Source organism: Patiria miniata, unplaced genomic scaffold (genome assembly GCF_015706575.1).
Source record: "Patiria miniata isolate m_02_andy unplaced genomic scaffold, ASM1570657v1 HiC_scaffold_27, whole genome shotgun sequence".
NCBI lineage: Eukaryota > Metazoa > Echinodermata > Asteroidea > Valvatida > Asterinidae > Patiria > Patiria miniata.
The window spans coordinates 5,425,428-5,540,940 of NW_024037066.1; the positions used below are offsets into that span (position 1 = coordinate 5,425,428).

A 115,513-nucleotide genomic window follows, 5' to 3' on the forward strand; every position below is an offset into this window, starting at 1 on the left:
TCGTATCTCATTCATTGCTTCATCAATTTGTAAAGGTCAATTGGCATTTTCTGCTGTGTGTCTTTTGTTTGATAGCTCTTTCCACATCACAACGACTATTATCTATATAGAGAGAATTTTTCTTCAAAATATAAATGCATCTAAAAGACATTCAATTCTGGCATAAAGAAAGGTTAAATTCATAGTGAGACGTTATCTATGAAAATAGCCTTGCGTTTCCTATTTTATTTTAACTTTTTTTATTGATGACGGCTTCAAAAAAATAACATCCTTTCAAAATTAAACATGCTGCCGTGAAAAAAGGGTCAGTTTAAATTTGTACAGATCCGTTGCACGGGCCATTGTATGGGGAGTTGTGGAACAATAAATCATTTACCTTGACATTTCAATAATTGACAATATCCATTTACAGCAAGTCACTCCGCCCGATAACGTCAAATTATTTAAAAGCCACTAAAGCCGCAAGAAATGGAGGGTCTCTGGTCGGCCTGGCTCGGCCATATGGCAGTCATTTCAAGATGGTAGGCCTACGGTGAGGGACATTTCTTGGTTTTTGCCCTGACCTGTAGGGCTGCTAACCCGACCTGATGGCCTAGATTCCGTGGAGGCTGCTTTTAACATTCGAATGATGCTAAGCATAATCCGTTTGTTTGAGAAAATATAGGCCACCAGCCAAAATACCACGGGGACTGGTTAACTGTATTTGGCTGGTTAAAGGCCAGTTTTAATTTTTGGGTAGATCTTTAATGGGCCAAGCAGTTTTACCACACACAGCAATATTTTCTGCAAATCTCATACAGATGTAGACCCTTTTCATTCAGCCATCTTGGAGATGTTGTTGATGTAAATTTATTAACAATGAATGCACATTGCAAGAGGTTTTCCCATCAAGCGTATCGTATCCCTGAAAAAAGGACGAATTAACCTCATATACAGTTTTTTTTAAATCAAGCCATGCGAAGGATTTAAAATCATACTCTTAAAAGTCCGGGGTCAGTGTTGACCCGCATCCGGGTCGTATTTGACGTGACAATTTTCAGGGTCAAATTAAATTACCCTTAAAAACTTTTCAAAAGTGTCATTTTGACCTTGTCGAATGTGTCATTTTGACATTGTCGAATGTGTCATTTTGACCTTGTCAAAAGTGTCATTTTGACCTTGTCAAAAGTGTCATTTTGACCTGGTCAAAAGTGTCATTTTGACCCCGAAAAGTTTCGGGTCAAATGACCCGGATTTCGGGTCAGATGTGAGTGACCCTGGACTTTTAAAAGTGCACAAGAGTTTGCTTTCATTTATTGGCTGACCCTCTGTAAAGCTCATTCACAACCGTGACCCAAATCTCTGGCAGTTATTTGTCACCCGTCCCCAACGGAAGTGTAGGGTGATGCGCGGACGGGGAACTTTCTCATTTTCCAGCGTGTTTGGTAGAGAGTGATTTTGTTCCAACAATATTATAGAGGGAAACCAGACGGCTGTTGTGAGATCTTTCAAAAAATCGTCTGAAGGTGCACCATATAATGATATGCAAAATTTCAAATGATCTTAAATAAACGTGTGAATATTATACCATTAGGCCTATACCATTTCCCGATTATTTCGCCTTCTGGTATAGCTAATAGCTGTGGCGACGATGGATTTATTTATCATTTTATGTCGGGAAAAAACATACGTTGAATTACGTTTTGTGTCCCATGTTTTATTTACCATGCATACATACTGTAGGGCCTATACTTGTGCCTTTTAGTTCGTAACCAAGAAATAAAAATATAAAAAGAAAGAAATAAAAAGTACCGGTAATCGCTTTTGTAAAGTATGATTAGTCGGAATTATTATTCTTATTATATTAATATTATTCGGTATATATTGTAATTACTTCTTCGAAAAAAGGCGGCTTTGGTATTATGAGTAAATGAATATTCCATCCACATGTTACAAGGAATGTTAGCAGTTTCCTCAAGGTGCCTAAATGGGCTGAAATGCAATGGTATACGTGCATTGGTTCCTCTCGCTAAGCTAAGATAAAACACGGACCAGGTTACAGTAATCTGTATGCGTATGCATCTAATAAGAAAGACCTGAGAAATTAGTTTGGTTCAGATACAAGTCTTGATTTTTTACTCGATTCCTGTCAGATTTCATTGCACTTGTGGCCATGGGCAAGACACTTTATCATACTTTCTTCACCCACTAATCTCTATTCGATTCTAGCTCCAAACCAAAGTATGAAACCGTTGAGGTCTTGAGTTTGATATCGTATGGGGCGGATCCAGGCTTGGACCAAGAGGGGTTAAGCTGCCGAAGACGGGTGTTTAGCAGGTTTTACTCTGTTTTTCTACATTATTTTCATACTTTTTGAGGCGCAAGACGGGTTTTCGATCCGGCCCTAGTTGGCATGGTCGCTGACACTCCTAATTTACCCAAATTGAGTTGCATCATGCAACATCGCTGACACTCCTAATTTACCCAAATTGAGTTGCATCATGCACAGGACTGAAAATATAACAGGTACATGAGATGGATCCAGATATGACTATACCAAACGCCAATCATTAATTTTGTTCGTACTTTTTTTTCTCTCGAATGATGCTCCGTGGTTAAGGAAGCAATCAGTCTGCGCAACTCATCATTGACAGTCACTGGATTCTCCCACAATGCGATCAATTCACGCGCCGACCTACATGGGCCGAATAAAGGAAAACAGCCGTCGTAGATGGACACCCCAAACCTACTAATGACTCGGATAGAATCTGGTTTGTCTCGTCCATACTATATACCCCTTCTCCTATCCTCTCCTCTTGGCCTAGAAAGCCGTACCGGAGCCTTCGACCGCCGTCTGACCCTCTACCCTGCCCCAGAACGAGCTTGTCAGACGGTCATAATTCCACACTTCCCGCCCGCATCAGAAAAAAAAGTGACCCCGGTGTCGCAAACTCTGGAGTGTTTCAACCAACTGCCCCCCCCCCCTCAAAAATCATCGCACCTGGTTTGCGGTTTTCTCCAAAATTTATTGTACCCCAGAGACACCTGTTCCCCTTATTCTTCCGCTCTACATTTCGAAGAACTTATATGTGCCACTGTCGGACCCGACACATTTGTAACTCGCTGATAAAATATTAACTTTCATTGGGTATACTTTTAAAGTCCATAGTCCTTATGCGTATAACAGCCATCTTAGAAGGCAATGCCTTTGTTTTTAGTGATATGTATGAGTGAAGCTTTGTGTATTCATTGTTACCTTTTTGTACAGTCATTGTTTCTATGCGCATAAGGTATAAAAGAACAGCTTCGTGAGGGAACTATATACTTCCGCTCTACTTTTCCCGGTCCCCAAGACAAAATGACGAAAACCCTGACGAAAAATTGTATAGAGACTGAAAGTTGATGTACATGTATACGTGTTTTATGTGTGTGGCACCTTGGAAAATAGTTTTTCAAATTGAATTGATAATTTTGTAGCATTACATTAGTTATGAGCACGAAAAAAAAATCAGCCCACGACAATAAATCGATTAATTAATTTCAATTTTTGAATTAAGAGCGGGACGCTCCTAATTCGTTCGGAATACTGCCCGCAATTTCTGAACTGGAGCGCGCCACACCACTTTTTAAAACTGTATAAAGGCCTGCAAAAACAAACAAGAAAATGCATCTGTTGCAGGACATTATACTCCTTTAAATTTCGATCGGAGAAGAAAATCGAAATTTTGAAAAAAGCACGTATATACCAACTTTAAAATCAAACCGTGCTAATAATTATGTCTCCCAGAAGTAGCCCCTTACGAGCAATATCAAAAACAGTCTACATGCTCATACTCTGAAGTACATGTATATGCACACAATTTTAATGGATTGGCTTTAAAATAGCAGAGCTATCTACATAACGACACCAAAAGAACCTGTTCTGAAACTGCTATTTCGCTTTCGATGCAGTATGCACAGAACGAATGACAATGTCTTAAACCGCTGCCAAATAAATGCAAGCAAATCAGTTACTAATAATAAGCATAAGAAATTATAAACTGGGGAACCACCGACATGGCTGAACAGCTCAGTTGGTAGACCGGTTACTAACTCCGCAGGTCGCAAGTTCCAACCCCCTCCATTCTATTTCTTTGTTGAATTTTTATAATTTACTCTGTTCCTAATTCAAACCTAATTCATAATACTTAGTTCTAAGGACTACAAGTTTCAGAAAGCATCGGCAGATGTGGCAGATTTTGGCATACGGATTGTGTTTATCATGGGGCAAACGGACAATATTTGAACTTTTAACCGTGTATATTAAGCGGCTTTCCAGACCGAACGAAAAATCAAGCTCATAATCAAGTATGTGAATCATACCAGTTGATCATTCTCCTTGGTATCGCTTTACATAATCACTTCAAGTTGAAACGGACCCGCTACTTTGCCGACGAGCTAATTAAAATCCGAACGAAGTTGGCAGCGATGTCTTTGTTTCGACGACAAAATTGATGCCATCACCAAATCTCTTCATAAAATTTTACCATCTATCAACCCGCGTATATTAATACCCTGCTCCAGACACTCATAAAATTTTACGTTTTCTAAGTTATTTTAACACTTTGACCAAAAACATGTTTTGGTGTATATTTGTCTTGTCTGGGCCGGGCATCTGGGCCGGGCATCTGGGCTGGGCATGTTTTTTTTCTTCTGAGCTGTGTGCCTTGGCAAGTTACCTCGCCAAGGCAACAATGGCCTGGGTATAGTGTAATTTGAGGAGCCTACTGACCCTGGCCTTGCCCGTTACAGTTTACCGGGACACACTCAAGGCAAACACTCTACACCGCGACCCACTTCGGTGAAGTTCAAGTCAGGACAGCCGCCCCGGTTGCATTTATTTACCCGCTGAACTCTGTCTGACCTGTGTTGACTTCCCACCACACAGCCTAGCCCCTCACTTGGCTCTGCCCTCTCAAACGATATCCTCGTTCACACAATTCTCGGAACATCAATTATTCAGAGAGGAGGGATTAAATTTGGCATGTTTTTCGGCATATTCACCCTTTTTTTAATGAATAAAGAGGGCATGTATTTAGAGCGACCGTGTGGATATGAACAGCGCCACGCCCGGCGGAAAGAGAAAAAAGCGATCGTCAACCGCTAGTGACTCGAGCTGAATCGGGCGAGCGAGGAGCGATGAACTCGGTGCCCTCTCTGCGCTGAGCTGGCTGCCTGGCCTGGTCTGACTCACGCGCTCACACAACACACACTCTGCTGGCAGGCAGACAAAAATAGAACAGCGGTAAACAGGCGGCGCAGGCTAGGCAAGGCAGGCAAGGCAGGCAGCGAGCGGCATTCAAAGTCACGGTCGTGCGAAGGTCGAGGGCAGGCAACTGTGCCGCGGTTGAATCAATTGACCCAGAATTGTGCGCCCGCGCAGAGCGGTCGGACTCTGGGTTCATCGCCTGCTGTATGCTGATGAGCCTGCCAGGTAAGAGTTCAGCCAGCCCTTTGGTTGAGGGATGATGATGCACACTGGCTGCGCTTAGCGAGGGAGTTGAACTGATCCGAACAAAAAAAAATGGGGATACGAGGGAAGAGAAAGAAAATGGCTTCTCCCTCCTGAAAATTCGATTAATCCCGTCCCTCTCGTGGAAAACCTGGCCAATGTTATTCCGGCCACGGAATCCCGAGATAGCAAAAAGGGTACGAGGCGGGCTCTCATCCGGAAACGATGTAGCGCTAAGACTTGAATTCGAACGCGGATGAAAAAAAAATCGATGAGGGGTTCGGCCGACTGGAGCATTTTGTGGCAGGCGACCATCAGGCAGGCAGGCAGGCAGGGTGAGGCAAGGCAGGGGTTGGCTAGGCTGGGGTCGGTTGCTCGGCTGGGTTCGCTGACCCCGATGTGGCTCGGCACAGCGCTAGTTGAATGCACTTCCTGCACTTTTGACTCTGCAGACTCCGGGCGGAGAGGCACAGACGTCATTGTTACTATGGCTCGCAGAGTATAGATCCTGGGGTTCTGTAACGTTGGCCATCACGGAAAAAAATGGTCAGAGAAAAAAAAAGCTTGTTCACCAAGTAAACAAAATATCCCCTGTTATTAAAACCAGAGACCTTTTTATATATATGTAAATTTTACATATGGGAAGAAACCGACAGTTTCTGCTTAATTTCCTCCAGCCTGTGTTTATTATTTACATGTTGCGCAAAACAATCAGCCTCCCATCTTTTGTAATTACCGCGAGCGGGACAGGCTTGTTAGAAGCCGGAATAAATGACCTGAGAAGCTGTGACAATCATCACCTTTGTCAGTGAGGGGTTGTGACTGGATCAGAGAGGGTAGAGGGGAGAAAGAGACTGGGGGATGGTCGGATAGTGGCACGGGGCAGCGAGAGAGAGAGAGAGAGAGAGAGAGGAGCGCGCGGTGCGGGGAAAGCGGGTTAGCAGTGCCCCCGGGGCGTGTCAGCTCCGGCGCATGAGCAAACTCCCCGGTTGCCCGGGAAAAGTGGAACGCGCGAACAACGACCCGGCCTGCCTGACTGGATTTTTTTTTTAATATCCTCGACGGGTGAGTTGGCTGCGGTATACGGGCTGGATACAGCTAAAGGCGAGCATTAGGCAGCCACGAAATGGAAAAGGGGAAAAGGCTGACCAGAGCCCACACCGGAAGATGAAGATGTCTGTCATGTAGCGAACAGCGGCTGGACTGTCGACTGGGCCTTATGGGGGAAACATGGCGATCCAAAATGGCCGCCGGTGATATGCAATTCATGGAATTCTTTATTTAGGTTTCAAGTTCCTGGTTCACTCTAAAGGTCATGGTGAACGGGAGCGCGTCTGGATTGAGTGACACTTTTCAGTGTAGAGTCGAGGTGGTGTGTTGGAAGGGGGAAATGAGGTCTAAATAACAGATATATTTGCTTTACCTTTTCAAGTTGCGGTCAAAACATGTTGCTGATCATAACAGAACAGATCTCCCTACACTACAAGCCACGCAGGAATATGTTACAAACTTGTGGATCGCTGACTGTGGGTCAAAATAACACGTGCATTGCTGAAAATGTGAACATAATTTACATCCTCACTTAAAAAAAAATTACATGAAATTCACTAAGAGAAAAGTAAAACATGCCTTCGTTGCATCGCTTTTTAGCCATAGATAGCTAATGACGAAAAATGACCACTATCGTCTGCAGAACCGGCCTAGTGCCGAGAAGTGTGTGGTCAGCGCGCGGCGATTACGTAATAGCGCCACCGTCTGTCCGAAGCACAGCCGAGTGACCAAAGAACTGGTCAGCTGGCCTTGACCAGAACCCGATACCGTAACCATACACAACTACATTACATGTATTACAATGAGTGGACTTGTTGTGTTTTTGGTGTTTTCTACCGCATACACCGGGGCTCATTATGATTCTTCGAAAGTTGAAAGCTTCGATTCCCCAGAAAATAGATTTTCTTGCGATACGTATGCTCTTGAGATTTGACCCTGCTTTTGTAAAGGAATCAGAATGATTTGTGGGTGGAAACTGCATGGTTCAATGAGGAAAAACAATGTTGTTTACAGTTTCCTTTTTTCCCCAAAATTCCACGAACCACTGAACTGCATGCATGAGATAACAGTTAGTATTATTTGAAGAATTTGATCGACTTTCCAATCCAGCAAGTCACCAACAGGAATGACATCAAGCTAAGCCTTTAAGCCCTCAACCTTTACGCGACAGCTTGAAATTTTATCAAGTTCCCAAAACGTGCCCTGAAAAAAGATTTGAGAGATGTTATTTCATAAATAACGGCCAGTATTTTCGGGGGTAACCCAATTGGTTTAAGATTACCTCCCAACTCCCACTGAAAAGGAACAATTAAACAAATTGATGATGTTCCCCACTCGATTTCACACCGGAATGAATTATGCAAAAAGTGCCGTGCGCGAGTGCGCGACCCGCCCGTGCAGTCACGGCTAACGTAACAGCAACACATCGAGACAAAATAATTATTATGGGCCGAGCACAAAAAAAGATAAATTATTAACTGGACCCACTCGCTCACTTTGCCCCTCGGAAAACGTGTTGATTGATAGATCCATTATAAATTCGTATTAATATGTGATGCTTTGTTGCTCGGGTTTTTGGGGGTGTTTTTGTTTTGGACTAGACTACGTACGGTGGTTGGTAAGTGACAAACGGATGATTTGCTAATGGTTGACCATCCTGGTTGGAACAATCACTTTAGCAGATGAGGTGTAAACACTAATAAGATTTATCCTTGCAATCCTCATTTAAGCTGAATTTTTTTTTACAACTTGCCAAATATTAAAACATGAGTAGTACTAATGATTGAATAATTTATTCAGAGCATTTTAATTGCTAATCCAAATAATGTATGAGAAATATGAAGAATACAAATTGAAAACAAGAAATTAAAAAAAATTCAAAAATGTCAAAGAGGTTTCAAATTAGATAAAAATATAACTGACTTTAACAATATGGACAACAAAATTAGACTAAATTATAAGTGCTAACAAAGAAAGAAAACACATTTAATGATACTTTTATAAAGAAAATACATTTAATGATACTTTTGGATTAAAAAGAAGAAATTATGTTATGGATATAATTTATATCCACAACAGCGCCAATTACAAATTTGAAACTTATTTTTTTCCAAGAAATATGTTTTAAAGAAAGGTCACCAGAAAATATAAATATAAACTTGCTTTCCTGAAATGTTCTGATTTACATGACAAATTGCAGTTGTTTAAGTCTAGGAGGAACTTAGCCCTTCAAATTCAAGCCTGTCCTACTTAGAATATACATTGATCAGGTTACAATGCCTATGAATTCTCTTACACTTTTGTCTGCCTCAGTCCCCAAATCGGGGGAAATTTACTGAAAATAATACACGTCACCAGTTGCCCGCCTTTTAAATAGATCGCCGAGTAATCTGGGTCTGAGAGTGTCTGAATAAAAGCGGCAGAGACGAGCCTTTGTGCTGCTCCTTCTACCGATCGTGACATTGAGGAGAAAATAAGAAAATGGTTGGGTCATTCAACCTAGCCCCATAGTCCAATGTCGATGTACCTGTGCGCTATCATGAATAAGTAACAAGGGCTGCACTTTGCGGCCGCCGTAGCATTACTAATCGCACTGTATTTATAGCCTAGTTTCAGTCCGGTTTGAACTCCGTCTTCTCCGTAGAGAACCCCCGAGTCATCACTACATCACAAACACACAGACGTCGTGTACGCAGTCAGCTCCACATGTGCGCACCTACGTATGCAGCTATCACATTGTGGTCGGTGACTCCGTACGATTTGTACACACACACACCGTCTATCTCTCCGTTCCCCGGACAATTTTTTCCACCTCCACCCGACTCGGCTCAAGAAAACTCGGATTTTGTGGATTTGACAATCGGATCGGGAGCCTGGCTTCGTATAAAGGTAGGATAATTCTTACTTCGCGACACTTGGGTTGTTTCGGTGAAGATTTCGATGTTTGAGTATTTTTGTTTTTGGGTGGATCGGAGAGTTTTGTTTTGTTTTTTTGGTTTGGTTGGACCTCTGTATCGGCGGTTAATATTATGAATGTAGGCCACGGCGCTTGTTGGCCGTGCCGGGGTCGATGATCGCGGAGTACTGCCCTCCACAGAGTGCGCTCAGCTCCGCCGGTCTCGGGCTTTGCTCGCGGTGAGTTCACTGGAAACACTGTTCCTGTCTGCTCGAAACACACATCATCCTGCATGCTAGTGTAATAAATCGGGGAAAATTGCTCAAAGTCTCGGCCACGATCAAGGTGATTTCGAGCCCTGCTTCGTCAAAGACGGCGAAGAAGAAAAATTCATGAATTCTGTCGGATCGACCTCTGGAGCATTTTGACGATTTGCGAAAGGCGGCCGCATCGTTGTTTTTTTCAACCGACAGATTGTGATGAGAGAAACAACGGAACCGGTGAGAAATTGACAATGTGAAACAAAACCGTTTTCCCTCTTACATCATTTGCAAGTGTAATTGTTCAATTGATGCAACAGCTTGATCAAAGTTTCATCAGATCAGATTTTTGTTGTGAGTGTAGACGAAAATGTTCCGTGTTATCTCATTCATGATCGCGGGATAGTGGCGGATTTGTCCACCGTGTTTGCATCGCCTGAAAAATCGAAGTATCGTTTTACATTGGTCATTGGATCAACTTTGATTTCTCCCTGTTCGTCCGGATTTGGCATGAGAACCTGCCTTGCCGATGTAACAGCCGATCGAAAATACCTAACTCAGATCTAACATTTTATATTTCACAAGGTAAGAAGTATAAATCGCATGTATTTTGCCTGGAACTTACCAGTGAAAATGTACAATGTATATGATCAAACGGTACAGAAATTATTTCATACATTTTATATCTTAAAATTCATTTAGTTGGTATGTTAAAAAAAAATTGTTTCATGATCTACGCAGGAATTTGCACATGTCTGAATTTAATGTGTGGAATAATGAAGTCATTCCAAAGCCTTGAAATATTCATTTCTAACCTGCAGTGACCCAGAAATGCTGTACTTTTTGTTATAAATTTGTTTGTTTATATATTTAGCTTCTGCAGTTGCAGTCAGTGTTTGCTTGTAATGTGATAAGTTCCATGCCAGTTGGAGTCCGTGCCCTTTGCATTTCCAAACATCTGTGAGATCTGAGAGAAAAGTGGGTGGGAAAAAAAAGGAAGAAAAATACACCAACTGCTGTCTTCCTCAAAACGGAATATTGATTCATGTTCTTGGCTGATGCATAAGGTCACATAGGTGACTCTGGAGGCTTATTTTAGAACCTGTCGAAATGTGCCGGGTCCTAGGTTAACCCATTTTTTAAGATCCCAAATTTTGCGCTGAATTTCCAGAAAACCTTTCTCGGGGGAGTGCTGGGTTTAGCAATAGGAGTTAACATGGGTTTACATGGGTGCCCTAATCTGCCTGGTCAAAATTGAAAAGTGGCAAGAAGTTTAGATTGTGAACTTTGATAAGGTGGGTTATTTTTATCCTTTGTGACAGAGTAAACACTTAAAATTGCAGATTCAACCGCGGGTTCATGTGTAGGTCAGCTTTCTGATTCGTTTCACTCTTGTAACAAAAGTCAGGCCCTTGATAAGTGTTTTTCCATATTGTTTGGTCGTAAAATTGTAGTATTAGTATTACTCATCCGTTCAAGTGAAACTAAATTTCCAGAGTTTTGGAGACATTTCACTTTTCTGTATGGAATACATCAGATATGAATTGTTACATTATCTTAACTTCTGAAATTGTATGTTTCCAAATATTTGACAAATGTCAAGTGGATTCTTGTTCTCATTTTGAATTAACAAAGTCTACTCTCAATGTCAGGCATGCAACATTTCCTCGGATCTGCTGATTTCCTCTTTTTTTTTAGTTCTCATGAATGCCATTACAAATTGAAAAAAACTGTACAAAGTCTTGTGTGATTTGGAATTTCCTCGTTTTTTTCTAAATTCCCAGTTGCTTGCCTGTAATGTGACAGGATGGATTTGATGTTTTGGTGCAATTTTCCTACCAATGTATGTAATAAATGTGTTCATGGAGCAAGCCTTGAAACAAAATTTACATCACTTCAAATTTGGGAAATCACTGATGATGTTACATGTAACTGTCATTTCAGAGAGCCATAGTTAAGAATCCGCTCGTGCCGTCGTTCGGTCAGTCCCAGATAAACATTCTAATATATCCCGGGGTCAAGGCATTGTGATGAATAATTGAAGAACTGCCACCCTTCCCCAGACATGTTTTATTATCGAGGGCCGATTTTGCCCAGACGTGATTGCTTTGAACTTCGGGATGAAAAGAATTATCAAAAGCGGGCAGATGGGTTCTGCTATGGCGTTGGCGTTTATGATTGATGATGGTTGTAATGGAAGAAACTGTTCGCCCCTGCTCTTAAAAATTTTCAAATGTGGCAGGTCAGCCTGTTGCGCGTTAGACCGATATCAATTTGATTGAATCAGATATCAACTTATGCTGCAAAAGCCATTTGTACACAAACTCCGCATTGCTGTTTTAGTAAGCCGTTCCGCGATCCGCAGCCCTCTTCCGTTTATCATCACATTGTAAATTATGAATTTATGGACCGCACGAGAGAACATCTGCATAGTCGGCTAAGAACACAAATGGGAATGGCTTCCCGCTGAAAAATTTGCAAATGGTTTATGAAACAAGCAGCGTGTGGCGTGTGGTGTCGCTTTGACACAAAAGAATATGTTATGCATTCATGTTTTACGAGCTACATTTCACGTGTTCATGTAACTGTGAATTTCTGTCTCCTTTTTGGTAATTTGAGTATCAGTTATACATACCATACAGTCTGTGCTTTTTTCCCTCCTTCAAGTCATTTTATATATTTAACGCCCACTGTGATGAAATATTATCTTCTCTCACATAATAATATTATTATTAAGAATTTGCAATTCAGTCATTTTGTTTGCAGTGTTTTCTATTTTTCTTTGTAGATTAAGCATGAAAAAGTCTTTTAAATGATAATTAAACCCTACTTTTAATGCTCTTGGAAGGCAATTTGATAACCTATTCGACAAGCAGTCTTTAATGGAGTTGACCGACCGATACAAAATAGTTTGTTACATTTTTATCATCCACAGAAAACAGGTTTGTCGTATAAGAAGATGATTCACTTTCTTAGTATTAGTGCCCAGCTGAAAGTTCTAAGAATTCAAATGTTAAACAAATTTGATGGTTTCGCACTTCTGGTAACTTCCACCCACTTTTGTGTCAGCACAGGTTTCAGTGGGTGACTGCTGTCTATTAGGTTTATCCACAAAATTTAACGCTACATTTAGCTGGCAGGTAATTTTACTTTCTTTGCTCTTCAGCAGGTTCAAAGAAGACACAGTATGAAGCGCTGTTCAGTCGATATTGAGTTCCCAAACGGGACCTGTCTGGATTCCAAATCACCAAAGATGGATATTATCTGCAATAACAATAACAACAACGAGCCTGTTTTCAAGAAGCTCCCTCCCACCAAACGCTGGAGCGGTTTGTATAAAGGGGGCGAGGAGCGCCTGGCTATGTCCCCGCTGTCCAAGAGTCCCGGAAGAGATGAGGTGTTCATCTGCGAGGATTCGGTCATGGATGGGATCACCATGCACTGCCGCCCACCCCTACCCCCGCCACCATTACTGATGGTGTCCAATTTGATCCCACCGTCCCCATGCCAGACCATCGCATGCACAACCTCAGACAGTGGGTTTCTCCTGAAGACCAAACGCCCCTCACTTGGGGGTATGGACTCACCCATGTGTGCCATCAGCCCCTTCTCCGTCCTCTCCTCGCCCAGCTGCCAGCCCTCCCCCTCCCCCAGTCTTCCCACGCCAGGTGCATTCCTCCCGCCGTCGTTGCCCAGTGGCAACTTCCTGTTCCCGCCGTTCACTGCCGGCATCCCGTTCTCCTCGGCCGCCTCCTCGCGTTTCCCGTTCCCGCCGCAACTGCCGTTCCACCAGGCCCCCCAGTTCCTGCGGGAGGGAGAACTCAAGCTGCGCTCGCAGTCAGAGAGCGCCGTCTCAGGTTTGGACAGTCAGGGGCACAGCGAGGAGAGCAACTCGGACGAGGATGACTCGCTGATGCTCTGCAGCATCTGCTGCGACAAGGCCACAGGCTTGCACTACGGCATCATTACCTGCGAGGGTTGCAAGGGGTTCTTCAAGAGGACAGTCCAGAACAAACGGGTGTACACTTGCGTCGGCAGCGGGAACTGTGAAGTCACAAAGGCGCAGCGGAATCGCTGCCAGTTCTGCAGGTTTCAGAAATGCTTACAGATGGGCATGATGCTTGAAGGTGAGTCAACATTGAAATGTTCAGAGCTGTTTTGTTTAATGACATTTATGTTATTGAATTTTATGATTGAATTCTAATTTTGTTTGTCTTTTATCAACTGAGGAGATCCCGCCAATTGAAATCAGTGTTCAGCGAAAAGATGAAAGTTTTGATAATTGGGATTTTATCGAAAATGGTTTAAACTCAATGTATGGTGCTTTCGTTCCTTGAGGTTAAGTTCATGATCTATGTGTACATGTAAATTAACCCAATGTTTAATGACTTACATTCATCAGTTTATTATGTAAAAGTCAATTTATGCATACATATACAGAACAACAAAGCCTCTAGTTTACATATTTGACAAGAGTATGTATGGGTGCGTACCCTCACAATAAATTGCACAAATGAACAACATGAATCATGTTCATTTGTAAATCTCCTTAACAATGGTTTTCCTTCCCCCTCCCGTCCCCTCTCCCCCCCCCCCCCCCAATTTGTATTATTGTGGCTAATGCCCGAGTGACTTTTTGAACCCCCGCGCTTTTTGTGGCTGTTTTTTTTTTCTTTTTGGGCAAACTATCTAGGCTTGTTTGTCTGTTTGGGAAACATCTGTCAGGGCACACGAGACCTCAAAAAACCGAGTCAATGATTCATGTCAGTCGAGGCGGGCTGATCCCTGCCAATAAATAGGTCTCGGTTATTGCCTCCGCCGGCTCTCGTTTCCAACTCCAAATGCGATTCAAAGGCAAAAAAAAAACACTTTAAAAGAGAAGTAAAATGAACAACGTTGAGACTGTTTGTGGCTAAAATGATATAGTGACCTAATTATTTTTGGCTGCGTTTTCTTACAGTAACATCTACCTACCTCTTTTCAATTTACAAATTTACTTGATGACTTTAGCAGAAGAAAATTCCCCGAAGAGTTTAAACGATGTTTTTTTTCCTTCAAATGATACATAGTTTTTGTGTACATATATTGTTGCTCTGTTTACAATTTAGGTCTTTGTTTTTTCTTTTTGCGTTTCCACTCAAATTTACAGGATAAAATGTATGAAAGAGGCATCTGATTCAATATGCTAACACTATCACGGAAAAATGCTGCTGCGTGTTGAATCATTTTGTTTGAAAAAGTCCCTCACACTCGCAGCTTCCTTTAAAAAAAGAAAAATGTTAGCTTCACTTTGTACAGTATGGACACACTATCCGTTATACATGGGTGCTGGTAGTTTGCGTGAAACGTGAAAACATGACATGTTGAAAAGTCCACATTGATTTATTGTCTTTGTGCGGTTGGATAACACTGGTAAGTTGAGTATAGCGTGGGCTGCATGTGTGTATTTGTCTGTCATTAATAACTGAACAACACTGTACAAATCTTCTGAAGTCTTGGAATTTCCTGATTTTTTGGTCAAGAGTTTCTTTAGTGTCATGGTTGAGTTGAGTTTTTTTTCAAAGAGTTGGCTGAGTCATCCCTTTAACATGGGAGGCAAACTTATGCTCGTAATCATCATTGTTAATCAATATTTTGTTCAGTGTATAATCTGGAAAAAAAATTGTTTCGTTTTGGAAAACCCCTCATAAACTCTGTTTATTGTTGTTTTTATGTACATACATTTAGGGCTACACTTCGAAAATCCTGTTTTTCCTGATGGTGTTATTGTTGTTGTGTTGTTGTTTTGGCAAGAAACTGGCTCTAAAACCTAAACCATCTGAATATTCTCCTGGAAGTTTTTTCCATCCAGTGGTCCCGCCTTGCGTTTTCTTATCTCCAGTACTGTTCCTGACAACCATAAACCTTGTGTTGGCAACAAGAGGCGGTTCCCGTTCTTGGCCGCCAAGGCGGTCCAAGCTTTTTTCGGCTTCGGCTTCAAACAAAGTCTAACCTTGAGACATGTGTTGGGGCGTTGTACCTGGTTACCAGACACTCGCCTCTTACACGACAATGGTCAAGAGTACACAAAAGATTCAGATTATAGTCTGGCGTCCTTGGGCCTTGGTCATTTGAAAAACCCAGGGGGTTCTTTTGTACATGTATGTTATAAGTTCCTTCTATTTGTCCACAAAAGAAAAGACCTTGAAATTTTGTTGGTATTTCTTTTCAAGTTTTATCGAAGAATTTATTGCATAACTGATACCAACAACTGATCTGGTTCGGGGCCATTAATATTGAAATGCGTCATTGGGGTGTTAATGAGTAATGCTGCCAGTGGCTGCAAGGTAGTTGCTTGGTCGGAATTGATCGATGGAATGGAATTATTTGAAGGACTAGCTGTTTGTTCAGCAAAGCAGGAAGCATGACTTTGCTGGTATGCTGGGCTTGGGCTCCTTCATTTTTTCTTCAGGTGTAGATCTGTGTGAAGGTCACAGTACTATCAGCTAAAAGTCTAGATGCAACCACCTCTGCTGTTTTGTGCACACTGCGTCACTGACGCACAGATTTTTGCACGCATCTTCCCCTAAAATGGAACAGGTTCTTGCCTGAAATGAGAGGTTTTTTGACATTTTCAAACCATTTGGTACTGTAATGATTTTCCAAACAAATGTTGTTAGTAACCGTTCAAAAAATGATTCTGCTATGTCTTTGTTGTCGTAGCTGTATGTGTGTCGTTAATCGGCCAGTGACAAGGCATTGTCGAGGGTGTGGTTTTCAACACAATTTTTTTCCCTCCCTTTTTTTTCCCCCTTCAATTTTAACGCAAGTAATGCAAAATTAATCAGCCTCCACAAAGAGCCTCCATCAATCATGCACATTGCAGGATTATGATTAAATCTATTGCCATGACAATAAAACTTCCTAACTTTCAAACCTCGATATTTAATCCAGTTAAGATTTTTTTAAATGTTGCCTAGCCACACCCTGATTTTGAAAACCAAGCAGGAATTAACCCCCCCCCCAAGCCGGTGACATTGAAAATGGTATGACCCTACTTAGTTGCGCTCTGCTTTGTCAGACATGTTACATAACAGGGCATTAGTGACGTCCCTGAGCCAGTCTGGCTAAAGGCAATAAGCTCAGGCTGGCCAAGTAATCTTAAAATCATGTTTCTCTGAAAAAAAAACAACCCCAAAACAATTAGACTGTTTTACACCCCTTACACAGTTTGTACAAAACTCATTAAAGTACTTGTACATGTAAGTCTATGTATTTACTCTATTGCAGCACATCATAGTGATATTGAAAATTTTCCCTTAAAAATGTAAAAACACCATTTTTATATGTACATATTTCATCAGTAGAATGGGGAATTATAAGGTTATTGATGAACCTTACAATTTAAAAATGATTAATAAACACCACTTTATTTATCAACAACTCACAACTGATAAAAAAACCTTCTTTTTAAATAAATGTTATGTCATTTTCAACACGACTTGCCTCGTTCGTGAATTATATAAGAGGAAAGTGCATACAACTGGTCAACATATGGAGTTTTTTTTTTCCCGTCGTTACGGCTTGTTCAGAAAGCAATCGGATTTCAGCGACTATTTTTGTTGTTAAATAATTGAGTTTCTGACACATACGGTTGTTTGTTTCACTACTCTGCAGGCTAATTTAGGAATGAAATCCTTACGAGCTCAGAGTCAGACTTTTATTTTGGTTGGTATGTACATGTTTGGAGGAATAAAACACATCTCCATGGTACATGCATGCCAAGCTAGTGAAGGAAGAAATCAAAGAACCTGTGAGTGTAAAACCACATTTAAATAAAAGGTACAACAACATCAAAATGTTTAATAGATAAATAATAATATTAATGTGGTGCTTATATCTAGCGCTTTGTAGTAAAGGTGTCAAAGCACTTCACAATTACATGATCACCTGATGGAAAAATTAAAAAAATTGGTAGGACAATCCAACATCTGATGGTCATCGCTCGGCAAACCGGACTTTTCCTGCTGGCTGTTGTCCAGATTAATTTCTACATTCAGTCATGTGTGATGTCCTTTCTTTCTGTCTCCCTCTGGACAACGAATGACCACTGTAAATGCCATGGCCTTGTTTTCTTAATGACTTCTCTAGCTGGAAGCCAGTCAAAAGAGCTTTTGACTTCTGCAAGAAATTGAGGTCCTTTCTTTTCTTTTTTTTTGGTTGATTTTTTTTCTGATGAGAGTTTTTTTTTAATTGCATGTAGGTCACAGAAATCTAGGTTTGTGGGAGTATGAGCTCCGTGCACCAACAAAGAGGGCACCCTTTTACCTAGCAACAACGTCCCATTGGCGGGACATAAACATTTCGCTGGTTGACGCGCGCGCACCGTTCCTTGTATGTGACGCACGTACACCAGGATTTGTGCTATGTACACGCAGTAGCCGCGCTTCGCGGCAAAATATTGCAGTCAGGCAAGATGGCGTCGTTCGGTCACCCCTAACTGTACTTTCTTTGCCAGTGAGGGGGTACTTGTGAATGGAGTGGATTGCACAAGTCTTTCAGATGGATTTAAGGCAACTGTTTTGCTTAAGTACAGATTGTCCCAAAAGGACACTGATGACTTAATTCTTGGAGTTCTTATTGGATAGATTCTATTTTAAAATTTATACAGGTGACCCAGGTACACATTGCGTACGGCACATGCGCAAAAGTGGAATTGGTTACCCATAATGCCATACATTTCCTTCACTGTAGTTTGTGAAGGTTTGACCTCACCTAGTGCCTTACTATAGGGCATGCCATTTCAGCAAAGTGCTGATGTCTGGCACCTAGTCTTTATCACTCTCTAAATTCATTGTGATCTTTAATTAACCTACATGTACTGTCAAGGACCCTGACCATGTCTTTCAGAATAGGCAGCCTGGTCATTTATTAGTTTGAAAACAATCTCATTCTCAGCATTTTTCCCCCAGAAAACGTGATTCCCATTTTTAAGCAAAATCGTGTTGTTTTTTTCCCCTGCTTCCCTGAATTTCTTTATGGTGCAGTGTGGCGCACAACTCAACAATCCAGCCCATTGTGGTACGTGTATTTCTCCCTCAGACTTTTTGGGACCGATTGCATATTATCCATGTATTCTACATTGTACTTTTGTACAAGGGATCATTCCTGGACATAGAATGAGTCAAGATGGATTGTATTATAAGCCTCCTTTTTTTTTGCTGCCTTATTATTAGTTTGACCCTGTGGATTGTATGATTAATGTTTTGCTGGTAAAATGACCAAAAAAAATGGACATTTAGGAGATATCGATGCAGTGAGTTACGGTATGTGGAATATAAGCACAAACAGTCAAATTGTATAAAATCACTAGTGCACATGCAATACATTTTGTAAATTCCCGGAATATTCCTGCCGCCAAATCGATCGTTTTTAAAGATGAGCTATTTTTTGAAGATATTAGTTAACCCAGATATTTAAATTTGTTATATTTGTTGCCCTTGGTAAACCCAAGATATCCTTGTTGATTTTTTTTTTTACTTGAGGAAAGATATTTATAACTTGCAAAGTTTGATCTAGCGATAAGTGAATAGATAAAAAAAAATCTTTTTCCAAGATTTCATTCACCTAGAATGCTTGAACTGTCAAAAAGTCAAAAGGCCACCACTGTCGGGAGATAAATCGTTGTGATCTTGAAATATTGTTTCGGATCTTGTTTGTCACACCATTCATTCATGAAACACTTTATTTTATTTTTCTTCTTGAACTTTGATTGATGCAGTTTATATTGTAATCATACTAAGGACTTTTGTAAACAACATCAGTTTTTCCTTTAGTGAATATGCCTCTGTGTGATTTCATCTTTCCAAAGTTACAGTGTGTGGAATTATGTGTGTACATGTGTCTTCTGAACATATAAGTGTCACATACTGATTTCACAATGTGTATGTATGAACATTTGTACACATAGACATTGAATTTTTATGGTACAGATATTTAGCTCAGACAGATTTAGATTTTGGTTTGAGATTTAGTTTTAGGCACAGATACTAGTTTAGAGAACATTTTCTTTTGTCGTTTGTCGGAGAGATGTGTGTCACCGTTTTGAGATTTTAACATTAATTATGATTTTCTTGGCCTCGAAAACGAAACACGCCAAGTCTTTTTTATCTCATACATAGATGACAGGGTGTGCGGCTAGTCGCAGTTCAAAAGTGTAGTAGAACTCCATGGCGCTTCTCTGAACTCCTGCGTCGAACTTTGGCATTTCTTGTACATTTGAAAAATCAACAGTTACTGCATAAATAACGGCAAAAATACGAGCATTTTTTTCTTTGTTTACACTTGCATGTGGGTGAAGGTTACAGTAAAGGGCAGGGAGATAACGGTCGTACTTTGAAATGTACATACAAGTGCCAAATTGGTGGAAAAAAAATTGAACTTCCGAGCTGTGGCCTATGGTTGAACCGGTTGGAATAATGGCCACTGTTTGTTTAACAATCGAGCAGATGTGTAATCTTTAAAAAAAAAATTATGGAACAATTTCAATGCAGGATTTTGAGACAAATTTAGAATTAGAATAATAGGAGTTTACATTGCAAGATCCAGTGGCCAAAGAATGACCTCGGTGTGAAAAGATTTGCTAAATTTGGATCTTGGATCCAGACACAATTTGTCTTCTTTGCTGTTTTTCTGATTTTCCCTGATTTCAGCAATTTCGAAGAACCCCTTTTAAAATCTGGAATTCCCAAGGTTTTATCATAAAGGTGTGCTTACCTAAAAAAAAGAGTAGAACTAAAGAAATGGGTTTTGTAGGTAAATCCTCAGCGACCCTCAAAGTCAAACCCTCTGCTGATTATTTTGTGGATTTGTCATTTGCCCCAATCCCACCCCTGTTTGACTCATATTTGTTGTTAAATATTATTTTTGGCATCACCATCGGCATTCTTTTCGCAAGTATCATTACAGCTTTATGCAACTCAGCTACATTTGTAAATTTTATAGGTTCTTCAGATTGACATATATTCAGGTATGGGTAAGACAATTCAAAGTTAGTGTTTTCGAGACTGTCGATATACACTACTAGAACTTGCATTTTTACCTCGGTAAACGGGAATGAGACTTTTACGGACTTGTCTACTTGTCAGTTTGGAATGGTCAAGTTACGTGCAGCATGGAGTCCCCAAATTCATATTACGCACTTTGATTTTTCCAAGTAAATGGTTGTTGTATGTCGTGGCCCCCATCTGTGAAATAGCTCTTCATTTGTAGGCACAGCAGATTCCCCCAATCAAAATGCATTTTGTCCCATGCCGACCAATTAATAACAAAACACATCAGAGCCAGTCCACAGCCTAAAAGTCATGGGTTGAAAGAATTTGCGTCCAAAAAAGGGGGACAGTAACGCGACTAGAAGAGGGGGGTTGTACCTTGTTGGGCCGGTTGGGGGCATGGGGGAGGGGGAACTGCCTCCCCCAGGGTCTGTTTCACCTTGCTCAAAATTAAAAGAAGACAAAACTCTTTCTTAAAACCCATAAAGTGCCCTTGCAGCAAATGAGACATTAAAGTGCCTCCCTTCCCCCTCCCTACTAATTTGACAACAGGTACTACTAGTACTGAGAGGGGGTACTCTTCTGACAAGGTGATGCACGCTGTAAATGTCTTTCAAAGGAAGGGATCAAACCTTTCAGCTTTGTCTTAGGTTGTACGTGTATCCTTGGATCTAAATGTAACTTGTTTTGCCAAAATCACCTCGACGAATATTCCTCTTGACATTCAGGTGTTCCTTGGCAGTTAATTGCTCTTTTCCCACCAGACCCTGGAAAATTGAGTGAGCCAAAAGCAAGTGACTGACCACTGCCCATTGGTCAGTTTCCTCCGCTGACCAAGCCTGCCAGCCGCAGGTAGGCTGGGCCCTCACAAGGCCGGCTTGTGTAGCCGAGAAGTCTGCAGCAAGTGATTAATAATGTACCGAGTCCTGCACCTGCCTCTAAGAGATTGTCTTCGGCCTTGCTTTCGTTTCTTTAACTCAAAGGATCTTCCTCTGTAAGATGTGAAGATTTGAGAGAGCGAGAGAAAGGGGGGGGGGGGTGGGAGGACAGGGATGATGTTGGGGAAGGCGGGAGTCAGATGATGGAGTGAGATGAGAGGTAATGTGAGGATTCACTGAATTCGGGTTTAGGGGCATATATGCGCACCTCTTTTCAGCATTTGAAGAAAAAAAAACTTGGTTTCCGGAATTTCCCTGCAGAGTATTTTGTTCGTCCAAACTGCTTGCACTGTTTTATTTGTTTACATGGTACGTTCGCAAAACAAAAAAGGGTGGTCAAATAGTCGAAAGGATGTCTAAAAGATGTTTGGACACCCAACAGGCTACAACCTTGATTTCTTGCATGGAGAAAATTTGAAAGTCCTTAATCTTTGTCCAAACGTGGTCGCAGAGTTAAACTTGTCTGCACGTCTCCCCAGCCCCAGTGTACGTGTCTTGACGTAGCTGAAGATCCACCGTGCACATTGGCAGTGTCCTTAATACAGACACAACAACCGATTTGGGCATTTCATTTCTACTTTTAGACTGGACAATTCACCTTTTGTTAATTGCTGAAAGCCTGTCGCATCGAGTGGGTCCAATTATTGAGACCTTCGTGTGGAAATGCCGATTTATTTTTTAACCATTAGTGCTTGTAGTTTAATCAAGACGATCAAAATGACTTCCAAAAAAAGAAACAAAAGCATTGAAAGACTTCTAATGTGATTCCTTTCAGGTTCTGCTATAGCAATAGGTTCTGTTTTCCCTCTTAATTGGAGAAAACAAGAAGGAAACAAAATGTCCCACTGGCATACCCCTACTCCCCCCCCCCCCCCTTCCCAAGGATCCCAGGTACAAGTAGTTTCCAGGGTGTTACATAACATTTGTCAGCCGACTCTTTTGCTGACGCAGAGAGTGACATTGAAAATAAAAATACAATCCTGGCCTGACAGAGCCAGGTGTTGTATTGATAGCCGATGCTGGTTTTTAATTGGCCAACGTGATGTATTGATAGCTGATGATGCTGGTTTTTGATTGGCCAACGGGCAGGGAGTGGTCAGACAGACTTGCTTTTGTGGTACAGGTGAACAGGCAGAAATTCTTCTGAACCACAGCATTCTTCTTGGAAGTGAGCCAACTTTATTTTTGAGGGCAATAGATGTTTTCCAGGAATATCAAACTCTGAATATAGTGTGAAGTATGTTTACAACCTTGTCATCCCTTTTGTTTAATTCAACGTGGCACATTGTCGTACATGTATCTCTTTGTGAAACTAAAAAGTGCACTTTATTGTCTATTATGAGGCAGCAATTTTTTTATGGCATGAACAGTGATCTTTATCCCCCCCCCCCCATTTGTTTTGTTTTGTTTAGTAACAGGCTTGCTCGCTTGGGATTCATGTTCTTTCTTTGTGGCCAACCAACAGATTCACAAAATCTTTGTGGATGACCCTTTCTTTGGGAGTGGGGGGAGTCTTTGGGGGGGGGGGGGAAGAGAGGACATATTTTAGGGGTGGGAGAGTGCACTTCATGTGGGCAATCTCTCCATTGTTGAGGTACACAAAGCTATTTCTGGAGAGAGTTGTATTAAAATTCCCCACGGTGAATCAGACGGAAAAAAAACCCAGCCAATCAAGACAAAAGCACAATAAACACTTTCCAAAATTAAACTAAAAACATTTTTTAGAATGTTGCCGTTGTGGTGTTCTGACAACTAAATCCCCCCCTCGTAAATCCATCATTCCATTGATGTCAACAGACCTTGTAACACTATGCAAGCACAGTGTAACCCTGTTACATGATCTTGGCTATAACCATGAGATACCATGTTTGCCATATTTTCCTTGGTTTCAAGGGCTCTGGTGTTTTTTGCCCAAACTATCCTTGACCAATAAGAGGCGGACTCCTGCTGTTGATCGATGGTCATTGGTCAATTCAAGGACCATTGTATGCAGGGGACATAACATATGGTATTATTTACATCTGTCCTGGGGGTGCAATGAGACTTTCATGGTCCCAGTTTTGCTTTGTTCTGGGGTTTGGGTTTTGTGTTTGCTTTTTTGTTTTGGTGCCTTGAACCTTGTTCCAAAAACTCTGGGGAACTTACACCTGTACAAACCATATCCTCTAGATATACCCCCCCCCAAAAAAATAGATCAAACACAAAATGGAACGAAAACAAAGACACAAACATTGCAGTTTTCTGAACAAATAGGAATGAAAACACGCCAAAAGAAAGTGAAAAACTGCAACAGAATTTAGGAGAACACTTTATCTCCCTTCCCTCAGGATTAAAAGTACATTGCGTGCCTTGCTTGAATTGGATCCATCTTCAAACTGAAAATGACGTGAACAGTTTCAAAAACGCATGAAATATTTGACTCATCTTTGATTAGCAGAGCTGTTTCCGCAACTATATGAAGGAAAGGGAAGGGGTTGTTTTTGTCAGAATAATTTGTGAGTTTTATTATCAAATTATGTTCTTGAAAGAAAACTTGAAATGAAAAATAACAAAAGCCTAAATCCCATTTATACATGTACATTTTACGTAGGTTAAACATTTACCCACCCCCTCTCCTTTGCCCACGCTTAGTTTTTCCAGAGGTTAATATTTTGCTGTTTAATACAAATCATTAACTCTGCCTTTCAAGGTTGAAAAATTATCTCTGGGAACCTTGTAACTACAGGGCCGGAAATTCTAGTAGACCTTGAGATCTCTCTTCTTTTTCTCACTCTTTCGTGATCTGTTTTAATAATATTCCGGCAATCGACCCTTCCTGCCAGGAACAATCTTTTATCTCAGGGGGAAAAAATCCTTGTGCTCTAATTATCTTGCAATTATTACCCAGATGGCCATGTTGGTTGGTTGGTATCCTGCATCAGGTCAGTGATCTGTGTGCGGTTGGGATGAAGGTCGCCAGTTTGGCCAACTGGCCTGGATCCGTCCTTGGGCATCTGTCCACTGTCCAACCGCTATTCACTCATTTTTGCATAATTTGTGTAGGCCTAGGCATGTTAATATGGAAAGTTTTTTAAATTTTACCAACTTTGATACCAGTAATTGTCATGCTTTTTCTGTGTGGTAGTAAAATTGCTGGCATTCACTGAAGTCATTAATGATATATTTGGCCTCAAATGTTTCATACAAATGGAATTCAGCATCATTAAAGAACGATTTCCTTTGTGTGTTCTTGATTGATTCACTTGATTAGAGGTCCTGCTTCATTTGTGCGTTTGTTGTGAGTGGGTGGTACGAATAATGTGCTGTGGGCGGGTTTTAATGGATTGCATTCATGGGGTTGTCCCCTGCTATCTGAATTTTGAAAAACAAACAAAGGTGTTTTGTCCCGTTTCAGATAGGGAAGGAAATAAAAAACCTTCATCAAATGGTTATGAAACGTTTACCTTGTGCATTTGTCAACAAGGTGATAAAATGCAGTCAGGTGTGAACAAAGGTAGTCTGCATTATTGAGGTAGTCAGCAGATCAGCTAAAAACCCTGATTTGGGTCCATGAAATAAACTACAGAAAAGGCCTAATTCTAAAGTTCACTTACTCTGACAGTACTTTCCCTCTTTTGATCTAAAGACTTTTAACCTAAAAAATATATATAATGGGACAGGTTCGTGACTGCAAAAAAAAGAAGAAAATGTTAAGAACACGTACACATGTACACACCCACTGGTATGCTTCAAGTGTTGTTACGGTATATCGTTTCAACTGACCGTCATCCAAATCATTGGTTAGACCATGAATCAGAACATAGATAAGACCATGATTCAAACTTTACTTGATACCTTTAGCCACATCATAGAAAGAATTTCAAACCACGGATCAATCCAAACCAAAGAACATTTACCATGATTCAAACCATAGATAAGACCATAAATTATACCACAAGACCATGGTTCTGCATGCAGTGATGAGGTATCAGTAGTGTTTACACCATGGGGGTGGCTGCAAGGATGGAGACCATAAATTCACTTTAATGACTTTGTCCTCATCAGGTGACCACACAACAAACCATAGATAAGACCATTATCTTGCTTGTGGTAAAAATACCATCCTCAGGAACTTCACATGTTGCACCTGTTTGGGAGGATAATTCACTTTGATGAGTTTGTCCTCATGAGGTGACCACAGATACATAGCAAACCATAGGTGAAACCATAGCCCAAACCATGCTCTGTGATGATACCATGGCATGGCACTACTACACTGCTTTTTGCTGTACTTTTTTTATATTACACTGACACCATACATATACTGTACACATCAAATGCTCCAACTATGCTGACAGACCATTTTTGTTTCTTCCAAAAACTTCTTCCTTTTCAATCAGAAATATGCATTTTGGCCATTATTTTGATAAAAAAAGGAGTTGCACATGGATATTGGTAGTTCCATCATGGCAGAAGGAGTAGGCGCACTCCATGCCTAAATTTGCATTTGAAGCCATTCAGAATTTGTACTCTCTCCCCAATTAAAAGGGGGAGGTATTTTCCCTGTTGGAACTTTGTTTAGTAGAATGCTGCTGTAAGCAAGAAAAACAACAGAATTGAGACATTCACAGTTAGAGTACACGTATGTTTTTCTGTGAACATGCAAGTTACGCTTTTCCTCTTCAGGGGAAACGTTCGACAGGAAATATCAGGAATAAACAAACCTACTGAAAAAGGATGTTGTTGCTTTGCTCTTTATCCCCAGCGTACTCTTACAGTTACAATTATTCAGCTTTGTTTCGCAGGATTGTTTTTTTTCTTCTGTTTCCCGGGAAAATGAGGTGGGCGACCCACTGACTGACCCAAACAGGATGGGTAGTGATTAAGGCAAAACGAACTACACAGACTCACAGAACTATAAACAACTCTTTTCTGAATTCCCATCCAGGGTTCGATTTTACATTAAAAAGTCAGCAGAAGCAACAATCTAAGTGGTTTTTTTGTGTGTCTCTGCTGTCAATTCCTCTCAGCTATGACAATTCTTCTTTGAAATGTTTCGAACCAACAACAAAACTGTCTGGTAGTCTGATAATACACTGTAGTTAGAACTGGTACAATGGACATTTGATTGAAGTGGGGAATTTATGTTTAGAAGAAGCATTCTTCAATTGCATAACATCTAAAAGAAACTTTGTCCTTACGAGGTGAGCTTTCTGCAGCCCCCTCCCAAGCATCTTCTAGTACTAGGAATTATTCTCCCCAGCCCCCCCCCCCCTTTCTTCCTTTCTTGAGTTAATTAGCTAGGGGTCCTTGGGCACAATAAAGCCTTGGGCTTGTCTGTATAATCTATGCATTATGCAAGTAGTTTTTTTTTTTTCATTTGGCCCTGGATAGTCCATTTGCCTGCAACACAAAGTAGCCCATGGTCCTGCGACCAGATGGCCTTGCTGTCCAGACTATTGTGTCCATAATGATTACTGGCTGTCTGGACTAAGCTGTTTGGCCGGCTCAAGGCCGAGTGACCATGAGTAACAGACTGGACATTAGAACAGCTTCTGGGGTTGTACCATTCTGGCCCAGGAGGAGGGGCGTTATCAGTTGTCAAGCCTGAGGGACTGGTTGAGGTTGGTAGCTATGAGCAGGCAGTTTTGGGAGGATAGATCTGTGGTTGCTATGGCAATGGGATCAACTGTTGGACCTGGCAATATTTTCTAGCTTACCCGACAGATCAACTAACCTTTGGAATTAGACCAGAGAGGGTCACCTTGGAAACATGTCGATCATTAGACTTGTGTTTTCAAGATTTTTTTGGTTCATTTGTGAACCATGTTTTTTTTTGGTAGATGTCTCATCTCTTGCTTTAACCTCATTAAAGTTATGTAGGCAGGTACATGTACCTCTTCCTTATCCTGCAGAATAAATATGAAGGGAGTCTGGGATTAAGACGCAAATAATGAGACTGATGTCACCCTGTGTCCAAAATCTGATGTGCATGTAAAAGTAGCCCAGCCCATTACAACTTCATAAGAATGGACTAAGCACGAGTCTAATCTTACCCTAGAAAATATGTGTTCTCTGTTTGCATTCCCCCCCCCCCCCACAAAAAAGAAATCAATAATCCAATATACTGGTATGTATTAAAAAAGTCTTTCATTTTTTAAATGTTTAACCTCTAGAGATCTCAAGTGAATGTCTGACTAAATTCTAACAAAAAACAAAATACACAAGAGTGGGGACAGTTTTCAAATATTAATTCATCGAAAAACTAGTTTTTCGTAAAACACACCAACACGAAATTCACCCCCTTCTCTTCAAATGAACCAATCCACAGAACCAAGGACTTTCAGAAACCTCTGTGGTGAGATCATTTGAAGAAAAAAAAAGGGGAAAAAAATTAACAGAGACCTTCATGTGTCTGATGATTATTAAAAAAAGCCCTGATATCTAGGTGCCCAGCGACATTGATTGGTGGAAGTCAGCCCTCGTAGGGAGTCAATGACTGCATTTGCTGGTCAATAATAAATTGCCGACTATTCTCAAGGCTCAAGTAATTTAAATATTAAAAAAAATAAAGGCCCTGTAATGGATACCGCAGGGGCCGAGGCCAGTTTCATAACAGGAAAAATATTTACATGTCATAATAACCTAAAAGAAATGAGACAAGTTGTTAGGTATTATTATGCTATTGTCCGTTATTTTCCCAAAAAGTCTGTATTTCAAAACGGAAATGGGAAAACAAAGTTCTTTTTTTTTCTGAGTTAATAATCTACATGTACCAGTATGTTTGAAGTCTTAATTACAAAAATTTATATGTGACAGGCATTCAGTATTTCCAGTTCCATTTTGAAAAAAAAAAATTGATGTACAAAATGTATCTCAACATTTTTCTCAACTTGCTGGACTTGTTGAGTATACGTATAAACACATTCTGTTGTTCCAAAGCCATTTTTGTAATGATTTTGACTTTCAAACGAAGTTTTCTTAAAACAGAAAATATTTCCCGACATAGCCTTTAAATGAACAAGCAATCAATTCCACAATATATAACAACGAACATGTTTCAAAACATGAAACATTTTTATGTGTTCCGGACACATGTCCAAGAAAACACGTTTGCATGGACAGGATCACGACGCATGCACATGTAGTATGTCAGTAATTAATATTGCATCTACGTCTAAATGTCAAATCGCTCAACCACTATGAAATGAACCTCCACCATACAGACAATGAATGAGTAGCTCATTATTTTCGCTAATCATACTGATAATATTTGGTTAAAAATAAAAAATAAGTGTTGCTATGCAACATATTAATGCCGTGAGGCTGTGTTGTTGGAAAGACTTACGTGTACATTTTGCAATACTGGTACATTGTCCATTATAAATAATTAGAATATTAAATAAGATTTAAGGGTTTGCATGGTGGACATGATCATTGAATGATAGGTTTGCGGTAACACCATGTGAATGAAATATATATAGATCTCTCAGTGAGTTGTCTGGTTCTGAGAACGGAAGAAGTGTCTCCTGATGATGAGCAGAGCAAACTGTTCGAAATGACGAGTTAAACCAACTGGTTCTTCTCAGAACCACACAACTCACTAAGAGATATATATCTTTCATTCACATGGTGTTTATACCACGCAAACCTCCCATTCATTGATTAGAATATTGCTCAACATCGGGAAGATTTTTAAAAGGTTTTTTTCATTATAATTTGATTTTGATGAGTGTGTCTATTTGTATGGATAAAATCATGCTCTGCAACAGTTGCTTTAGATATCTGTTTTATAGTATGTTAAACAGAATGTCTTTTCTTTTTTAACAAATTGATTGATTTTGATATTATTTTATTTGCACAAATTAAATTTTTTTTTTTTCAAAAGTGCAGGTGGGGGCTGTCCCTCCTCTTTATTGGCCACTTGGCGTTGTTTGTATACCGGTACCCGTCTTTTTTCTGTCGGCGCTTGGTCAAGTAGTTAACACTCCCAAACATGAAATGTGAACAACATTTCAAAACTGAAATCCTACTGGCTGTGGGGTATTAAACTGCATCATGCTTTTTACCCATAAGAATGGAATGGTTTCTATGTTTGATATGTTATTATGAAAATAGTTTACAAAAATGTAATTTGTGTTTCTTTGTTGTATCGTTTCTCTGCAGCTGTTCGAGAGGACCGAATGCCCGGGGGTCGAAACACAGGACTTTCATACAAGGTAAAAAAAAAAGAAAAAAAAGAGGAAACAACAAAATTACAATAAAATTATAATTTATCATTATTCCACTTTTCCAGAGAAATGAAGTGAAGATTGTTCATCCCACGTTCATTTTATCATTTGCGGGATAAATTTTATGAAAGCGATTTGCATTTTGTTTCCTTGTTTTGCTGATGGTGCCTTTCTGATGGATCAGCTGATACCAGAATTTGCCAAATTGTCGGAAAACTTGGCCAAAATAGAGCACTAAAAATAATAGTACAATAGTTAATATATGGAGGAGAGATGATACTACATTATTTGAAACAGGAAACCTGAACGGACCAACTGAAGGGTAGAACAAAATACAAAAGAACTAAGAGAGTAACAATAACCTGAACAAGAACTAAGGCTGTTGAAGCTGAAATGACCATATGTTTGTGCTTACATGTAAATACACACAGGTATTGCTGCACACACATAACAAAGTGCCCATTACAAAGTCCATTCTTCGTCTGAGCAGTAAATCTCATTTTCCCAAATGCAATTGTAAATCATTACAACATTACAGTGCAGAATAACGTTAATCTGAACTAATCCATGTCGTTAAACAAATTCCAATCAAAGAAGAAAGGGACAAATTTTTTTGTTTCATTGTAATATTTGTCCGTAAACAGACAGTAAAAATGGAGAAAGGAAAATTGGATTTATGAGCAAATATCCAGGGGAGCACATTTCTAAATTTCTGCAATTCACAGAAGGAATAAATTGTATTGTTTCTCCTTAACACAATACAAGTACTAAAATGAAAGCTCCAGATCATCAAGGGGAAATTACCAGAAATCGCTCGTTCTGGAAATGATTTTAGCCCGGGAAAATCCCATTGTGTGCTCTCAACGTCATGAACGTTAATGGCTTCCTTATCGGGTAAAAAAAAAACAAGAGTCATCGGGGGACGATCTGTAGCCAGAATGGATTACTTTGTGGACAATACCGGCAGGGGAAAGTCCCATTAATTCTACGCCGTACGTCACGGGCCGACCATATTGTCCACTGGAACGGACTAGCAAAGCTTTTCAAACTTCCATATTCCCCAGTGTGTGCGTTTCTGTATATTTGCAGTATTAACAGCTACAGCAGCCCAGCCATCCGGTTTTTTTTATTTTTTATTTTTTTTTATACTGGATGCAGTTCACCTCAGTACATTGATCTCGATTCTCGATTTACCTATTTTGAGGTGGTAATTATCAGGTGGGACGATGACTCGCTACTCATTGACGTCAAAAAAGGAATGTTCCATTCATGGTGCGAGATAGGGTTAGGTAACACCTGCACGCAAATCCCCTCGAATATAAAAAACAAAAAACAGTTACAAAAAAAATCCTGGCACTGGCTTCATACCGGTAAATAGAACAGGATATATCAAGCATGAAGTTTGAGTAATGCTACATGATTTATTTGCAGAGGATTAACATGAATGAATTTCATAGGAAACAACACAAAATTGCCCTTTTTACGAAGACAGGTTTATGTACATGTACATTCGCCAATTTTTTGGAATTGACAGCGAGAGAGGCACAAAGTCACTGAATAATGTTGCTATATCAATGATTAATTTTCTGGACAGTATGTAGGTTACACTGGTCTGTTTGATACATTTTATGGTATCAGAGGAGTTTTAGGTTTAATTATTAATTTAATTTGGGGTGGGAGGGGTTGGGAGAAGGGGAGGGGGGGGGGAGTTTTTACAGTGTACATGTATACATACCCTTGACCAGAGGATTTTTAGTTTCAATGATTGATTTTATTTGGGGCAGGGTGGGGTGGGGGGGGGGGGGGGGGGGGGGGGTGGGGAGGGAGTTGGTGTTCATGACCATATTTTTTGGATCATAAAATCTGTTAATTTGCTTGCACATGAAAATTAATCAATCTGGGTGAAAGTCAAGCTTACCGAATATACTAAATTCCAGTTCATAATGCTCAGCCAAATACAGATTGAATTTGATGTTGAGAAACCACCAGAGTCAAAATGTGCTTAAACTTTGTGAATTATAATCATGAGAGTTTATCATCATTGCAGATTCACATTTGTGTTCACATTCACGCCAAGTGTGAACCAGCCTTTTAGAAGCCTTCATATGTGGAAGTTCTCACAAATCTCACTTTTATTCTCGAACAAGACTTCGAAAGCGATCAAAATTTGATTTAAACGGAACGTAAACAATATAAATCCACATACACTGTGGGCTTGTTTCCCGACAAAGCATGGACACTGATGCTGGTACATTTTTTGTCTTAAAAAAAGAAAAAGAAGAACAGCCGTCATTAAGATTCAAAACCCAAAGGACAAGGTGGCACACTCCAATTTACCAGCAACCCTGCTAAACTAATCGTTAAGAGCATGCACTTATCAAGCTGGCAGTTCCACTACCCTGACAAATACACAGTGTTTATTCCCTACCAGTACATGCATGATTATTTACTCTTCCAATTTCATCAGTTTTTTAATTTTATATTTGACCCAATTATTGTAATACATGTATATGTTATGGGGGGTGGGTGGGGGGGGTGGGATGGAGGAGTCAGGGGAGAACCCCCACATTCAATTTGAGTTGTATTTCAAACAGAAACTAATGAGAATATTAATCCTGCCAATTATTCATTATTTACTGGAAAACCAATTTGGCAGTCAAATTTTAACAAATATTTTTTTTATACAGGTATATAGTTTCCATGGCGGTCAACATACTTGAAAACTAAATACCCCATAAATAATGATGTTTGCATTAAATTGAAATTGGTTTCATCAGCAATTTCCCATTACCGGTATATTCCTTTTTGGTCTTTGAGTTTTAGGGAAAAAATATGTCTGCGTTGGAAAATTTATTTTTCTCAACCATCCAAAAGTCTGTGTCGTACTGAAATCATTTTCCCATTGACAATTTTTTGTGTGCGTCTATTCGTCTTGCCGAACCATGTTTGACGGACGGCTGTAAGAGGCACCCCTGCTGAGTGTGCTTAATAGCTATAAACTGCTCGCACTGGACTTGGCAACAACAATAGACACATCGCTGCCTGACATGGCAAACCTAATGACTTTTTACACGGATGGAGGGCAAGCGGTGAAAAAAAAGTACTGACAAGGGAGATCATGGTTGGAGGAGGCGGGCCCATGAAAGAATCTAAACAAGTGGCAATTTTTTTAGAAAAACATTTTTTATGATCCGTCTGTGGGTGGATGGGTGGGTGGGTAAAGCCGGAACATAACGACATCTGTTCCGTTTGGTCAGGTTCCCAAGGGGTGTGATGCATAGATCAATATGAAACCATTAGCTTCATACTAGTTACCAGTCTACTTGACAGCTGCACTTTGATTTTCCATTAACTGTATACTTCGAAAGCCGAACATGGTTGCGGCATTATACAATGGTAGCCAACAGAAATCTGTAAGACTTCTATTTTATTATATTTTTTTTTCTTTTCAAAAGTTTGCTTATTCAAATTGATCATTGGTTTGTTCTTGTTATTTTTGTCGAACAGTGCAAACCCAAGAACTACGACAAACTCCGGAAAAAGTTCCAGCAGATTGCCCAGCAGAAGGCCCAGCTGAGCCGCAAAAACCGGGCTGACAAGCAAGCCCTGAAGGCTGCCAGGGAAACCCTCAAATCCGAGAAGGACCAGAAGTCTAAGACTCTGACACAAAGCCCCTCCGAGAACAGCAACAGTAGTAGTAGTAGTAACAGCGGCGGAGGCAGGGACAAGCATCAATCGCAACTCGACGTCCGGCAACTCCGGCCGCAGACGGCGCAGCTGATTGAGGTCCTCCAACAAACGGAATCAGCGGTCCTCAAAATGTCCACCAAAGAGAACACCGGCAAAAACGGCCATCCCCCTACCGCGCCCCAAACCCAGGACTGCCTGGACTGGACGAGTTCACTCACCAGCAGTGCTCCTTAGGTGACTCCCTAGTCTTCAACCTGGTCCAGTGGGTCAAACACCTGCCTTTCTTCACCCAGCTGTCCCCCGTGGAGCACACCTACATGCTCAAGACCAAATGGGTGGAACTCTTGATTCTGTGCACGGTGGCCCGGGCCATGTACTTCAAACAGAACAGCGGGGAGAAAGTGCTGGGTTTTGAGCACTGCGTACACCAGAACTTGCTGACGTTGCAGGAGTGCATGAACAAGACCATGGACCTCAAGCTGGACATGGGCGTGTTCCGTGAGGAGATGGGGGAGGCGGTAGAGGAACTGACACGGCTGGCCGCGTCCTTCCGCACACTCAACATCTCCCGCAACGAGTACCTCTTGCTGAAAGTCATCGTCCTGCTCAATCTCAGTAAGTCTGTCAACACGTGTCTTCTTTCACAGTGTGTTTACAATTCCAGTCTAATCTCCACAGTAGTTAAATAGACTGAGCCGTTCAGCCCTGGCCAGTGGATTGTGACCAATCACAACTGCGATTGAAGTCTGACATGCTTGCGTAATAGTCTGACATGCTTGCATGGTGTATGTAAAAAAAGCAACATTGCTTTGGAGAGGCGCGTGGTTTTGTTTCTCATCATAAAATTGTCCACGTCCCAACTAAATTCAGGCATGCAACTTTTCCTCGGATCCGCTGATTTCCTCAAATTGTCCACGTCCCAACTAAATTCAGGCATGCAACTTTTCTTCGGATCCACTGATGTCCTCATTTTTTACTTCTCATCAATGCCATTACAAATTGAAAAAAATACTGTACAAAGTCTTGTGTGGTTTGGAGTTTCCTCGTTTTTTTTTCTAACTTTGCACTTGTTTGTAAATTCTACTTCAACCAGTTATTCTATGAAATGACAGTAACTAATGTTGAGAGTTGGATGTACATGTATTGAAACTTACCTTCACAAGCGCACAAGAGCACTGCTTGCTAATTTTTCCACAATTCAAAATCGTTTGGTTTGGGGCTACAGGTACTTTTATTTTACAGTTTACTCATTTTCAACTTTACTGAAATTCTACTTTGTAGCCAAATCAAATATTTTTGCCAGCATCCTCCAATTTGATTGTTGAGATCAATGAGAAAGTTTGTACCTGGCTTCTGTTCTTCATTTATAATTTGTACCAACTACATCTTGATTGCACATGTACCGGTAATCCATAATGACACGTGACTGGACGAAAACTCATTTTTAGTTCTCAAATTAAGACTTATCTGAAATAGTATCATCAAACAGAAATGGATTCTAAATGTAGTTTCTGTGAAACCTAAACAGGGCCAGGACTCGGTCCAAAATTAACCTTCAGTTACTAATTCCAGTGGTTTCCTTGTACCAATAGCTATCCCAAAAAAGAATTGCTATTATATCGGCTAAAAATAAACACTCTCTTCAAATGACCCAAGACATACGTCATGACACCTCGTGAAATGCTGTCTACTCCAGAGAGAGAGAGAGAGAGAGAATATGAGGTGTGGATTGCTCTGGGTTTGGAAATCTATCCGTCCACGGTCGTTTCCCTTTCCCCTTGAGGCGAAAATCCCCGCAATAGCCACATTGTGCCTAGCCAGTGGCTGTAGGCCCGAGGTTTTTTTTTTCTCCCCGTCTGTGCACTATTGTCCAGTCTCCCGGAATATAAGGTCCATTCACGTTTCAGAGACAGAGAGGCAGTGAAAGAATAGAGAAAGGATTTTTTTTTTTGGAGAAAGAAGAGGCTAGAAGAGAAGAATAAAAAAAATGGGGCATTTTTTTTTTGTGTTGGTGGAATGACGTACGATGTGCTAAATAGGCAGACTGTGTGGTAATGTGTGTGTGCGCAGCCAGTACATGTCTTGCCTTAAGGAAGTTCATTGTTAGTCTCGGTGACAGTATTTGACGGGGCTCGGCGCAAAGTGCAGGCGAAGTGTCTTGCACTTTTCTTGAGGAATACAATTGGCCGGTGGGAGAAGACTCTCTCAGACAGGGTGATTGCCCTGCCTCGCAGGTTTCTTCTTGTGATTTTGTTAGTTTAATTTTTTTTTATTTCCTTGATTCTCAGCACTCTCTGTCTTTTCCACTTGTTTTTGCTTCTTTTGGAGTTATGAACAAAAGAATATGAACCCTTATGTGGATATACATGTACATACTAGACACTGCTTTAGTTGAAGAAACTTGCACTTTTGGAGTACCAATTTAATTTCTTTTATTTAAGACTTTTTCCTCTTACGGCGATTGGGAGAAAAATCCTTTATTGGAAGTGTAAAATTATTATTGTTTTTCGTTTTAAATGAAATCAGTGAGTTCGACTAACCAAATTTGAGCTTACGTTTGATCACAACCAATGTATTTGAGTGTGGGTGTACATTTCCTTTTCCTTTGGGCCATGTCTAAAAAAAAGGAAAAGGAAAAATGATATTAGTTATAAATAAATAATCTGAAGTAAAAGCGCATCTGTTAACGTAAACACAACTAAACTTTGAGAAGATAGGAACAGGTTTTGTTCCTAACTGTATATAATCCCTTTCAATTACAGAAAGTAAAAAATAAAAAAAAAACAAATAAAAAAAACCAGAACCCATGCAATAAATCACTCAGACATCAACACGTAAAGTTTTAGTTTCAAATAATTTTATCACAAGTTGTGCAGCGGAAATCGCTTTCACTTTGATGAAATGCATTTGCTCAGTCCTAGAAATACACGTATATCATTTTCCTCAATATCCCTGAAGGTGGACTTGATTCAAACAATTGTCAGATTCTGGTCGCCCCCCCCCCCCCTTTCAATTTTCCAGTATTGTTGTTCCGACCCTTTATCTAATGAAAGAGGCAGCACTGTGCAAACGAGTATGAAAAGACGGGGGAAAAATGTATTGATGCGACGACGATAGGATATTAATGTTATGCAGAGGTGACACGTCCCACTGCACTTTTTTTACCCTGCCAGTTGCACTTTGAGTGCGTGAGTGCAGTTCACCCACAGACTTTAAACCAAAAAAAAGAAATATAAATACATACTTGTCTTTCCTTGTAAAACGTGTACATCTAACAAAAACGCTGACCACAATTTTGTCTTTTCTCTCACGAGTTGAGGAAGGTACAAATTGCGATGAGTCGATTCAAAAGTTTCGGTTTTTCTTGCGTTTGTGAGGGTGATTAAACATGTTTTCTTCACCAGATAAACATTTGGGGTTTTTGTTTAGATTATGGGAGAGTATACCAGTACCATTTCCGTTAAAAAAAAAATACTAAAAATACTTTGGAGGTGGATATTTGTACATATTCTGCCATCAGCTTTTTTTTTTGGAATGATTAATTATTGAATGAATCGAAGCCTGATTCAGGCAAAGATGAATAAAACATGGGCAGGGATTTCCAGGAACATGTAGCTCAACAAAATTAAAGTGCACTTGATGTCAGAAAATGAACAAGCTTTTTGTAAAATCAACCATAACTCCTTAAACCTAAGGAAATTTTGTGTGGCGTTTTCTTGAGTTCTCCAAAATCCTCCACTCTACAGAAAGCCAGTGGCACATACTTGATACTTTGCCAAGACATCAAGCCTCATGTAAAACAGTGCCTGGGTGCTGCATTCCTCAATCTTACAAAATCCTCCACTGTGCGGGAACCCAATGGCACACTCTTTGTCCCTACACAAAGTTTCAAGGGACATCAAGCCTTATGTAAAAGTAACAGTGCCTGGCCTCTACCTTCCTCAGTCCTACAAAATCCTACTAAAACCTCTTGTTGGATTTTGAAAGATCTTGGTGGGTTAGGGTCAAACTGTACCCTGCAATAGTTCAGTACGAACACAATTGTGCTTAAAGTGTACAACATTTGCTTTTGCTGGAATTTTCAGAAATGAAGGGATTTGGGGGTTAGTATTATATAGCAAATGTTGTTACACAGACCTGTGTAAGGTTGGTGTTTATAGATGCTGGGGAAAAAAATCAGATTTTAATATTGTGGATTAAATTGGAAAATTTACAAATTGGAGCCTAAGAGAGCACAACCTCATGAAACAACCTTTCAGTCAGAGAGTAGATAACGGCAAGTATTAAACATGATTACACTGACACATGTTCCTGTCATTCAAACTTTTTTAAAGGGGGGGGGGGGGGGGTTTGACCAAAATTTAGGCTGATTTACAAGTCAGTATGGCCAGCCCAATTGAGTGCATTGGACAATTCTTGTCCCAGCCCCCCCCCCCCCAAATCATCATCCTCCCCCAAATCCCCCGCCTCCTGCATCAGCCCCTTCGGCTCGTCTCTTATGTCCAGTTACCATGGCAACCGGAAGTCGTTCCATGGATGAGACATTGGCCAATCAACAGCTTATGACCATTTGTTAGCCTGTCGCTCCGGTCCATTCCTGCCTATTGTTAGACTGAAAGAGACAGAGGGGGATTTCTTTTTTGGTGATAAATCTTGACTTGCGTGTGGTTAAGCCGGGAGACGTCATGACTCACTCATAAACCACGATTGCCAACTTACGACAATGAACGTGGGAGCAAATGTTTGGATTTGCCTTTGTCTTTTTTCCCCTAACCCCGCAAATTTGACGGAAAGCTATAGTGGCTTAATCCATGAGGTGTCATTTTACAGGACGATCATTTTTGTAACATTTTGACGCAAGTAAAACTTCTTAAGTATTGAGTGTTTGCGAGAGAAATGTACCGGTATCACGTGAACAAAATTGCCAATAAAACGATTCATATGCTCCGATTTTTTTTCTCCTCCTTTGCGTGTCTGTAGTTTATTCACTTCTGTCAACCGTGCAGAAAACGGTACCAGTAACGATTTCATAGATGTCATTTTGGCAAATTTCGACACAAGAAAATTCCTGAAATACTTCACTTATTTCAGGAAGGCATTTGTGTATCTTTCCAAAATGGCACCTCTTTATCCAAAACAATGGTCATTTAAACTTCAGAAAATTTCTCGAATACTGAGTTTAAAGATCCATTCCCCGTGCTATTTTGCATTTCACCTCGAAGAATAGATTTCAATTGCTATTTTTCCTAGCAATATATAAAAGTTACTCACTTTTGAGTGAGACATCAAAACGAAAAAAATCCACTGAAAATTAGTTTGTGTACAAAATGAGTGCCCTTTTTCAGAGTGAAGCAGATGCCCCAAATCAGAAGGAAGTACAAAGAACATACAACTTGAAAACTTTAAAATGTAAATGTGAGTTCCCAGGCTCAATTTTGTGTTTTTCTCCCTTTGTTTTTTTCCAACCTTGCAGAAAATGGTGCCAGTAACGATTTGGTCCGACAGGTCCAGCATCCTTACGTCTTGGCCCTTCGCGACTTTGTTGAAGTCAACCACCATAAGAGTCGCTTCGAGGAACTGATGAGCCAACTGCCCGAACTGCGCAAGTGCTCCGAACTCCTCTGCAAGTGCAAACTCCTGTACATGCCCTACCTGCTCAACGCAGTGGCTATGGCTAAGTCCTGAGGCATGCTGGGATATTACCCCCACCCCCGTGCTCGGATTTCCCCTTCCGTGCTGAGATTACCCTCCGATGCAATGCACATGCTCAGTTATGAGTACATGTATATTTTTTGTGTGTAAAAATAGTAGATCCCAAAATTTTTAATCTCATTTTGCTTGAGTGTAACTTGAGCAGATTTTTCCTAACAGGTTTTGGAAGATCCGTCGTGATATTCTCGTGAATTTGTTCTGGGTGTGTTACAGGGCGCCCTTCTGGTCTGGTACCAAGGCCGTGATACTACAAATTTCTGAAGCTAAGCGTCAGTCAAATTTGGAGATGTTGCGATTTCAATTTTTGGTATCTTTTGTCAAGAACAAGTGCGCACTGTGTCAAAGACCACAGTACAAACAATGTACAAGTACACCTTTCTCCGTGTTCCACATTTAACGTATTCCTAAAACCTAATAAAATTAAAAAAAATAAGTAAGAAAAATGAATTAAACAAAAATTACCAAAAGTTCATTTTAATAAATATACCAAAAACTCAATTTTTAAATTAAAGAGTAGTTTTTCTCTCTTGTTTTTGTGTGAAAAACCTTGTGCATTATTATTGTACATAGTGTATTACATGTATAAATATCAGTGTCAAAACACTGGGTTGGAATAAAGAGAAAATGTTCTGTAAATAATATAGAGTTTAAGCAAAAACCTGACCTCCGACTTTATAAAAGAAAATGCCCCTCTCATGGTTATTTTTTTTTAGCAGAAAGAAAGAAATGTTTTAAAAAGACAGCTGAATTGATCAACATGTGCTAGATAATGTAAACAGGGCTGCTGTGATCATAGTACAAGCAGTCATGCCCCCCAATAAACCAGTTTGTTCTAAAGTAATAGTTACATTTCCAGTTGCCCTGACAAATCCTACTTACATACACTCTCATTATATTAAACAGAACAAGGGACATGTGAACGTGGGTAAAGTTTTTTTTGTTAGGCAAATTAGGACCGAGTTATGGGGACTTTCTGCTGTGCCCACAGCATTTTCGATCCCCACAAATACCTTGCACAGACAAGTGTATGTCCCCACAACTACGGAACAAGATTGTACGTTTTTGTGGTTATCACACAAAGTTCATTTTGTAACATTATTATATCATTTGACAATCCCTCAAATTTTGCAAGTTTTTTTTGTGAAAATAAAAAAAATTGAAAAAAAAATGCTGGTACCTATAAATCATTGGTCCCATTCTTCCTGTGACCATGTATTTTGTGTTGCGTAATGTGGCTAGAAGTAGAGCACTTTTGATGTGTTTCGCTGAGCGCTAGTCAAGGTTATTGTACCAGGTTGTTACTAGCACATGTTGATTATTGCCTTGTCGTCATCCACGATTCCACCGAAAAACATTCTGTAAATATTTCACTTTAATTGTGTGTTTTTTTAAAAGTATTTCACACAAGCACACACGCTAGCCAAAGATAAAATTTTGGCGGTCACTATTAAAAAACAAAGTCATATATATATATAAATATATTTATATATTTTTGATCCTGTTGCGTGGTAGAAAAGATATGGGAACGGTTCTTTGTAGTTGGAAGCTTAGATTGGATGTGTTTCGTATCTTTGAGGATGTATAATCTGATTTGAACCCACCGATTTTTCATCCATTTCTTGCAAAAAGAGAGATTTTGAGAAACCGACAATATGCCTTTTATCTGCTTGAGTTGTGAATTGTGTTTTTATAAAGTGTTTATGGTCCGGCGGGTGTCAAATTGTGTAACATTTTAACGTCACAATCTTCTAGTGCTGTTGTCATTTGGTTCACGTTGTAGAATGGTGTTAAAATATAATGTCAATTTTTAGAGGTTTTTTTTGTACGGAAATGAGGAAGTTTATGAATGGTTGTTTTAGCTGGAGAATTTAGAATTGTGTCTTGTAAGGAATGGTTTCAGATGTTCAGAAGAGGATATTTTAATCATTTTTGTTTGTGTGTGTGGGATATCAAACTAAAAAAAAAAAAAACCACCGACAGTATTTCGCCTGTACATATTACCATCAAAGAAAAGAAAGTCATGCATTTGTATAATTGTCCTCTGGAAAATAATCTTGTGGAGGGAAAAAACAGGGACTCTTGTTTGTAAATGTTTCGGAGCTGGTCTCCAATATTTAACATGGTCACTGAGGATTTGGAAAAGAAAAGAAAACTACCAAAAAAAAAAAATATAAAAAAAAAAATTAAAAAATGGGTGTCTTCAGCATTTTTTGTGTATGTTTGTAGATTGTGTTGTACAGAAAAAAAATTGTGTTGGTGTTTTTCAATCATTTAAATGATTGTTTTTGGAGTGCTTTCTTGTCTTAAGAGGGTTATACAAATTAATATATATATTATAAGAAAAATTATCTGGTGTAGGTGTCTGTTTTAATTAACTTATGAGCAATGTTTTATGGGCTGTACGTAGGATGTTCTACATTTCAAATGAAGTTTCTTTGTTTAATATCTGACATGACACATTTTTGTCAATGAATCTTTTTATTCTTAATTTCAAATCTTTAATTCTCATGGAACAGCCAAGTACATCATGGATGATCTTGCAATTTTGGAACTCGGTCGAAGTTAGGGCTAAAAATGTATTATTCGTTTGCGTCACTGTGAAAAATGAAGTTACCTAATACTTACAGGGTAGTGCCGCTAGTGCGTGTGGTTGGATCCTTTTTTGAGCCCCCAAAATATGGGGATAAGCGTATTTTGTTCATGTGTTTCTGTTGGACAGATCAGCAAGAATCCTGACTTCAAGACTGCAAATTTTAATACTAACCACATTACGTAACTCTCACGTTTTTATCTCAAAACATTTTCATATTTCTCCCTCCAATTTAAGGTTTTACAATGCTAAAATTGGATTTCTTAACATTTGAAAGGTAAAAACCAAGGATGAGATCAAGACAAATGTTCTCGTCTCATTCCCTAGAAAATAATTCCAGGGAAAGTGACAAGAATTTTTTTCCTTCAGGAAACAAGCAATATTTTCTATTAAGGAATTAAAGAAAATCAGTTTTTGCAGGAAATAGATCAGCCTTGCACGGTGGAGTAACTGAATTCTCTTTTGTTCACAGTGTGATCTTGGATAATTATTTACACCAAGGTTTAATGTAACAAAGAAAATATAGTTGATACCCTGTGTGATATGAGTGTCACTTTAACATCACTTTAAGTGTCAGATTTGGATCACAATTCAACACAGTTTTGATGGATTTTGTCAAAAACGGACTCTTCTGGGCAACTGGTAATTTGAGAAAAAAAAATTCAATACCGTTAATAAATACATGTAGATCTTCTGCTTTACAAATGATACTTTAATTTTTGAAAACGGAAATTCCGTGGCGAAATTATGCTGTTAAAAATTGGTAAATTTCTGTGAGGTAGCATTAACGAGAGAGTTTCTTGAACTGATACATCATTACCCAAAAACACTTATGAGAAAAAAAAACTTCTTTGGGGCAAAATTGTGCTCCCAAATTTTAGACAAGTTTTGAGATCACAAATTTGCAAAACACGCAGAATTTATCCCAGACTGTTTTTTGGGGGGGTTGTATCTCCAAAATTCTCCGTTTCAAACTCTGGCCAGAAGCGTCCAGTTTTGACAGAACACGTCGCAGACAGTAACGTTGCACAAACCTTTATGTTTTCAAAAGCCTTCATTGTAAGACTGTCTGGACTGTGTCCAAACTACGCTGAATTCTTGTACTGATTTGAAACAAATTTCTTCCATTCAAAAATCCTATCGGATTAAAAAAAATCTATCAAACCCACCTTTTCCTCATCCCACCGTTGAGAACAGAGATATTCTCTTTGGAAGAAGCAATTTGGGTTTTTTTTCTTCGTGGTGTGTGTACTTTACATCTCATTTATAATTGTAAAGCCCATGATAGTCCCACCTGTGTTTTAAGTTTCCCGGTGCTGTGTAACATATTAAGAGTCTTCTACATTGTATGCACTGTGTGGTCATGTCAAGAATACAATAAAAGAAAAATTATGTGCAAACAGCGGGCCAATGTGTTTTTATTTGTTGTCGGCTACATTTTTACCAAATTTCAATTTTGAGCCAGAATATCAAGTATGAGGTTAACTAACCCCTTGTGATTTTGTTAAAACATAGTACTGAATGAAGACATTATTTCTTGTTTGCTCAAGTAAAAAAAATGTTTTGTTAGTTCAAGAATGACATGAAGTCATTTGCTCCTTGACTGTGATGCAGCCATTATCTTGGACAATGGACATTCAGATGTCCTCAAGATCGGAACAAAGAAACCTTTCTAATTAATTATTACTCGGAAAGGGGAACAAAAGTCTGAAATTTGGATACTCTCTGATGCTCGTGTCTTACCAACAATATTTTCCCTTTTTTGATTTAAATCGCTGCAAAAAGGCAATAATTTGATATTAACAACAAGTGCACAAGACTGTGCTCGACAAAGATATCGCTTGGCATAAACGGCCCAGACATGAATGAATGAATACGGATCACGAAATGAAAATGACTCATAGCTAAGGCCACAAAAGTTTGACGCGCAAAACTATTAAAGTTGGCAATTCTCAATCCAAAAAAGGAAGTTTGCTTATTTAAAATTAAAATTCCAGATAACATTGAAACCCAACATTCCTAAGGGATTACGAAGCAGGCAGCCCCCCAAAAAAGGCCAAACACAAGGCCCATTTCAGAAATCTGGAAAAAGACTGCTGAAAATAAACTGGCCTATTCAACCAAAATAAAGAAACGTAAATATTCAATCGCATCGAAACCGCAACAATGACACAAGGGAAACAGTAGTGCTCTAAACGATTCCGAGCCGCTATTTCTTGAACATGCTCTCAATATAAACCAGCGAGTATAAATGGCCGACACGCACACACAAAAGATCTGATTCAAGTGTGTCACATAATACACTCTACATACAATTGGCACACAAACGGTACAAGTCTATTTCCTCGTCTGACGCAAACGTCGTGACCCTCGTGAACAGAGAACAGAGACCTGCAAATGCTTTCTCTCTTCTCCCTCCTCCCCCCCCCATGGACTAGTTTCCAAGGTTACCATCTCTACGTGATGCTGCGGCAGCCGAGTTCTTTGTATCAGAGAGGTCCTCCTTTTTTCCCTGAGTCCACTTTCTTTCCTTAGTTCCGAGTGTAAAGATCCGACAAGGAGGCTTTACATTGTAATCAAAGACGACGGGTGGTAAATGGAACGATTCATCCGGGCTAGATGAGTCGCGGAGAGAGGTGTAAGTAAATATTGCGGTTTTTTTTTTATATTATTATACATAAACGCATCTGAAATCTGAACGAATACAAATAGAGCGATCTCCATCTCTGGATCTATTCTGAGGGGAGCTTTGCTGAAGAGAATCCACACCTAAACGGCAAACGTCACGTATGTGGAATAGTTGAATGGGCACAATTCTAGCTTTCCTGATCGACTGTAATTTAGGATGTTCTTTTGTCAACAGATGAATAACTGTCATTTGTGCATTTTATTCGATTAAGAATCGCCTTGGAATTCTGTTTTTACAGAACATTAAGATTTTCTTAATTTTCATTTTTTTTTTTAAATTCTTACCAAAATGCCTTAAGATATCAAATGTCAAGTCCTACTTTGTAATGACTGTTTCAAAAAAATAAAGGAACAAATCTATTTCAATTTTTCATGCATAACATATACATAGTACTCCATTTTTGTTAGGTCAAACTCAAACGAGAAACTGAAAAATGCAATAAACATTTTTTTTTACTACAGAACAAGTCTTATTCCATCTAGGAATGAAGCCAGGCCTGTTGCTGGGAGAGGGGGGGGGGGGGGGCAGAGGGCCCCTCTGCCCCCATCAACTGCCCCCCCCCCCCCAATTGGCCAAAAAATAAGCCTAACAATTTTCTGCAATGGTGTTTTTTCTTGTGGTGTCCCCCCCCCCCTTCCTAGACAGCAATGTGGCCCCCTAATGCCGGAACTTGAAACGGTGCTGAATGAAGCCAAAAGGTTTGTCAAACGTAAATAAGTGTTGACCAATGTTCTCTACATTTTACATCATTTTCCACTGATAACTGTTGGAATGGATGGATACTATGAAACTCACATGTCAAGTACCTGGTTCCAAAAAGGCTCCCCTGAACACAGTAATAAGTTGGGAAGTTGGTAACTGGAGTTACCTCAGCCCTGTATTATATCATTGAGTTGTCTTATAGGCATAGGACAACCCAATGATAGGGCTGAGGCAACCTCGTACCCAGGGTGTCGAGCAGTACGCGCCCACCACTACCTGCTCTCTCACCCTGGTATTGGATCATTTGCATGTGCAAGATTTTTGCACACGTATGCAAATGAGGAACAGTCTGGTGCCTGGATATGCGTTACACATTAGCGTTTGTTTTTGTATGCGGTGTCTGGGGTAAAAACAGAGTCAATTCGTAGCAGCGCGAGCACGGTGTGAGTTACGAAAACACGATTTTTGAAATCAAACTGTTACGATCTTATCGAGACAACATGCAGTATCATATTTCATATTAATATGAGCAAATTGGAAAGGAAATTAGTATTTTCGAGAAGGCGTGGACGAATGATCGCGAAAACACGTACTGCACGTTGTGAATATATAGCACCAAGTACACGATAAAAATCCATTACTAGCCAATTGCGGTATCCAATCCGGATACAGGAAGAAAGTTTCCTATCCAGGGTTTACTATTGGAAACGCGGTTGGAAATAAAGTAAGCACTGGGGACGAGGTTGAGGGCTGAGGTAACTCCAGCTAGGAAGTTGGTGGGTATAGGGGGGGGGGGGGTGTGACTAGGGGAGTCAGGTTGGTGTGGGGAGTCAGTGCAGCGGTACTTTCCTCGCCTTCCACCGCTGTGACCCGGGTCCGAATCCCGCCCGGGCCAATATGTGGATTGGGTTTTCAGTCCCTACCTGATTCCGTGGGTTTTCCTCAGAATACTCTTCTGGGCTTTTCCTCCCACCTCTAAAACTGTAATTTCTTCACACTGTCTTCTCTTTACTGGGACCCATGGGAGATCAGTGGATTCCACTGAATGGGCTACCCAGTTAAAATAAGAAATAAAATAACTAAATACGCCGAACCAGATGCCGCCTACAGAGACACACAACAGGTCAACAACATGACCAACATGATCTACAAGAAAACAGAAAAGCAATCACCCCCCCCCCTCCCCACTCAACCCCCCTCCCCCCACCGAGTGTGATACCTTGGGATCATCCCTGTATTCACTATATCAAAGTATTCACTATATCAAAGTACTCACTATATCAATGAACATGATGTTAACGACCACTTCTTGAGTGGCTTCTGTAACGACAATAGGTCATCCCCAAAACAAACTTGCAAATTTATGGGCAAAAAAACACACAGGCAAATTACTTTAACGACTGTAATAATGTTTCCTAGGCCGTAACAAGAGGGGTTTTTTTCCAACATGCAAACACATAGTAAATTAATGAGATATTAAATCCTACCATCTGTTGGCACCATAAAAGCTTGATCGTTAAAATGTACTGAATTGCAACCTCATTGCCGATAAAATATAAAATAGAATGGGTAAAAAACATCTTTTGCATCTATCTGCATAAGTATAAGTGGTACAGTTTAGTTGGCAATTAATGTACATATGTTAAGTCAAGAAATTGTCAGGTGTACAAAACAATGTGAATTTTTGTGTAAGGCCAAAAAAAAAAAAATATTTGGTCTCCGGTCAAACCAAAGTTCCGGAATTGACGCGGCGACGCGGCTTTTTTTTTTTTTTTTCTTCAAGCTTGGATTGTACAGACAAGGTGGGGTACTAATTTGCTTTTTTGGTGTCCTCATGTACATTGGTGTCCTTCATAATTTGCTTTGGTGCTCTCGATCATTTGCCGTGGTGCAATTTCCCATTCCTTGGTGCTCTTTGGTAAAAAAAATTGAGGTGCGGCAATAGAGGGCGCTGTTGGAGCTACCGAGGAACATTTAAGAAAAAAAAAAGATTGACGCGCATGATTAAAATCGACGCGCGCGCTGACCAGAGACCGATTTTTTTTTTTTTGGCCTAACCTCAGGATGACATCATGATGATGTAACAAAAAGCTTAACCCTCCAGACCAGTCATAAATGATAATGAATATTCATGAGACCAATCCACACTAAGGAATGATTGTCTACATACACAACATCATTCAACCAATCGTTAACATAGTATGATTCAAACACACCATTTTGAAGGAACATGTGTTGTTTTTATTGACTTTCGGGACAGACAAATCTAACAAAAGCTTTTCGAGTAATGATAAACATTTTTATGTCAGCTTGGAGTTAATTCCCCTGAGCAACTGTTTCATGTAATTGGAACGACGAAAGGGGGGGGGGGGGTGAGAGAGAGAAGTTAACATATTGCTATTACATGGAGCCAAAATTTTACCACAATTGCAGAATAGCCAGATGTGAAAAATGAGCTTATATCATTTAACAGACCTTGAAATAGACTTTTTGTTTGTGTGGACTTGGCGGAATTAAAGGGAATATACATCATTTGCTTTTGCTGTAATTTTCAGAAATGGATGGAATTGGGGGGTTGGAAATATAAAGCAAATATAGTTACACTAACTTTTTGGAGGTTTTGGGTTCGAAAATGCTATAAAAACCAAGAAAAACGATCATTTTCCTGTAGTCTGGTTCCCTGACTCCATATAAGAAGAAACAGAGCAGTTAACATACTTTGGGGGAATTGTAAGGTCAGGGAACCAGTCTAGCTGGCTCGTACCCGTTTATAGGTTTGTAATCGATCGCAAACAAGTGCAATGGTCAATTGGGGCTAGTATTTGAAAAAAAGCCAGTTGTTTCCAACGCTGATCGGCCGATCAGCGTTGGAAATTGATACAAAAATACCACTTTTCTTGAAAATGACAGCATACCAGGTGCCATAATTTTACAGGATGCTTTAGACTGTCATTTACCAACATCCTGTTAAGGTATTTCGCAAAAACTTGGTAGTTTTATTTTTCGATGTTTGCAAATGTTGTATATTCCCTTTAAGCTCAGACAATGAGCATGCTACACAATTCATGTGCCATCTGCTTTTCCATCGGCAAAGTTCACTGTTTGCTTAGATCCGGCATGTGCATGCATTCAAACACACAATTACCAAGCACAGCTTTTATTTCCTAGGAATTTACGAAAATGTGTTTTTTGTGTTTTGTTTTGCCAACAGCTGTTGGCAAAATAGTTGAATACTTCCATATTAACCATTATGGAACATTTCCACAAAACATGTCAACCTCCCCCCCCCCCCCTTAAAAAAGACACAAAATTTGGATAGGCTTGATTCTAAAATCTTGATTACAACAGTCACTTATACATATGATTTTGTCTCGTCTCTTATTGGTTGGCAGAATCAAAGTCAAACCCCCCCCCCAGCTCTGTCAAATATTTTTTTTTCTCATAGAAATACATTAAAAATAATGTGATCATCGGATTTGAACAGCGCCCCCATTGAATGTAGGGTACGAGCCCCCCCTCCCCCCTAGTGTCCGGAGAAAAAAAAACCTGTCTACATTTCAGAATTTTTCTGCTGATGACCCCCCCCCTGCAAAAATTCCTGGATCCGCCCCTGCATTTGGCCAAACAATCGCATATTAATAATAATTATAAGCTTCCAAACTTACAAATACAAGAAGCCATTAAAATATCAATATTTGTGTGAACACAGAGCTCGTTAAAATCGCTGGGACTGGGAGAGGGATTATTGTTATGGCAAATCTTGCAAATCAGTCTTGAAGTTTCTTTATTTTTCTTCCCTTAGACCTCACACAAACACTGTCATACAAAACAGTTGGATTGCAATAATGGCGAAGTAGAATTGAAAAAGAAACCTTTAATTGGTACAATGGGTCACAAACAAAAACAGCAAATATGTAGGGGGCCTACTAATCAGCTTTCTTTCAAATAACGAACTTTCTAGGTTAGTTATTTAACTTGTTTGTCTTTGCAAATTGAAATGAAATGATCACATATAAGAGGTCTGGAATGGTCACCGAATGGTTTCGACTTCAACCCTACGGCCCCCAGTTTCATAAGATGTTTTTTTAATTTTCTTGTTGAAGTGTATTTCATGAAGATACATATATATGTACAAAACAAAATGACAAACATGACCACCGAATGGGGAAATGGTCAGACATGTTGCAGATCGATATAAAATTCTCACTGCTCTTTTCCAAATTCATCCAAATCACTACTCCAAAAAGCACACAAAAAGTCCACATTTACTTTGAAACCAAGCATTACTTTATTTTTCTGATTTAGTTCTCTTACATGAGTCAACCCCCCCCCAAAAAAAATCCCACAAAGAAATATTTCATTAACAAATACATTATCCAAAAGTTATTCAACAAGTGGGAACGAAAACTTTGGATGACAAATTACATGAAAATGGATTCATCGAAAACCTTAATGAGAAATGCGTGTCGTGTAATATCATGGCAACCATAGTTTCCTTTATTTTGAAGAGGGCACTGTTAAATCTGTGCATGCGAAACTAAATACATGTATGACGCAGCCTTTTCAATGTAAAAAGAAATCATACCAAATCCAAGTTTTATTTGGGTTGAAAAACAAAGGTTTTGAACCCTTTTCTCCCTTGCTGTCCTGAAGATAACCCTTCACATTATTTTTTTCCCACAGAACCAAAACTCGCACGTTAACTTGTCAGTTCCAAAAATCTGCCATATTTATTCATTAACAACCGTTTTAAAGGACTCCATAATCCTAATGCATAGAGAATAAAAACGTTTCGTTCTTCTCACAAAATATGAATAAAGAAAAAGAAAGTATGGCTCTACACTGTCGCACAATTAAGGTACACCTATTAGCGTAAAATATTGCTAATGAATTGAGCAAAAATCAGCTCAGAATCGGTCACGATGGGCTCAATGCGCCAACAAGAGAGGGCGCTTTTTTTACCACTTTTGAAAGCCCCGTGGATGACAAATTTTTTTTCCACAAAGAGTGCAGACCAGTAAATAAGCCCAAAATTCCTGCACTGGTCTTTGAACTTGTATTTCTGAGAAACTTGGGATAAAATTAGACCCCAAAGTCGCTCATGTTGAAACAGACTGGAGAAATAATTGTTCAAAATGGGCTTCAGGACTATACTTTTAGGGGTGACCATCTTTGACGGGAAAATCACCCAAATTTCCCTCAATTATTTTTACAAAATTAAACAAAAAGTGAACGAGGGTTTTAAAAATCTTTAAAGTTTTAATTGGATGCATGTCTTGATCACCTGTGAGACTTCTGAATATTTCCCCCATATTTTGAAGCGGGGTTAATAATCAATGGTACCTGTGAGGTGTATTTACTGGTCTGCATCCATATTAGTTAATGTCTGTGTTTCAGAAGCTCTCTACAAATGGTCGCTGGTCAACAACAACGTAAGCAGGGGCACATTTTACGGAGCTAGACCAGTATCTTTGCTTATCACCAAAAAGGTTAAGACTTGTAATAATCTATAGCAGTTAAGCAATATTTGTCTGCTAAGCGGTCCAAGAAAACCAAGCTTAAAGAGAGTTTTGCGTGAACTTGAACATATCACACAATACGGCTTGATAACATGCAGTTGTTGAACAGGCAGAACAATTTGTACGCTTCAAAAATAAAGCATTATACATTGTGTTCTTTTGTGAGGGATGAAGTTTAAATACTGTATTTCCAGCAAATTTATGTCTGTGGTCTAGTAAGCCTGTGACGAGCAGCTATTAGACAAGCTCCACTGTGATGCAGCTTACTTGGGAAGAACTAAGGTGATGGGAAGCAGTACCAGGGTGACGGGGCCAGCTCGTGGGGGCTAGAGCAGCCTGCTTCCCCATCAGAATCCCGTCCCGACACAGTCCCGCAAGCAAGATACAACAAACGGGTAGCAAAACCTTCAAAACCCCAAGTTTCAACCAGATTTTCAGCCTAATTTCTCGGATTAACCTGCTGTGGTTTTTTAAAGGTAAAATTGTGTCAATACAACCTGTGGTATCAACTGCCCCGTTTTTATAATATGATTGGCTCGGCACTCGCAAAGTTTGAACTTTTCAACCCAAGCTCGAAACAACCTTGACTCTGTGACTGGGAACACAATTGTTGCAAAAAAAAACATTTTTAAAAATAAATACAAAAAAAACCCCCACACAAAAATGAGTCATAACAATACACAGGCAGCTTAAATGGCGACAAAGGCTGGAATTTTACACTCAGTGAAATGAACTCTTTCACTATTGTTGCGAGAGTTTTGGGAAAAAAATGATCTTGTAAAGATGATTTTATATAACCGTAAGTGGAGCTGCTTTGTTGACATAAATGAGAAAAAAAAAAAACGACTTCAGCAGATTAATGTCCCTTCATATTCCAACACATTCTTCTGGCCCTATCTGGTTGAAACTGGTCGGAACCAGATCCAGCCAGAGCCGGGTGATCCCAACAAGTCTACTTATGCCCTAATAATATGCTACACATAGTAAAAAAATCTGGCCCTATCTAGTTGAAACCGATCCTATCCGGATCAAACCAGAGTTGGCCTGATCCCACTTGTCCCATAAAAACCTCTTATAATACTTATAACACATACATTCTGGTACTGGCTGGTCAGATCCGGTCGGATCCAGATCCGACCAGAATTGACTGTAGCCATCGGATCTTGTGCTTTGACGCAACTCCATTAATATCCTCTTCGAGTTTTTTGGAAAATGTTAAAATTGGCGAGGTCCCAGTTATTTTTCCGTAACTAGAATTGTGAAACTTACTCTGCTACCATTACCCTTCAAATAAACCAACGTCGCTGAGTGAAAGCTGGTACTAACATGAATCATTATATAAAATGATTCTTTATCCATTATAAAGAACAACGTTTTTCTTGGAACTATCCAGCGACATTCCAAGAAACGTCGTTTCAACTAAACTCCCTATAAACCAATCTATAAAATGACTTAAAACTATCAATGGGAAACTCGAGTGGTTTTTAACAAGAAAATGAGGCACATAACAGATATAGATAATTTACCATAAACTGGTTTGAGACACCTATGAAATATCCAGTGATAATCAAGGTAAGTTTCATTTTTTTAACCAGCTATAGTTGTTAATAATAACATTGGATAAACCGTTTAAAGTAACTACAGAATAGTAAACCCCGCTTAAGGCTAAACTTAAATGCAAGGTTTATCGATACAAGTGATTAAAAATTTAAAACCTTTAACATTGCAGGCAGAAACGGTTAAATGAATTTGAATATTAATGGGGTTATAAATGATAACTAGTAACCCATTCCAATGCTAATTCATCCACTCACAACTTAGTCAACAACCACTCGTAACTCTGGTTAACAACCCAAGTTATCATAACCAGCCACGTGACTTCATAAATAACACAAAGTATTGTAAATTCATAAACCTGGTTAAAATCAGGTAATTATTATTTAAATTATTATCAAACCAGTTTTAATAAACTGGTATTAAACATAGTGATGCGCTACTCAAAACCTGTTAAATTCAACCTTTTTTCACAAGTGAGTCTTGCGTAGTGGAACCCAACTGTACGCACTGCTTCCTCAGTCATGTCCAGTGACACACCAGGTAGCGCATGCAGTGACAAACTGGTTGCCGAACACAGTGACAGATGGGTTGACACACGATACAAACGCAACAGATCGCTGCCCATGCGGTGACACACTGTACTACGCATACCGTTACGCACATGGCGACGCACAAATTCTCTTATCTACCTATTCCGAATCAAGCTCTTTGTTTTTTTTTTTAAACCAAAACAAATCATATGCATTGATTTCTATATATCACATTTTTTTTCTCGAAACCAGTCGACAATACAAACCTGGTTTGAAGACGTCAAGCAACATATCCAGTCACAGACAAGGTGACAGACAGGGACACACACCCCTTGACAGATACTGCGACAGAAGACGAGACCAGACCTGTGCCTCTCAATCTCCGTTGTCGGTTTTTGGTACGTTGTTTTGTTCTTTTCCTTTTTGAATTCGTCAACTTCCTTCACCTCTGGTCGGTCATTTTCTGGCGTTTCAGTAACTCCTCCAAGGGGGAAGGTTTGTGGGCGGAGCTACCCAAGGGGCTGGACCAGATGGACTGCAATGGGATATGAAAGACAATGAATAATGATGTGGCGCCCGACTGCAAATGGGTAGTTATGTTTGTGCAACAGTACTGTTCTCCCCTTCCATGTCTGCAATCCTGGTTCAAATCCAACCCAGGTTCAAATCCAACCCAAGTTCAAATCCCAAATCCAGCCCAGGTTCAAATCCAGCCCAGGTTCAAATCCAACCCTGGTTCAAATCCAACCCAGGTTCAAATCCAACCCAGGTTCAAATCCAATCCTGGTTCAAATCCAACCCAGGTTCAAATCCAACCCAGGTTCAAATCCAATCCTGGTTCAAATCCAACCCAGGTTCAAATCCAACCCAGGTTCAAATCTTGTAGATTTGTACCCGATCCATCCGCTAACAGTTGCAGATGCCAGTGTGGGCCACTCTACAACAGCTGTAAAACATGGCCTTTTGCTAAAAAAAAAAAGTTTTCTTAAGCATTTTTATTTCCCATTGGGTCTGGGGGGGGGGGGGGGGGAGACAAGGGACGGGACATTTTGTACCCATCTTCCTTGTATACTGCTTTTTGTTTATTGCCATGGTACAAATGGGTGCTGGTTCACAAAACCTTTCAGTAGGGCTGTGACAAGTATACCGATACCTAATATTTGAATATCAAACGAATATGCAAAAAATATGCAAAAAGTTTCAAATTAAAAAAAAAAGGTGTGAGCCGTCTCAAGGAAATGATGAAAACCTGTGTGGTTTCATTGTTCGTCAAATGCCATACTTTTGTTGCAAGCCATTATGGGCATGATTTGAAAGCTTTCATGACTATTAGCTCAAATTTCTTCTTTCAAATCGGTCAAATATCAGCCACCACTCCCTGTTCTTTCTAGGCTCTTTGTCAATTTTTGACGAACGCTGGTGCATGCAAACTCCAGCTTAGGCTGGCGCATGTTTAACTTGATCAGAGCATTTCCAAAATTGAAAATTCGATCAAGCCCAAGTTGCAGAAATCGAAAACTGGATTATTTGAAACTACGCAGCCCTAGTTTTCAGACTGCTTTGGTTTGACAAGCCATAATTTACACAGAGGTTCCTTGAACTCACCTGTATAGAGTCCGGCAGCAGACCGCTGGTCGGAGAGCTGGACAGCTGGTGTCCCCGTGTCGGGTGACTACTCCAGGCCCCTGTGGTGCCACTCCTCTCAGTGCCCCACCCGAGCCCCCCACCCAGCCCCCCTCCCAGCTGGTTCTTGGACTGGACGCTGGGAGACTGGGAGCGGGGTGAGCTGGGGGAACTGGAGAAAGGGGAAGGGTTCAGGTTGTGACCTATGGAGGAAGGCGGGGAGGGAGAGGAAGACAGGATAATGAAACAGAAATTGAGTTGATTACATGAATATCATTTGCAACAAAAAAGAACTGGAACAGACAGTGCTGTTGATGATCAAGCAAGCAATTTTTGTTGTTGTTAAGCATAGAAAATTGACTAAGGAGGCTTTGAAACTGAGACTTCTGGAAAAACGAAGTCTCCCCAGAGTAGTACTCAAGTCATCACAAGTCAATCACAAGTCATCATAAGTCATCACAAGTTATCACAAGTCATCACAAGTTATCACAAGTCATCACAAGTCATCACAAGTTATCACAAGTCATCACAAGTCAATCACAAGTCATCCAGTCTGGATGAAAGAAGCAAGTTCTTCAAATGAATTTGAGGCGTTATTTCTTTTCCCTTGTTATTGTTATTCCCCTGTCACTTGTATACTTGTGATTTAACTTTTGTTTACTTGTGATTGACTTGACTATATTTCTGTGGAAATAGGCTGGTTCCCAATCCTGTCCATTGTATTCCAGCCTTTGAAAGTGGGGGAGTCGGGATGCATGTCCTCCGGTGACACTTCATTTTAACATTGTACATTTAAAATTTACACTCCATTTAATATTTTTATTTTTAAAAAATCTCATCATGTACACATTTGATAGCATTATTGCCTCAAATCTAATGATTTGAAGACATTTATTTCAGCTACATGTATATTTACCCCTACCATAAACAGAACCTTTAAAAAAAAATTCCTGGTAGTCTCCCCGCCACAGAAAATAGATTCATCCACAGCTTATGATAACGGACTGGAACAAGGGTCACTCTCAACACCCCTCATTGACTGACATTGAAGTCGTTAAGAAATAATGAGATTTATATATCGTGTACGGTCCCGGACTCCCCTGCGTCCGCAGTGACGCTTCCCGCATGTTTTATACGACAAACCGAAAAATGTCACTTCCGCAAACGCGGCAAAAACGTACTCCATGCTTCGTGCTCTGGTAACCTCCGATTGGATACATGAATCAATGTTCGTCCGACAGCACGTAATGGAGAGGCCCCACTGATGATGACTGATGAATTAAAACGAGGGCAGCCACATTTTTAAAAGTCTGTCTTAGAATATGACCGAAGGAAAAAGTGTTTTTTGCTTTTTATGGTGTAAATCGTAAAATGTGTAGGAACATGGGCAATTAGGTGGAAAAACATTGCAAGGTGAAGATAGGACTGTTTCCAAATTGTAAATACCCTGTGAAATTGTTCTGCCTGAAATGGTTATCGGTCGATTGAAAGCAAACAATCATAGATGGCGGTATAAACACAACAGCACTAATCATTCATTTTTTGAAGTAGGTATTGAATTTTAATGCAGGTATTTGCTATGGTTTAAAACCTTGCCCAGCATGAATTTCGATAAACGTCGACCACATCTGTTCATAAGTGAAAACTTGCAGGTGTTTGGCTTTTGGAAGTCATTGGCATAGAAAGGAGGGCGGGGTGAGGGGTAGGGGAACAACAGAATGCAAGCGTGGGAACTTCTTGGTTCGCTTGCAGACTGTAACATTTATTTGTTATTTGTGGAAAAGTTACATTTTTTGGCCCCCCCCCCCTGTTTCGCAAATGAACTGAATCATCCTATTGAAAGTGATTACATGTATGAATGACCAGCTTTCTATGTCTGTTTGGAGCACTGCCAAGCATGCATTCAAAGCATGTCACATTTGGCTAGAGTTCCATTGGTCATCAGCGGCGTAGAAAGAATTTTGGCATTGGAAGAGGAGTGGGCGGGGGAGAGACAAAGGGGGTACCAGTATTCCAAGGGGATCTTATTTCTTTCCATTTGAACCTTTTTTTTTGGGGGGGGGGGTGAGGAGAAGGGGGGGGGGGGGGGAGGGGGCAGAGCCCCTGATGCTACTGCAACACCCTGCTTCTAGTGATCAGACCAAATACAACATACAGGGTGTATAATAAAAGGAAACCCAGATGTAAATGTGAATTATAAAAAATCTAATAAATATTTTCAAATAAGTTAGATTTTTTTAAAATTTACATTTACATTCGGGTTTCCCTTTGTTGTTGTTGATACACCCTGTATTTGAGATTCTATAAACACAAAGTCATCAATAAGGCAGGTCCATCAAGCACTGCAGTTTCCACAGTGGCACCCAATAGGAATTGCACAAATTAAATATCCGACTTTGTACATTTTTTACACTATTTGAACACTGTCATGGCAAAAAAAGTGTGAAAATTTGTCTTTTATGGAGGGACTAATTTTTTCAGAGTAATTTAACTGATCTGGAAGGCACGCTGAGTGACTGAGCCACTTTCTAATATTAATGTATTCACCCGTCATATGTACACCAAGGCTTTCACGTCACGATATCATAGGTGTGATACGCCCAGGGGTGTGCAAAAACTGACCACATCGGGCCTTTCAAGAGATTACTTTTGGTCTCTAGTGGTCAGATGAATGACGGATTGACCACTTGGGTCATTAACAATGAGATAGGGAGAAGGAAATATACTGACCGATCATTTTACGGACAGCAATTGACCATGTCATTTTTTTTGCTTTTAAAGATAGTTGAGGGGTAAGGGAATTGGCAAGAGTCAATTTGACTGAGTCACCAACGTTGACATGCATATTAAGGGAGAAAGCTGACTGGTAGGGTAGTCTGAAGAAAAAAAAATGAAAAAAAAATACGCATACATGTACGTCAAATCTCAACAACGTCATTTGAACTACGCTTTGCACAAACTTACAGGGTCTACGCATGATTTAAAGGAACACTAAATTCTAGAAAGTGCCCAATTGGGCTTTAAAAAAAGTGTTTTAACCAAAATGATATTGATTGGAAAGAGCATTTAACCCTCCTACTGTCTGAACAGTCACAGACAGTCAAAAAAATCAATCCTCTTCCCCTGACATGCCTTTTACACAGGCTAGTCACCAACAGTCAGATCATATTTCAAGCAAGCACTGTGACTAGGCAAGTTCCATCAACAGACAAAAGCAAATAACTGGTAGGTACAGCTGGCTTATCAATAAACCTACTGTCAAGGCAAAACTATATCAAGTTACAAAAACAGTCACAGCCAGTCAGTCCTGCTTGATACAGGCAGGGAGCACTCAACTGTTTAAAACAGTCACTTGATTGATTTTGACTGCTGGGATAGCTGTGTTGAATTTGACAGCCAGAGAGGGAGGGTTAAAAATAGAATATAAACGTCCACACAACTATCATTTAAAAATGGGTCGTTTTTGTGTTATTCTTGCGAGACGATGTGCCCTTTTAAATAAAAAATAAAACAAATTATTTGAAACCTGTTCGTTCACAAAAACATTAAAAAACAGGAAAGCATTGTGATGAGTATTTGCAACATGAGCAAAATTTGCCTAGGGCGTAGTACTTCCAAAATGGTTGGTTCAGATACTTGGCATGACAATCAGGGGTAGTAACAAGAAAAGGATCTCGAAAGAACCCCCAGTTTTTAACCAAAGATAGCAAGGATAGACTTGAGCTTGAGTATGGAATACCAATTTGAGAGTCGAAATGGACAGAAAAAAAGAAACATTGTGAGAAAGTTACCGTCTTGCTTGCCCCCAGCCCAGGGGGAGGAGTAGCTGAAGAGAGAATAGCCGGACGACGTGCCCAGGGTGCCATCCTCAAGGCTGCTTTTTCTTTCCGTGGAGTCCGAAAACAGACCGCTCCTGTTGACCAATCAGGAGGAGGAACAATTTAGAAATCAAGAATTTATAGTCTGGTAACAAAAGGTGATACTTCTCTTTTTGATGAGTGACTCATCATGAGTCCGAGCACAGACCACCCCTGGTGTTTCATGGTGAGGGTAAGTTTTTTAGATAAAACACATACGTTTAAATGACTAGCCAAGTCTGGTGGCCACACTGGTTACCCCTAAATTTTAAGACCCTCTGAAGTGTCCGACAACAGACAGCTATTTTAAAGCAATATAATTATGAATGAAAAACATGTTACAGTTAAAATTGCACAGCATTTATTTTTTTAAATTAAATGTACAGTTTACAAATAGACTCTATCTCATCTCTTTACGGATCCCCACCCCAAAAGGGGGCATTAATTATCGGTATTTAGCTCATGAGTGTAGGAAACCGTAGGATTAAAAAAAAAAAAAAAACCAGTTCAACACAGGCAACTGTTGCATCATTTAAACTTGAGGATTATAAAAAAACACAGCACAAAAAGTAATGAAACTGTACATTTTACAATGGCATAACCCGCCCCCTCCAAAAAAAAAAATCTTCTTTAAAATTTAATTTGCTCTTTAGTGCCGCTGTCAAGGGCAATGTAGGTGGAAGGTGGGTGGGGGGGGGGGGGGGAGCGTGGAAATCGGATGATTTTTCTTTCTCTGGGTCATTTCAATAGGGGATCCGGAGAAGTGTCCATTAACAAAGCTTGTGTAATTTTCAAACGGTCGCGGTTGACTTGCGGACCGTGAACAGTTTCGGCTTACCATTTGTTGCGTGGCGAGCAGGGTTTCAATAAGAGGGGGCGGAGGAGGAAACACTGGTAGTATATTATACCCAAAAGGGAAAAAGAACAAAAAAATACCCAGCTAAATGACTTCGTGTGATGTGAACATATTTACGTTACAGGTTATTACGAAATAATGTTTTTTTTTAGATTTGTTTGTGATTTCTATGAGGGAATAATATAATGAGTGTTTTTTTTTTTTTGAGGGGGGATATAAAAAGTGATCGTATTAGGGAAATAATTTTGATTTCGGTCAGCAAAAGGTTGAAATTAAATTGGATTTTGAGTGGCATGTGATAAAAAATTAGGGCCATTTTTTCAAATTATGGCTGCTTTAATGGCTTTGACTCCGTCTACTTCAAAATCGATTCGTTAGATCAACCGTTGTTTCTGGAGCAGAAAATGACAGTAAGGGCATCACCTCAGAGGCCTTAAATCATAAAGCTGAAGCCACGATTTTGGAAAAGCCGCTGCAAAAATCCCTCTTTGAACGCTAGAAACTTTATTTCTATTCCCCCTGGACGGGATGCTAGTCCATCGCAGGTTACTCTCCAGCTAATGCAGGTACCCATTTATACTCCTGGGTGGAGAGAGGCAAGTGGGGGTGAAGTGGCTTGCCCAAGGACACAACACACATGTATGACCAGTAGCTGGATTCGAACCCCTGACCCTCTGATCATGAGTCATTTTGGGTTTTTTATATATGCGAAATGCTAGTGTTATTGTGAGTTTTGGTTTTTAAGGAAAAGAAAAGGGTTCATATTCTTTACCAAAAATTGTCTGATTATTACTTTCTTAAAATGTTTAAACTTGTACCAAAGACAGTTGGACAAACTGTAACGCGAGTTACCGTAAAGAGAGTTACTGAAATATATCCCTCTAGAGATTAAATGATTGATTTAAAAAATGAAATTTAGTCAATTAATTTCAAGGGATTTTCTGTGAGAAAAATCCACCCTCAATGCTTTGACTTAATAGAATAACAGCACAGAGTTGACGGTAGACCCCTTCTAAATGTAACATGAGTTACCATGAAATTGCCCACAAGAAGAAATTTGAAGATCGATGTCATAAAACAGTCACACATTTGTGAGAATGAAAGTTGTGCACTTTCAACCAATTCTCTTAAAAAATTAACAAAGACCGGGGGGAGGGGGCAGTTTCATGGAGATGACTAGCAGAGAAATTTGATAAGCACCAAAAAAAGTTGTTTTGTACATGTAAGAATAGGTTACCAGCTAAAATACCACATAATGTTCATTGCTTGTCACTGGTTCTCGACTGATTTTTACTTAGCACAATTTGCGTTTAGCAGAATTTCCTACCAATGGCCATAGTCCACGGAGCTTAAAAGCAGACAAATATTGTTATTCACACTTATTTGTAATATTAGGGAGGAAAAACCCAACTACACTTGATCACCTGTCATGACCATGTCGGTCATAGTACCGTACTCCCAAAACCAGTCCTTAAAAATCGGGACTCGGTCCAGTGGGGTATTCCACGTTCCGAGAATAGTCCGTCAATACAATGCATCTGGGTTGTTACATTTCATTAAAAAGGATCTTGACCCGATATTATTGGTTTCAAACTCCGCAAATACATGTTCAGCAGGTGTTTTGGATGGCACATCCTGGTACCAGACACTCATACACGCTGCCTACTTTACCAGGCTAACCCGGATCTCTGTCCAGATCCGCCTGCGTGGGACAACAGAAAATCATCCCCATAATTACCACCTGACCCTGTGACCCTCAAAAGCTCAACACAAATAAACCATGTGTTTAAAATGACAGGGACTTTGAAGCAGTGTGTCCATTAGCAAGATACTTTGCTGCAATTTCCCTGAGACCTTCTACATGTACAACCCAACACACAAGATATCAATTTTAAGTGAATCCAAAAGTGTTACTCTGTTGAGACCCGGGTATAGTACAGAAAAAAAGGATCTCCACATTTTATGTTCGGGACATTTGGTCAGAATTTCGACGCAGGAAAGTAATTCTGGTTCAAATAGGAGCATTTTGATAATTGCTTTCGACCTTCTAACCTGTTTGTACACAACAACAAAGCAGCGTCTCCACAAGGATACAAATTTTTCGGGATGTGTGAGTGGAATCATGGACAAGTGTGTGTACAACACTTGCCAGTGGTCGACCCTCTAAAAACCCAAGGTAGCGCTTTTCAAATTACAGCAATCATGTGGCAGTTTGTGTCCAAACACACCTCAACAATATACAACCAACTTGCAGGCCATATATTTATGTACAAAAATACTTTACTCCTTTTATATGGGGCGAAGCAAGTGTAATAGAAAAGCAAGGGTAAGGCCAAAAAAAAAAGGTCTCCGGTTTCTGGTATGGAGCTTGTCCGAAAAGTGGTGCGGCGACACGGCTTTTTTTTTTTTTTTACCTGACTTTTTTGCTTCAAATGTCGGCTGATGACTGCAAATGGTGCCCGACTAAACTTAGTACAAATATATGGGAGTCCAGAGAAGCCACATAAAGCTTATTCTCGATATCATAACCCCATCTAAAAACACGTTAAAATTGTGCAGCAGCAGGATTCCAGTCAAACCAGTGAGTTTGGAGGTTTTGAGACATCATCTTTCATTGAAAAAAAAACTTTTTCATTTTGCCGACGCGCGTGGCTACGGCGACGCGCGCGCATACCAGAAACCGGAAACTTTTTTTTTGGCCTAATAGAAAGCAGTAGCTCAACATAATAGTGGAGTCCCCTAACGTGGAGCACTTCGACGTTTCCCTCAACTTTCCTCATGCAGTGTTGCCAAACCTCTTTATTGACAAACTTCAAATTCATGCAGTTAAATACTGGTACTATAATGCTTGCTGTTGAACCTTCGTGAACAAGTTTAGTGTCATGGAATTTAGACTGAAATTAATTTTTAAAAAACAGTTGCGTCCGGCAATTGGGCACAAAATCAAGTTCTGATAAACCATTACCATCTCCACTCACGTAATCAACTACAAGTTTATCAGCAGATCATTTTCTTATTTTTGGGAGCATTTTACGAGGGTTCATTGTGCACTTAAAAAATATCGGAAAATTATGCCAAAATATAATTGTTTATGTTAACGGGTTGGTATTAGCTTAAGATTTACGAACGGGAATGTGTAGAGCTTGATGAAATTTTGCTTACTGTGAAATCTGAGGTAAAATTTCGCCCTAGAAAGGCACTACAGGGGAAAAAATCTAAATGCGCCACTTTAGGGGACGCAAAATGTTAGGAGACATCAACAATACACTGCTTTAAACTTGGTCAAGTCCGTAAATAAAAAAAAAATCTACAGGTAGCACTCGCCTTAAACAAATCCTAAACACCTGTTTCATTAGTGCTTATTGCCCCAACTAATTTCCCCTTTTTGCTTTCAGCTAAGGGTGAAGCTACCGGTACACACAGGGTCTACCACCCTCACAATTTCTATAGACTCTAGGATTGAGGTCAAGAGAATCTCAAGTGCAATGCTAACAAAATGTAGCTCAATAACCTATGGTTATGTAAAAGGGGAGGGGGGAATTAAAGTAGACTGTTATGTGAAAAGGAAATATGATGGATGTGCACTTATTACAGTCAATTCAGTTCCCAGTAACACATAAATGACAAATTCAACAGGCCCGTACCTAACCTAGTACCTCCTGACCTGGTGCAGTGACAGTCAGAGTCAAAAGCCTTTGTGCGTTCTGCCTACGCTACCATTTTTGCCGAGATTCCTTTCACTGCCAAGGACACAACCAAAAAAAAAGAGAAAAAGGTACAAACAACCTTTGCTTCCTGATACTTTAAATGGGTCATTGTGACCCAGAAAAGGGACCCGCTGGGTCAATCGGGCTGTCACACTCTTCAGTTCAAGGTTGCTGCTGTTAGAGACCGCTCACCGATCGCCTGGTATAGGTGTTCGGTTGCAAGGAATTTGCGAGGAATTTGTCATCTCCTTCCGATGTTTCTGATTTCAAGCGTGAACATTTGTCTGTTGGTTTATGTGTTTGTCTTTGTTGTTTCTCTTTAAAGGTCTGGTCTGAGTTCCCTCAAGTGTTGGATTAAGGTGATGTTTTTGCTTCAGTCTGGTCATGGGCGTCACAAGGGGTGTTCAAGGGTGGCGCTTGCCCCCTCCCCCCTTAAAGAAAAAAAAAAGGAAAAAGAGGTGCAAAGCCATATTGCTGAACTTTGATTGGGGGGGGGAGGAAGGTTAGGGCAAACGTTCCTCTGCCAACGCACGGAAAATGATGAATTGAGAATATGTTGAAAGAGCTACAAAATTTGGGGGAAAAATGTGCTTGCCCCCCCCCCCCGAAAAAAAATCCTGGCGACGCCCATGAGTCTGGTAATTGTATTGTAGCTTCATTTATTTAACTTAAATTTATAGTTAAACAGTACTTTTAAGTTTTATCTAGATTTTAATAAACATTTTAAGTGTCTTTTTAATTTCCTTCTTTCCTTGTCAATTCTTCTTTCTTTATGTACTTCAATTCGTGTATGTATACATGATATTCTTATGATGGCCATTTAAAAATCATCCTCAAGGTGACATGACTACCATCAATAAATAAAGTTATAATTATTGTTATTATCAAAAATAAGCATGTGTAGGAGGAAATTCCTAAAAAAAATAATGAAAAGGAGAGAGTGAAAGGAAGCGGTTGATTAATTATGTAACAGGATGAGAATGTGACCACAGCAAAAATCTGAATGTACACATGACTAAAGAACGAGCAAGATGATATAAACATATACGGGTATCACTTTTAATGTGTGTGTAGAGGGAGAAAGTGAACTGAGAATAAGGCCAAAAAAAAAAAAAAGTCGGTCTCTGGTCAGCGCGCGCGTCGATTTTAATCATGCGCGTCGATCTTTTTTTTTCCAAAATGTTCCGCCGTAGCTCCAACAGCGGCCTCTATTTCCGCACCTCCTCATTTTTTTTTTACTAAAGAGCACCAAGGAATGGGAAGTTGCACCAAGGCAAATGATCGAAAGCACCAAGGCAAATTATGGAGGACACCAATGTACATGAGGACACCAAAAAAGCAAAATAGTACCCACCTTGTCTGTACAATCCAAGCTTGAAAAAAAAAAAAAAAAAAAAAGTCTGACCAGAGACCGAATATTTTTTTTTTTTGGCCTAAGAGAGTAAACAAGATGGAAAAATGTTAACAAAAACTAGAATATGCACAAAACGAGAACGGGAAAAAAAATGAGAACATTGAATGAAGTGGGAACATAAATAAGACTAACAAGAAAAAAAATAACAAGGATGTGAAGAAGAAACACAATGTCAACCAGAAAAATACAAATGTGAACAAGATTGTAAAAAGATGGGTTTAAGATTTAGAGTTGGAATGACGACAACAACAAGAATATGTTTAGTAACATCAACGAAGAACAAAAAGCTACCCAACCATACAAAAAAAAATTAATAGAACCAATAAGAGCAACAGTCGAAGGCGTTTGACGCATTAAGGCATAGTGATTATCATGTCAAACATCCGTAAATAAAATTCCATTTCTGACCTTATTTAAAAAAAAAAAATTCCACCTTGACAAAAGGAGCTGCTTACCAAAAAAAATTACACCTGTCGTCTAGCGACTAATTGACAATGGCAATTAACAATTCCTCCCACCAAAAATGAAGCAAAAACCCGCAAAACAGGAAAAATAAATAATGGCTTTTAATTTGCTGGAAACAAAAATGACATGCACTGATGAAAGTGCAATTTGTTCCACCTACACACTCTCATCCTAAACAATATTGCAAGGCGGAGAGGCATGGCACGACACCGAGTCAATGAACAAAATACGATAAAGGGAGAAAAAAAATAATCAATGTAAAAAAAAAGAGAGGAGTTCAAGTACAAAGTACTCTGTCCTCGGTCAGTGCTCTGTGTGCTCGGTGAGGCTACACACGCTAAGCTCCGCCCCCATCTGACCCACTTCAACACGACACAGCGGGTTGTTCATATTAAACTCTAACCGGTCTCTCCCTCCGGTGTAGAACACAGAGGAAAAAAAAGCGGCAATAAAAAACAAAAAAATGAGAACAATCATTGACAGGGAAAGAATCTAAGCGGAAAAACTGACAACAACAAACTGCGGCGGGGCTCTCCCTGGTTTGTGGGCTCTGGGCCAGCGGTGATATGCACTACTTCACCTTGACAATGAAAAATTGGAGAGAGATGCCGGGTAGAAAAGAAAAAAACCAGAAGAAAAGAAAAGAGTTCTGGGGGAAAATAGATATTCAAGTTCGTTGTCACCACGCTATGGGGCTTGCCGATGATTGTTAATATTTTTCTATGGTTGGTGTCAAGGCTGGGACATGGTGGGATACAAGGGCAGCAGAGCGAGGCAGCAGCGACTGGCAGCGTGGGGGGAGATAGGGAGAGGGCTTGAATAGTACAAGCCGGCGATGTCACTGCCGGTGATTGCACCAGGACTGCACCTTACGATCTTAAGAGAGCGAGAAAAAAAAATCGACATGCATGTGTTGCTTGCAAATACGCAGGCAGCATTAACTGTATCCGGTCTCTCAGCTGACAAACACACACAACTGCATCAGAAACCACAATAAATCCTCCATATTAAAGGAAACCATTAACACAGATACATACAATTAGAACAAAATGGGCCCCCCGCAAGCATTTAGAGCAAGATGCACGAGTAATCACACGTGATGTACTGCCGTTCTGTTCTTTAAATTCACGTTAGAGCTTTACATGTCATTATACATTTACAAACATATTTAAAAATTTTTTTTTTATTTTTTAATGCCTTTACAGTGTTTAAATATGTCAAAACTTCATGTTAAATATATAATTGTGCATTTGGTGGTTTGCATAAACGTATTCTGCATCTGTACTGTTTTTCAAGATTTTATTACTGTTTTTCAAGATTGTTTTAATTGTAAAGAGATTTAGGAGGGATTTATTTTCCAAATGATTCCACAGAATGCCATTTTTTCTTTGTAATATTCATAACCAATTCGTTCGGGAAAAAAAACGGCGCTTAAAAAAAATGCGTACGTAGGATAGATGCATACATTAACACACTTTAACAGGATTTTGGTCAGTTATTTAAAATCCGTGTTCTTTCCTCATGAAAGATTCATACATTCTCAAGTCAAGAAATTACAAATGAAGCCAGCAAGGAGTGTTTACTACCTTGAGGACTGGGAGTGTGAGAGGTCATATATTAATAATAAAAAAAAAAAATCATATCATATTCATTATCAACTAGTGTCATTGTCGATTGTGTAACTTTCAAAAGTGGCTACGTGCATTTGGTCACGTCGGCCACAACTGATTTGCAATTTTGCTTTCAATACCGATCAACGTTTTTTGTTTTGGTTTGTTTTCCTCCAAAATTTCTGTCTGAAAAGCCAAGGCATGTGATGATTAGTCATGGTGGCTGAACCCGCATGATCTAACCAATTTGTTATTCGAGTCTTTTGTAAGAACTAGCAACAGTGTTTTCCCCCCTCTTTTATCTGGGCCAGGTGTGGGAAATTCAAGTTCAACGAGGCAAGTTGCTATTTTTTTCTTCGGTTGCTTCTGGACCCATGAACAACTGTTGCCTTTGTTTTGCGCACGGCAACGCGTGACGCAAGAAATATTTTTGAAGGAAATGAGCGTGACCATTATCCACTTGTAAACGGTGTAGTGTCACGTAGTCCAATTTTTACAACAAACATCAAATGCGAGTCGCAAGAAGAAAACCCTGAATACTCAGATTTTCTGCCTTTTCTAGCATGGTACACAAAAGGCACTAATTTTTGTTCTGATTTTTGTTTTGTAAATGTTTTATAGGGTCTTTATACTTTTTGTAGCCTGAATTTAGGTGATATCCTAAGTTCAGAAGCCTTTTAGCTATTTTAGTTTAATCTAACGCCCTGTATAGATATTCTACACAAGACCCTGTCATAATATCTAAGATAACATGTTGTCTTTTTGTAAAATCTTTTGATAAAATTCCGTAAAAAGTAAAAAAAATTCATGTGCTCAACATCTCGCCATACATTTGTATTAGTCTGAGTAACTAGGACTCTACAAATCGCCTTTTGAACATTTGGACTTGGTTTGGCGATAGTAGACTATTGCCAGACCATGTCGCCAGTGATTTGTTTTCGTTTTGCTGAAAGAACACTGAACTTTGTTGTGATCCGTAGACAGAACTTTAAAAATGGTGGTTGTGTTTAAAACTCCGTAACTTGAAAAGTACATGAGTGATTTGAATGATTCTTGTACTAAAAAAAAGCTTATGAATTGGGCTTTCGTATCGTAGATTTTGAAAGTGCTACATGCAGAACTTCACTAAAACAATGGTACCGACATTTGGGTTTTGGTCTTTTTTAATCACCCTGTACAGTATACACACGAGAGGTCTCACTGTGAACAGCATAAGTAAACTAGGCAAGTGTTAATACTTAAATTCCACCAGTCACCACCATCACGTATATTGTATTCGATATGCCAGCAGATTGCTTCATCCACCATGGTAAATGTGCGGCAACACATCTGCATTCGGTTAGACATTTCACACATTTGGCAGGTATATTTTAGCGCACATAATATTTTTTTTTTTCATCTCCCGTTGTCAAACTCATCAATATTTATGGCCTGAGCCCTCTTCCCTGAGGGGAACGGGCCACACATGTCAAAGACAGTGACCGAAAGGTTGCTCTGGCAGGGGAAAAAAACTGGGTCTTTCTCGGTGAAGGGTGAAGGGGGGAGAGAGTTCACGGATTGACACAATGAATGAAGATCAGATGTGTGCTTAGGGCGTGGTGAGGAAGTGACCGAAAAGAGGGTTGGGCATTTTGGGGTTAATAAATCAAGACAAAAAAACTACTTAATAAAAATTGTCTACTAATCTAAGAACCTTTCTAAGTGCATCTAAGGAGCATTTGCAAAATCTTCGGTACCACAATACACAATGATATGCATGTGGCTGAATAATAATAATAATAACATTTAAATAAATATACTAAATGGTTCCTGATTTTAAGTTATAGTTAATCTTGATTTCACCCAATCTATTTTTCACTGGTAAATTTGAATAAATACACGTAAACATAATAATTTCATTTTTGGGATCCTGGGCTTGTTCAGCACACTGATATCTCATCTGGTTTCCTCCTCAATGTGTGAACTTTTGTATATTATGAATGAAAACACGAAACAATCTCAATCAAAACATTCTGGATGATCACACAAAGTATTGAAGGTACATGTACATGTATGAGCAGCTTTCTATTTCATAATTTGAAACTGAAACGATCTGTGGATAGGTGACTTTTCCTTCTCTGTCTTCGATTGCAGCTGAGATTGGTTTAGAAACCGGAAAATTGACACAAAGAAATGCAAAATGCAAAGAAATGTAAAAATAGTACCTAGCATGGGACCCAACACCTCACAGTAAATATAATGGTGAACAAAATACATTTTCTCCGTAAAATGTGAGACATTATGTGGATTTCGACCCAGGCCTTTAAAAAAAAGGTTAGGTAAACCAGCTAAAACATGAATGTTTTGTGAAATTGGTCCAATGTGCACACCTCAAACACCACAGGGCAATTCTACGTCACTCACGTTACATTTATATGTCATGAGGCTACTTTGACCTCTCACTACTTCAAAAGTATTTGATCAAGCTCAATCAAAAGTCAAAACCAGCCATACAACAACCTTGGGATAAGGGGTACTAAACAGGGGAAAGAAATATTCAACCCATTGAATCACTTTTTGGAAACATGTGTTTTGTTGGTCGTCACTCACGTTACAAAAAAGGACATGAAAAATTTCCTGCAATTGCGTTGTTACAGTCTCCTCAAACTGTAGTCTGCAACACAGAAGTAACATTATTTTACCTATCATTCAACCCATAGCTAGAGATAAATACCAATTTTGAATGAAATAAGTGTTTATTTTAGGGACATTAGATTACTGGGAGGTACCGTCACTCTCGTAACGTCACTCACTTCCTCTTCATGGTTTCTATTAACGGCATAAACTCTTGGTTTGATGAACTGCAACATAATGAAACTCTTTTCTTACAATATATGAACTTTTCTCTCTGCTTTAACACAAAAACTCTCAATAACACTAACAGTCACATTTGCATGTTAAAACAAGAAGCCAAAAGGACTACCACAAATCCATGATTTTACAAAAAAACAAGTTTTTTGGCCCAAAATCACACTTAACTACATTCCATCTCATCGGCATACCACTCAAATGAAAGATCTTGTTGTCCCCTTTAATTTGACACCACATTTGATGTTGGGATGCTTGTAGTTTGGTAGATTTCATACATTTTGCACTTCCCAGGCGTGGTCACTTTTACGTGGAGTTGCCCCACAGAGCATTCTGTGTGTACTGCTCTGTGACCTGCGATCGAGCGCCTACACGTCGGCGTTCTCAGAACCTGAAGAACAATGTTAGTATTCCGAGAATACCCAATGGAAAGAGTGCGCAAAGAGTATCAGTGACGAAGACAGATACCAGGAGAGACGTGTCACTTGGGTCTTGCGTCTCCATATCCTCCCCCCCTCCCAGCTTGATTGGTTACTACTCGGAGACAGACCGATCCATTTCTAACGTCCCACAAGAGACACCCAGGGTAACAATTGGACTGGGATCGTTCCCATCTCAGAGCCAATTACTTCGGACAGTTTTTCGAGTTAATCCTTGATCTTCCTCGGGCAATGGGGAACAGCGGGAATCTTGTTTTACATTTTGACTGACGAAACAAGATACCCAATCAAAGTCTGGCCCCATGATTTGATAGAGACCTTTCTTGAAAAAAAAATTGTCACCGTGGCTTGTAATATTTCCAAGTATGCGTTGTTATTATTGTAGGGACCCTTTAGAAATGGTACACCTCAAGATGCGTATGCAGCTCGAAAAACTAGCTGGTTATATCACTATCTTTTTGTGGTTATTTCACCAAATGTACATGCACATCTGTGTCTCAACATTTTCTATGTGAAATACACAATGCCCATGGTAAGCCAGATGAAGCCACCACGCTAAATGTTGATTCAACAAGAACCTTTCCCTGCGCCACACGTATCCCAAACGTGCACCATTTCCAACGGTCCCTTCTCTCCCTTGTATCAGCCAAGCTCAATCCCATGCAGCAAAATGTAGCTAAGATTCCTCAAAACCCATTGTCTCAACCGTATGGATAATGCGATAATTATTTTTTGCGTTTACAAACACAAACCCGTTTCATGACTCACGATCTAAACAGTATGTAACATATGGCACGGCGGCCCAACCAACCACATGTCTCAGCCCCGCCCCATGCCACACCCAGTCAATTATATTAGGGAGAAACTATTCATAGATGCAATTTTGCGTCAGGGTGATGTACATTCAATATTGGGTTTTGCCCAACACCAACAAATTTTTTATAACAAATACTCAGTGTTGTCCTAAGTAATTGTGAGAAGAGACTACTCGTGTTGGACTCGAACCTGCAGGAGATTGTGGATTCGAGTCCAATCCGAGTAGTTTTTTCCTCACAATTACTCGGAACACTGAGTAAATAGGGAGAAACCAGAACTCCTGAGGTTTTGAACTCAGGCACCTGCAGAAGGTTTAACAGCACTTGTTGGTCGTGGGTTCGAATCCCATCCGTGCAACCTGGTGATTTTTTTTCTCTAGCACGTCCAAGGACAGTCTCAGTATCCAAGATGAAAGCCATTGCTACGGCAAGCATTACATGTACTCTAGGAATGTAAACTTGCACAGGCACTGCTAGCACTAACCCTTACACGTTTAAAGACCACAAGTGCCAGAGGAAATCGTTCCCCAAATGCCTTCATCAAATTTGACGTGCCATGATCCAGTTTCGCAGCCTCGTCTTCACCCCTCCCCCACCCCCTCAACCTTCTCTGACAAAGGGTCACACGTGTCTGGAGGCTAGCCAGTCGGCAAAACCCCACACGTTATAAAAGCTGCAAAACCATTTCCATCAATAAACCAGTCTACCCAGTTACATCAAGAGAGAAAGTAAGACAGAGAAAGCGGGAAGAGCAAAGGCGCAAGAAGAGCTCATGCATTTCATCGACGGCCGAGGGGCTAAGCGGTCCCGTTTTCACACCTCGGCAAGGTTCTTGACATCTTTCTTCCCCGGGAAATCTCCCCAAGCTGCTATTAATTGGGCCACTTTCTCTCACTCGCTCTCTATTTTTTTTTCTTCCTTTCCCCTCCCTCCTTCGTTTTCCTCTGAAGTCGAGGAAACTAACAAACTGATCAATCATGTGGGCCGCTGACCCCAAAAGCTGTTACCTCCGAACGGTTCCGACACCTTCCAAGGTACGAAAAAAAAAAAAATTCAAATATATTCTAGCGACAACGTGCTCCAGGCAAGATTTGCTTCTTTTGATAGTTGAGGCGACAATTCTGACACTCTTTCACAATTCGTCATGCAGGAACATTTTTAGCATGATAAATGTTCAAGTATACATATCTTTTATGCTACATTGACCTTTTGGGGGCACATACATGTATGTGGGTAAATTAATGTGCCAGTCTGGCATATGACAGAAGTGATAACACTAACAGCCCTAGGGCAGGGAAAGCTGCAAGAATCTTAAACAACCTTCAATTTTTTTTGTAAGTAAACAACCTCAAATTCGACTTTACTTTGTAAAACAGGGCTAAAAAACCTGCTTACCAGGGGAAAAAACAGGTCGTTCTGAATACGTTTGGGTGATAAAACATATTTAGGCTCTGTCTGGTGTGAGGTTACTGAATTTCACGTAATGTATCGAATTAATTTTCTCAATGCCAGAAATGAGAACGCCAACCCCTCCTCTTTCTATGCCCCACCCCCTCCGCCTACTCCAGTACTCTGCATGACCTAAACCGATCTGTTCCCAATTGGGCGGGTCAGTCCCCAAAGCGTCAATCGCATCAGTCAGTCCAGACACATATTTCCAACCCAAGGGATGTCATGCTCCCTTTTGCTGTGGCTGGCCCATCACAGCCTGGGGCAAAAAGATTTTATTTTAAGGTTACAGTTGGCCATTATTGGCTCTTGAAGTTCACACATTTGCTCAATGCGACCTCATTCTCCCCACTTGTTTACATCTTTCGGGGATCAGATGCTCCTGCCTCTCTAAATAAGGACGATGGAAGATTTCAGCACCAAAATGTGATGACGATCAACTCTTTGAAAAACACATAACCCTAATTCTCAGTCTGGGTTGTTTAAAGACACCGCAGTATGGACTTTTGCGCATGAAAACTGTACATGGCATTTTGTGACCCCGTTCGAGAGTCAAAGTGTGAAGGACACAGCGTGTACGCACACTGGTTCGCGAGAGAACTGATTGTAGTTCATGTAAGAACGACTTATATGAATGCAAATGTGCACAGACTCATAACGTCGGACGTCGTCGACAACGTCATCGAATGTCCCTCCCAGTGGTCTAGCCCAATTCTCCCTTTGTAACCGTTGAGGGGGTACTTGTGCACGGAGCCCATACTGCAGTGGTGAATTGTGGTGTGGAGATGCTGTGCCCACTTTTCCCTAAAATCTGCTTTTCCAACAAAGTTCAGTACGTGCAGGACCGTGCTGCAACTTGGGAACAATATAGTGCCAAGGTCCTTGCTATTGAGCAATGCGCGGGGTTATGTGGTATGCGTTATGCACAACGTGTGACTAGCCTGAAAACAGTGTTGCGCTATGCGGTGAGAAAAGGATGGTTATGCATATGTCAATATTATTAAACATGCACCAGGATAAGTCATGACCAACTATGGCTGTGATGTCTGGTGAAGCTTCTGACATTGAAAATCAAGCTTAGCATGTAGCCACTTTGATCAACGCTGTTACATCTTACACTACCTAGTCACATGGACATGTATCCTACTGTGTTTTCGAGGGTGTAAGGATTTATTTTAAGCAAGGGCGAAACACCGACATAGCCTTCGGTTAATCCAATATTTTTGGGGCTGGCGGTGGAACACGTACCGCACACACGACAAATCAACTGGTTGCGTGGTACGAATCTGCGCAGAGACTTTCCCCTGTATTTCCCCCACCTTGTCTCTTCTTGGAACGAGGTTCCGCCTAATAGAAGACCCACAATGCATTGCTGCATCCCCCACCCCTAATAAAAATCCCAGTAAAGTACTTATAGGGTCTGTGTACCTGTTTTCAAGGCATCAAGTTTTCGTGGTTTGACCTTGAAGCAACGCATAAATGCGTTGCTTCAAGGTCAAACCACGAAAACTTGATGCCTTGAAAACAGGTACACAGACCCTATAAGTACTTTACTGGGATTTTTATTAGGGGTGGGGGATGCAGCAATGCATTGTGGGTCTTCTATTAGGCGGAACCTCGTTCCAAGAAGAGACAAGGTGGGGGAAATACAGGGGAAAGTCTCCATAGAAGTGAACTGGGCCTGGAAACCACAATAATGAACCACATTCAGTGAGGACAACCACACAATGACAAGTGAGGGGCAACTTTAGTCAAATGTTCCGGGATCTCTTTTGTGCTACTCTTTTGTCCCTCCAAAAGACCTTCACAATACCACCACCAATAGACACCAACAAAAAAAGCACAAATTCTTGATAAATACGAAAGATCCATTTTAGAAACTCCATTTCTACATGTACCAGTTTGCTCTTGGATACCCACTCCCGCCATTTTCTCCATGCTAACTTTTGGGGCAAGGAGAATGAATTCCCATAATAAGACTCTTCTGTACTTCTCTACTATATGTCTTTACGTTTTGAAGCTATTACACAAAGTGGCTGAAATTGCCAGTAGAGACTCTCTTTGAACCTCGATAAGCAACGGGCCATACACACAGGAAATGCCATTGATGGGGTGCGCCAGCCAATAACAAAAGTTTATAAAAAAGAACTCAACTCCAGCAATTGAATAACAACAGCCTAACAGTTTAGCACTTTAGTCTGGGAGGGCAAGGTCGAAATATGTCAGTGGATATGGCGACCACAGCGGGTAAAGTGGGATCGATTGTTTGACCGGCACAAGAATGGTGGCTTTTCTTGAATTCATGCAAGACCGAGTTCTTTGATGATACGCGTGGGTGACGAATGGTATGCCTGTCATTTCGGTGAGGCGCCTGGTTCCTTATAGGGGGGCCATACGTGCAACTGCCCCCTTGGTGTGGCGGTACGGTCTATTGATCAAGCTGTATGGCCCACCGGATCACGCCACCATTCAGCTCCGCCTACTCTCTGGACGTGGACAATTTGGCAAGGAGTGGCAAGGAGTGGCAAGTACTGTTATCAAGGGCAACTTGGGACCTGATTGTGCAGAGTTAACCCAGTAAAAACACTTGATATCAGAACAAAACTGGTAAGGAAAAGAAAAAAAGCTGGAATGTTGTCGGGCTGTGCGCATCCTACGAAATTCATGTTGACACTAGAATGACAGCTTTGTAATCTTACAATAAGCATCTATACAATAGGCTGGTTGTCAGCCCCTTCATTACTTGCAGAACTATGAATGGAGTTAGGGAACCAGTCCACAAGTGATATCTTTGTCAACTGATGGGTACACACCTGTAAATCGATCCGCCAAGCTCATGAATAAAAGTTATACCCTCAAAATATTCTATATTAGAGAGTTCTGAGCGCCGTAAAATTGGGGAATTGAAGAGATATGGTAGTGACCCTCTAGCCCGGACTTGGGGCTTCCAATTCTGAGCATTTTGGATGCTATTGGGCTCGAAAGTGGCGCTATTTTGCCATGTTGTGGAGGGATCGTTTTTCAAGATGGCTACTTTTCCGCTTTGGGGAAAATAGGGGTCGTCTTCTTTGCGTGAAAATATCTCGAAAAGTCAATGGTCAACCCACCATAAATTGAAAAGAAAATGAAAGATGACACATTGATCATCATTTTTCTGTGCAGCTTGAATACCTGTGAGAGTTTTGAGTATTTTTAAAAGAATTTTGAAGTACGGGCATTTAGCACTAGTGTCTATGGGAGTTTATTTGCAGGTATGCACCCTATAAAGAATCACAAAGATGGCCGTTTCGCGCATGCGCTGTGCCGCGGCAGTGGTCTTTTCAGTGGGCGGAACCTACGGGGAGGGGGAAAAAGTGTTTTAAAGGTATCAACAAGGGTTTTTTGCCGTAACGGATGCTTCCAAATCATAAGGGAGCAGTAGGCTATCACCCGATTACAACAATTGATACTTGAAAAGGGGGGGGGGGGGGCATTTTGAGCTTAAAAGTAGCTGGAACTCAATTTATTGTCGCTGGGGGCGCTCTACAGCTTAGCAGGGGCAAAACAATCACTATTTTCGGGCTTAATATCTACCTCGGATAATATTTTTCTTTCATTTTTTTTCTTCAAAATATTGACTTTGGAGATATTCTGCTTGTCCTGAATGTGATTTTGTGTTAAAATTTAAAAGTTGCCTGCTATTATAGGGTACACACCTGTAAATCGATCCGCCAAGCTCATGAATAAAAGTTATACCCTCAAAATATTCTATATTAGAGAGTTCTGAGCGCCGTAAAATTGGGGAATTGAAGAGATATGGTAGTGACCCTCTAGCCCGGACTTGGGGCTTCCAATTCTGAGCATTTTGGATGCTATTGGGCTCGAAAGTGGCGCTATTTTGCCATGTTGTGGAGGGATCGTTTTTCAAGATGGCTACTTTTCCGCTTTGGGGAAAATAGGGGTCGTCTTCTTTGCGTGAAAATATCTCGAAAAGTCAATGGTCAACCCACCATAAATTGAAAAGAAAATGAAAGATGACACATTGATCATCATTTTTCTGTGCAGCTTGAATACCTGTGAGAGTTTTGAGTATTTTTAAAAGAATTTTGAAGTACGGGCATTTAGCACTAGTGTCTATGGGAGTTTATTTGCAGGTATGCACCCTGATGGCATTTCAGAAGCACTGCCAAAATACACTCAATGCAGACCGATAGAGGGCGCTCTGTCAAAATCTATCACAGTGTTTAGGAGGATTTGCAGGATTGCACTAATGCTACACGCAAGTTGAAGCTTGATAAATTTTAATAAATGTGACATGAATTACCCGGAAAATGGAAGATTTGGGAAGAGTTGAAAGGATTCAAGAGGGATCATAGCGAAACAAAAAATGCCTATTGAGATGAAAAATCAGTTAAGTTCAAACTACTTTAAAAAAAAAAAAAAGGTTCAACGTACGCCAATTTGCATTTCCAGGGCCGTTTACAGGCTTGAGCAGCCAACCAAATATTTCCAGCATAGTGTCCCCTGATCAACAAAACGTGTTCAATCTCCCAAAAACTGCTGAGGCAGAAAATGGCAAATCAACAACCTTCGGTACCATTTTTTTTTTCAATTTAGCATGACTGTTGGTGTGACTGATAAAGCCAAAAAAATATTTGTATTGCTCTCACATGCAAAACATCAAGAGGGTCGGTTGGTTGGGGATTTTTTTTTTTTTGGGGGGTATACATAGTTCACATATAGCCTACCCTTTCTTCTATTCCATTAAGTTGTCATTTCCCCTCTACCAATGTACACGAAACATTTAGGCTATAGATGTACTGCATGCGTCAACTATACTATGTACATGCATACATGCGATACCATACAGTGCATCTATATAAACACATGTATACAATGTTTGCAGTACATCACACCACAAGCACCAAGACTCGGCCTCAGTAACATGTACAAAAATACGGTAAATCCGAACTGTACTACCATTAGGTATGTATGTTTTGTAATGAAATGCAAAATTATGGCATTACAAAGACACAGTAATGAGAAGTTTAAGGCCAAAAAAAAAAGTCGCCGGTTTCTGGTATGCGCGCGCGTCGCCATAGCCATGCACGTCGGCAAATTGAAAAAGTTTTTTTTCAATAAAAGATGATGTCTCAAAACCGCCAAACTTACTGGTTTGACTGGAATCCTGCTGCTGCACAATTTTAACGTGTTTTTAGATGGGGTTATGGTCGAGAATAAGCTTTATGTGGCCTCTCTGGACTCCCATATATTTTGCACTAAATCTAGTCGGGCACCATTTGCAGTCATCAGCCGACATTTGAAGCAAAAAAAGCAGGTAAAAAAAAAAAAAAAGCCGCGTCGCCGCACCACTTTTTGGGCAAGCTCCATACCAGAAACCGGAGACTTTTTTTTTTTGGCCTTAGATATGTATGTTTTGAAATGAAATGCAAAATTATGGCATTACAAAGACACAATAACGAGAAGTTTAAAGATTATTTTAATTTTTTTCAAGAAAAAAACAAAATTGAAAAAAAAAAAAACATCAGAGATTTCGATATTTTTTGGTCGGTCGGAGGAGGGCAACACAACAATTTTTTTTTTGGGGGGGGGGGGCATAATGAAAAGATCTAGCGTGTGTTTCTGCAACCAAGCTTGTTTGCTACTCCCTGCCTTGAACTGATCAATCGCAGGGCACAGACCACAAACAGTCCATAACTCCTGCTTTAAAAAAAATTAAAACCGTGCATTTATTCGAGTCAATAACACCACTGGAAAAAAAACAGCCATGCATGGCCTCTAAACTTAGAACCCCTATAATAGGTTTTCCCTGAAAGATCTCACATCAGATTTAGGCAAAGGCTCACTCCAGCGCATCCCTGATTTCTGAAGTTTGTACCTGCCCAGAAAAAAAACATCACTTACATTGGTGGTGAAAAAGATATTAAATTAGAAAGACAAACTTACCCTCCATTGTTGTATCGGCGGCTGGTGGGCTGGCTTGAGCCGAAGGCATCCTGTCCAAGAAATGAGGAGCTTTGGCGGGTCGGTTGAGAGGAAGGGGTTGGGGACAGGCCCAGACTGCCGCTGGAGGTTGCTGGGTTCTGCAGAAGATAAAGGAATCAGCGATCATTCAATGAATTTCCGGTTTTGCCCTTTACAAATGTTATTTCAAAAACACTGTATACTCAGTGCTGTCCGTGGGCTTGCAAGAAAACCGGCAAAACACTGGTTTCTACGTAGTGATGGATTTGCAGGTTTTAAAACGTTCTTAACAAAAGTGTTTAGGGAGTAGGTTCTGTGCCGATATGGATTCAGTCAGCCTGTGACATGAATGGAGCACACTCACCAGCAGTGTTGGAACATCTCTGGTTCTCTGGGTCTGGTATTCCTCCATGGAGAACTGGTCCGGCCACGTGGAGAAGCCAGGCATCTTCTGCATCTTCCGGACTTCCTCGTTGCTTGGGAAGAGCGTCGGGGGTGATGTGGGAGTCCCGCGTCCATCTGATCCATCCTCGATACTCCAATCTGGTGGGAGCCGCTGCTGCTGTTGCTGTTGCAGGTGGCTGCTAGGACTGCTCCTGAACAACCCAGACGGTTCCTTTATCTGAAGGTCTTCAAAGTTGGAAGGGTAACCTTGGGACTTGTGTTCCGGACCATGCTGGGAGTAGGGGAGATGCTGGGGGCTGCGATAAGGGGTGCTGTCATCGCCTTGGAAGGGGAAATTGGATGAGTTTTTGGCCAGGTCAGATGCGTCAAAGCTCCTGGTGGAGGAGAAAGCACTCTGAAAGGGTTTCTGGACGGGGCTTGGCTGCTTCATGGATGCGAACTGATCTTTGTTTAGACTTGACCCTAGGAATCTCTGGCTTTGGATGTCGCCTTGGCTGGCACTGTGCTGGTTGAGCTGGGACAGTAGAGACAAGCTCTGAGAATCGAGGGAGTTGCCTGTGAGGCTTGATCCGAGCTGCTGTTTCAGGCCGAGGTTGCCATCGCCTGGGTCTGGGGACTGCTGCATCTGCTTCTGCAAGGTGGAGAGGAGCTCCAGGATGTTTTGGTTGAGTGTGTTCTGGTTGATGAACTGCTGGGCCAGGTCTTGGTTGGGCTGGGATGGCTGACCAGAGGGTGCAGAGAAAGAATCTCGTTGTTGCTGCTGCTGCTGCTGCTGCTGCCTTTGAAAGGGATCTGACTTGGCCCCTTGAGGGTGTTGCTGCAGTGGTAAAGCCTGATCTGGATGCTGGATGTAAGGTAGCTGAGCTTGCTGCTGTTGTTGCTGCATTGGATTCTGTCTTCCAACTGGCCCTCTACTTTGGCTGAGGATTTTATTGGCGTTTCCTCCCCAAGTTGGAGACGGGGAAGAATCAGCACTACTGCTAACAGCAGGGCCTTTTGGCCACAGGCCTTGGTTTGCATGAGGGTGCGGTTGGGTTGGCTGTTGGGGTTGAGGTGGGGGTTGCTGATGGCTAAACTCATATCCCGATGCTCCGTCCTGATCTTGGGGCTGCTGCTGCTGCCACATGGGATTGGATTTCTCGCCATGGGGATAGGGTGGCCTCTGGTGCATGGGTGCTCGTGGGAAATTGGGTCGGGGACCTTGAGAAGGTGGCATATGGGGTGGTAGGCCATGTGATGGGGGACCGGAGGAAGGCGGACCTTGCATGGTTGGTGGAGGTCCAGGTGGGTGAGAAGGTTGAGGTCCTTGAGGATGCTGCTGCAGGTTTGGTGGAACACTGTGGGGGTGAGGGGGTGGCCTTTGTGGGTGTGCTGGCCCCTGCTGCAAGTGTGGAGGTTGTACCCCTGGGTGTGGGGGTGGTGGACCAGGCGGGTGGGGTCCCCGGGGAACAGGGGGATAAGGAGGAACGTGGTGACCTGAAGGTGGTGGGGGATGAGGTAGCCCACCTGGGTGCGGGGGAACATGCTGTGGGTATGGTGGGGGGCCATGGGGCTGGTTGGGCCAGGGCGGGGGAGGGTGATGCCGGAGGGGCTGCCCAACCGGGTGCCGGAACCCGCTGCTTGGGGAGTGCGTCGGGGAGTGATATGGGTGCTGTCGGCCCTGGGCCTGGATGGGGGAGTGGATTGGGTTTTGTTCCTGGAGGACCCTGCCATCTGCCGGGCGGTTGTGGGCATTGCCCGGTATTGGGATTGGCTCTGTTGCCTTGCTGGCTGTTTCTGAGACCTTGGACTGACTTGGTCTTGGCAGGATGGCCTGTTGATCAAAAACAAACTAAATGAAAGTATGACACAATGCTAATCTAAACAATTCAACAAAAGCCAATCAGAAGATTGTCACTTTCAAACAAAACATAACCAAGAAGTACAAAGAATTCCTCCAAAGGATGAATCCCTACCTGAATGGCAACACTATGCGTCTTGTTCTCGATGCTTCCGTCACTACCCTTCCGCCCCCCGCCGCTGCCCTTCAGTGCCCCCCGCTCGCCGATGGCCGGCTCAGTGCTACTGTCTCTCTTCTTGGGCCCATCCCTTGCCTTCTTGGCCCCGCCCCTATTGGGGGTAGACCCCTGCGCAGCCTGGATCTGCTGATGCTTGCTCTGTCGTTGTTGTTGCTGCTGCTGCTGATGTGACGTCTTGGACTGCTTTTGTTTTGGATGGTGCAGCCGGCGCGTCTGTTCCTCACCGCTCTGGCTAGTGAAGGTGACCTTTGTGGTGCCCTCGCTTGACGGCTCTGTCTTAAGGTGGCTGAGGGAAAGATTCAACCATTGGTGTGATTAATTCTGGCGAACTTCATGGAAGCAACTGCTAATGTGTATCACACTCGGCTCATACGCTCACACTGAATGTTCACCCAACCAATTGGGTTTTCAAATGGCATCATCAAATATTAAGAATGTGGACGACATGATTCCACCTCAGTATTGGTTTTTAATTGTGTTTTCCAGACTCATCTGTTATAAGGTCCGAGTACAAATGAATAATTAATAGCAGAATACAAAGTCTCTGAAAGATTTCGCATTGGAAAATGAGACACTTTTTTTACACAAATGAGCAATAGGGGGTTTTGAAAACCTTTTTTCATCTCTGTCTTCGGCGTTTTCTCAACTTCTGAATCACTGGGAAGCAAACCAAATTGAAATATTCCAACCTCTGGCCTCATACCACACAACTAAATTTTCCTGAAGTAAAACATGTACCAAAATTTAGCAAGAGTTCCTGAAGTCGGGGGCCTAGAATCTCTTGAGGCCACAGACGAAAACAAAGCTGGGCTCTTGAAAAAAAAACACCAAAAGACGTGTTTGACTTACTCTGGATGTGTCTCTGCTACGAGTCTGCCGTGAGCCAGCAGCCTCTTGGCTCTCTCTGCCCACTGTGTCTCCTTGGTTAGAGATTGCTGGATAGCTGTAAACTCCACAGACCTGTTGCCAAATGATAGTAATATTCATTGCACTGTTCTATAAACTCAACGACGTCAGACTAGATAAGTCCTTACCAAGCTGATTCTGTACTGCCGTGCACATGCATCGTTATTTTCCCAGGTGCCTTGATGTCCAAATTGCGTTTGGAAGTGCACAGATTATACCCACGGTTACTGCACAGCGGTAGATACTGAAGGATTCAGAAATGCTCTTAGCAAAAATGCTACGGGGTTAGCATTAATCTTTACCTTACATGGGCCTGCCAAATAAAATACAATAATATTTACCACTGCCAATTATCTGATTCCGTTTGAAATCAAGTTTCCAAAATGCCCCCACTCTCAGAATTTTGTTTTTGAGGCGGGGATAGCACTGCGATGGTCAATCAACATGGCACTGTGGGCTGAAGGGTCAACAACAGAATTGTCATTTTTTTGGTAAACCTGAAGTTTGGAGTGCTGCGGTGCATATTGCAGCCACTGCCAGAAACACCGGGGCAAACCCCTTCTCTTAGCGATAAGTGTTACTGGGTTCTTTAACGTGCATTACACAACACACGGGACTTACGGCTTTACGTCCCATCAGAAGGACGAAGCAATAATGGTAAAGTGCTTTGCTCAAGAGCACAAGCACCATGTTCCCCGTCAGGATTTGAACACCATAACCACTGGATCACAGCACCCCAGAAGAAAGAAAGACCACAGAAGAAAGCAGCATAACAAGCACAAGTCAATCTTTGAGTGAGCAAAGAACAAAGACTCACCCTTGCGCGTCTTGCAGTGGTAGGAACCCATTCAGGCTGATGTCCTCCGGTAAGGGGACCCGGCTGTGTTTGGGAGAGCTGCTGGCGTCGGTCTGGATGCTGTTCAAGACCCTGGCAAATTTACCCCACAGCCTGGTGGGAGTCAAAATGAATCGTGGAAGCATGTTTGTTATTTTGGGTGGAACTGCACTTTTTGTGAGAGAATGGGAGACTTTTGAGACGTTGGTGGCAGCAGACACACCGGTCCTTTTCAATTGTTTACGTCATGTTTAAGCTAAAGCGCGCATGCTCAATATGACGTAAACAATGGAAAAAGGACCGTGTGTTTGCTGCCACCAACGCCTCAAAAGTCTCCCATTGATACAAAATATTTTTAAATAAACCACAAAGGGGAAACTGACTTAGTGCATCATAATAACTTTAAACTTAAACAAAGTAATTGGCTGGAGCAGGGTTTGAACATACGACCTCCAGATTACCATTCCAGTGCTCTACCCACTGAGCCGTCCAGCCCTATGTGGGCGGTTCCTCATTTGGCAATGTCAACATAGGCTGTAAAGCTTAGTTGGTAGAGCACTGGAAAAGTAAGGTCGCAGGTTCAAACCCTACTCAATTTCTTTATTCAACTTTAAAATAACATTTTTACTTACAAAATTCACAACAAGGTAACAAGATAAGATTTGGTAGCTTACACTGATTTGGCCGACATGAACGGATCTTGGAAGAGACTTGGCTGCTGGACCAGCCAATCCAGGAGAACCTTGACTGCTGGTAGTCCGCACCACTGCAGCGGCTTACCGTCAGTCTTGCCGGGTGTGTAATGCAACATCAGTTGCAAGAGGGTAACTAGACGCAACACAAAATGAAAGTAAACAGTTACACATCTCACTGGTTGCAAAAACCTATGATAGAAATCATGTCAACCCTAACCCTCAAGGGTATTTTGGCTAGAAACCCTGCCAAACATAGCAACATGCAACACTTGTGTAAGTGATTGCTAGCTGATTTTGCAGGATTGAGGCAGTGGTCAACCCTCCAAGGAACACATTTAAGAAAATTTTGGAGGATTGAGGCTGTATGCAATTATTTACATGGAGGCAGTTGGAGGATTTTGCAAAAATGCCCAGGGGGTTGGAGTTAATAAATGGTACCCTAAGGTGCATTTTTAGGCTTGCATTAAAAAAAAAAATGAACGAGCCCTTTAAAATTAAGTTGGTGAAGGGGATACCACTCACTTGTCAGGCCAAACACCAGATTCCACGTCCTAGTCTCGTCAGCAGCGTAACACCCATCCTGGACGGCAGCCTGGCCATCCCCCTGGCTCCCCTTGACTGTCTCAGCCTGCGACGATGTAACACCGCCCTCTAGAGTTTCCAGTTGGCGCAGGCAAACGCAGTGCAGAGCGAAAAGGTTGATGGAGGCAATCTGGACCAGCTGCTGGGCCGTCAGGGTCTCCTGGGCCAGGTGGCTACGGAAGTTCTCCTCCAGCTTCTCCTTGATGGCTGAGGCAATCTGCAGGTCTGGGGACGGGGTTGGAAGAGAGAAACTAAGCAACTTAATTGATGTCTTGAGATTTTGCTCATTTTTCGTCTTGTGATTTGCTTGTAGTGTGACGGAATTGCCCAAATCAACCACAAAAGGTAGGCTTGGGAAATTTAACTAAAAACGTGACACAGTTTGAATGCAACTGCGGCCTTGATCATATTAGGTGCTGACTGACACCCAATCTTATGATCACAACTGTACTCGGTTCACACAACATTCAGTGACCAACAAGGCACATTTCTGATGGAATCGACACACATAAAAAGAGTGTCCATGATCAAAGTACTATTACCCAGTTTTTAGAATATGCAGGGAGATACCAGAGGCTCAAATTGAGTCAAGATGTCAATGAGATCAAGAGCTCATCTTGATTTAAAATGAACAGAGGTCGCGACTCCAGCCAACTGCTATTTAGCCTCATTCAAATCAAGTTCATTCGATTCCAATTCACAAATAACCTGCAGGAAAGTGATGAATATACCCCAAGGAAGACAGAGAGGACATACCTTGGTCTCCTGCTGCTAGGTAGACGATGGCGTGGAACTTGATGAAGAAATGAATCAACTCAATCTCCTTCATCTTGAACAGCTTCACCTCATCTCTGAAAGGAGATGAATAGTGAGAGGGTGGAGAACAACCAAGCAAGTGAACAGTATACAAATAAAACATGGTTTGAGGGTTGATATTAGCTTCACCTCGGGAATTTTGTTTGTCAATTTCAAATACCGAGGGGAGCTAAAATAAGCCATGAAAAAAACCCAAATGTTATTTGTTTTACTATACCTCATGCATATCAACAAAAACTTTTTCGAATTACGAATTAGTTTTTTCTGCAAAACATGTGTGTTGTGCATTTGCCACCATCTTTTCATGTAGGTCTCCGGCTCTGCGCAAGTGGCGCACTACCGCTGTGTGCCACTTCCGTGATTGCTTCGTAAAGTGCATGTGTAGTAGACTAGCGCACGGGTAACTCGTGGTTGGAATGGGGAGTTGAGTGGATGTTTACGACCCAGTGTGATACAACCTCAGCAGTGAATAATAATTGTGGTCAAAGAACTTTTCTAGGAGGGAAAAAATTCAAGCAACTTGTATCTTGATATAAAATGAAATTTTTGCCAAAGAGGACATCACCGCTACACTTGTCCCACCAGATTTCTAGAAGGTACTTAACCAGTTCTCAGTGTTGAACCCATGTGCATGGTACGTGGGTTTGAACACCGACGGGGAACATGGTGCTTGTGTTCTTGGGCAAGACACTTTACCACTCTTGGTTGTGAGGGAAGAGACCAGATTGTGTTGACTTTGAGCTGCTGTAGAAAAATAGTCTCATTGCCTGATGAACGGGGGGTAATAAGTAGCGCTTTGTATCCTTTGGCAAAGGCGCTTTTTTAAATAACCACAAACAGGACCCTTGGGAGACACTTAAGTTATAAGTTATTAAGTCATAAGTTATACCTTTTGGAGACATGTGGAATTAGGGAGACGTTTCCCTAATGCCTCAGCCCCTATTTAGAGGCAACATTTTACCGTCACAAATAGGCTTCATAGATTGCTTGTGGTTCAATTAGTAAAAATACCAACATTTGTGGGGGTAGGATAAGGTAAAATTGGGGTAAGGGTCACTAAAGTTGAACAAAAATTTTTGCATAAGTTTATGGGAATAATTGTTATTGAACGTGACGTGACGCACCTGTCAACCAGCTTGGAGAAGGTAGTCTGCAGGTTAGTGGCCGCGGCAGGGAAGGGATGCTTGACAGCTATACTCCTGATGTAGTAGAAGGTCATGGCCAGCTGGTCACCCTTGGAAGCGGCAACGATGGCCAGCTGGTTGTAGGGCTGACCGTTGGAGGGAACCAGGTGGGCTGCCTGCAGGTAGTAGCTCTCCGATTGGTTGGTCTCGTTGCGGTAGCGAGCTGGGAGGTGGGGTTGTTGGGGAGGCAGGCAGAATGATAGTAATATTCATGTCAAAAAGACTGGGCAGTAATTGGGGCCAAACTTCACGGCTCTGCTTTAGCGAATTCCACGCTAAGGCCACACAAAAAAATAAGTCAGTCTCTGGTCAGCGCGCGCGTTGATTTTAAGCATGCGCGTCGATCTTTTTTTTCCCCAAAATATTCCGCGGTAGCTCCAACAGCGCCCTCTATTTCCGCACCTCCTCAATTTTTTTTTACCAAAGAGCACCAAGGAATGGGAAATTGCACCAAGGCAAATGATCGAAAGCACCAAGGCAAATGATGGAGGACACCAATGTACATGAGGACACCAAAAAAGCAAAATAGTACCCCACCTTGTCTGTACAATCCAAGCTTGAAGAAAAAAATAAGAAGCCGCGTAGCCGCGTCAATTCCGAAACTTTGGTCTGACCAGAGACCGAATATTTTTTTTTTTTGGCCTAATGTAAATTTTATTTCCTGGGTTAGAAAGGATTTTTTCCTTGTGCGTACGTGTTCACGCTATTAAAAATGATTTTGTACTTAGAATTTCTGCGCATGGGCTGTCAGCATAGAATATGATTGCAGGAGTACAGAATTTCATGGTAAGCAGAGTCTGGGCTCTGGATGTTTTCTGTTTTTGAGATTACAGCACAATGAATGCCCAAGTGCATGACAGTCTTGTAAACTACAGCAGGTATATTATCAGGCTGACTATATGTCATCCGCAGTACATTTTTGGCATACCAAATCTTCAATTATGTATCCAATTATTTAATTTATATATTCATTTATTCAGATTGGTTTTATTTACATTCCTGACTCACAGCCAACAGATGAACTGCACATCATTTTACCAGCAGAAGTAATAAATATAATAATAATACTGGAGTCTTATATATAGCACACGCATCTACCAACAAATTAGGTACTCAAGGCGCTGGAAATTATGAAGTAATTATTAGAGGTAACATCAATTTTGGACTACTGCATGGAAAAATACTAAAAGTCCAAGAATTATAAAGATGAGATATTTAATCGCGGTACCTGTGTCTGTATCGGATTAAAACCGGCAAGCCAACCCTACAAGGCTTGGTGGTCGAGAGGTCAGGATGTCTGTACTAGTGAGCAGAGGTCATGGGTTCGAGTCCCACCCGAGTAAGCTTGTGAATTTGGTCTAGCAAACTCTCGGACGTTGAGTTTACAGTACTGATGAAGTCATGTCAGTAAAAAGGCAAAACCTAACACATAAAAAAAAAATGTGTTGATTTTGGGGAGTAAATATGAAACTACTCACCAAGGTCCCCCAGATGAACGAGGCAGTGCTGGCAGATGTAGAGAACGGACGCGTATGCCGGAGTGGCCACCTTGTGCTGGCCGACACTGGCAGGCAGAATCAGTTCCGAGGCCATGCCGAGGCGGGGCGCCCTCACGCAGCAGGGAATGTCCAGCTGGAAGGAACTACACAACTCATGTAGCAGCTGGGTTAGAGGAGACAATGAAAAAATCATGTTATCTTTTGACATTCAGTCAAATAGGGAAAGAGTTTCGGAAATGTATATTACAAAATAAATGGTTAAAGGAAATGCAAATGCCTCGCACTAATGGTGCTTGTGTTCTTGGGCAAGACACTTTACTACAATTGCCACTCGCCAACAGGGAGTTTAATGGGTACCTGTGAGGACAGAGACTAGATTGCCCTCATCTGGAGCTGCTGAGGGTCTCATGGCCTGATAAACAGGGGTAATAATTGTGAAGTGCTTTGTGACTTTGGAATAAAGTGCTATATAGAGTACTAAAGTGTGACGTCATTTAGAAAATGTGGTGCAAACGAATGGAGTACGCGCGCGTGTTGGTTCACAGGCTGAATGTCTTTTACACACATTTTGTGCGCGTGATGTATTCACTTTGGTACTCTGTAAGCATTGCATTATGATTGTTATTACAAAACTATCTAGAAATCTACAAACATAATTCTGCACAACTGTTCCCCCTCGGATCCTATCCTCTACAATAAAGTCTTCCCGCCTAGTTTGTAGCCATACTTGCACAATTCTGCCAACAGTACCTGTAAGTAGAAACCACTGCCACTGTCCAGGAAAAGGGTCAACATGGCTTGAACTTCACTACGTTTGGGATTCTGCAACGATGAGGAAATAACACTGGTTATTTACATTATGGGAAATGCTACCTTTGGTAGACATTCCCATTGACTTGTGCACACAAAAAAATCTGAACTTTAGTAACACTTAAAGCTATAGTCCATCATTTGCAGCCAATTGAAAAGTAACTGGCGTAATTACTGTTGAAAAACAAACTTGGTTGAAAGATAGTAAGGGAACTAAACTCCCTGTGAAATTATTCCTTCTGGGAAGCTGTCATTTTGAAGTAATCAACGAAAGAAGAAGAAAATTTAAATTAGTAGTTCGTTTTGTTATTCAGCGCAGCGCGCACAAGTATTGGAACGACGCACACGCGCGCGCGGTTGTTATAATTCGTCGGATCAGTGCGCGACGCCGCGTATAGCTGCAATTCAAAACAATTCAAAACATGATTCGGTAACTTTTGATTTGAAATTGAGATCTTAGAATGCTGCTTTTCTCGGAATGTACAGCTGAAGCTTAGCTGAAACTTCATCAGGTTAGTTGCTCAGTATCCTTCATTAGATTTTGAACACTTTTGTTGCTTCAAACGAACAAAATGCACTAATTACAAATGATGGACTATAGCTTTAACCCTAACCTAAACTTAACCAACCCTCGCCATACTTTATAAATTTGGGTTCTGCATCATGCGGAATGGATTTAAGCTATTTTGGACAGGATTTAAAACGTTAGGAAGACATTCAAATGTCTCCCTAATTTACCCTGTCTCACTAAGGTACAACATTTTTTTTGCAAATGGGCCTAATGGGCCATTTGCGAGATTTTATAGACAAAGACATCTGTTTTAATAACCAAATTGCTTAAAAATATGTTTTGCTTAAAAAAAACCAAAAACCAACCAAAATGGCATTTATGCTATAATGGGTCATTCTATAAATTTAGAATATTTCAAGCAATATTTCAAACTGTTCTAGAAAAGCAATTACAGCAATGTTACTTTAAACAGGATACATACTTCATGGTGCTGCAAAGTGCAGGAAAGATTCCCTTAGCAAAAAAAGACAAAACAGGTTACCAGCCACAATATCATACGGTTTATATTGCGGACTGACTGGTTCCCTGCTCAATTTCTGTTCAACCATCAATTGGACTGACCGTTTTGTCTTTGGCTTTGCGCTGCAGCGCCGATATCTGGTTCTTGAAGGCATGGTTCCACAGGTCCTGCTCCACCTTCTTGTCCAGGGCATACTCCAAGTCTGTCACCAAGATCTGCTGGTACAGCTCCCTTAACTGCTGCCGAGTGACCCAGGGGTCACCGCGGCCTTCTGGGATAGCCACGGACAAAACAAAGAAAAAAGCTGCTCTCTATTTCAATTTAAAAAAAAAATAATTTAATAAATGAAGCTCGCAGAACCATAGAAATGTGTAAAATAAAGCCTCTTGAATGCTTGAGAAAGTAAGTATCCCTCTCAGATCTTTCAAAATCCATGAGAAGGTTTTGAAGGACTTTGAAGGACTGTGACAGGTACATGTAGAGCCCAGTTATCTTTACTTTACATGATGGAGCTGAACCCTAACCCTCCTCATTCCTCCAAAATCCTCCGGATGGTTTTGGAGGATTTCTGGAGGATTGAGGCTGAATGGCAAAAAAGTGTTGGTTGATTTTGGAGGATGTATTGTGTCAAGATTGCAGGCTGTGCCCTGCATTGTTTATATTCAACCATGCAATATTGGGCCCTGCATTATGCTCGATTTCATCCACACTGCTTCTGGTTGCTGGAGGATTTTGAATGATTGATGCAATCGTCACCCCTCCATTGAACAAATTCAAGAAATAACAGATGATTTTGGAGGATTGAGTCTGAATCCAATTTTTACACGGTAGCAATTGGAGGATTTTGCAGGATTGAGGATGGTTCCTAGCCAAAAGGGCCTAGGGAATTAGAGTTAATGCTCCCTGAAAGTTCAGAAACAAAGACTTTACTATGGGTTCTCCTGCAGTTCGGTGGATTCTGAGGGCTCCATCTTAGTTCCCAGGAAGTAAAGGGCTATATTAGGTGCTGAAGTTGAGTCCATAACAAGTTATCACAAGCCCTCAGAAGTCAATCATAGGTCACCCAAGCCCAAGTCAAGTCACAAGCTATTCTGATGAACTCTGACGAAGGAATTCGTTGTCAGTGCTCTTCCCTTGTTACTTGTGACCAGCCGTGTGAATGGACTTGTGATTTATTTTTGACTGGACTCAACTACAGCACACTGCCCAAATGAGTACTTGTATATTTACTGCTTTCAGCCAAGAATTTCTTTCTGGTCAAGTGAGATAAAAGCTTCAGCTACGTGTAAATGTTTGTTGCTGTAATCCAGCTGCTGGCCATATGTTCAGACCGTGGACAAGCCATTTCACCCATACTTGCCACTCAACACCAACAAATATAAATGGGTGCTGGCATTTACTAAGAATAGCCTTGTGGTGGACTGATATCCCATCCAGGGGAAAAGAAAATTCTCAGTACTTTCATGACAAGGAAACTGGAGATAAATACCAGCCCGATGAACCACGCTGATTTGCATAAAAAACTTTTACCGTCTGATATTGGTTCTGCTGGAATTCTGTTGAGTTTTTATTATTGTAATGCTTGCTTACATTACATGAACAGTTACAATTTCACTGACTTTCAAGGATGTTATTCTGAAGATAAAATTTGTTTCGTCTTACCGATAATCTCAGCCTTGCGCTCATTTGCCTTCCTGTAAACAGAAATGACAAAAAAGAACATTGAAAATTAATTTTTTTAGAACTGAATGCAACTCATTTCAATACATGGTCACACAGGAAACTGTTGACATATTATGTATTTTGAGAAACACCAGTTTTTGTCTTCAGTTAGCCACTATAAAATATCTGTTCCTGTCCCCAATCCTTTTATCCTGCCAGACAGCGATTACTTTCACACCAGCCTGAAAACAGGAAGCAGGAAATTAATTAGTACGGATGAATCTTACAAACGTGAATCATAAACGCCCGTCTTTGCTCGGACGGCCCGATTAAAGGGGACTCTCATCCGGAGTTTGGGGCTCCAAAACAAGTTTCAAATGAACTGATTTACCGTTAACCCCTTCTATAACATTTAATCACTCCTCAATGAATCTATCAAACCACAGTGTAACGGGGCAGTTTTGGGCTGTATGAGGAGTAACAGGCAGGGCGGATTGGGGCGGTACAAAGGCTAGTAAAGGGTTAATTGTTACAAAAAAACAAAAACATGATATATTTTCACACAACTACACAATGAAACTTTGAGATTAACAAACGCGTGTGAGCCAGGAGCGTCAGAGACTGGTGTGGGACCTGCACCCGATTTCATCAAACTCTTCGTAACTTACGATGCATCGCAGCGCTGCGACGCGTCGTATCTCTACGATGCGTCGCAGCTGCGACGCGTCCTGCGATCCATTTCACTAAACACGTCGTAAGTGCGACGCGTCGTAGGTGTATTTATAGCACAACTCAGTGACTGTTTTATGTCTTTAGTCAGCGTACAGTAAATAGTCGTCTGATATTCAACAAAGAGTCGTCGGATCTCGGCTCGAAATTTGTTAAAACGTAAAACAAAATGGCGGCCGTGCGATGCAATTTTGAAGAAAAACAAGCTCTCATTGGACTGTATAGCTACTTTGAAATTTCAACTCTAATATTCCGGTCTAATTCATAATTATTCAATGAATTTTCTATTTACAACTTTACACACCTTGCCTCGGTATTATAATCTCGTTAATGTAATGTTTGTGGCATAAAACTGGCTTAGAAATGACTTCTTATTTTGCGATGACCACTAGACACATCGTAACTTGCGACGTGTTTTAAGCCGTTGTCAAGGAACTTACGACGCGTTCAACACATCGCAACTTTCGTGTTACACGTCGTAACTCGAGTTGCGACGCGTCGCAGCGCTTCGTGAAATCGGGTGCTGATATGCCATAGTGAAATGTCACTTGTCCACAAGCAATCTTTGCTTGACAGTTTGATGGCTTCATTCACTACTATGTATCTATAGAGAAGGTAACAAACAGGGGTTTTCAAACATTTCCTCTATAACTGTAAGACATTATTTGGATTTTCTGTTACTTGGACCTTTCAAATTGAAAAAAAAAAAAAAAATTGGTGAACTTCAGACAAAAGATAAAGTTTAAAATCCGACATCTTAAAAACTTTCTCTGTTGATTGTAAAAACTGTCTCTGTTGATTAGGATGATCACAATAACAGTATCATTGGGATCTACATTTAATAGTATACAAATATTGAATGCTTCGAGTGGTGTAGTAAAACTAGCCTCCCGAGGTGATCCATGGACATTCTATTTTCCCGAAAAAATTAAATGCTCCATGGATCACTGAGGGAGGCTAGTTTTACTTCACCACGAGATAAAGCATTCAATATTTGTTTTATAACACTTCACCCACATATTCTGTGTGGTTTTAATATTTTAAATTATTTAAATCTGAACACAGTTGAAGTAAACTTCAATTTCAATACAAAACAAACTACCCCTTCACGAAATGCTTGAACCCAACTCTGCTGCGCGCTCTCTTTAGAACAAAACGCGCTACGCGCAACGCGCTCATCCGCATGCATTTGCACAATACTTTGGTTGCTAATGGTATAGTACTTTGGGTGCTACGGGTATAGTACTTTTGGCTGTGCACAGAAAGATAGCAAAAATAGAAAGTATCATGTGACTCGCTCTTGGCCAATCAAGACACAGAATCTGTGGGTGAGGTGTTATAAATAAATATGTATCGAATCTATTTATGTAAATATGTAAATATAGGCCTTTGTATAAATCTCCAAATCTCTTGAAATTACGAAAAGTGTATTGGCATTGGAAAAAAAAAAAAAAAAAAATATGTTTGAAAAGCTCAGGAGATAGATTTTTCCAAAACCAACAAGTCTAAGTTATTAAAAAAAAAGTTTATATTGAGTTACATGACCCGAACAGCACTTTTTATCATTTTTCATGAAGCATCCCCTGCGCAGAATTAGGCAGGATTCTTTTCTACACCACCAAAACTGTACGCTTTGGAATTCCCTGCTTGCTGCCACAAATGAAGAGATTTCGCTTTCTTAATCGGTACGGTTGATGATCGTAAGCCAACAATATAAGTTTTGCTTTTTATGATGATGAATTATGATGTCATTATACATGTTATATAATATAGGCCCTTATAATAGGCCTATCAGCCATTAAACTAAAAAAAAAAAAAACGGTGCCGACAAAATTTCTCCTGCCTTTTTTACATTAAATTTTAACGTGTTTAATGTAAAATGAAGTCTACAAAAACTGTCTTTTTGATTAATTCGCAACTGTATGTTGTACCAAGTCATCGACTGATACAAACACTAACAGAATATACACCAACCTACCCTCACCCACCCTACCAATCTGCATCGCCCCGCCCATTCTTAAGTAAAAAAAGTTCAGGACGAATTTTGTTGCGAGTTTCTGCAACCAATGCAAAAATAACCCAACATTCTTTTCCAATTTTCTCCATTACCTCACCGTAACCTCATTCATCGAAAAGAAATTCTGAAACAATGACATTATAAACAACAAACTGAACAACAATTACCGTAGTAGCTGCTCACAAAACATCACATTTCAGGTCTTAATTTCTGTAGTTTTTCGCCGCTACATCGACGTCTCATCGTCCGCCATGTTTCTCTGAACTCAGGATCACCCGGCTCCCGGAAGTTCACAATTTATGCAAATTTTCTACTTTTTGTCTTCAGGCCAAACAAAATCGAATAACCAGAAACACTCAATGTCAGTACTTTGTATGTCAATATGAATCACTCTTCTCACAATCTTTATCAATAAAACGATTCAAAATGTTTCTTTTATCAAGTTTGGGGTCATTTTTTCCCCCACAGAGCTGCCGGGTAGAAAAGGTCAAAGGTTATGTAGGGTAAATATAGATTGCAAACATAATCGGACGACGACGAAAAAAAGCGGAGCTGAACTAACTGAAAATTTGTGAATGTGAGGAACCGGTGCTGATGTTCCACAAAACAGACTGAAAAATGTCCTTCGTTCGTCGTCTTAATGCCCAGATTTTCTGTGTTATTTTTGGTTGGGTACGTGAAACGTTGGATGGATGAGAACCCACAGTGTTGGTCTTGACTTGGAGATCGTTTCGTTTGTATGCAAATAATGCATTGTATTCGTATACGTCGCGATTACAGCTGATCAGCGTGCGTGTTGTGACTGTTTACCCCGGCCTGGCACGGGGCTGGCCCTGGGCTTGATTCGGACAATTCGCGGACACGATCGTATGAACATTTCACCGCTGCACCACAACACCGATAATGAGGTTCACTGAGCACTTAGGTGCCCACCTCACACCAGAATGGCGTAAACAATATATCAAATATGAGGTGAGTGTACGAAATTTGTAATTTAAGCACAATTCAGATTTTTGAAAAAATACTTGGCAAAACCGGTATATTTTTTTCCCACTAAATTTTAACATAAAAAACTTTCATTCTTATTTTGTCCTTCATTTAAAGGTCTTTTGATCCTGCAGATTTAGGGTAAAAAGTATAGGTATTTTGGAAACAGTAATACCGATAATGTAAATATTTTAATGCTTACGATTGATTGTTGAGGATGTTTCGTTTGATGATGATTTGAACAGTGATAGTGGTGGTGTACGTCCGAGTAACTTGGACCCAACTTATCACCTTTTTTTTAACATGTGGACATGGACTGGTGATGTCCGAATGTTAAAAAGGCGATAAGTTGGGTCCAAGTTACTCGGACTAATGGTGTGATGGCGATGATGATGATGATCCATAGTATGATGGTCCTGCTGTCTTCTGATGATATTTCACAGAATTCAAATAAATGAACAAATATTTAGTTTTGATGAAAATCTTCTATTACCAATTAGGCGTCAGGATACTCATTTTAAGAGCATGAAAAACCTTCATTGATTATGAAATTGTATTCACTCGTTTATAAATGTAAAATATTTTATTTGTAACAGTGCAACAGTTGAATTCGAATTCAAAATAAAATGTGATTACGCTTTCTTGCAGCTCTTGTTTTTTCAGATCTGTCTGGATTTCAGAAGTTGAATTACCTGGGCCCAATTTCTTGGCTCTGCTTACAAGTTACACTTTGAAAAATCTCTGCTTATTATATAGCAGAAAATTCCGTGCTTATGGTAAGCATATTTCACGTGTTAGCAAGGAATTTTGGCTTCTGCGCATGCATACATCCCGTAAACTAAGGATTCTGTGCTTACATGGTTAGCACAAAAAATTTTGATTGTAAGCGCAGAATTTTGTGGTCAGCAGAGCCATGAAATTGGGCCTAGATCTCATTCTTAACATTTTTGAGGAAATGGTGATTATGTCGTGTAGACCCCTCTTTAGTTTTGATCAAATAAGAGTCAAGAGTTTTCTTTATCATTCCAAAATGACTTTTTCAATCTAAAGCAGACTTCTCTTAATTGTAATGACATCTCATTTTGTAATTTTGAAAAGTTTCTTAAGGTGGAAAATGCCATTTTCTTTTGTGTTTTACGGTCGGTACCATGCGAATCGACGCGGATTTGTGTGTTTACTGTGCGTCACGGTGATCGCTTTCTATATTTTCGTGTTGAGTTTTGTCGTCTTCACCTCAAAATTTCCATCACAAAATAACTAGTTTGGTAAGTCCAATGATCTAAAAGTGGAGTTTTATTTCCTTATACCAGAAACAGAGCACTACACTATCGCCAAAACAAATCATTGATTAAGGACATTGCCCCCAACATAAACTGGAAAGACAACAGATAAAACCACAAGTAAGCAAATATCATCCCCAGAGACTATTTTGGTGATAGGCGATTAGGCGGGGTTACATTGAAGATTGCCTTGATAAATATGATTCTTTGCACATTATTTATGGCGTGACAAATATTGCTAGAAACTTGGGTTGAAAAGGTTTGAAAATATCAAGCTACAGGAATGTACATGTTACCAGGCTGTGGGAAAAAAATAGGCTTGCTGATTACAGAAAATGCAGCATAATAGTGTAAAAATGTGAAATTAAGCAGTCGTTTCCTTCAGATAATGAAATTATTTGCGAATTTAATCTCACAAGGTATTTTGGCATGTTATTCTATTGTATGAATTGCAGTTGAATTCTATGCTTTTCCCTGCACATAATGAAAAAAGACAACATAAATGAATAGAAAGGACTGCACTCTCCTCAGCAAAAAAAAATCCACTTAAGTGTAAGATAATGCCAAGTGAAAAAATAAAACCAGTTTCTCATCCCCACCTACTTCCATTTTTCTTGGCCGTCTTATTAAAAAATAAAATATCATATGTTTGGAATATATTTTGTCTTACATGTGTTTCTAGCAAAATTGTAGAGCTCTATTTATGCAAATTTAAAATCTGGTAACAAGAGTATCAGCAAAAGAGTAAAAAAAAATGGAAATTCCATCTTGGAAAATCTGCTATCTTGGGAACAAAATAGAGGCCGCCTCTTCCCTTTCATAAAAAATGCCAGACGAGTAACTGTATTTTTTTTTACTCGGCCTTACATGTTTATTGAATTGAATCTGTGAATGTGGGTTTTTTTGGAAGTAGGAGGGGTGAGTTTGAATCCAGAAAATAGCATTGGCCCCAGACGAAAAGAGAACTTTTTAACATCTGTTTCATACAGTCCATACTCTTTAGATCTAATATGCATGTAGTTAGTGAAAGCTGTGTGACCAAGTGGTGTGAATGTTTCAAGATTGTTTCTAATTTGTTGGTGCTTTTATAGCCATTTTTTTCTCATGATTTTGTTATGAAAGAGATACATTGTGCTGGTAGTAAGCTGAAGGTCAACAATGCACTTTAAAAAAAAATATTATTGATAGTCAAAGTGTTGGGGCAATGACCGTGTGTATCTTTGCCCGACAGATTTGGGCAAGATCCAAAAGTCAATTCTTCAACAACTCATTCAGCAATCATTCTTTAATTGTGTTAGTTCAATAAACTAAAAAAAAAAAGTGACACATTATGTCACTAGTGTAAAAGACACTATTTTTTGGTACATCGACCGCAACCGACATTTGTAAACAAATTGAGATAAAAGCTTGTCAAAATGTTTTAAATGTTATGGAGCTATAGATGTAGGCTATACGAATCAAACATGTAGAGTGTACATAATAGATTCCTCTTAAACACAAACTGACTTTTATCGTTATAAATGTTTAATTATAAAGTTCATTTTTGATATAAAGGAAGTTAAGTTTCCAAATTTAAATTTTTTTTTCTCATGGAGCTACAGCCACAGATAATGTCTTATAGAATAAATTCCAGTCCTGTTCGGGCTGAACCTCAGCAGTTGCACTGTGTGAAAAGAATGTTTTGACCACCATGCTGTGTGTACTATCCTCTCCTGAACTCTTGACTTGTCATGCGTGTGCTTTGGTGCATTCTTCTCTAATCCCCCTGTTGAGAATTCACCTTTCAACATCGCATTCACAGGCTCAGAGTCTTTGTCATTTCTTGAATAATCACATGCTGTAATAATGTCCAACTCCATTCTGATGTACATGTATGAGACCATGGAGGAATAAGAACACATGAGACCATGTAATATTTGTTTACAGAAGTGGACGTTGTGGTCACATGATGCAAACTTTCAGCAAACTCTTGAAATATGAGTGGCTTAAAAGTGTTGACATTCAGGCGGGCAAAATTAAAGGGAATATACATCATTTGCTTTTGCTGTAATTTTAAGAAATGGATGGAATTGGGGGTTGGAAATATATAGCAAATATAGTTACACTGACTTTTTTGAGGTTTTGGGTTTGAAAATGCTATAAAATTAAAAACCAAGAAAAACGATCGTTTTCCTGTAGTCTGGTTCCCCGACTCCATATAAGAAGAAACAGAGCAGTTTACATACATTGGGGAATTGTAAGGTCAGGGAACCAGTCTAGCTGCCTTGTACCCGTTCATGGGTGTGTAATCGATTGCAAACAAGTGCGATGGTCAATTGGGGCCAGTATTTGAAAAAAAGCCTGTTTTTTCCAACGCTGGTCGGCCGACCAGCGTTGGAAATTGATACAAAAATACAACTTTTCTTGAAAATGACCAGGTGCCATGATTTTACAGGATGCTTTACACTGTCATTCACTAACAGTCCAGCAAGGTATTTCAAAATGATTTGGTAGTTTTATTTTTTGATGTTTGCAAATGTTGTATTTTCCCTTTAACATGCAAATGATTTTGGTTGCCTGTCCGTTGCGACATCACAGATGACATGGTCTACATGTATAGCGTGATAAGTTACTTATATCAGCTATGAGTGCGTCAAAAGTACAAATGTACATTGTACAAAACAACAACAAACTCTATCTGATCTGCGCTCATGAAAGCTACATGTACATGTAACACATGTGAAAATTCTGTACACGTACACTACGCCAAATAGTGCATTTACCCTTGCAGTGTTTCATACAGGATATGCTGGATTATGTTTCACATAAGCATCATCCAACATGTCTGAGAGAATTTATCTTCTGTTATATCTTGCACCACTCTGCATTAAATTTGTTCTTGATCGTTAAAAATGAAAGGGTGTTGAAAACTGCCCACCAGCTGAAAAGACGTGAAAGTATATATCACACTGGAGAGTCTTGAGTTGAATCTTTAGAGAATTAAAGGGAAAATACAACATTTGCAAACATTAAAAAATGAAACTACCAAATCATTTTGAAATACCTTGCTGGACTGTTAGTGAATGACAGTGTAAAGCATCCTGTAAAATCATGGCACCTGGTAAACTGTCATTTTCAAGAAAAGTGGAATTTTTGTATCAATTTCCAACGCTGGTCTGCCGACCAGCGTTGGAAAAAACTGGCTTTTTTTTCAAATACTGGCCCCAATTGACCGTCGCACTTGTTTGCAATCGATTACACTCCTATGAACGGGTACAAACCAGCTAGACTGGTTCCCTGACCTTACAATTCCCCAATGTATGTAAACTGCTCTGTTTCTTCTTATATGGAGTCAGGGAACCAGACTACAGGAAAATGATTGTTTTTCTTGGTTTTTATAGCATTTTCGAACCCAAAACCTCAAAAAAGTCAGTGTAACTATATTTGCTATATATTTCCAACCCCCCAATTCCATCCATTTCTGAAAATTACAGCAAAAGCAAATGATGTATATTCCCTTTAAAGCAAAGTCTGCAACTTCTATAACTCATCAATTGTGTACTCTACCTTGAATTCAGTGTTTTTTGTATTTGATGGAAAATGGAATTTGCATCAAGGAGATGTTAATTTAATATTTGTTTTCCTCCCTTCACAAACCTGATTTTTCTTTGGATACACTGTATGTACTCAGTTTTGTCTTAGGGCTTGCAAGAAGACAATTCACAAGCTTACGCAGACAGGGCTCAAGTAAGCAGGATGTCGTGGGTTCGAATCCAACCTGAGTAAGTTAGTGAATTTTTTTTCTCACAAGCCCTCAGACAACAGTGAGTATGTATCATATAAAAGTATGTTGGAGAAGGGGGAAAAATAGAAAAAAAATAATATATTGTCATAAGGGCAATTCCCTGCAAAAGTGGTAATTGCTGAACAGTGGACAAATTTATGAAATTTCAGAAATATAAGCATCACAACCTCAAATGTGGTATCAAATTAAAGGGTACAACAATGCTTTTTATTTGAGTCTGTGCCAGTGACATAGAATGTAGTTAAATGTATTTTATTTTGGTAAAACAACTTGGTTTGGGGGCTAAAATCATAGATTTAGAATAACACACAGAACTTTGAATGCCATGATTCAGTATGTTTTTTTTATCGCGTGTGTGAAGTTGATGTTATGTCTGTAACAACAAAAACATGCTATATCCATAACATCAAAGCAGCATTTTGTAAAGTGTCATTGGTGTTTTTATAGAGTGAAGCTATATCCACCACAACATAGTTATTTCATTAAATTCTTGCAAGAAACAGAGTTTTATAAATGCATACTGAAAATCAAATTCTATATGTCTTAAAGCATAACGTCCGTAATGGTCGTTTGCAGTGCTTATATCTCATGAACTAATTACTTAATTCAGCTAACATAACATTGACAATGTCACGTTGTACATTAGAGTTGTACCAAATATATAAAAATTTGCTTTCACTGCAAGCATTTTATTTTAGGCTTTAAATGTTATGTCCATAATGATGGAATTGCCCATATATCTTTTTGACCGCAGACATTCCCTACACAGACTAGACCGCAGAGGTACTGCAATCACCAATCAGAGATCCTAACTCATAACACAATCATGACATTTGATCTTTCTTTTTCTCTTTTTTTCGCAGGAACTGAAAATTTTGCTGTATGATGCCCAGGAGGAGTCTCCAGACCCTGAGGGTAAGTGGCAAGCAATTTCTTGGCTTTCGACCGTCACAATTGATAAATTTTAGTTATCTGATTATTTATGTATTTTTTTTGGGGGGGGGGGGTGGCAGCAGAGTTGGTTGATACTTGATGCCAAAATAAAGCACATTCTGTAGCATCAACAATAATAGTTTTATTATGACTTTCGCTGTAAACCATACAAATATATTTTACTTTAAAATTTCTGTAACATTTTAAACGAACGCATTTTACCAAAAGGTTTTGGTTTAACTTTTTTTTTTCAAGTAGCAAAATCAACAGAGTCTTGGGTATGTTAGAATTAAATGATGTACCTAGGGTGAACAAGATAAAACCTTTGTTTATCATAAGATGAAACGAATGCACATTTTTATTAAAGGCACTTGGTAGGAGCAGAGGTGAAGACAATCATTTAAAGGGAATGTACATCATTGGCTTTTGCTGTAATTTTCAGAAATGAACTATTTGAGGGGTTAGTATAATAGATCAAATATTGTTACACTGACATTTTTGAAGTTTTGTGTTCGAAAAGGTTGGAAAAACCAAGAAAACAAAAATGTTCAAGTAGTCTGGTTCCCTGACTCCACAAAAGATAAAAATGGATCAATTTATAGATGATGAAAATTGTAAGGCAAGGGAACCAGTCTAGCTGGCCTGCACCCGTTCATGAACATGTAACCAATAGCAAACAAAATTTGGACTGAAAAAATGGTAAATTTGGAGCAGTAGTTGAAAAATAGTTAGATTTTTCCAACGCTGGTCGGCCGACCACCGTTGGAAATGTTTACAAAAATACCATTTTCTTGAAAATGACTTCACACCAGGTGCCATAATTTTACAAGGTGCTTGAGACTGTCATTTACCAACATCCTAGTTAGGTATTTTGTAAAAACTTGGTAGTTTTATTTTTCGATGTTTGCAAATGTTGTATATTCCCTTTAATGTGGTTTGAAAAAGTAGTCTTCCCAATTTTTTGTAATGAACCCATGAATCATTGCATTTGACAGTGGCTGGGGAGGCGATGGTGGAGCGACATTTTGCCCGATTCGAGGAGAAGTTTCTGAAACTCTGCGAGAAGGAATTGACCAAAATCAACACTTTCTTCAGTGGTAGGTTTACGATAGTGCAGCCCGTTCAACATCAGATCTGGAGTATTTTTTTTTAATTAAAAATAAAAGTAATTCAGAGTATAGAAAGATAAAAACCAAATACACAGTTGCAGAATGAATTAGCAACTATTGTTTACAAATAAAAGGCTGAAATACGTTTTTTTGGCTTTTGACAGTTTTGTCCAAAAATAATTCATTTATAAATAATTTCACCCCAAGGGGAAGGGAACAGCCATTTACGCTAATGTGATTTTTCCCTCTGCCGTTATCACTAGGAAATGATCAACTTCCATTTCATGTGTCAGTTCTGAGCTCAAGTAGTGCCCTACATGTAATAGGGTATGGAAGGTCACAGCGTAAAAAAAAAATGTAATTTCCGTAAAACCTAAAGAGGGCTGGGGATTCGAACCCCAGGTCACAGGGGTAAGGCAAGGAAAGAACCATTGTGCCAAGTCTATATTCCATTCAACTGGCATTCCAGAGTCGCACTGCTCAAACCGAAAGTTGACCCAAATAGATTTTGGTTTTACGTAATAATTTTTCATCGATTCTACTCTTGAGTCAGTCCAAATGACTGCAATAGTGGATCTTTCGACAAGTCACGTGTCGTCTCATCCAATTGTTTTAAACATGAAATTAATGTAAATGTTATAAAATAATTTGGTTCAAGGCCATTTCATACTCGACGCAAAGGCGAATGTAACCTCGATTTTGTGACGACACTTCATTTTTTTCTCGCTGCGAATTAACGAAAGTTGAACACATTTCAACTCCAGCATTTTTCGCAGTGAAAATTTCCTGACCTCAAATTCTTTAGGCGTTTGCATTCCTGTAAGTATGAACCAGTCTCGGTTCAGAATTGCAATCTGAAACGGTTGCTAATGCTAAATCACTTCTACTAAAAGTTTGCTGTGTCGTACTGTTTTTATATAATCACATTTTTTGTTGTTCCCACAGAGAAGGAGGCTGAAGCCATGCGCCGCTTCGCACAGCTCACAGACGAGCTGCGACAGGTGGACTCGCAGACGGTGGCCAACAGCGCCGCGCTGCGCCGTCGTCGTAGCTCCATGTTCATCCTGGACAACAGCGAGGTCAAGGTCGCCAAGTCGGACCGACGGAAGGTCAGCGACCTCAAACTGGCCTTCAGCGAGTTTTACCTCAGCCTGATCCTGCTACAAAACTATCAGGTTGGTTGGGGGAAGAGGGTAGGGGATTGAAATGGTTTTTGCCAGCAGGACAACAGGGGGCGCCCTTTTTGCGCGCATGATTATTCATAGATGTCCAGGGTAATTAAGGAGTAGTAAGGAATATGGGGGAAGGCCTCTTAGAATTTGGTATATAATAAGGAATAAAGGTATCGAAATCACCAACGCAAAGCAGCTGATTCGTAGACTGGTTGGAAGTAAAAGTTACTTCAAATCATGATCCCAGTTCGAACCTGAAGTAGGACTTCTTGTTTTTTTTTTTCATTTTATCTTTTAACTAACATAGTGAGGAAGATTGCATTTCTTGCAACGCGTGAAGGTAATGATTGTTTGGTGGTATCAATCAAATGACATTAGATATATGCATGTAATGGACTAATCAGAAGCTGGGAAACTCAATCGTGCCAGAACCACATTGGAAAAAATTTGCAGTAGGGGATAGGGAGTTTAAATCATCGGGGGTTGATGAAATGCTTACTTAGCTGAGGTGGAAACTTTTTCAGCACTCCAAATTTAGGAGACTTATGTACTTCTATAAAGTCCTTGGCTTAGTTTTGGCTAGGAGTCTTCTCAATCCTGAAAATTCATACACTTTTCAAGAAAATAAAGACACTTTTTGTACTTGAACATTCAAGGGGCACGTATTTGAGAGGGATATAGTTGATGTTGAGAAGGAAAAAAATGCCTTTCAAAAAATTTGCTTTTTTTCCCCCAATGCTCAAAGTATTATCTTAATTTTGAGTATAGTTTTTATAAGTGCTTTACTTAATTGTGTTTTGGGGTTTTTTTTTTGCTTATCTAAAGAATGTTTGTGATTTTCAGAACAATTTCTGCGCAAACACAATATAATGTCTGCAAGGGGAAACCCAAAATCATTCATTTTTTTATTTGCGTATAACTGGATTTGAATGTAATCTGTAACTCAATGATCCCTTGGTGGAAGGGAAAACCAAACAAACCAGAGACTGGATTTCAGTCTGGTGCAGATCGTGCTCTTTGCATTCAATTGTAGACAAAGGGAACTGAAAGGCCAGTAATTTAAACCTGCAGCTACTTTCTGCATTGGACCTTGTGCATTATCCCAAGATAGCAGGGAAAGTGTACAATTTCCTGTGTAGTACTACAATTGGGGAGTGCAGTTTTGAATCATTCTTGTTCCTGATAATTTGCAAGTTTGCTAGCTAGATGATTTTTGGCAATTCTCTCAGTGGAAATATCTCTTGTTCCAAACAATTCACTTATGCCAAATTCTGGTGAAACGAGTCTGAACATGATACTCCAGTAGTTTGAGGTTTGCATTTCTTCACTTTCTTGCCACCTCAGAAACTGAACTTCACGGGGTTCCGTAAGATCCTGAAGAAATACGACAAGATGATGAAGAGCACGCGAGGGGCGGAGTTTCGGGTAGCCAAGGTGGAGCCGGCGCCGTTCTACACCAACAAACACGTCGACAACCTCATCTTGGAAACAGAGGTTAGGATTTAAACGAGCAATTTAACAGTCTTTATGCTGTGCTATAAAGTATTCTTGTTTTAATACCCGAGACTGAGAATTCATAGACTTGTGCAAAAAGTGTTGAACTTACAGCCTTGCGCTTAGAAGTGCAGACATCTTCACCATTCAGCCCGACTGGCTGGTCTATAAATGTGTAAACTACCTTGCCCATGGACACAAGCTTTGTCATCCCTGCCCACCATCGTCTCTAAATTCTTTCCTGTATCGCCCCATCCTTTCCCAATCTTAATCCCACTCCAATCCGTGCGTTCCGAGCCACCTGTTATAGGCCCTCTAAAATTTCAAGCAATACCCTCCTCGGTGAACGTATCTTCCTTTCAAAATTCCGCATTCCAAGATGATTTAGGGAGTTTAACAGATTGGTATTATAAAAATCAATCAATCTCTATTAATAGCAGCCAGGAATTTTTAAGTTTCAAAATGTATCGTTCCAGACGTCTTACATCAATGACTTGGAGGAGGGGAACAGACAGAAAGCTATGAACAAATTACGGGTACCGCCCCTAGGGGCAAAGGTAGGTCGCTGCATCTTTCCCTGTCCTTGCTGTATAATTGTCAAACAGATTTGTATAAAACATTTTTACAATCAAAAATTTGACTTTGTTCTACAAAAGATGCAAGACCCTTAAATGCCTTTTCAAACTTCTTCTGTGTGAGATTGCTGTGTAGATCAAGTTGCTTTGCCGACCCAATGTCTAAGGCCAAAAAAAAAAATAAGTCGGTCTCTGGTCAGCGCGCGCGTCGATTTTAATCATGCGCGTCAATCTTTTTTTTTTTCCAAAATGTTCTGCGGTAGCTCCAACAATTTTTTTTACCAAAGAGCACCAAGGAATGGGGAATTGCACCAAGGCAAATGATCGAGAGCACCAAGGCAAATTATGGAGGACACCAATGTACATGAGGACACCAAGTAGCAAAATAGTACCCCACCTTGTCTGTACAATCCAAGCTTGAAGACAAAAAACAACAACAACAACAACAACAAAAAGCCGCGTCCCCGCGTCAATTCCGGAACTTTGGTCTGACCAGAGACCGAATATTTTTTTTTTTTGGCCTAACAGTCATATTCATTTCTGAGCACACAAATTTGTTTAAACATTTTGCCTGGCAACCACCTGGGCACCAGCCAGAACTGCATCAATACACACTGGTTGTGACCGGTTCTCCGTCTATTTAGCAGGAAATTTTGCTAGTAAATATTTTCTTTCTGACTAACTGAAATTGGCCCTGTTATGAGACTTAACACCATTAAAGGGATCCGGCATGTGATATTAGCATTTTAGAGTTTCTCCTCAAATATTATTTTCTAATTTTATCCCCTTCGTCTTTTTTGTGATCAGGGCACAAACTGGACCACGTTCCGCATGGGTTTATTTTCAGGCATCTTCCTGGTTCTTCTGATGCTTATCGTTTTAGCAGGTAAAACATTAAATCAAATTATGTAAAAAACAAAAGGGAAGACCAATAAAAAACAGTTCTGCTTCCGATTACGTGGCGTTTGAAAATAGGGTAGGTAGGTAGGGAATTTTTTTTTCTTTGGGCAATTTTTTTGTGTATGATCATATGGCGGTGTCTGCGTGTAGTAAAGGGTAAAAGGTAGTATTTGATGCTTTTTGGGGGTTTTCCTAATTTTTCCTCCCAAAAATTAGGGTTTGGGCTGTCAAAATAGGGTAGGTAGGGTAACTGGAAGCAGAACCAAATTTTCTTTTGGCCTTGAACCATTTAAGTGACAGCGTTTTGATGAAATCAGTATTTTTTTAGCCGAGGCACTTGTACCTTTTGCTTGATGTCCCAATTTCAGTTGTCAAGCGTCTTACTAGTGCTTCAAACACAAAGACATTGAGGAAATTGGGAGGCAGCCAGCTTAGTGCTGGGTAACTCAGTTGATAACCTAGTCTCATTGTTTTTAACGATACTTTTTCAGGATTTTTATTTTTTTGGTTCTTGGTAGGTATATTTATCCCGATCCACGAGGACTGTTGGCCGGCAGTGCGCATGTACCGCGGAATGTTCCTCATAATCCTTCACATCTTCCTGCTGGGGCTGAACACGTACGGCTGGCGCAAATGCGGCGTCAACCACGTGCTTATATTTGAGCTGGACCCTCGGAATAATTTATCACACGAGGATTTTATAGAGGTAAGAGTATAAGGTCATCCCCCTCCCCAATTTGGAAAAGACAAAGTCACAGTTACAAGAACCAAAGGACAGTTGATCTTCGGCCTATCCTAGTGAGTATAATAGCACTGCCATGGCTTCTATTAATTTCTACTAAGGTTCAAATTTGTTGGTGCTCATTTTGGTCGATACAAAAGCTAGGGCCAGCCTAACATCCTCATTGTACCAATGTCACTGACTACCACTTATGAGATGGGCAGTGCTTTCATATAGGAGAGCCTTGAATGAACTCCATTTTTGTATAGGTCAGATGCATGAAAAGACTTCCAGTGAGTAGTCATTCTGAATGAATTGGATAGAATTTCATTTCTGGAGGCAGCTTTACTATGTTTGCTTAGTCTTTTTATTGTTTTGCTTTTTTTTTGTTCCAAGATGTCAATGTTTTTCGCTGACCTGTGGGGCATCAGCATTCTAGGCTTCATCTATCTGAGTTTATGGCCCAGCGTGCCCAGTTACATCAGCCCTCTCATCCTAGCAGGGTTTATGCTGGCGTTTCTGCTCAACCCAACCAAGACGATGAATCACAGAGCCCGGTTCTGGCTTCTTAGAATACTGGTCAGTCAGTTTTACTAAAGCTTCAATCACTTGCGGAAGTCTCTGTATGTTCAGATTATTTATAAAGGTGCTTATGATAACAAGACTACATTGGTGCGTCAATGCAACAAATACAAGTGTGTACAGTGTGGGCTAATCCTTCCCACAGTTGCAGGATGTCACTGGCTCTGCCTCAACATACTGACAGTGATTGCTGGAGGATTTTGCAGGATTGAGGCAGTGGTCACCCCTCCGAGGACCACTTTCAAAAAATAAAGGAGGATTTTGCAGGATTGAGGCTGTTTGCAATTTGTACATAGAGGCAGTTGGAGGATTTTGCAGAATTGAGGTTGCATCCTAGAAAAAAATGCCTAGGGAGTTGGGGTTAATCAGTACATAATTTTGTTTTCATTTCTTACAGGCTCACATATTAGTGGCGCCGTTTCACGCCGTCGGCTTTGCAGATTTCTGGCTGGCCGATCAACTCAACAGTTTAACGACGGTCTTACTAGACATGGAGTTCCTTATATGCTATTACATCTGTGAAGTCGGCTGGGTACAAAATCAATGTAAGCATTTCATCAAATTTTTGATAACCAATTTCAATCCAAACTCGCAAGCAGTAATTTAGTTGAGTTGTTATCCGAGACCAGACAATAGACAGAGAAAACGTAGTCGATGTGACTCCGAATCTAGGAAAAAGGGCTGAAGTACTTAACTCATTTGACAATTTTAAAATATGGTCTTGTACCCTGTCTCCTCTCACAGGTTACTATAGGTGCAACACCTATTCATATTTTGCAAGGGCCATAGTCGCCTGTCTTCCAGCCTGGTTCCGGTTCGCCCAATGTCTTAGAAGATACCGGGACACCAGACAGGCCTTTCCTCATCTGGTCAACGCGGGGAAGTACTCCACGACCTTCTTCGTGGTAATATTCGCTTCGCTGGTGTCCACTACGATAGGTAAGGTTGAAGACGAATTGTCTCTGTATCTGAACATTTGTCGGTAGTTGGTAGACATTTTTAAAAAATGATAATTTACTTTCAACAGTGTAAGCATTTTGAGCAAAAATTTATTAATGTCTTTGGTGTTTTGATGTTGTTGTTTTCCCCTCCAGACGATTATGCTCATTTTTACCAGAACCCGTTGTTCTACATATGGATGCTGAGCGCGTTCATCAGTTCCTGTTACACGTTGACGTGGGATCTTAAGATGGATTGGGGTCTGCTGGAAATATCCGCAGAGAGCAAGCTACTACGCAAAGAGATCGTCTACTGGGATAAGGTATGCAACTTATGCCTGTGTACGAATAGCATAGTGCGAATATCTTTAGTTAAATGACAGGCACAGTGTCATCAAAGTTTATAGTCCTGGCTCCCTGCCATGTGTTGTGTTGTGCGCAGGTAATGCGCACCAGTCAAGCAACCGATTGGCGTGCGTCATGGCATTTTCAACTCCAGCGAATTTCACACCGAATATTTTGTGACACGTATCAAATTCACTTCGCATTCGTGTGAAGTTTCACTTTTCAGCAAATTTTGCGTCTGGCTGCTTTGGAAATCTTTTAAGACTCATTTTGATGAAGCGTATCACCGATGTAATCCATGATTTACTCATTTGTTTTCTACACCTGTGTAGTATTATTACTTTGCCATGGTGGAGGACTTTCTGCTACGGTTTATTTGGACGGTCAGCGTCTCTTTAGAGCTACTAGGAGCGGTACATGGGGACATACTACGGAGTATCTTGGCACCCTTGGAAGTATTCAGGTCAGTAAAAAAGACCAACATCAACATTAGGGGCATTCCCTGCTAGTCATTATCTGTCCCATTTTCTTTCCAAAATTTTGGAAGTGGGCTTTTTATGGAGCTTGTGATAGGCAACAGTAAACTTTAAAAAGCCTAAAATGAGCTCGCAAGCAGATGAATTTACAAAGCACTGACATTTTTAGTTATGATATTGCACTCTTCTCTTGATATCTCAGAAACTGCAAAACCTGCCCTCATTGTATTGAATTTTTGGAGACTATGGCTCTATCTTAAACTTTGGCTGTAGAAGACTGAAAGCTCCTTACATGGGGATGCCGACTCAGTTTGGGTCCATGGTCGGGTTGAATAACATTGAATCCTATACTGTGATGCCAACATGTAGAGAATTTTCAGTTAGTTTAGACATTCAAAGCTTCTCAATAATTCTGAAGCCACAACTGCAGACAAAGCCCGAGTTTCAAAAACACCTTCGATGTCAAGTCTCCTTTCTCAAAAATATTTTGCTAAATGAAAATGTTTACCAGCAAAAAAAATTAAGTGCATGTAACTTTAATTTTATAGCATGAATACAGCGTGCATGTAGTATGCTCAGAATAACCTGGGTAGCACTGCCAAAATTTCAACGGCTTGATGTTATTCATGCTTTTAATAGAGACATCTACCACAGCGGCAGCTTTTCTATGTTTGGTAGGGACCTAGCTGCATTAGGAGAATATAATCCAAAGCTGGTCTAGGACCAAGTCTTAGCTACTCTTTAACATTGGGCCTCGATTTGTCTTTCGCAGAAGATTCGTTTGGAACTTTTTCCGTTTGGAGAACGAGCACCTGAACAACTGCGGTCAGTTCCGTGCCGTGAGAGACATCTCCATCAAACCGGACAAGGAGAAAGAGGAGGAGAACCCCAAGAGGGTGGAGGACATGATGGATGACGAGGGCCAGGTACCGCTCCGCAAACACAAGGAGAGCAGAGGGGAAGTCAGGTGGGTACTAGACCAGTGTAGAGGATGTGGGTGTCAGATGTGAGTCTGGTGCCTTTCTGCAAAGGAAACAGAGAGCAAAGGGAAGTCAGTTGGGGACAAGAAGTGAGTGGGAGTCTGGTGCCATTCTGTTGACACAGAGTGAGTAAAGGGGAATCAGAGAGAAACCAGACAGTGTAAGGATACTGATGTCAAATATCGTAGTCTGGTGCCTTGGTGAGAAACAAAAAGAGCAGATGGGAATTCAGATGGGTACCTAATATGTCAAAAGCATAGGTACTAAATATGATAGTCGGGTGCAACTCTGCAAATGCAATTTGAGCAGATGGGAAATTGGATAGGTACCATACACTTCCAAAAGGAGTTGTTGCTGCTGTACAGTTGGAGATTGCTTCCGATTAGGAGATCACTCATTTTGTGATTCCTTCATAGAAACAATTTTCTCTGTGTTTTCCTCCCCAGATTTGACGAAACTTACCTGCGTCAGCGAATCACCTCGTCAGAGGAGGATCAGGAAAACAAGAATAACAGTAGCGGTTTTGAATTGAGCAACGGTCCAGAAATACGCAACACGGCTGTCAGGATACGATTCCAGCTTGGTGATGATGACGGTGGAAACAACGAGGCCGAGGTGTGACGGATGTGGTCCTGGAATTTGGCGTGGCCTGGAAATGGTGTTGGGGCATGGCGCTGATGGGTTTGACCTTAAATGGGTGCAACTGTAAATTGGCATGGCCTTCTTTGGCACGACCATAAAATGGGTGTGGCCTTAAGTGGGTGTGGCCTTAAGTGGGTGTGGCCTGATGTGCATGGCCCAATGGACATGGCCTGAAGGGCGCTGTCCCACATGGACATGGGCAGGGTGTAGTTGATGGCAGGGACATTCTTGTCAAGCATAAAAATTTGAAACAACTGAGGTGGTGCTTACGAAAGACGACAGGCTTTGGTATTGAGGATGTGGCAAGCAAAAGGGTGTGGCCTTGTGTGGGCGTGGCCTAGTGCATGATATGAGCAACGCGGAGGACACTCTTAAACAAAACTAATGAGACATTTTTTGGTTAAGAGTGTGGGCAGTGTTAGGCCTGGCATAAAGGGGCGTGGCCAGGAGCAGTCTTCATCAGTGGACGGTAGTTTGTTTCCTACATCTATCCTCGGTTGGAAGATGCAGTCATTCGCTACTTATCTCAACTCACATTAAAAGAAACAAAATTGTACCGAAGACGATGAATCACTCACCACTATGATATAGACTTCACCTCAAGCGGCACAGCTACTGTCCGTCTACTATGCAAACATTTTATATCGTAGATTAATGGCTCATTTAGACAAATTTGAGAAATGAAAAAAAGTTGACTTTATAATGATCCCCGGCTGCAATTGCCAAAGTTTGCAGCATTACGGTATGTGTTAGAATAGGGACTCTGGGTGCAGCCCCTGGCTAGTGCCCATGACAAAGAAAAACCTCAAAAAAATAATCGTAAAACAGCAACAACTGGTGTTTAGTTGATAGGAGAAACTGCAATGTACAGACCAGTGTAGACACTTTACAGCACTTGCTTGGGTTTTCCTAGTATAACAAACTAGAGGGAAAAAAATGATACATTATTAGACAATGCAGCCACAAATTCCTGTATCAAATAGTCAATTTAAAGACATTTTAGCCCATTTAAATAATAGAATACCACTGTATTAATATAATCTATGCAACATCGACAAGAATTTAGTTAAATGAATGAATTTGGTGCTCGTTAATATCAAGTGCAATTTTTTAGGAATGGTTGACGTGTGTGCCGAAAAACCTGTAGAATGTAAATATATCTGATATGACAACATGTGCATGAAGAAGATGTTATCCACCACTTTTCATTACTGCAGAACTGATTGGCGTTGCATACAATTTAGCTGTGGGTTTCAATTGTGAATTCCTGATTCCTTCAAAATCCTTCAAAATCCTCCACTGTGCAAGAATCCGGCTAGACTCACTATAAGGATTCTATTACACAAACATGTTGCATACAATTTAGCTGTGGGTTTTAATCGTGAATTCCCGATTCCTTCAAAATACTTCAAAATCCTACCACTGCATGTGCAAGAATCCGGCCAGACTCACTATAAGGATTCTATTACACAAACATGTTGCATACAATTTAGCTGTGGGTTTCAATCGTGAATTCCTGATTCCTTCAAAATCCTACCACTGTGCAAGAATCCGGCTAGACTCACTATAAGGATTCTATTACACAAACATGTTGCATACAATTTAGCTGTGGGTTTTAATCGTGAATTCCCAATTCCTTCAAAATCCTTCAAAATCCTCCACTGTGCAAGAATCCGGCCAGACTCACTATAAGGATTCTATTACACAAACATGTTGCATACAATTTAGCTGTGGGTTTCAATCGTGAATTCCTGATTCTTTCATAATCCTCCACTGTGCAAGAATCCGGGTAGACTCACTATAAGGATTCTATTACACAAACATGTTGCATACAATTTAGCTGTGGGTTTTAATCGTGAATTCCCGATTCCTTCAAAATCCTTCAAAATCCTCCACTGTGCAAGAATCCGGCCAGACTCACTATAAGGATTCTATTACACAAACATGTTGCATACAATTTAGCTGTGGGTTTCAATCGTGAATTCCTGATTCTTTCATAATCCTCCACTGTGCAAGAATCCGGGTAGACTCACTATAAGGATTCTATTACACAAACATGTTGCATACAATTTAGCTGTGGGTTTTAATCGTGAATTCCCGATTCCTTCAAAATCCTTCAAAATCCTCCACTGTGCAAGAATCCGGCCAGACTCACTATAAGGATTCTATTACACAAACATGTTGCATACAATTTAGCTGTGGGTTTTAATCGTGAATTCCCGATTCCTTCAAAATCTTTCAAAATCCTCCACTGTGCAAGAATCCGGCCAGACTCACTATAAGGATTCTATTACACAAACATGTTGCATACAATTTAGCTGTGGGTTTCAATCGTGAATTCCTGATTCCTTCAAAATCCTACCACTGTGCAAGAATCCGGCTAGACTCACTATAAGGATTCTATTACACAAACATGTTGCATACAATTTAGCTGTGGGTTTTAATCGTGAATTCCCAATTCCTTCAACATCCTTCAAAATCCTCCACTGTGCAAGAATCCGGCCAGACTCACTATAAGGATTCTATTACACAAACATGTTGCATACAATTTAGCTGTGGGTTTCAATCGTGAATTCCTGATTCTTTCAGAATCCTCCACTGTGCAAGAATCCGGGTAGACTCACTATAAGGATTCTATTACACAAACATGTTGCATACAATTTAGCTGTGGGTTTTAATCGTGAATTCCCGATTCCTTCAAAATCCTTCAAAATCCTCCACTGTGCAAGAATCCGGCCAGACTCACTATAAGGATTCTATTACACAAACATGTTGCATACAATTTAGCTGTGGGTTTCAATCGTGAATTCCTGATTCTTTCATAATCCTCCACTGTGCAAGAATCCGGGTAGACTCACTATAAGGATTCTATTACACAAACATGTTGCATACAATTTAGCTGTGGGTTTTAATCGTGAATTCCCGATTCCTTCAAAATCCTTCAAAATCCTCCACTGTGCAAGAATCCGGCCAGACTCACTATAAGGATTCTATTACACAAACATGTTGCATACAATTTAGCTGTGGGTTTCAATCGTGAATTCCTGATTCTTTCATAATCCTCCACTGTGCAAGAATCCGGGTAGACTCACTATAAGGATTCTATTACACAAACATGTTGCATACAATTTAGCTGTGGGTTTTAATCGTGAATTCCCGATTCCTTCAAAATCCTTCAAAATCCTCCACTGTGCAAGAATCCGGCCAGACTCACTATAAGGATTCTATTACACAAACATGTTGCATACAATTTAGCTGTGGGTTTTAATCGTGAATTCCCGATTCCTTCAAAATCTTTCAAAATCCTCCACTGTGCAAGAATCCGGCCAGACTCACTATAAGGATTCTATTACACAAACATGTTGCATATAATTTAGCTGTGGGTTTCAATCGTGAATTCCTGATTCTTTCATAATCCTCCACTGTGCAAGAATCCGGGTAGACTCACTATAAGGATTCTATTACACAAACATGTTGCATACAATTTAGCTGTGGGTTTTAATCGTGAATTCCCGATTCCTTCAAAATCCTTCAAAATCCTCCACTGTGCAAGAATCCGGCCAGACTCACTATAAGGATTCTATTACACAAACATGTTGCATACAATTTAGCTGTGGGTTTCAATCGTGAATTCCTGATTCTTTCATAATCCTCCACTGTGCAAGAATCCGGGTAGACTCACTATAAGGATTCTATTACACAAACATGTTGCATACAATTTAGCTGTGGGTTTTAATCGTGAATTCCCGATTCCTTCAAAATCCTTCAAAATCCTCCACTGTGCAAGAATCCGGCCAGACTCACTATAAGGATTCTATTACACAAACATGTTGCATACAATTTAGCTGTGGGTTTTAATCGTGAATTCCCGATTCCTTCAAAATCTTTCAAAATCCTCCACTGTGCAAGAATCCGGCCAGACTCACTATAAGGATTCTATTACACAAACATGTTGCATACAATTTAGCTGTGGGTTTTAATCGTGAATTCCCGATTCCTTCAAAATCTTTCAAAATCCTCCACTGTGCAAGAATCCGGCCAGACTCACTATAAGGATTCTATTACACAAACATGTTGCATACAATTTAGCTGTGGGTTTTAATCGTGAATTCCCGATTCCTTCAAAATCCTTCAAAATCCTCCACTGTGCAAGAATCCGGCCAGACTCACTATAAGGATTCTATTACACAAACATGTTGCATACAATTTAGCTGTGGGTTTTAATCGTGAATTCCCGATTCCTTCAAAATCTTTCAAAATCCTCCACTGTGCAAGAATCCGGCCAGACTCACTATAAGGATTCTATTACACAAACATGCGGTTCTTGTCAGAGGGCAGGAGTTTGGCTAGGATTTTCATGGTTAATAGGTCAACTCTGGTTAAGGCCAAAAAAAAAAATTCTCCGGTTTCTGGTATGGAGCTTGCCCAAAAAGTGGTGCGGCGACGCGGCTTGTTTTTTTTTTACCCGATTTTTTTGCTTCAAATGTCGGCTGATGACTGCAAATGGTGCCTGACTAAACTTAGTGCAAACATATGGGAGTCCAGAGAGGCCACATAAAGCTTATTCTCGACCATAACCCAATCTAAAAACACGTTTAAATTGTGCAGCAGCAGGATTCCAGTCAAACCAGTGAGTTTGGTGGTTTTGAGACATCATCTTTCATTGTAAAAAAACCTTTTTCATTTTGCACGCGCGCACATACCAGAAACCGGAGACTTTTTTTTTTGGCCTAAAGGGGCTTTATTTGGCTATGTTTGAATGAGGAATTTGTGAAATACGTAATTTTTTGACCAACAAATGTCGGAGTTTAACAATTGAGCAAAACGGAGTGCGCTTTGCAGTACGTTGCCTGTGGGAGGTGTGTGGAGGTGAAAGAAGTGCTGCCAAAAATTATTCAAGTGGATGATTCGTTGGATTTTGAAGGATCTGTTGAAAAGTAAGGGTCAATGGAAATATATCATTGGTCGCACCAAAAAGTACACAAAAGCTGTCTCTTATGAATCAGATGCACACTTACTGCACAAGCAACACTAAACCAATAAATAGTTATTTTTTTAAGCAAGGAGATATGTAATAATATGTTGAATTTTCTTTGTATATATTAAGGTAATATTACAAGTAAAGGCCTGCTGAATATGTCAAGAAAGGAAACCAGTGTGTTTTATTTTAGTGATATAAAATTGTTTTTTTTTGCAGTAACGGTATCTGTTTCTGATAGAGTAGCATGCTGGATAACGATCACAAAGTATCATGGGTAAAACATCGTAACGTGTAACAACCAATTCATTAAAATGGTGACAGTTACCCCAGAGGAATATAAAAAAGACTGATAAAATGTTGAAGTTTTGTAGTGGGCATTATATTGTTCTAAGACACACAATTACAGAGTAGATGTTGTGGGTTTATTTTATGATAATTATTCCTTTTTGGTTGTTTTTTTTTCAAGATGAAAAGCATTTTAGTTTCAAGCTTGGCTTATGCAGAAAAATAATCTGATGTCTTGGTGACAACAGTT

The 115,513-nt window shown here is 40.4% G+C and overlaps 3 protein-coding genes across 3 annotated transcripts; 2 read left to right on the forward strand and 1 right to left on the reverse strand.

Annotated features, from left to right (window-relative positions):
* Positions 1-9,418: 9,418 nt before the first annotated feature.
* Positions 9,419-43,246, forward strand: LOC119734244 (hormone receptor 4-like). Its single transcript, XM_038207619.1, is given in 6 exon segments — positions 9,419-9,916; positions 12,846-13,803; positions 29,790-29,842; positions 33,362-33,716; positions 33,719-34,159; positions 39,018-43,246. Coding segments are annotated over 6 exon segments (2,040 nt in total). The 5' UTR covers positions 9,419-9,895; the 3' UTR covers positions 39,230-43,246.
* A 7,976-nt stretch (positions 43,247-51,222) lies between these two features.
* Positions 51,223-93,393, reverse strand: LOC119734403 (protein SMG7-like). Its single transcript, XM_038207901.1, has 17 exons — positions 93,247-93,393; positions 90,334-90,365; positions 88,773-88,942; positions 87,581-87,652; positions 86,810-86,993; positions 85,272-85,494; positions 84,088-84,182; positions 83,272-83,556; positions 82,729-82,882; positions 82,037-82,168; positions 81,163-81,273; positions 80,251-80,599; positions 78,255-80,108; positions 77,873-78,009; positions 58,258-58,379; positions 54,449-54,669; positions 51,223-53,378 (listed from the first exon to the last, which is right to left on the reverse strand). Exons 1-17 carry the CDS (start codon positions 93,267-93,269, stop codon positions 53,286-53,288), a joined length of 4,257 nt encoding a protein of 1,418 aa, XP_038063829.1. The 5' UTR covers positions 93,270-93,393; the 3' UTR covers positions 51,223-53,285.
* Positions 93,394-93,583: 190 nt separating this feature from the next.
* On the forward strand, positions 93,584-110,918 carry LOC119734404 (xenotropic and polytropic retrovirus receptor 1 homolog). The gene is made up of 15 exons (XM_038207902.1): positions 93,584-94,051; positions 99,994-100,045; positions 101,059-101,160; positions 102,118-102,347; positions 103,689-103,838; positions 104,315-104,395; positions 105,221-105,299; positions 105,832-106,019; positions 106,431-106,613; positions 107,014-107,161; positions 107,361-107,555; positions 107,711-107,877; positions 108,232-108,362; positions 109,148-109,342; positions 109,802-110,918. The coding sequence occupies exons 1-15, from the start codon at positions 93,983-93,985 to the stop codon at positions 109,974-109,976; spliced, it is 2,145 nt and encodes a 714-aa protein (XP_038063830.1). The 5' UTR covers positions 93,584-93,982; the 3' UTR covers positions 109,977-110,918.
* Positions 110,919-115,513: the final 4,595 nt, after the last annotated feature.

Coding starts and splice junctions, on each gene's coding strand:
- LOC119734404 (XM_038207902.1), top strand. CDS start 93,983: ATGAGGTTCACTGAGCACTTAGGTGCCCACCTCACACCAGAATGGCGT. Junction 104,396..105,220: donor TACCGCCCCTAGGGGCAAAG/GTAGGTCGCTGC, acceptor TTTTGTGATCAG/GGCACAAACTGGACCACGTT. Junction 107,878..108,231: donor AGATCGTCTACTGGGATAAG/GTATGCAACTTA, acceptor ACACCTGTGTAG/TATTATTACTTTGCCATGGT.
- LOC119734403 (XM_038207901.1), bottom strand. CDS start 93,269: ATGTTTTGTGAGCAGCTACTACG. Junction 84,183..85,271: donor TTCTCCAAGCTGGTTGACAG/GTGCGTCACGTC, acceptor ATCTCCTTTCAG/AGATGAGGTGAAGCTGTTCA. Junction 80,600..81,162: donor GTAGCAGAGACACATCCAGA/GTAAGTCAAACA, acceptor TCTTTCCCTCAG/CCACCTTAAGACAGAGCCGT.